Source organism: Lathamus discolor, chromosome 6 (assembly GCF_037157495.1).
Source record: "Lathamus discolor isolate bLatDis1 chromosome 6, bLatDis1.hap1, whole genome shotgun sequence".
NCBI classification, from domain to species: domain Eukaryota; kingdom Metazoa; phylum Chordata; class Aves; order Psittaciformes; family Psittacidae; genus Lathamus; species Lathamus discolor.
The window spans coordinates 28342011-28486189 of record NC_088889.1 but is presented as its reverse complement, the minus strand read 5'-3'; the positions used below and the strand labels follow the sequence as shown (position 1 = coordinate 28486189).

The following is a 144179-nucleotide window of genomic DNA, read 5'->3' as shown; positions in this document are numbered from 1 at the left end:
TTACTTTTTATCCTCCAGTTTTTGCTAATACCGGGGGGGGGGGGGGGGGGGGGGAACACAACAAAAAACTTTATTCCTGCACAGCTAGTGCTGAGCCTTTTAACTGCTCAGAAATGGCATAATGTCAAGTTGCTTAATAAAGCTCTGTGAGACTCTGGTCACCTACTAAACTGTAAATAATGTCAGTACCAACATCGATTTTAAAAGTTTGTGTCTTTTGTCAAATTAAATGACCCCAAATACTCATTGTCAAATAACTCATGAAGCACAATTTAAATCAGCTTGTGAGAGCAGCAACTTTGCAACAATACGAACTTTAAAGCAGATTATTAAAAATAAAGTCTGTGTAGAATTTTAACTATGAAATAATTTGGTTTTACTTTACTTAGGATTTCTCATTCTTACAAAGAATGGTTGACCACAATAATATTTAACTGCTGTTTTCTTGAAGAATAGTTATTTTTAGCATTGTAATTAGTGTAACAGAAAACAAGTGTTTTAACATGAGTTTAAACAAATTTAAGACACTTTTCTGTAGGATCATCATCATATGATGCTCTTTTCAATAATTTTTATAAGCTTCCAAATCACTTAAAGGATAATGCACATTACATTTTATTCACACTATAAAAAAAGCACAATATACAGGCCATATCATTTAAAGTGCAACACAACAGAACGTTTTTGCAACATTCAGGTTCTTCAACGACCCACAAAAGTAGGCATTTCATATTTAGGAACAAATCCTGTTCATAGGTGTATCAACACTGCTCTAAGTGCCACGCTAAAAGCAATGCTTATGACCACTAAACAATATTATCTGCTTCCATATTACATAGCCTTCATGTTTCATGTCAAAAATGAAAGCTTTTATCCTTTAGTCAGTAAAGAGCATCGAAGACAGTTCTTTGACTATGCTCTGAAATCATCTTTAAAGTATATTTAGTTTCACCACATAGGCTGCTGCTTCAGATGTTAAATCTACCAAGAAAAATATGGTAAACGGAATAGAGCAAGTATGTGTCTGAGTTGGCAGCGCATGCTTCACTATGTTGGCACTATCTATCAAATGTATTGGTAACACACAGTATAAGCAAGTATCAATTCGCTTTCCACTTCATAAATATTTTTGGTTGGATTTTTTGCTAACAGTAGTTGAAAACCTCATTTGTTCCTGAGATGAGCATGACAAAACGAAGTGAGCTCCATCTAATACTGCCAATGGGACAGTGTTCTGCATTTCCAGCTTTGCTACCTGCTGAGCCACATTTATAATCTCAATCCTCCCCAAGGCGCCACTTCTGAGACTCTTCTTGACGCACATCTGGCCTGATCTGGTTTCTCATTCCACCTAGAACATTTGAGGTTGCCTCTGTTGCGACAATGAAAGGTTTCACCACGGTTGGTGGAATTTGGCGGAGGACTCCTCCTACTGCTCCAGTTACTCCTCTGTTTTCATGCTCACGAGCAGCAGTTTCATAGATGGTTTGGGCTGTGTCTGTAATCCCCTTTAAGAAATTAACGGAAGTTATTTACACTGAAAAAGAAAACACTCCTAATTTTAAGGGAAACTTAAAACTGCTCAGCATTTATCTTCTTTGTTATTTGTATTATAACTGTAGTGCAATTATACTAACACAAATATGATTTAGCTCTTCTAATGCAGCCTAAAATAACACTACTATAAATTATTGTGAAAACATTTCATGTAACTTCTGGTGGCGTTTCTTGTGCATTAAGTGAAGAAACTGTTGGGTACTGTGATCTGTTAAAAAAAAAATAACAGAATTCACTGAAACCCCCCCAGCTGAGACCCAACTTCCTAGACATGCTATTAGGTGCAACTAACTGAAATACAACACCAAAAGTACAATAAAACCAGGTCGGCATTCTAATTGTTATACGCTGTAATAGTAAAAAGAGCCTTCACTCATTTGAAATCCAGCATTACGCTTGAACTTCTTAACTCCAGAGTTAACAGGGAAAGGGGAAGGGGAGAGAGGTAAGGGGGAAGGAAGGGGAGACAGATGACACGGGATGGGAAATCAGGTTTACATCTCTCAGAATAACTAAATCCTCACAACTGTAGAACAATTGAGTCCTATTCACACTCATCAATTTATTTCTTCTTCCCCAAATTTTCCAGGCAAGGTTTCTGTCGGTTTAAGAAAACTGATGAACAGTCTTATTCAAAACTTAAATCCCCTTCTTCATTAGCTGAACTTAAACCAGTACCGATATTTTATTTGCTGTCTTAGAAAGTAACTGTTCAGTTTGGTTAAAGAAAACTACTTTTGCACTCACCTCTTTCACTACACTATATGCTTTGGCTACACCTTCTCGTAGGTCTACTGGTTGATGAGCTAAACGATGGGGATGGAATCGTTTGATCTTTTTTGCTTCAATAAAAGTAGGCCCTGGTGATACCATGTCATATGCAGTTTCTGCAGCTGCCTGAAGATCAGGAGCAAATGCAAAATATATAAATCTTATTGAATCAAGTCACAAATTTAAACTACTAATAGGGTGACATAATTGAAATAAAAAGACTTATAATTCCACAAATAACATTAATTTACATCAGATTAAGGTTTCTAAAAAATTTCTGCAATGGCTACAGCTGTAACTATACAATATACAAGTTCCATAATGAAAGAATGAATATTGTAGGCTTTGATCAGTTTTTTCCACCCTAATTGCTATTCCCTCAAAGGCATCTTCTACTCACAAAATGCGCAAGACAGAAACTGAAATACTTGATCAACGGTACGTTTTCAAATAAACATACAAGCATACACTTAACTCCACTCATGTGGATAACACCACTGGATTTTTTTACTATAGATGTTCAGGCTTAGCCGCATATAACATTTTTGCAAAACTAGGTGATAAAAGCGTAATTTCATTATGTATTTTACATTAAGAAACATAAATTTCTTGACACTTTAATGCATGATTACTTTAGGATTAAATCCAGAAAGCCTTATAGACTTGTGTGTACATTAACACAACCAATATTGGTTTTGAGACACTTTTTTTTTTGGTTAGTTGGTGTGGCGTTTTTTTAAATAAGTACAGACAAGCTGATATTTTAAAAAAAGTTTAGAATCTATTACTGGAAAATGCATGTGTGCGAAGGGCTCATCTTTCTCTGTATCAGTGATTTTTTTAGTGCAGCTGAGTATTTCAGTATTAAACTGTACATTGCAATACAGACACTAAGAAACATGTAACAACCTGGGTGTTCAGCAATATTTTAACAGTATTTCTAACCACTGATGCCATAGCTCTCACCTCACAGGCTGCTGCAAGCTTTTCTATTTTCTTTTGCTTAAAAGATATGTTCCCAGCTTTAAATATACAGCGTTAAGGTACTAGCTTAGTATAGAGCACTTACTAGCAACATTTCTCAGCCTATGTCTTAACTCCAGAAGTAACACACTATACCTGTATAGTCTGAACCATTCTGTTTGTTAGCTCCAGTGCTGCCATTGCAGTGGAAGTGCCAAAAGAAGCTGCTCCTCTTTGAAAGCCTCTTACAATACGGCCATCCTTTCGGTACTGCTCTATTGGTAACCACACCAAGTCTTTCAGACCTTGGACTGAATATGAAGACATAACACCATAGTTAGAAAGCTCTCTTAGACAATCAGATTGCTTTGAGAGGAAGTGAGAAAAGTGAAAACAAGTATCAACACTCTATATATCACAGGTTTGTCAGATTTTGTTTGGTTTTTAAAGAAAATGCCATATATGTCTGAACAGAAGTAAGAATTAACTTACCTAACTGCACTAAGGAATGCATGGGCCCTACTCCTCCCAAAATTCCTGGTAGCTGGTTTTTCTTTATATCATTAAGCCATTCACTGATGGCATAGGAGAACAATTTATCCACACCTAATAAACTGAAGTAAATAAAATTATTATATTTTTTAAACATATGATTCCTAGTAAGACAAACACATTATTCATTGAAGTAAACAACAACATTTTAACAAAAGAAAAGCTGTTTTCAAGTGTCACCTTCTGTTGCTCTTGGCTAATCCAAGCATTTTGCATGTTATGTTCTTCACAGAAGCTCAAGACTGCATAATCACATCCAGTTCAATAAAAAAAATTGGGTAAAATTCTTTAGCACCAAGATTAGCACATATATTACTATCCTGAAAATTAATGACGTTCTTGAATGCTATATATTTTATGAAAACTAGAATCAAGAAATATCTGTAAAGTCAGAAAGTGTCTCAGATTTTACAAGTCCATCTTATCACAGTTTGCCTTTTTCTTGCTGCATTCAGTTCAATTTGCAGTCCCAATGTTAATCTACAATTCGATAAACTTACCCATGCCTGTAACAAAGTCTCTTCAGCTTTAATTCTGAGCAGTTTAACTGAGCAAGCCCAATAAGAATCCCAGCTAGTGTCCCCTGTAAGTGAAATACTTTGTTAGTATATTAGTTCACTCATTCTGTACAATCTGCAAGTGAGAAATAATTTCAACATCTCAACTCTTATTTCAGGCATTTCTGTCTAAACTGATTCTACCCTAGTGTCCCAAGTACTACTCACTACAGTGCTATGAAATTGTTACATGAACACTTGCAGAAGATGAAATCTAGCTTATCTGACTACTCTAACAAAAACACCTCGTACAAGAAGGCTTCTTAAGAAATATTAAGATACAATAAACGATGTAAATGTAGCTCTGGCATTAGTGTGTTCCAGGCATTCTACAGCTGCTACTTCACGTTTTCATTTTATTCAGCAGAAGTGCAAATGCAAGAAGTTGCTGCTTTTACTGGTCCATATATTCTTACTACTTGCCATGACCAAGTACAAATCTGGTTGCGCACACAGGATTTTTTGAGGTCTGCTCTGTAAACTTAGTATGATAACCAATACATATTTTAAAGAGAACCATAAGCATTTTTTAATCAGTATTAAATTCTGCCATTGACACTGAAGCCCACACGCTACTTGACTGCATGGGATGGAAACAGGGAAAAGAAAAAGACTTTGGCATTACATGATGGAGAAAAAAAAAATGCACAATTCTGGCATCAGACAGTGGTATTACCCTTTGAGGGCACCACAGCTTTGTAGATATCCAGCCAGCCAATGAGTTGATAAATGTGACTGAAAGTCTCATTCTGAGTTAATCATACCTGGAGGATCCACTCCCTAGTTTTCAAATTAAGAGTGAAACAAGGTTAAGCTTTATTGAAGTGGGGAGGGTGCAGTGGAGAAGTTCTAGATTTCTCAAGATCACATCCATAGTAAGTAGAGACATAAAAATATACCTCAGCTCACATGTGGGGGGGGGGGGGGCGGGGGGAAGGGACACACCAAAGCAAACAACATCTATTTTTTTTTCCTACAGCACCAGCACTGTACACAAACCTGATCCATTGATACATGTTTGCCATGGTAATCAAGCCGTATTGGAACTTCCGATGTAAAACGAAATTCTCTGGGATACACAAAGGAAATTTTTCAGTGAGAAACGTGAAAGGAAATAAAATTATCTTTACAAAAAGAAACCAATGGCTTTCCCTTTTCTAGAAGCCAGAAATCCTCTAGTTACTGTGATAGTACTTCAGAGCAAGTGTACAAAATACAGTGGCAAATTCAGCTTACCTTGGCTTATTAACATCTAGTCAAGGTTAGCATTTATAATAAATTCAACAATCCTGCAAAACTGCTACTAAGCCTGCAGGTGAACACCTTCCCTCAATTTTCACAGCCATTCTCTCATAATTTGGCTCTGCCCAGCTTACCAAAGCACACATCTGTGGTTAGAGGCACTTATGATCTGAAAACATGAGAAAAATAATAAGCTGCAATTTTCATTATCACTTTCCAGTCAGGACTACACTAGAGTTTCTCTTGTGATATCTTAATCGTGTACCTCTCCCATGATATCCTTTTCCTTCATATACTTTCATCTCCAATGATATCAGAATTAACGTACATTGTTAGACATCAGAGTACAGACTCCTCTTTTTATTTCTTCATGAAACATCTCATTACTGGTTCTATGCATGGCAGAGCTTTAATTTTATTTTCTTGTGCACAGTAGTGTGTAGAAGTTAAAATCATTAGTTACCTTTCAGTGTCAAAGCAAATATATTTTATTTCCATAATCAGTCAATAAACAAACAAAAAAATGTACCTTGTCATAAGGTCGGAACAGTTTATCGCTATACATTCTTAAAACACTCAACAGAACAGCCGTGTGTCACTGGAAATTTTGTAATGAAAGATTACCTGAAAAATACTGGCTGATCACTGTATGACATCACTTCTTGTGGGAAATAATGATCTTCTCCATTAACAACATCCACAGAATCCATGCTAGCATTTTCATTTGCTTGTTTGTGTGATGAGAAAGAAATGACTGGACTTGGTTCCTTAAGGCTGCTGACATGCCTGGGCAAACTACATGTAACTTCAGCACCAGGAGACTTCTTAACTAAGAGAAGAAATCATACACAGTAAACTGACTCATATTTTTCACAGTGATTACAAAAAGATTGTGTTTATACAATTACTGTGTCCTCAGTAAGCTCTAATGCTTATTAAAAGGAATTACTAGAAGCATAATATTTAGATTCTTTTAGTAGGATAATATCTTAGTTCTCAACAGAAATTGTTATAAGAAGCTGAGATTTATGCATCAGCATAAATAATCCACCTAGCTTTAATTGCAGCATACTCTGCAGTATTGCAGAGTACTTTGTTACCTATGCATTTCAGTATGATGTCTCAATAAGTAAATAATAGCTGCTAACAGATTTACAAATATAGTTAAAAGAGGAAATATGCTTCTCAGTGTATACTGGCTTTTGCATCAGATGGTGTAGTTAATTAGAAGTACTGCTTTAACTGTATACATACACTGCACTGCTTCTTTATAAACTTGAAATCTGTTTCTTTAGCAGTTACACAACTTCAAGCTATTAGACAAACTCTTTTATGCACGAGGTATTAAATAACGTATTTAATAATAACTGCTAACATTGTACACATAAGCCCTCTATTTTTTCTGAAGTTCTGATTAAAGATACTCCAATTTTGGTGAAATCTTTTATACAATGGAGATTCCAGATACTGAAGACCTTTGTTGCTATTTATAAAATACAAAGCTAAAACACACAAGGTTTCTGTGTTCTAACAGTTAGTTACTAATGTTGGGGTTTGGTCCTTAACGTAAGTTCTTTTACACAGACAAGATTCACACGTGAATTTACAGACATGTGAAGAAGCACCTTCATGTTAGATTTTTGAAAAGCATACCTTCAGGATCTGGAGTAACTAAGAGTTCTACTTCTGCAGAGAGGCTAGTGAAAAAATCTTTCAGGAAAAACAAAGCATCCTAATGTCAAAAATAAAATACAATCAGGTTAAAAAATCATGTTAAAAAAAAAACAAATGAGTCCACAGTTCTCTAAAAAATATTATCTGCTATTATAGCTCTTATATATGAATCAAAACACATTTCTTCTTTTTGACTCTTAACTTGCGCAGAAGTCACAAAGAAATCTAGGACAGGAACCAGAAAGACCCTCTTAGTCACTGCCCCCCTGCTACACATAATATGATTTCATAATCTATCTAGCTGTGTCTTAAACTCCAGAATTGTTTTCATCATCTCTACTCTCATTTTGGAGACTGATCCAGAACCCAAGTGTTTTAATGGCTATAAACTTTTCTCCAATTTCCAATGAAAGAGTATTTAAGCATATTTTATATTCATCTCCAATACTGCCAATGTCAGACAAATTACCCCAGATCAGATCTTATCACTGCTTCATTGAAAGTCATTAATACTAGCTATTAATGTCTTATTAACATACTGAAGTTATTAGTTTTCTTTTCTTTTTGGCAGATGCATCACAATGGCGCCTTGTTCACCCTATCATTACTAATACCTGGACTTCTTTTCCTTTTTTGTTTCTAAGTGATACACAGACAACTTAAGTAGTAATAAGAATTTCTCACATGACTGCATGCAGCCTGTGCTTCCAAGAAAGCTGTGGTTATTTTGCAGAAGCTGTAAAGGTGAATTTTGTTTATATTACAGAAGATAAAAGACCTAGAAATGTAATCAAGAGGGAAATTATTTGCTCACTAGATGGCAGTATTTGTATGCTATTTTTCTCAATGAAATTTTTACAAACCAGAGTTCAATTTTTCTAACAGTAAAATGAAACCTGGTTCTCATGTGTGTTGAGGGAAATGTAAAATACACAAACAAATGAAAACCCAAAATAAACTCTCATTTCTCTGCAGATGGCAAATTAAGCAAGAAATGCCTCAACAAAGAGCAATAACCACACTTCGAATGTCCAAACTTATGTAGCTTTCTTAGCAGTGTAGAGGAAAAAAAACACCTGTTTCTTAAGTATATGAAAAATATTTTGCTAAAGAAAGTAAAACAATTTATCTCATTTCTGTTCTGCCACTGCAGTTGATAGTGAGACCAAAGCCTGCAGAGCATGGAAGCAGCCCTCAAGTATCAACAGTCCTTGCCTGGAATGTTGTGAATAGCTTCTAAATTAATTATTATCTTTTTTCAGTTTAAAACACCAAAGCCACTTCATGAACAAATAAAGCAAGATCATTCAAGAAAAGCCATGATTCCAAAGCATTTGCTATCATCGGAAGTCTCAGGAGGTAAACTGGTATTATTGAGTAAACAGCCAGGTCTATAAATATTATTAGTTTTTAAATTAAAAAAAAAAAAAAAAAAAAAAAAAGGCTAGTCTAACAGCTGGAGAAGAAAACAAGTTCTAACACAGATATAAACAAAGTGGTATAGGTCCAAAAGATAGGTGTGACTGACCATAAAAAAAGGCGTCAAACAAGAAAACAATCCCATATAATGGGTATGATGGTTACAAATATCTTTTAAAAAGCCCACTATTATTAAATAAATAAAAAATGGCTGCATTTTGGTTTTGTCTGATTGTTTGGGGGGTGGGGGTTTGTTTTGTTTTGGGGTGGGGTGGTCTTTTTTTTTTTTTTTTTGGGGGGGGGGTGGTGGTGGTTGGTGGGTTGTGTTTGTTTCTTTTGGGGTTTTTTCGCATAGGCACAACTGACCTGGTCAATATTGAGGCGAAGCGGCATTAGTGAAACACGTAAACAACATTCCTGTGGGGATCTGCCAGATTCTGGACGGACATGTAATGCTTTAACTGTTAACTGAAAAGAAGCAAAACAAGAAATAAAAGTAGTAGCATTCACAATTATTAAATATCAGAACACTAGCAGAGAAAAACTTCTACTGCAAAACCTCTGCACTAGTTCAATTCCACCTACCCATAATAAAACTATTGCATAAATACTATGTATGTTATAAAAATGGAAAATAGTAACCCCCCCAAAAAAAAAAATCATAAATCCTTTATAGAACCAGTAAGACTACAGTATACCATAAAACTACAACTCCGCATCTGTAGTGAAAGATCTAATCATGCTCATGCAAGATGTTTGTTCAAAAACAGAATATGAAAGCTACCAAAGTAGTCCTGCAAATCTACTTTTTTTAAACTGACAGAATCTCAAAAACATTAATACTTGACATACGAATATTCAAACTAAATTTTTGTTTGAATATCCACAAGGAGTCAAGCAAATAACCATCAACAAGTTGTATTACTTCAATGTTCCATGACCTCATGTTCCTTTTTCTTCAAGATCAAGAAATTTATACAATGCCCACAATGAGTCCAATGACAAATAACATATATAACATATAATGAATTAACATATTCCATAACTGTACCATGTTTGAATGTGCTTTTCTGGGCATCTCCTTACTGCAGTAGAGATAGAGAAATTTATTCATCTGTGATGTAGCTAAGCGATCTCTGATTTCGAGGTCTTGAACAATAAAAACCTGCCGTGACACTGGCTGCTCCAACAGACAGGATTCACCTTCTGCACCACCTGGAGGGTATACCTCATGCTGGAATTTCACCTTTCATAAAGGAAAGAAAAACAGCATAATCAGCTTCAGTGAAAAACAACCATTAACAATAGGTAATAATAATTAAAAACCAACCAAACAACAACCAAAAAAAAACCCCAAACAAACAAAACAACACACCACAAAAACCAAAAAACCAACATCACTCATAAGATCTTTAAAGCCTGTCTAACTTACAGGAATAATATTAGGACTTCTGAAAACTACTCAGATATTTGCATGGCTAGCAGTTGAAATTTTCCAGTTCCTAGCTTTGCACCTGTTCATATTTTAAGATGTAAATTCCAAGCCAGAACAAAGAGCATGAGACAAAGAACACATTTTGCGTTTTAATATTGACTCCTCTCAACCCTGACATGTTTCTTATAGCATTTTAAAGCCTGTACCAGGCTATCTTGCAGTTCTTGAGTCCCGTACATTCTAGACTTAGGAAGGTAAGGTTTCTTTCCTATGAACGGACTTTTCAATTAGATTCTTCCAGTCTCAGTTTCCTTTTTCTTTATTCACCTTAGTCTACGTAAATGTTAATCCATTACCTTTCATCAGTTCTAAAGAATTCTGAATTCTCTCCTTCTCCTCACCTCTTGATATAGTTCTCATTTTCAGAGACCTGTGGTTACCTACAAATCATTCTCTGCCTCGATAACCTCCACAGCATCCTGGGCTGCAATGTAATGAAGCAGAGCACACATACAAACAGAACAGTGGCCTCTACTGGCCAGATACTGATGTTAAAAACCACGCTATTTAAGTGCCTCGTACTCAAGATACCATGCAAACTGGAACATTTGAAGTGTTGAAGAGAAAAATAGATGTTTATCATAATCACTGTTCAGAACCTTTACGTTTTCCACACTCTTTGCCTTAATTCCTTGTTAGACATCATCATTATTATTAAGCCTTGTACTAAGGTGGGGAGGGGGGAGGGAGAGGGACAGACAGAACCAAAACAAAACACACACACAGAGGAAAAAAGAAATTAAAAAAAATAAATAAATCAAAAGTCCTTTATGCCTCAGTACTAACACCAACTCATTAGACACCTGCAAATTAAGACAGGTTGTTACATTTCCACACATTTTTCAAACAGAATATGAAATGCTTACTTTTTTCCTTTTTTTATTGCAATGTCATGTGTTTTCTAGAAAAAGTTAATATAAGCACTAAGCATTTAAGTTTGGAGTGCTAACGGGATGAATTTTAAGGTTTAGACATGCACACAGACTGTAAAAGGCATTCAGTTTTATGTAGTACCTTTCGTGTCTACAGAAAGGTTTGGAAAGCCTTATTTTGAAAGCGTTTTATTATTGATCCGTTTAACACGAAATTTGAATACTTCCTTGACTATGTTCTTCACAGTGTCAGAATTGAGAATCTAGTTTCTATGTTAAGAGCTAAGCACAAGCTTAAAAACAACAGTTACATACTTATGCCTTAAGGGTGCCAAATACATTAAAGGAAATACAGGGACGATACTGTCACAAAACTGGATGCTATTTAATATCCAGTTACCAAACTATGCACTGTCTCAAAAGACCGACATTCCAGTTATTTTGCTAGAACATTGAATTTGATAATAGGCATATGAATTCAGAATAGAACTGAAGACAGAACAGTCCTTGTAAAACATGTTTATAATAAAATCTTTAAGAATATTAAATATCCTTCATCTTTAGAAACACGTTTATTCAGTAAGTAAATAATACCATTCTAGAAGAACAAATACATTTTTGTTAAATTCTAAATTCATCACCTTCAAAATGCTTAGATGCAGATACTAATGGAAGAAATCCTACAGAATTCTAATGGAAAGCTGTTATCAAACATATAACATGTTAAGATATTCACACACAAGCATCTCTGAAGCTGTTTCTTCACCTTGCTTAACTGTATTTCCATCAGGAAGTCTGGGTTTCTTCCTCTTCCACCACATGCTGTGCTCCGTCCATGCCTCGTTGGTGTATGAGAAGGGGAACTATGGGGACTTCTGAGGAAATAAACAAGAAAAATACACTTTTGTAGATTAAATTTATGAGTTGTAACCTAACAGTAAAACCATATATATTTCACTGGATATAACTTAATAGTATTTAAACGGTTATGAGAGAAAAATACTAGAAATCACACACACCCCCAAAAAAAAACCAAAATGGGGAAAAACAGAACTTGTGTTTCTGTTAACCAAATACTTTCTTTTTACTGTTCAAGTAATGCATACTTAAGGAGAATGCAAGGTACATGCCTCCCACCAAATTAACATTCATGAAACATTTCCTTAATTTTGGCTCTGATAATATTAATTACTCATTAGCTTACATGACATCCTGAAGACTAGATGCCAGCTACCGCAGCAAGTCTTTCATGCTCCTTAAGCCCTAAGCTCTTCAGGAAAACTTAACCTGTAATACAACCCTTAAAAGGAAAACCCATCCCTCCATCCAAAAAAACGCCACCAACCCAATGCCAATTTGTCCAGGTTAAGACATGGGAAAAATATACTCTGGTGCATGGAGCTAAACTCTGTAAGAAGATTCTAGATGATCTTTGAGTCTCTTCCAACCCAAACCATTCTATGATTGATTCCTTGTGAGAAGGGAGCAAAAAAGAAAGCAAGGAAGATTTGAGATTGAATAGTGAGATTAACCTCAAAGGAAAGTTAAGTATTTTTAAGTGTTCTAGTCCTCAGAATTTTACCAAACACTTACATGAAACTTTTAGCTGGAGATGGTGGTGGTGCAGTGCCAAAATCCCTTCCACCATAGAGATGCCAAATAAGAGAAATTTCCTTTACAACATAGCGTACCAGAGGAACAGGAAAATGAAGGGGAGCTTTGCTTGTATCTGTTTTTTTAATAGGTTGGCTGAAATGATTTTCCTTTATGATAATTGCATCATCAACCAGTATTTTTATTACTGGCTCTTCCTCTTTTTCCTAATTGAGAGAAAAAAAAAAAAGTATATAGCATGAGGAAGGGAAATCTGCTTTCCTACCTATGAAAAGAAAAGAAACTATTCTGTACTGTCTTCCAAAGCTTATACAAAAGAGGCTTTGTTTAGGAACTATTTAAAGACCAAAAAATGCAAAAATAAACCAGAAGCTGATAAATGTTAACAAAACAATACAAAAACCCAAATTACTTTATCCAAACTGTACATAAAACAAAACAAGAGTTGAAAACAAAGAAAAAACATGAAGAGCCCAGATTACCATAATAGCACTTCTGGAAACAAACAAGCTCAAAGATAACTGGGCAAAACCAGCTTCTACAGATTCAGAACTACTTCTGTCTCTTATGAAGAATACAACCAGAAATACTAAAAAAAACATGAACACAAGCTGTTTTCAAAGAGTTTGAGTGTAGTTTCCTAAGTCTTTTAATGCAGTGGACAGAGAGCGCTGTAAAGTGACACACAAGCTTTTCTCTGAGGTTTGGCAAAGATCTTCAGCCAATAAAAGCATTGCAAGCTTTGACTATAAGATAAATTAATGAAAGGAGATGTGCAAAGCAGCTATTTTGATAAATACTGTATTTTGCTTAGAATACTTTCTTTTTCTAACTATGCCATCGCTCTAAGTCAAATTGGTAATGATAAAACCTGACTAAAACCATGGGAAAATTGCCAATATGGTGTAAAGTAATATTCAGACCTGACAATTATTTACTGCTGAGATAAAGAAAAATCATGTATATCTGAAAATACTTGCAATTCATTCCTCACAATAACAATGTGTGAAGTCCTTAAAGATTATTTTTCTGCTACTCTGCCACTGATCAGATTACCACAAAGGCAATCATAAAAAGCTATGAAGTCTAATTTGCCCAGGTCTTACATAGGCTTTTCTGTACTTTATCTTATACATATATAGTAATTCTCAAAGCTTCTTACAGCAACAGCAACTTTTGGTGCAAAAAGAATGCAGAAATCATCACTTTCTGCAGGAATGTCTCCTATGGCCTCATTTATCAGGTGATGAGTGAATGAATCGTAAGTGGGACTTGGCTCTTGTGAGATATTTCCACTTTCATCTGGAAACAAGAAGAGATCTGAGCAAGATGGTTCCTGAGTTTGAGATCTGTCATCCAAAATTCCTGGGAATTGAATGAAGGTGGAGAAAAAACAGACTTCAGTGGAAAAATCTTTACAAAGTGTGAAAATAGAAACCAAATTACCTAACAGTTAACTAAAATATGTTACTTCAATTACATCAAGTTACTTATTGTACCTTGAATCCATTTCTACTATAAACAAAAATTAAAAAATTAATCCACTTTAAATTTGAAGTGATTACATTATAATCATGACCAGTTAACAGTAGATATGGAGAAAATAGTGAAAAATTATTTAAAAAAGAACCCACAGATACAAACAAACAAAAAAAAACTCCAACAACAAAATTTTGTGTTCAAGTTTCTCATTCTAGTAGACCACAGCATCAATAACTTTCAGTACTACACTGACACCTCACCTTCTGCCACCAAAAAGAGGACCAGACATCATTGAAATAGTGACATTCTCTATTTCAGCCAATTTAAACCTGGATTTAACTCTAACCATGATAAAGTCTTTTTGCAGCAATATGGTCAATGAGAAAATGAACATGAGCCAGCAGTGTGCGCTCACAGCCCAGAAAACTACCATATCCTGGGCTGCATCAAAAGGAGTGTGGCCAGCAGGTCAAAGGAGGTGATCCTGCCCCTCTACTCTGCTCTCATAAGACCCCACTTGGAGTACTATGTACAGTTTTGGTGTCCTCAACATAAGACATGGAGCTGTTGAAGCAAGTCCAGAGGAGAGCAATGAGGATGATCAGGGGGCTGGAACACCTCCCATATGAAGACACACTGAGACTGTTGGGGCTGTTCAGCCTGAAGAGAAGGCTGTGTGGAGACATTATAGCAGCCTTCCAGTACTTGAAGGGGCCTACAGGGATGCCAGAGAGGGACTCTTCATTAGGGACTGTAGCAATAGGACAAGGGGTAATGAGTTCAAACTTAAACAGGGGAAGTTCAGGTTAGATATAAAAGGAAGTTCTTTACTGTAAGGGTGGTGAGGCACTGGGAACAGGCTGACCAAAGAAGTGGTAAATGCTCCATTCCAGGCATTATTCAAGGCCATGCTGACAGAGCCTTGGGTGACATGGTCTAGTGTGAAGCCTCCCTGCCCATGCCAGGGGGATTGGAACCAGATGCTCTCAGGGTCCTTTTCCAACCCAAACCATTCTATGATTCTATTCTATGAAAACTTTCAATACCTCTTTCCTTCCAAAAAAGCTGTACTTCGTGTGTACTTATGCCTCCAGAGGATTCTTACCATTAGACTCTGGTTTCATAGCAGAGGCAGTCTGTTGAGTCTCAATTTCCTCCATTGCATCACTCATCAAATCTCGCAAAATCTGTTGCTCTGATTCAGCAAGGCCTGGGCCATGGGAAGATGGTTGGCTAAAGGTCTCTACCTGTAAGAGAGGCACTATACATAGTTACATCTTAAAGAGAACTGCAACTGCATTCTGAATAAGATTTTGCTAGAATGGCTTGATACACATCTAAAAGTGTAAGTAACACCTTAACTTTAGAAATAATCTAGTGAGCTGAAACTCCAAGCTAGATGATTCATAAAGTAGATTACAACATTATGGTTCAGGGTATTTATACCATCAGAGCACTTGGACAGAATATATATGTCCTGGAATTTCCTCCTTTAGATAAGAATAAAGTGGAATAGGCAAACAGCACAAAATATTTTAAAATATTAAGTAGTGACCAAAGTAGAAAAAAAGTCACCATTTTACTCTCAAATATATTTGAAGCTAGTTAAATCTGTTAATTTCTTTCCGAGAAATTTTATATTCTTTGGAAATAGACTAGGGACATCAAAATTAAAACATAATTAATGTTTTAATTACCAAGGAAACATCAAGATAAGTTGTTATTATTTTGCCATTTTATACCTTCATTTTTGGCTTGCTAACGCCACGTTTAATCTCTGTTTTAGCAGGTGGATGCAAATCACCATAACTTGCAATATATTGTATTAGGTTCATTAGGGCAGCACACGAATCGGAGCAGGTACGAATATGGATTACGTCACTGGAACAGTGCAGCTCAAAATGTGGTTTAGTCTACATAACAAAAAAAAAAAAAGCTCAGAATACAGTTCAGATCAACATAAGGTTCCATGAAAATAGCATTAATGCACAGCTGGTTTTAAATTAATTTACTTGATTAGGTCAAAAAAAACTTAGAAGAAATAGTACAAGTAAACTGAAAACCTTCCTTGATTCTAAGTATAATAAAGCAATTTTCAAATCACAATCTGTCATGGAAACTTTACATTTAATTTTATTTGTGATTTAATACTTACTCTTTCCTCGTCAGAATCAGATTTTACTGCTGTAATGGTTAGTTCCAGAAGTCCCATATCCATAACACGAACATAATCTGAAAGACAATGAGTTATTAAAAAAAAAAAAAAAAAAAGACTTAACAAACATGATCCATATTATGTATTTTTGGTTATTAAACCATTAGAAATAGCATGAACTTGAAAAGAGATCTTTTTTACCAAAACCTTTTCCATCTCTGATTTTATTCTTTTATGAGGATTAATCTCAGAGTTCAAATTCCAATTACTCAAACCTTTTTAATCCAATATATCACTCCCACTGCCACCATCTGTCTGCAGTGTAATCTTGTAATGTATTTATCCTTATCCCATGTGTGTGAGTTAGAGAAAGACGCACACAGAAGTTGAGTGACTAAGCATCCCAGCAGTTTTTTAGTTTAGGTGAGAGAGGACATTTTCATATTTTACTAATCTTTCAGTACCATTAATATGTTATTCCCCTTTTCCTTTTTATAAGAAAACAAGCATATCTTTACTTTGTCCTTCACTACAGATCTCTTAGTTAATAAATACAGTTTTGTGGGCACAGGATTTCATTATTTCTCCAATTAATTTGTTAAATATTGATTCAAGTTCCTCAGTCCTTGAAGACTGTAACTATACGAGAGCAAATCAGTTATCATTCTTGGCAGAACCTAGAACTCTGTGCCATATAACACCTTTCAATTTCAACATTTTAGAACAGACAGCTCATAAAATGACGTCTCTTTTCTATGAGGACTTTTTATGGTGCCAACCGCAGATTTTTAAAAAAATGCTTTTTTCCAAATGCCTATTATGGAACTGCAATAAGAAAATGAAAGACTTGCAAGTTGCTGTTCCCTGACATACTTCTGCATGCACAAGTTCAAACTAGAGTACCCAGATTTTTAATCAACACTGCATTATTCATTCATATTCAACTTGCTTCTCCTTGTCTCAGACCTCTTCTTCAAACGACCTTTATAAATGTTGAATATGTCTATAACTTTGCTACTTTGTTTCTTTAGGCTCTCAAATCATTAGTCACATCTAAAATAGACTTACCTCTGTGAAGGTTCACTGTAACAGTGTTGCACTTGTCAGACAGATGCAAAGTAGCTTCATCTAAAATTATCCTAAAAAATAAAAATGCTGGAGAAATTACATGCAATTCACCAGACAAAATAAATTAGTATAGAAAAAAATCTTAACACATCTAGCATATCTTAAATCTAACTCTTCAATTAAGCTTTCCATAATTTCCAAATCCCTTGGTAGCTAACCACTTCAAGGTATTTTTGCCATCAGTAGTTATATTTGCATTTCAATTCATGTATTTGATCCTTCCTAGAATAAAAAGTAATGCTTTCAGCATATATAACTAACACTTATTTCCTTTTTTGCCTTTATTTCTTTTTAAAAACATACACATTTGTTTCCAAAGGTGATTTATAAAGCTTTATCAATAGTAACAAGCAACTTAGTACATGTTTCACATCAGAACAGATTTAACAGACTGAATATTTAACTAAAGTTGTAAGGAAAGTTATTAAAACGTTACAGATACGTTCAGTAATCACTTTTTCCGTAATTAATATACTGTCTCCAAGTAACAAATCTTTAAGAAATCTTAAGGTGCTACTATTTGACAAAATAGGCACAATTTCATTTCAGAACATCTTTAAATCCTATGAAAAAATGCAGAATTGCTAGCTCTTAAAGAAAGCAATCCAACTTAGAAAAAAAAAATTAGCCTAATAAACCAGAAGTATTACCTACATAATATATTTCAAAAGATGCAAACTAGTGTGATCGTTTACACAACACAAATGTTTCCCAGGTTAAAAAAGCATTACAGGTATTACAAGTTTTACAAGAGCTTCCACGTTTCACAATCACTTAAATTATACCTGAGAGTAGAAGAGGATTTATCCACTGCAACACTGCTGGAAATGCTGAAAGTTTCAACAGTAAGAAGAGATCTGACTGGTAAAAACAAGGGCCTAACAACAAAGAGCAAAAGAGAAAAATTAATACTTTGTACTTAGAAGTTCAATCAAAGCCTTATAGGCTACCTAACTAGATCTTCCCAGGCCTATGCAAATGCATATCCTATTTTAAATTGCTTATAGTTTAAGTACTTCTAAGTTCTCTGAAGGACTTTTTCCAAACAAGCCTAAATACATATTACTCACAATACGCAAACCTGAATGTTGCATATATATTTATTCCTATAGAATAAATATATAGCTGCAGTGACACTGAGTGACATACACTTGCATTTTATTTACCTGTAATCAAGTGCACAACTCCAAAGATGTACATGAAAAGTTGTAATTGTAGCTGGAGGATTATATCCCAGAACAGGCTCATCAGAAATATTCAAAAAATACAAAATCTAAAAAATTACAAAACATAATATTATAATACTTCAGTATCTGTTAAATTACTAAATGATTATACACTAGGAAAAAAAAAATCTGCAACAGGTATGACAACAAAATGTTTGATTAGTAGAAGCAAAAAGGAGTGAGTAATCTCAGATATTTAAAGGTGCTTGTCCAGTATCTGAATACAGAATAACATGGAATGTAAACATGTCAAAATATACAAAATCCAAACTACAGCCTCAAAGGTATGGAAAAGACCACAGATGCATAAGTGGCTCCTTGTATAATGATTCACAATCAATTTTTAAAGCATTGCCCAAATACAGTCTTAATCAGCTTTCTCTGAAGTTATTACAGCATTAGTATTTAGTTTGTTCTGTTTATCTGAAAAGCCAGTTTGTCTTGTAATACTGTACATCGTTAAAGTAAACTTCAAGTTATCTTTTTCTTTAGGGGGATGGGAAATACGCTCAGAATCAGAAATATGTACACATGCATCGTACATGTTTATTTTTCATGTATTACTACATTAACTCCTATCCTCCTCTTTAAGATCTGTCACAGTTCTCTCTCAAATCTGTTACACTAAATTATTTCAAGCCTAGGGCATATCAACACTGCTAGCCTTTTAATCATTTCCTCTATCTCTCTCTTTAGCCAGTTTTCCCCCCCTCCCTCTCCAAAACAGATTCCCAAGTGCATTACAGCTAATGTTAATTGATCAATAATACGCAGAGAAAATAAGCAACACTGTATAAAGCAGGCTACATGAACACATCCAAATACCATGTTGAGAAGTGATGACACAGAACAGCCCAAAGCACTAAGTTAAGCTCCGTGTAGTTATACAATAAAAATACATGTAAAAATAAGCATACCATACATACAGGAGGATAAACAGGATAGGCTTGAATGACAGGGTTTACTATTTGTAATCCAGTATGATGTCAGCACATGAAACTATACTGCTGTTGTACTACTGGCTCCCTAGCTATGTCTGCTATGCTATACTTTCACACCCACATGTATCAGTACAACAATTCTAATTCAGAGGTCTGCATTACAATCATTTGTGTAAACTGCTGCTCACTACTTCCCCAAAGTCTTCTTCTCCATTACTACTATTCAAACAATGTAAAACAAGAGACAGACAAGGGAGAAACAGGACTTGAGGAATTAGGTGAGCAGAAGAGAAAAATATAGAAATGCCTTCACTGCTGCAAATAGCATGTTTATTTGTTTTGAGTGTTTTTTTACAGCAAGGGTTATCTAAGTACTTGGGTAACACTGGACTACTGAGATTTTCCATCTGAATTTCAGAAAGAAAAAAAAAAAAAAACAAATCAAAACAAACCCAAAGCATAGAAAACCACACACAAAAAAAAAAACCAAACAAAAAACAACAAACAACAACAAAAAAGACCTCAAAAAAATCCCAGAGCTTTCCTGACATGTTGAGTGCAGAGATTTCAGATGATGGGAGGAACTGTAGCAAATGAATATACAAGTACGAATTCAAGAGCAAGACTAGACTGCTAAATGGTCTCAAAGAGAGACAAGAAAGAAAAGAGTAACATTTTTAAGATCAGAGTAAGATAAAAGACATAGCCTAACACAAAGATTTTCCATCAAGGTTTAGTTTGATACTTAAAGCATCTGTTAAAGCTGTGAGACTGAAACTGAAGATGTAGTCAAGAACCGTAGCAACCTGACCTGTTCATGCCAGCTTAAACCTGAAGGCAGTACTCTGTGCTGAAGGGTGGCTCCTCTTAGTCCAACAGCAACTAGAAATTCCTGCACAAGAAAGTTGCAGGAGTTAGTTTACATTAAATAGATGTAACTGTTTGACATCTAGATTATGACACACAGTCATCCTATCGTCCCCACAATCTCCAGGTGTTTAGAAAAGAAGAAAGGACTGGGACAGGATTAAATACTTAAAAAAACCTGCTTCATTATACAGAAACTCTGACTAATACAGTGTATTACTTTTTGCAACAAGACCGTTTAGAAATGACAATTTTGTGGTGGTGATAAGAAGGAAGGATCCCTGTTCATTCATTCTGGGATTCACCAGAAATTACCAGGAGTACCACCTCAATGTAGTTCTTTCTTAGGCTGCTCAAATCCAAGTCAATTGAGTCCCCACGACGCTATGCTGGTCTGCAGAGTCCTTCTTCTCTAGATCGCTCTGCAAACCTGTTTGTCATCATTTAGCCATGCTAACGAATGCTACTGTCAAAGCCAAACATACCACTCATTTACGAGTGCCACTCCAAAATCAGTAACCAAAGGCTGCCTATTAGATGAGACTGCTAGTAAGCTGAGTAGAAAGCTTTTAACTCTTTATATATTTGTTCTTGCACCAGATTAAAACTCAGCCAAAAGAAAACCAAAAGAAAGCTCAACTGGCCAAGAAATGCATTTAGTTAAAAAAAAATAAAGTGTGAGCAGCAAAGTGAAGCATTGGAAAAACTAATAAATTATGCTGATACTTAAATTTTACAATCCACCCAAAAGATTCTAACAAAAAATTATAGTTTGAGGATGAATGGCTCAGAATCATATAGTTACTTCGTCTCTAACCCTTGTAAACCCACATCTAGGTATTTTCATATAAACTGAGATAACTCAATTTACAAAAGCACAAATTTAAAAACACAAACCTTTGTATTGCTCTCTATTTTATCTGATTGTATTTTGACTGCAACAGTCAGCATACTTGGACATTCCACTCCTACACCATCTGAAGTAGTCCTACTAAGTCCATCTTCTTCAGAAAAACAAATAGTAGGTTCTAACCAATGGGGACGTATTGTGCTGGGCAGTCGTACTTCAGAGGAGGGGACAACCCCATCTACCATACCTGCAAAGAAATTTTAGAGTAAGTTACCTTGTGCTTCAAAGCTGTTACTGATGAAAAGGTAAAGAAAATCCTTTTTATGCTTAATACCTTTAAAATTATTTTAGTTATCAAAGTTAATCATGCACACTGACAAACAAAAATTGTGAAGAGGTTACAAGTCATGTAATATTTAAAACCCTGGTTTTAGCTAAAATATTCAATGTGACTATAAGGCTTTTTTATTTGCCCAACAAAATGGCAAAGTTGAAATAAAGGACAGAAATCTCCTACAGATCACATGGAGAGACAGGAATATGTCTCTCCTCATTTTATGGTGCCAGGTTAACTTCTAGACACACAGTAATTAAGCCTTACACTGAAAAATACTTTAACTTGACTACCACTGATTCAGAGACATCTGAGGCGGAAATCTTGAGGTTTAACTACATGGGTGTTGCCAGCCATATAAACTACACAGTCAACTTTAAAACTCTTCACCTGCTAACTACAAGTAGGTACTCAAGAAACATACAGGAGCCACTGCTAACCTGTATCTTTTTAAAAATGAATAACTAGTAACATATAGAAAGTGTTTACTTTCATAATAAGTAACAGACCATGCAGCTAATCTGTCGGAGAATCACAGTACCTTTAAAGACCAATAGCTTCCAAGGAGAATTTGTGCTAAACTGTAACTAAGTAAATACAGTTATCATGAAGTTGTATTACTGCAGCATCTAGGAGCATTAGTCATGAACTAAATCTATTGTGCCAAATGATACACTAACAGAGAGAGGAAAAAAAGGAAGAAAGCAAAGACAGCATTTCTCCTAAAAAACTTGAAGCTCATCTTATTTCAAATCTAGTCCCAAAGCCACCGCAATCCCACCCTACCTTGATGATATAAATTGAGGCTGCTAGAATGGAGGCAAACATAGTGTCTGTCCTCAAAGCCTTCATATTTAGTCACACTGAAAAGTGAACCACTGTTGAACTCCAACCAGAATTCACCATATTTTCCTTCCAGGGTACTTCGATCATCCTGCTGAAGGAAGAATAGAAATGATAAAACAACTGCTTGCTGAGTTTGCTGCAGTTAGACAGTCTAAACTAAAAACACTTGCTACCAATACATATTTTCCCACTTGCATTTTAGTTTCTTCTGTAAAGCAAACACAACTGCTAAAATACTGCACTGCATTATTGTCTATAGTACAAAAAAAAATGACGAATACAGAATTACTGTTATAAGCACTTGTTCCTTCCAAAAATAGTACATATGACATGAAGGGGATCCCCTGAGCAGAACAGACCAGATTTTTCAGCCCCCGTATCTCACCTTTACATCTGTGAATATTGATACTAATCCATGTGTCACATTTAGCAGAACAGACAGAAAGCTTTGTGAGTTCTTATTCTGAGAGTCAAGCTTTTTCCTTCTGCGTGAACGATAGTTTGGATCAACAGTGGAATAATACTGTAGTGTTTCTTCCTCAGATCCACTCTCATCATCTAATGGATAAAATGAAAAACATCTAACTCTCTAGCTAGTACACATATTATGCCAATAACTCATTGTTTTTCCATCAGTAATAAGATTCATTTTCACACTTATTTTACTTGATTATACAGTAATCTTATAGTTTTTTTCTTCTTGGTTTAAGTAAATCCTTTCTTCTAAGTTTACAAATTCTTTCCACTGTCACCTTCATCACTTCAGACAATTATGCTTTTGAATCACTATAGTTCTACATGATTTATTAAGTGTATTACCATAATGAACTGCAGATTTAAATTGACTAAAGCTGTCTTTACTGAAAGTGTTGATGAGCTGGCTGGCCACAGATAGTCCAACACCATAAGAAAGGTTTTCAAATGTTTCTACAGGAGATGGAGCTGTGGGTTCCCACAACAATAAATCATTGCTGATCCTAGGAAGAAATACATTATCATTATACAAAACATATGACTACATTGCCACTTAGTATAAGGACAGTCAAGCAATATTTCCTTTGCAGACTTCAGATTTTATGAACAAGAAGGAAAAAATGCTCAAGAGCACGAGAAAAGAATAATGTATTAATGAGTGAAAGCTAAAAAGCGTTTGCTGTACATACATTACGCACGTATCAAAGTCTACCACTTGACAGTGATACAAAAGCCACTATAAGTAGGTGTGTATTAGCTCACTAGGTTGAAGGAAGGGTGACAAAACCCTATTTTATCACATCAATTTTCAACCAAGTTGCAGGAAACAGTTTTTTTACTTCCAAGTGACTTTGTGTCTCTCAGGGTTACAGACACACGTGACATTAAGCACATGAGCACACCAAGAGAATATTTAATGAAAGGTTTGGCTTTTGACACTCTGGAAGTGAAAAAATGCTTTGGAAGTAAAGTAATGCTTACCAGAAGCTAAAATTGATCAGCATCTCTCTGTGTACCTAATGACCAGCATAATACCTATTTTCAGTTGATTAATCTAGATGTATTTCTGTATTTTCAGACAGAAAACTAAAAGAAATAAATGATGAATGCCAATCTCTAAGTTGTGTCCACTTTCTCTGCATTTTCGTAAGCCTTTATAAGGCTTATAAACTGGGTAGTTCTGTGTTTTTCCCCTGCCTGCCTTGTGAGCTCTTAATTTTCAGACGGAAAATCACTGAATAAAAAGGAAAGAATAAAACGAATGCAACTTTAAAAAAACAAAAGAAAAAATTACAGTGATCTATTTATAAGTGAGACTTCAGAAAGATTAGAGCAAAATGAAACATTGAGAAGAGAGATCTGAACAAAGTAGTCTCTGAAAGCTAATGACTATTTAACTTTACCCTTTGCTCATACAATCTGCCAAACACTTTTTAGCAGATGGCTGCTATGGCACTGATCAGGTGTATGTCAGTGGTGTCTCTGATGTTAACTTGGAAGAATATTTATACAGCCTTTAATGTTCTTAGAAAACTATACAAGAGAATTCCTGCTACAGCTGCTCATTCAGTTGCTTTTATCAACAATTAATACAGATCTAAAAGTACAGGTCACGATAACCAAGCAAAACAATTATACTTGCCTATTGTACAGTTTTTCATAAAAGCTTTTGTTTGGTAATGTTAAATGAATGTTTGGTAATGTGAGTTCCAGTACATAATGAGAATTACTAATTGTTTTATCCTGAAACTCGGTCATTTCGAGTACATCTCCTGGCATCACCATCTGAAAGAAAAAAAAAAAAGAAAATGCTTAAGTAAAAAAAAAAAAAAAAAAAAAAACGACCAAGAACAAACCAACAAACCAAAACTGGAAGCCAGATGTGCATAAAATTGCAAGAATATTAATGTTGTCTACCATAAGCACAAAGCAATAAAAAAATTTTGTAGTACCTCTTCATTTTCAAACATGACCCTACGAGAAGAAAAAGGAGAAGGCTCTGGTCTTCTAATATCACAGACATCCTTCAAAGAATGAGACCCTCCTTCTTCTTCCTCTTGAAAGTTAGTATCACCTTCTTCCTCCTCAGCTGCTATCCTTTCCAGAATCGAGTGCACAGCCAGAGGGTTTATTTTCAATACAATCCTGACATTGAAGAAGTTATGCAGAATAAGTCATTAGAGGTGCTTGGAATTTTTATATTGATGCACTGTCACATGTACCCCAGCTCTACTAGCTAGCCATTAAATACACATAGACCAAATAGCTCAAAGACATGGGATTTTTTTGTTAGACAATACATAATTTATTAGACAAATTGATACCATTAAGAAAAACACCAAAATTACAGGCACAGAGAGATGCGGAAAAAGAGCCATCAGGTTGAGAAGGTTAGGGTCTGTTTTTTTCAACTCCATCAGGTGACCATTACATGACCTTTGAAAAGCCTAGCACTCTCCCATAATAATGCTTGTATCGTAAGACCATCAAGTTATTAAAAAATGCTCTGCTACATGACATAGTGTATTACATGTACATACTGCTGTAAAAAAAAAAAAATGTATTTGTACCATTATAAAAGAAAACCATGCTGAAAAAAATGCCTAAACACATTGTCATAAAGCAACTAAATTTTGTGGCAAAAAATAAATGTAGCAGATTTTGCTGCAAATCTAAAATTGCCTCTTTAAACATCTTATTACATGCTACAGCTGTCAGGTCCTTCTGTTCACTAACTCTTGAAGTATTATATTGCCTTACATGTGATCTAAGCTCCAATAATTCAGTCACAATATAATTATCCTTATTGTCATTATTAGCTGTATATCAGCTTACATTAATATTTTGAAATGAAATTCCACTGAGGTTTTGTCTGTTTAATATTCAGTCTTGAATGTAAAAGCAGCAGAAAAGGTAAAGTGTCAGGGAAAAAAAGGTAGGAGAAAGATTCAAGTTTCTTAACTTTCAATGAAATTTAACTTTCACAGAAATTTACTCAATTCTACGCAGAAATCACCACATATTAACCAATCTTGCATTATCATAAATGTAGCCTTTTAAAGATCTAAAAAGAAAAAAAATGGGTTGTTTTCAACAGCTACATGTTCTTTCTTTGCAAATTATTCTAAAGCATTTACTACACAGCCAGTCTATATCAAAATTAGAAAAGTAAGAGTCCTTCATAAAAATCCAAATAACCCACACCAGAAAATAACATTATTTTACCGAGGCCAGTCAAAATTGTCTGATGATGACGTTATATCTCCATCTATGCCACCAGACACTTGAAAAAATTTTATTGGTGCTTCTGCATTATCTTCTTCGAATGAACCTGAACAGAAAAGAATTTATTTTTTTTAATTAACATGGGAATGACAACTGCTAGCTTTAGGTTGCCCACTCCTCAGGTTAGAATCCAACCGGGTACTTAGTCAATGCTATTACAATGGCACTTATATAAATGCTATCTTTTCCTCCAAAAAAGAAATACCAGTTTTTAGAAACAAAAATTATTTCACATTATCTTCTAACCAGCAGCAGTTAGAAAAGCAGATGCTTCCAATGCACAGATATCTGCATTTACATTTATAGCATCACTATATTATGTCACAGCCTTGAAAAGTACACAGAATGACAAATCAGCTTAGAAGGTTGCAAATATAAACAAGTCTCACAGATTTATTAATTTGAAAGATATTAAAGGCATAGAAGTATTAAAATTTTCTAAATAACAGTTATTTAGGACATCTTTCACTTCTCTTCTAGACTAGACATGAGATTCGTAATTTGCGTAGCTGTAGTAACCCTCTACAAGTCTTCTAAAATCATGATAGATCCCAGACACACTAAATCGAAACAAAAGGGTACAACAATATAACAGAAAGTAGCAAAAATACTAGATAGATATTAAAAAACTAGAATGCAAGCACTACACCTTACATATGTTAGCCTTTCTAGTATTATTTTGCCTTGTGCTGGTATTTAGTACACAACACTAAACTGCGGCAAAGGTATCTGTTCCAAAATTCAGGTGGAAAGACACTCCTGTGTTAATTCATATGAGACGACTTTTGTCTCATCTATGTAGTATCTGGAAAAACAAAAAATATTTGATACAATGTTAACATTCTCACCAGTTAGCTCTTTAAAGGTAAGCTCTAATTTAACTTGTTCTGGAGTTGACCCTCCAATAAACTCAGTTTTAAATTCCACATCTGTATATTCAAGGTGAAGAATCTCCTTCTGAAGTGACTTCTTAAACCACGGTCCTCTTTCCTGATCTGACCGTAGGTCAGGTATTGGGAAGCGAACAGACAGATTTAATGCTGGGGCAGTCACCTGAACTGAAACTCTACAGTTCGCAGGAGTATGTGAATCATCCAGAAAAACTTCAGTAAATGCTTTATGCTAGAAAACAAAGTAAAGGGGAAAAAAGAATTAATTAGGAATATTGCACTAAAAGTGGCTACGGGAAAAGCTTGGATGATGCAGTACCTAAAAAAGAAAAATATTTTTTCCACACATCACACAAAGCACACATATCAGGACCAATTATTATTGCTCTTAGGTTATTCTATTATTGGTGCTGCTAAGATTCTACTTAGCTGGAAATCAAGCACTTGCAAAGATCAGCAATCTCAAAAAATGGCTTTCTCTCTTAAATTAGAGAGAAACAAACAATACTCAACTGCAGTTAGGAATACTATGTCTCATGGATTACTTTGTTTGCTTTTCCAGATGTTACTGTTGAGAACCCAGGAACTACTATCACGCATATTTGCCCCTTTCACTAAGTCATGGCTTTCAGCTCCCATCACTGACGTCATTCAAAACCTTTCCGAGTGTAGCTTATTGCTGACCATAACTGAAAAGAATCAAACTTTCACAACATGAACATATTGATAGAAATTATTGAAGTTTTACAAGTTTCTTAAATGAGGATTAAGATTTGAATACTAATTTTCTGTAATCAATCAAAGCAACAATAAAATTACATGAACATATTTGTGCTGTGTAGAAAATCAGTTAATTGCATTAACCCTACGTCATGTATTCAAAAAAAACCCTCCAGTTTAATGTTATTGTGCTAAATATACTAACACTTAAATCCCACTGACAACCTGAACCAAGATCAACAAGCTCCAACTTCTGCTGGTATTCAGCCACTAGAACACAATGCATATGTTCCCCATCCTTTCTACTACCTACTACAGAAGCGGGTAAGGCACAGCAGAGGCAACTGGGCTGCCTGCGACACCTAAAGATTTCAATATAGAAGTGGAATTGTCAACAACAGTTAATATAAACTGTTGTATGATGGGATGGAATAGGGATTAGCAATCAGTCAAGACTCTTCTTTCTTGCCCAGTTCTGCTTGCTGCAAGAAGCAGAGAACTTACGCAGCCTGCGAAGCTGCTAGCATTGCTTTTAGGTCAGTTATCAAGCATACAATCACTGAATCCAAAATTAGTATCCACATCAGATGGCTACTGTTCTGTATCAGAAGGGAACCCCTCCATGCCCAGCCCCCACAAAACCGAACAAAAAATACACCCCACCACCAAAAAAACTGAAAACCAAGAAAAACCACAAAAAAATCCCAACCAGACAACCAACACCACACACAAACCATAAAAAACTAAAACCAAACAAAAAAAAAACCACCACCCATCAATCAGAATTAGCAACCTCAGGCAGAGTGCCATCCTGCCTTCCTCCTGAAAACAATCAGCAAATTTATTAATCAATTTAACTTTCAACTTACCAGGCTTATGTGCTTGTTGTAAGAAGCATACATGTGAGATGCCATCATCTCCACTGTAGTTAGTTTCTGTGGTTGAAGCAAGGAATTTAATCTGTCTACAATACTAATATCCAGCTCACAAAACACTGGACTTAACTTTATTTGTAACTCTGCTTTCTGTGGAACAGAACTGAGTCTCCCTTGACTACCCTGGAAGAAAACAGAAAAAGCACTAAAAGCCTAAAAAACAATACAGTGAAAAAAATTATAATAACTGGGAGTTAAGGACTCTGTTTTACAAGAAAGATACCTTTCTGTTAAAATGAATTAGACAAAGATTGTTATACAGAAACTTGGGCTCATCTTACCTGAGGTCCTCTATTATCTGAATGCTTATAATGAAGCTGAAGGCATGGCATAGCATGAGAATCTTTTCCTTTTTCAGAATGAAATGTCAGCAGCTACAGAAAAAGAGAGTTAAAAACACTTCAGGAGAAAAGAGTTGCCACAGGAAAAGATACCTATGACCTTTTACCTAGAACAGACAGTAAACAACCCCACATTCAAGTCAGTGAACAGACCCCCAGCCTTGTTCAGCCACTGTATTGGATGTCTCTGACCATCAAAATAGCTGGAAGAATAATCCATCACCAAAAGAAACCTTCACATTGCTCAACTCCATCAACTGTTTTTTGGAAAAAATTTACTCTAAGTCCTAAATATGTTAAGCATATTTAAAAGAGAAGTAAACTAGTGGAATTTGGCTACTTCACACTATTCCTGCCAGATATGACAGAAGCCTGGTTCTCTATTTGTTACATTTGTTCTCTATTAAGTTACATTTTAAACCCATAACATACTTAAAAAGAAAATTGAAAATTGCAATAATTTTAAAATCTAGCATTATCAGTTACACAATTAACATTTCTTTTCTATGGAACTCCCTGTATTTTTTACATACCTCTGTATAGTGAGGCTGAATGGAATGAGAGTCAGTAGAAAAGAGGCATTCCAGGAATTCCATATTCCCAATGGATAAATCAGTACTAAAACTTCGAGAGACAGTCCTTTGTCTTTGTTCATGGGACACTTTAATGCCAGTACCTATAAATCTGAATTACTAAAATTATTATTTATGAAAAGTAGCATAAAACAATACAATAATGAAAAGTCAAGACTGAAATATGTAAACAATCGCTACAATCCTTTTCAGAATAAAACTGACATAATTTCTTTAAAAATAAGTAAAAATTCTAACATTTATAACAGCTAATTATAACATTTTATATAATTTTCTAGTTATAACAGCTTTAGCAACAATGACAATGGAACCCACTTATATTACACATTCAACACTGATCAGTGGAGAGATATTTGTAAAGAACAATTTAGACATCTAACTTAAGGCGCAACTCACATAAAGCTGGGAATCTAACATCCTTATATAGACATTGAAAAAGTCGAATGCCTCAGTCAAAATTACATGCATAAGGGAAGAAGCTGTATATACACCCTCAAAACTTTACTTCATATACTGTACTGTGATGGTAAAAACTGGAAAAAGAGACTGTTGGCTAACTTTGTGGTACTGCTTACATGCACCGTTTTATTGCTACTGATATACTATTTTGATTCAAGTAAAACCCTAAGCTCTTTCAAGAAGAAAACCCAGGATTTGAATAAATATGATCCTGTAAAATACAGCTAAGAAATAATTTACTTAATGATTCTTGACTCTGTATTTCTGTGGTAGGAACTGTACCTAGTTTAATTCATCTATTGTTGAAAAGGGGTAGGTTGATTTTAATGCACTTGGTTTTTCATTTTCAAAAGTCTTGGACAACAGATGTCAAAATTCAAGGCTATTTTGAAATTAACGTAGTATTCTAAAGCAATTCAAATATTAAGTGATACAATTTCTATGTAAATAAACTTACTTTATTAAAATTTACTTAAAATATATTTTTGTTAATTATATTTATTAATAAGCAAAGTTATACCTAAGGTGATCATGAGAACAAGCTTCTGCAAATACTTCTCGGAAGGACAGAAAATCTTCTGTTGAAAACTTAACTGGCTCAATCTTTTCTATTCGGGTAAAGAAATCCCGAGCCATTGGTGTCAATGGGTTAAGATTCAGTGAACTTTCAGGTGGGGGTAAAGGGTCAATATGAAGTACAGACACTGAGAAAGTTCCAACTGCCAGTCTAAAAAGAAGCTCAGGTCTGGATTCATCCACAGAAACAGATCTGGATGGAATAGCTGAAATACAAAATTAAGTTCACGTAATTTTTCAGCAATAACACATTTATAAAATCATCTTACTTTTGTTTTTCACTTCTTTTTGCCAAGTTGCTGCATAACTATTCATTTCCAAAATTATCTAAGGAGCAGAATGCAAACCAACATTTTTACTTACATGTCCTTCTTAAGGAAGCCTGATGAACCATATTGGCTGTCAGCGAAGAACCTCTTGGAGGTTGTAGTTCTTGTTTATTACGATCAAGAAAATCACCCCAAGTTGGTTGAAGCTAAAAGAAAAATATATATGATCTTAAATCCCACAAGTAGATGTTAAACTTTAGATCAAACATAAATAATAAGTTAAAGGAACACAAAAGAAAATACATGCATAAACATTTCATGACATACTAGGGCTCTGCTAAGTAACACAGACATTTACTTTGGGCTACGCTTTCTAACTCTATGATTGTCTAAACCCACATATTTTTAAAGCGGAAGTTGCTCTCTCAATGACTATACAGTCTCCTGTTTCTCTGTAAAAAGCAGACCTGTTCCCCAGGGCTTTCATTAACAAAAACATTAGAGATGTAACAGATCTGGGAAAGATGGCAATATTGACAGCATAATTTTTATGTTGTTTCAGAAATAACGTTATACAGCAATTTTGTACTTTTTATTGTCATTGCCTGTGTAAGTCCATATTAAAAGGAAGTCCAGATGGCAAACATGCCGTTATTAAAAAGAAAATAAACCATAAAGCAACCTATATAAGCTTGAAGGCATTTGAAAACAAATATGTTCTATTTCCTGGTAACCAAACAGGTAAGAAACTTCCCAATACAACATTCGTAACAGAAAAGAATTACTAAACATTTTCAATTGTCCTAGAATTTTGCAATAGTTCTTGATATTGTAAAGAATTTTTATGCAACAGTTTCAGATAAAAGTGTTAATTTCAAAAATATTGTAAAGGTAGTTACTACTATACCACTGTAGTGCTCAGTGGAGAACCTGCTGGCGTAGTTGTGTATGTACTGGTTAAAGACAGGTCTAGATCCATGGTTGGAGGGTCTCCAAGAGGTGGAAGGGAGGAAAGGCTGTGAGACATGTCCATTTCAGCCATTGAGAAGAAAACTTCTTCTTCTAGTAAGAACCACAGACAGTAAAGTGTTATTATCTAATACAAAAAAAAAAAAAACCTTTACTTTTAACAGAAACGTATCCAGCAGTTCGGAAATTTAATTGCCAGACAGACTAGGCAGCTAAATATATTATTTACAGAAGTTCCAGGTTCTCTTGACACTTCAACTAGTAGTATCTATGGACATAAATTATTAAAAAATAATTAAAAAAATTAAAAATACTAAACGAGTTAAATATACCATTTTAATATTCAAGTTGGTATTATTTCTATAAATTCATACACTTGCCTTTTGACAAATCAGCTTGTATTTTCACATTAAAAGTAATCACCAAAAAATTATTCAAATAAAAGTACAAATATGAGGGCAATGCAACTATTATTCTATATTTAATTTCCTCAACCTTGCATTTGAAATGATGTTACACACCATGTGTATTTACTGTGTTACACAATAACATACACATTACTGAACAGTTTTAATGAAATATTGAATCAAGTCTAGCCTGATACCTAAGCTAAGTGTTAATTTTTTATTCAATGGTACAATTGAAGCGTACAACTATTCTACATCAGAGATCTTTTGATACTTAAATTCTTAAGATTAAAAGATGAACAGTTGATTGATTTAATCTTAACAACAGGTTATTCACTATGCTGCATCATCTTTTATACTTGCCGCGACTGGAAGGCGTTCTGGCACTCTCTGTCTCATAGAAGCTTTGCTCAGATGATGCCCCAGCTGACAAAGACTCTTTTCTTAAATAACGTTTCAATTCCATCTGAATCCGATACTCATCTTCCTGTTGCATTGGCCGGTTCTTCCTATCTTTACTTGATAATTCTATCCTGCTTAGGCTCTCTGAATTAAAAAACAAACAAACAAAAAAAAAAGACAGAAGCCCACTGTAATTTCCTTAACAGCACCACAAAGAAAAATAAAATAAAAAAAAAAATTAAATTAACCAACTCTTGCTGCTGTGCAGATATGCGCATGTATACCTATATCATAGATATATTCTATATCATAGAATCATAGAATAGTAAGGGTCGGAAAGGACCTTAAGATCACCTAGTTCCAACTCCCCTGACATGGGCAGGGACACCCCACACACTAAACCATGGTACCCAAGGCTCTGTCCAACCTGGCCTTGAACACCGCCATATCTATACTTATCTCTTGTATGTCAAATGTGGATATACATGCATTCTGTTGTTTTGAAGATTTGACTTGTCCAAAAGATTACTCTCACCCTAGCATTCATTAATTTCAAATCTGAAGAAAATGTTTTAAGGTCATATATGCAAATGTATTCACATATAATATCAACAGTATTTCCCTTCTCAGTCAGCACAATCTCTGAAAGATATGGCTATTAAAGAATTAATAAAATTTCAGTTTGAAGATGACACATACATGACCCATTTCCAGTTATTCAAAAAGAATTAAGAAGTCTAGTACAAAAAATATATCAGTATCATTGTAAGAGTATTAAGCATTTACCCAGGACATGACATAACTTTTAAAAAAATATACTATCTACTTTCATCAACGTGTTGTTACATTGGGAAGAGTCGGGGGACAGGGATCTGACACAAACCAAAACACCCTCGTCCTGCTTCTGCAGTATTTGAAACACTACTATTATTTTGCAAATGTGGACAAATGAACACAATTACTATCTGTTCTATGTATTTTTTGCCTTTCACTAAAGCATAGGAGAGAGAAGGAACCAAACTTGTGAGGTAGAACTGTTTGAGGTCCTGATTTTCTCCACTTACCATTTCCCCATTTCTTGTTCTATTATATAGCCACTTGTCAAGCCTTATTTGTTACCTGGATTTTCGTTACCTGAATGCACAATTTGCAATTTAAGTCAGTAAATTGATCATAGTCTTACTCAAGAGGAGCTACAAAACTACTTTGCTAGTTTCAAATAGAAATTAGTACTCATCTACCAACACAAATATTTCTTGACCTGAGGAAACCTGTTTATCTTGCAAAGTTTAATTTTCGCCCACTCTAATACATATGTAACATCTACAGAATGTTCACTTACGTGGTCCAGCAATTGCTGCCACCATGTCCAACAAAAGATGTACCTGCCTTGGTGACAGAAACAGATGTACAGAGTCTATTTGTCCATCTACATCCAACTAAAAAAGAAAAAGAACCAGAACAAGCAAACACTTTCAAGAACACATCAAGAATTCTTATTTAAAACTTTTTAATCAACTATTTTGATAGTAGATTTAGATGCTGTCAAGGATACAGCCATTCCAGCAGAATTTTCTACCTTCTACACAACAACTGGAAACTTAATTGTGTATTGCTTCCAATCTGTAGCTTGGTAGGATAAACACAGGTGTGTCACTGACAGTTTATTAGGTTAAAATAAATACACAATCACCTAATACAAGAATACCATTAATCTGCTAGTTGTTTAACTTTAGTAATTCTGGAAGTAATCAACAATATACACTTAGTATTATGCATTAATTATAAAATACTGAAGTCAGCACCTCTGAAGTAGACCTTAAAAAACTGTAAACATTCTCTTCTGGACTCATTTAATATATGGATGAATAAATTAATATACTTTCTTCATAAAAAGTAGAATGTTTATAGAAGTTAATTGGTTTGAGATGGCAGCCACTTATCTTCTCAGAGCAGCTCAAGTTAAAATTATCTTAAGGACTCAAATCTAGAATCCTGTACTTCCAGACAGTGGTCCATTTGTGTTTATTATTCACTGTATTGGGTGCAGGTGTAAAGGTGCTGGCAGCAGGCTATGGTGCAAATGCAGCCTCTGCACTAAGGCACCAGGGTCTGCCCTGTACTAGGCAGCGCTGGCTCTGACCAGCCCTGTAATGGACCCACCACAGGACACAGCCGAGCCCATCAGCAAAGCTGGTGGTGCCTCTGTGAAAACATATTTAAGAAAGGGCAAAATTCTGCATGGACAGAGCTAAAACCAGCAAGAGAAATAATCCTGCAAACACTAAGGTCAGGAAAGAAGTAGGGGGAGAAGGGCTCCAGGTGCCAAAGCAGATGTGCCCTGAAGGAACTTCTAGCCTGTGGAGAGCCCACATAGGAGCAGGCACCTGGCAGGTGCTGCAGTCCATGGAGAGAAAGCCTCACAGAAGCAAGTTCTCCTGTCAAGAACTGTGATTCATGGACGCCCCATGCAACAGCAGGTTTATCCTGCTGGACTTTAACCAATGGAAAGGGCCCACAGTTTGTGAAGGACCACAATGCGAGGGACCCACATCAGAGTACAGGAAAAGCACAAAGAAGGAGCAGCAGAGAGGAACTGATATGAACTGGCTACAACCCTTCAATTCTCCCTCCTCTCTGCACTGCTCAAGCTGGTGAGGAAGTATAGAAGTTGGGAACACTGAAATGAAGCTGTGCCTGGGAAGAAAAATCAGTAAGGAGAAGGTGATTTAGTTTGTTTCTCATCACCCAATTTCATTCTAATTGGTAATAAATTCAATTTATTTTCCCTGAGTTGAGGCTGCTGTACCCGTGACAGTAACTGCTAAATTATTATCTTTATCTCAATCTCAGAGGTTTTCATCACATTCTCTCCCCCTATCCTGTTGAGAAGTGTGAGTGAGAGCAGCTGGATGGGTATAAGGCAACCAGGCAAGGTCAATCCACCACAGTCATGGAGGGGAGGAGCGAAGGCATTCAGTGGACTGAATTTATATGAAAATATACTTTTGCTCATAAAGACCGCAAGGGAATATTTACCTAAGTGGGGAAAATAAATGATCAAGTTCTGTATACTGTTTCCATCCTTTGCAAAGAGTTGGAAAAAAATTAAATTACTGAAGTACATCACACTTGCCATGAATTTACATTTTGTAGTTTACACGCTTGTAATGCCCATCCTAATAAATTTCTTCAACATAGTACCGTTTTCAGACTAAAAGTTAAACTACATTGCTTAGCCTGGGTTAATCTCTGCTCCCTCCAGTCTGCATGAATTCTACCCACTAAATCAAAAAAAGAGGTCCTTAGTTAATTCTGTCACGCAAGATTACATCCATTCACTAGTTCAGATGTTGCTGTTATTCAGTATAACAACAGTGTTTTGCCTGTACTCAAGCCCAACTTGCAGAGACCACTGCTCTGCATTCTGTTATACTGAACATCTCCTATAGAACAAAAATTAGTCTTGGTTTTGCCCTTGATAGTTTTTCTTTTGGCTACTTAAAAAATGCATATAATGATATTAAAGTTGGAAAAAAAAAATCTGATCTTTAGAAACATCTGGACATCAGTTAATTTAAAGGTGTTAACTGCATTAACCATTCATACTTTTGAAATAGACAGCATTTTTCTATTTCACACCACGTAAAATATGTTATTTCACTTTACAGAGGACTCAACTGAATAAACAAGTTCAAGATTGACTACAAATTGCTGGACTTTTCTACTGTAATGTACAGTAGCAGAGCTTCATGAATACAAAAAAACCTTCTAAATAGTTACTCCAATACATAAATTCAGTCTAACATAAAGGAATTCTACTTTACCAGATTTCAGTGTGCTCCTGACTTGTTTAGCCACTATAAAGATGTCTTATTAGACATATTTACTGGTTTCAAACGTAGAGAATCTACAACAAAAATAAGGGGATTCTTTCCCCTTGAGAATCTCACCATTGTTTGTATGCAGCAGGAAAAAAAAAAAAAAAGAATTCCTATGTTAACTATTAATTTAGTCAAAGACCAGGAAAGCATGACTAACCTTAGCTCCAGGAAGTACTTCATTTTGCTTTAATGTTAGACTCAACTCCATTCTACCAATCAGCTTACTGATCTGGACAGGATCAGAAGGAGTAACTTCTGGCAAGTTTCTTGTTAATTGTGGATGTGGCTCATAAATGATTTTTGGATTCCAGCTAGGTGAAAGCTTTGGTTCAGTTGCCTTAAAACATTGCAGAGAAAGGAATAAGAATGTATCCCATTTCTTACAAAAGAACAAACAAACAAAACCAACAAGCATTTTAAACAATCTTAACACAAATGATTATTTTACACAAATTTGATAATGACATTAAAAACATGTATACATCACTGTGAATGAAACAAGTAATGTAAAAGGTGAAACATGCCTTTGCAAAAAAGTGGAGCAAGTTCCCACAGAAAAGTGAACTGTAGGACTTTTACACATTCAAGTTGCAACCAGATTCCAGTACAACACATGGTAAAATTTACTCAGTTCTAAAGTCTCCATTTCCTTTTCCCTCAAAATGAAACAGGAAGAAGTTGAATTTCTATATCCTTCAGAATAAATATACATAAATAAATACCTTTTATATATATAAAAAATATATAAAGTCTATACTTTATTAAGTTACATTCTTATATAATGTACTTAATTTTACCAGCTGTGTGGCTGAACACACTGGGGAGGATTTTGCTGATGCAGGAAACTCATCCCAGAAGAAAGAGACCCCTGAGAGCTGCAGTAACTTATGAGCAAAAGCTGTGGGCTGATGCACATTAATTCCAGAGCACTCATCTGCAGTTTCATCACAGTACGTAGTTCTAGGGAATAAAAGAAAAGAAATAAAGATGGTAGGTGCATGCAAATTGTTACATTTATCACACCATTCAGCCTCCAATTATGTACACGCTCTCTCTCTCTTCGGACTATCTACAGTGCCAATAACTGTCCTGAAAGGAGAAACCACCACTCTGTTGGAATGGGTGGAATTCTTACCTTTTCTACAAGGCATTACAGAACAATTGTGACATGCTTCCGCTGTGAACATATCCTAGCACTTATGTCTAATCTGACCACAAAGTGAAGGAGCCTGCCCAACACATCTATACACACATTTCCATTCCAACACACACAATTCTCACTTCAAAAATGTGATTTTTTTTAAAAATCTGCCATCTAAAATTTTTCTGTGGTATAAAAGGACTTCAGAGTAACATTCTGTCAAAATAAAAAATGGAAATTGAGAGAGTAGGCACCAGTCCCGTAAAATTTCAGTGAAATTAAATTTCTTACACTGTAATACTGAAATACAGCATAAACAGTAAACTCCTAAAAAGATGCAAGTCTCCACATCATAAAATTTATGGTGGGAAAATACACTTACTTTTCTACACAAAATAGTATCAAACATCAAACAACATGCTATTTTGCAGTTTCCTTCAATCTAGTTTTTAAAGAACAGAAAAGGAACTTTGTTCTGACACTGGACTTCCATAAGTAAAATAACTACAATTTTACTAACATCTCTCCTGAACATAACAACCGTAAGTTTATAAATGTTTAAACACAAATATATTAAACCAGCATTTCCCAGTAAGAATCAATTTAATTTAGTAATGATTTCAACACTTTGCAAGAAAGTATGATTACACTATCCCATAGCTCAAAAAAACACCAACCTTAAGAATGTGTATAGTATTCAAGTTCAAAGTAAGTATAGAATATATGTGGGCTCTTCTGAAAGCTCACAGAGGACCTAAAATCTTCCAGGTTTTTTATTTTTTCAGGACTATCCTTGTCTCTGAAAATATTTAGTGTCTTGCTCAAAAGGGTCAGTTCCTTTTGTGTATCAAAGATTTTGCCTAATCTGCCAACAATATCCATTGGCGGTTGAACATCTGAGAAATTGTATTAATTTTGGAAGTAGTTATTAAGTTATCTTTGGAAAATCCAGAACTCTGGTAATTTGATGGTTAAATACCTTTAGCTTACACATGTTAAATAGAAGCTGAATAGAGAAAATGCTCACTGGCATTATAAAAAGAGGTAAGAGCTAGTGTCTAAGGATTAAGAATGTGTGTGCATGGGTAGCATGAAATATTTTGCAAGAAATAGAGAAAAGTGCCTTAGGGAAAAAAAAAAAAAGATATACATTAGAAAAAATGTTTACCTTTCAATTCTGATTTCAAGTGCAGCTCCACTTTTAGAGTTTTCCGGCACATGTTCTATTCGCAGAACAGTATCTAAAAACGTAACTTTCACTCTTCTGAGAACTTTAATGACAAAACAAAAAAAGATCATGCAAGCATTTAAGTTACTCAACAAATTTTATGACCAAATTTAAAATTGTCTTCCATTTTGTTTAATTTTCCAGTATTGATTTCAGTGTGAAGAGAATTTAATAACGGAACAAGACATCAAATGACAATGTAAATGCCTACTAAATGTCCAATACGTACACCTGTACCTTGTAACGGGCCTTTAATGCATGGATATTTGAGCAAGTCACAACACAAGCGAAGTGTTTTTATGGCTCAGTGTGGGCAATCCTCCGAAAAGTTCCTGCTTCATTGTGCATTACATCTGAACTCCTAAACATTGCTTATAGCACCCCGCTACTCTGGCTGAATACTTCTATTTCTAGATCTTGTTTTAAACACTCCCCTTAGCTCAGACATTTCACCACCAGGTTCTCTACTGCAAAATGCGGTCATAACACCAGGAGGTCTCCATGGACCGATAAGGAGCTGCCAAGAAAGCTCAGAATGAAAAAAGAAGCTTAGAGAAAGTGGAAGCAAGGACATGTGGCCTGGGTGGAATACAGGAAGTCCAGGCAGCTAGAGATCAGGTCAGGAAAGATAATAGCGCAGTCAGAAACAAGTCTGGACAGGGATGTCAAAGAACAGGAAGGGCTTCTATACGTATGTTACAAACAAAAGAAACTAGGGATAATGTGGGTCCTCTCCGTAAGGAAATGGGAGAACTGGCTACCCCAGATTTGAAGAAGGCTGAGGTTCTCAATTACTTCTTTGCCTCAATCTCCACCAGAAAGTGCTCTGATCACACCATTCAAGTCGTGGAAGACAAATGCAGGGACTGTCAGAATGAAGACCTCAGGCCCACTGTAGGAGAGGACTGGATTCTAGATCATCTTAGGAACCTGAATGTGCACAAGTCCATAGCACCTAATGAAATCCATCTGCGGGTCCTGAAGGAGCTGACGAATAAAGTTGCTAAACCACTGGCCATCGTATTTGAAAAATCATGGCAGTCAGGTGAACTTCCCAACAACTGCAAAAAGGGAAACATAACTCCCATTTTCAAGAAGGGGAAAATGGAAGACCCAGGGAACTACAGACCAGTCAGTCTCACCTCTGTGCCTGGCAGGATCATGGATCAGATTCTCCTGGAAACCATGCCAGGGAACATGAAAAACAATGAGGCGGCTGGTGACAGCCCACATGGCTTCGCTAAGGGCAAATCATGCCTAGTCAATTTGGTGGCCTTCTATGATGTGGCTACAGAACTGACAGATAAGGGCAAAGCAGTTGACATCATCTACCTGGACTTGTGCAAAGTGTTTTACACAGACCCACACAACATCCTTGTCTCTAAACCGTACTAACATAAATTTGATGGATGGATAAGGAATTGGCTGGATGGCTGCACACAAAGAGCTGGAATCAATGGCTCAGTGCCCAAGTGAAGACTGGTAATGAGTGGTGTCCCGCAGGGGCTGGTGCTGGGACCGATCCTGTTCAACATCTTTGTTAGCAACCTGGACACTGGGATTGACTGCACCCTCAGCAACTTTGCCGACGACACCAAGCTGCGTGGTTCGGTTGATACACTGGAGGGAAGGAATGCCATCCAGAGGGACCTCGACATGCTTGTGAAGTGGGCCAATGCCAACCTCATTAAGTTTAACCAAGCCAAGTGTGAGGTCCTACACCTGGGTCAGGACAATCCCAGTCACAGCTACAGGCTGGGGAAGAGAACCGGTTCAGAGCAGTCCTGCAGAGAAGGACTTCGGGGTGTTGGTTGATGAGAAAATGAACACGAGCCAGCAGTGTGCACTCAGAGACAACAAACCAACCGTATCCTGGGCTGTATCAAAAGAAAAGTGACCATCAGGTTGAAGGAGGCGATCCTGCCCCTCTACCCTGCTCTCGTGAGACCTCACATGAAGTACTATGAGCAGTTCTGGTGTCCTCAACATAAGAAGGACGTGGTACTGTTGGAGTAAGTGCAGAGGAGGGCCACAAGGATAATAAGGGGGCTCGAGCACCTCCCGAATAAAGACAGGCTGAGAAAATTGGGTCTATTTATTCTGGAGAAGAGAAGGCTGCATGGAGACCTCACTGCCTTATATGGGCCTATAAGGGTGCCAGAGGACATCAAGGACTGCAGCAATAGGATAACAGGTAATGGGTTTAAACTTAAACAGCAGAAGTTTAGATTAAATATAAGGAAGAAGCTCTTTACTGTGAGGGTGGTGAGGCACTAGAACAGGATGCCCAAAGAAGTGGTGAATGCTACATCACTGGTAGTGTTCAAGGCCAGGCTGGACAGAGTCTTGAGTGACATGGTCTAGGGTAAGGCATCCCTCTGCCCACGGCAGGTGGGTTGGAACTAGATGATCAGCATGGTGTGATTACTGAGATACATATGTCATTACAGGTCAGCTTTGTGTAAAAATAAGTGAAAACCCATTCTTTGTTTCCCCCTCAACAGCATCACTACTAACAATCAAAGTTTGTGTGATGAACTAATTAGCACCTCCAAAACTAATGGGACCTCACCACTCAAGCATAGATTTAGCTAGATTTATGCTAGCTTGTTCTAGGTATAAACAACTTCTGCATCTGAAGTAGGATTCATTCTGCCCACTGATGGAATTATACACATATTTCAGTAAGTAAATGGACTTTTTTCCCGCACTTCAAAAGCACAATCAATTGTCCTGCTTTCCTATTTATATTTATAAGTAATGCTAACCAGTGAAAATTCGTGAGACAAGTTATGGCAAATGAGATGCCAATTTGTAAAACAGAGACACAACAAATTCATTTAATCTCAAATGTTCATTCAGATCTCAATTATTTCATACCTGTTTCAATAGTTTCTGCAAATTTCTCAAGTCCTTCAAAAGGCTGGGACCCTTCTCCTTGTTCATCTGTCAATTTTTGACTAAGACATTCTTTTGCAAGCTGCATACTACTGGTCATAAAACTTGACCAATACATAGGCTCAGATCCAGATGCTGCAGAGTAAAAGAAATCTTAAATAATCTGACTGCAAACATTTTGAAACAGTAAGGAAGAAGAAAAAAAAAACCAACAAAAAAAAAAAAAACACAACAACAACCAAAAACATTTGGCATATCCAAAAAAGAAATTCAACAGCTTAGTAAGAAATCAAACTTTAAAATAAATTTAGTTACAATTTCTCTTTATACACTGTACCAGTATAAAATTAATATAGATTTTATTTCTTAGATTCTTGTATTTGAAAACTCAATATAAACAAGATAAACTAAGGACTTAGTGTAACCAATCTTTAGCACTTGTTTAAGTGAATAGCTTCTGAAGTACTTTTATTATATTGGCATGATTTTACAGGCATAATTAGCAAAAAGAAATCAAAGAATTTACAACACCCCCCCACACCCCCCAAGAATTCTTTTAAGGTTTCTTATTCCAGTTGAAACATACCCTAGACAGAAAAGACTAAACAAGGTTTAAGCTATTATCTTAGCATACTAAAACACTTCTTAAATGTCTAACACAGACCTGACATAAGTAGATCACGACAAAATGCGAGAGCGCGTCACATAATAAGCTGAACAAGTGTTTTAGCAGTCAGATTAACTAAATTGACAGTGCATTCCTATCAGCTAACGCCAAGCCCATTGTGAGCAAATACTGCATAATACTGGATTAGAAAAGTTAATTGAATTCAACTGTAATACTCTAGTATAGGCAAATAAACATAAAACTAGCACATATACTAACATGTTAAACAGGCAAAACATTCCAGTTTATCATCCAGGTCTGGAAACATGCACATGGCTATAGACGTGTGATAAACCCAGCATTGTAGGTTTTGCTTACTGTATCATAAAGCCTTGCACATCAAAGAGGACTAAATGGGTGTAAGTAAAGCTTCCTCCTAATACTAACATTCTTACAGAGCAATAATCTTACATCAAAGAGTAGGACAGCTCAAAATGTAATTCCAGTTAAACAAATAAGAATGAAATACAGAGTAAATATAAGCAAGTTATTTAAGGTAACTTGCAAAAGATGGAAAATAGAGTTTATGCATTTTTTCCTCTTCTTTATAATCCATTTAAGAAGAGTTTTTCTTCCATCTTCTCTATACTAAAGGAAAACAAAATACTTCAGACATTCAATAAAAATTTCCTACACGTTACAATTGTACTAAATGTCCCACAAGCATTGTAACAACACAACAGAATTTATGGAGGCTTGATAGTCGATGAAAATTTATCACCAGGACAATCTAAACTAGATCAGTTAGACTCATACTGATGCAGACAAGCTAGAAGAGCTCAGCCAATCCTCTAAGCATTATAATCAAAGACAGTATTTAGAGTACTTAAAAGTTATTATTTCAGACTGTGATAGACAAATAGTATTAGCTGTTCTCCAAATATAGAAGATGATGCATCTTTTACCCTAAACTTGCCAAAGAAAGACAGAATCTCACTGTTATCCCCCTCCATCCTCTTCCACTATAGTGTTATGTTACTGCCATCTAACAGCCAGCTATCAATGTTGACTAACAGCAATTGGCATACAATTCCCAAAAGTCTTAGCTAACAAAAACTGCCACACAGTACTATTTTAATTTCAGTATATCCGAACAGTTTGGGAGAAGAGATACAACAGTAAGAACATTATAAACATTTTATTTAACAGAACATCAACCATGTTGATCAACCATCACTTGACAAGCAACTGACTGAAAACATCTGAAAGTTTCTTTTTTTAATATGTTCTCTATCATTAATTTGTGTAAATTAAATGGCATTTTAAATAAGGCTAAGAACTGACTAAAGCAAGTGTAGCATTTTGACTCTGAAAAAAAATGTAAAGAATCTCCTTTTTGAAAATTAAAAAATAAGCCTACCAAGCCTTGGTCTTGGCCTGAAGACCATCTCTAATCCTTTTACTTCTAATGCACAGTTATCCTGTAGCAATGACCCCCATGGAACAGATAAAGAAATTGATTGGATAAATCCATCTGTGACTTCCAGAGGTGCATCTGCAGACTCCAGGATCTCATTAAGACACTAGAATAAAATAATAATAATAATAATAAAATAATAATAATAATAATAATAATAAACACATCCATAGCTTTGCATACAACAAGTAAAATATATGGAGGCTACAAAAACAAATGGTAGTCAGAAAGACAATAAATTAGCCATTTTCAAGTATTTTGATTCCATCGTCATTTATTTTGCATTAATGACTTAGGTTTCAGCACAATACAGATTTCTCTGTGGTAGCTCTCTGTATAAGATGTATTTTTGTACCATACAAAAAAAAAAAAAAAAACACACAACAAAAACAAAACACAAAATCACACAAAAAACCCACAACCCTGCTATCTTACTGTTACAAATACTATGGTACTGACATAGTTACTCTGTTGCTTCTCTAGCAGAACTTGTCGAAAGCTGGACAGCAAAAACATAAAAAGCAGCTGGTTTCTGTGGCAAGAGTATCTCGCTAGCATGTAATTTCAGTGTAATATTCATGGTACATTTCTCCCTGGCACTGGAACACAACCATTTAGTCACATCGTGCCGTATAACATACTTTCCATTTCTAAATGATAGTTTAATGAGTTCAATGTTGAGCACTAATTTAAAAATCAAAGCTCAGTGAACAGATCAATATTCTATGCAGACTGTTCGGTTCATCCAGTCCTTAATAGTGCCATTAGAAATAAAACTACAAGCAAGTCGACCTCAGTGTTGTACAAACTAAGAAATTTATTAGAGAAGTTTTCCACTATTCTCAGAAAAGACTCACATTACATAGATTTCATAACATCCATACATAGGAAACATATTCTTTGCACTTATGTTGGGGAAAAAAAAGCCAAACCCCTGAAACCTGTTTGTGCCCCAATTCAAAAGTGTAGTTAAAACTGAAATTATTCAACAAGAACTACCTAGGCTGCTTTAAGATAAGAAAAAACAAGCTAAATTACATACTGAATTTGTTGAGTGGAACTTTCTAATACAACCTTCCTGTGTTGAACAGGGCCATAGATTTTACCTAAGAAAATGCATAAATTTGACATTGTAAGTTGGGGGGGGGGGAAGTTGTCCATTTAAGTTATATTTAAAATGTTGTTCTAATTATACAGAATAGTTTACAAATAAAAATTGCCAAAATGTTTTCAGAAAACATTTTTTCATTCCTATGTCTCCGGGTGCTACTTTCTCATCATGTTAACTTGTTGCTCTGCTTATGCTCTTAATAACTTCGTTGTCAGAATTTCATTTGCTTCCATGTTCAGTTTTTCTAGTTTCTGTTCCAAAGTCCACTCAAGCAGCATAAGGCAAAAAAAAAAAAAAAAATTGGCACGAAACCTGCATCTGAAAATATCATTTAAATTATTTGAACCTTTACAAAATAATTTTTTAAAGATTCCTACAGTGAGAAGTAAACCAGTTACCGTATTTTGAATAAATTTGATTCATATGTCTTTTTGCTACTAACACACATGGCAATAAAAATGAGTATATTTTAATCCGCTCAGTTTTTAATGGAAATTTACTATCTAAAAGCAAAAATCAGGTATTCTTATAGCTAAATTACTTTATAAACAAGCTAGTTGTTCCTTGAAAGCATCAATTAGAGCATTCCAAATTAAATTTTAAAACTGAACACAATACTCATGTCAGGACTTGTTCCCACACTACTGACTGAAAGTCTCCAGGTGGAAATCAGGACAATACTAGTAACAAAAGCACTATTCAATGTGTATTAAAATTCAGCCACAAACATCACGGGTTACATTTGGATTTTTCTAGACAGCCCAGGTCCCAGGAAGCAAAGAGGCTACAGTAATAATCCCAGGTATTCCTACGTATCTCTAGAATCTATAAACACATACAACGTTGGCTAAAATACCTACAACATTAAGATGAACACTGGTATTGACAAAAATATACAAGAAAATGTGAAAAAATTGAGTCATCCTGGTGATTTATAGAGAACAAGCTTACAGTGACATGGGGGGAGGGGGGGGAAGGGAGGGAGGGTGAAAGAGCTGTAGTACTTCCATGACATCTGTTTTTGCAATCTGTCATACATGAGAAAGTCACGTGCAGAGAACCTCAAACATGTCATTGTTTACAAGCAAAAAAGAAAAATTATGATCTACAAATAAGGAAGACAACCTGAACATCATTGTATACACATTTAATCACTATCACTGTTTAATCACATAATTAACTGCTCATTTAGTACTGGTCCATAACTGGTACCGTTTCAAAGTATTCACATTTTAAATGATGTCACATTGACTATGAAGAGTGGGGCGATATCCACTAGAGGGCATAATAATTCAATTAAAGCAAGACAGCCTTACTGCCTGCCTCGGAAAAGAAGTTGCACACACTATCAGCAAAGAAAAAAGGAAAACAAACAAGCAAACAACGAAGAAAACACCACGCTAAACCACTAGTAATATTGAGCATTTCTGCAGACCTATGTCTCCTGCCACTTTCACATGTATTTTTTGCATCATCAACTGGAAAAGCATTATTTGAAAATATCACATTCTCCCACGTATGTTAAAAATGTATCAGCATGGCCTAATACCAGAACACAGCATAGTAAAAATGCGTTTTGAAAGTACTCTCTAAAGTAATAAGCCTGTGTACCCGGTCCATCATCTATGCTACCGTCGAAGTCAATGACTGACTCACAGCACCGCTTAGGGCTCCTCATGACAGTCACTTGACTGGAAGGTAGAATTCAGTAACATAGGTAATTAACCCAAGAAACTTCATGAACTATTACAAACACGGACACTGACCTTTTGATTACTACAGCAGGCTGAAAGTATGCAGAGGTGTGTGTGCGCAGACGCACACACATACATAGATATAAAAACATACACATCAGGACTGAAAAAAAAAGCTTCAGCTGGTTCAAAGCATGACAGCCTCTGCTAAGCAAACTCCAGCTAAAAGCAGCTTTCCATTTGTCAACAAGTATTTTCACCCTTGCAAGACTAGGTACAATTTTTAAGATATCTACGTGGACTAAACTCAGTATAACACTGTCAATAAGAACCAAGATCGCTCCAAGATGAAGACAAAGCATAGACAGAACAAGATTATGTTATCATCATCGTATGTAGTCAGTAAACATACTCCTCAATAACTATAGCAGCAATTTCTGGTAGTTTGTGCTACAGTAGCTCTTTCTCTTCAAAGTATCAGTAGCTACTGCCTTTTTTTTAGTTTTTGTTTCCTTGCTTATACTTAACAGAAAGTGTCACTTGAAAAACATGTCCGCAGTAAATGCCTACATTTTTTTTTCCCCTTTTCTTAAAAGCTAGGATAACAGAAAAGAATTATGGATGAAATGCTAATTATGGCTCCAACTTTTTACATAAAGGAGGCTGGGTACTGAAAATAAAGTGGGTGGTAGCGGGGGGCAGGGAATCAGCTGGTCCCTCAGACGCAGCAGGAACCGAGGGGGTAAGGCGACAGCATCTCTTACCCACTTATCCAGAGGGACCTGCGTCAAGGAGCCGGTGCCCTGGTAGAGATCCAGACTGAGCTGCTCTAGGCTGAGCTTCTCCTGCAAGAAGTGGCCCAGGTACCTCTGCAGCAGGTACCTGCAGGCCCTCTTCTTGATGGATTCCGAGAAAGGCCACGGCATGGCGGCTGAGGGCCGGGGGCCGTGGGGCCAGGCAGCGGGCCGGGGCTGGGACGGGGGCCGGGAGTCGGGCTGGGGCTGGCCCCTCCGGCGGGCGGACAGAGAGGGGTGAGCGGGAGCCGCCAGGCCAACCTCGCCCCCCAGCGCGAGTCACCCCAGGAGCTTCCTGCTGCCAGGAGACGCCCCCGCCGCCCCTCACACCACCGGCGGGGCGGCAGTGCCTCCCCTCAGGGCGAAGAGACGCTGACAGGTAGCTCCATCCTCACTCGGACACCGTCGCCGCCATCTTCTCGGCAGCCCGCGAATGCGGAGGGGGCCGCCGCGGCCACGCTCTGCGCAGCGAAATGCTGCGCTAAGCGGGAAAGGGGCTAGTGAACGGGCAGACCCACCCCCTGACCGCGTCAGCTCTGCACCGCCGGCGAGGACGGCCGGGCCGAGCTGAGCCGCGCTAGGCTGTTTGTCTCCTTCCTCCCAGCATACCCCCCCTCCCACCGAAGTCCGTCACCGGCACCGTGACGTCCCCACGGAAATGGCGTCGCTGAGAGGAGGAGGCGGGGGCGGAAGCGATTGCAGGCGGTGGGGTGGGGGTGGTGGTGCAGCCGGGTGGTCTCTGTTGCCCGGTGGCAGCTGGGGCCGCCTCTCTGGTGAGCGGCCCTGAGGAAGGTGGCGGGGCGGGCTGTTCTCCGCCGGCAGCGCAGGGCGGAGCGGAGCCGTTTGGCGTCGGGCGGCACTGCCGTGACTGCCTGCCGCCGGGGCTGGTAGGTGGGCTCCCGGGACGCGGCGCTTCTGCCCGCGCTCCTCAGGGCAGCGGTGCAGGCGTGTTCTGTGTCTGTTCAGCTGTCAGTGAATCGGTGTGATTCGCTGTTTAGGAGAGACTGCGGAGATCGGTAGCCAGCTCCCCTGTTGCCTTCAGTCTTCGGAATATCCGTATAGATCCAAGGTGGTATTTGTTAGGGAATGATAAATCTCGTGCAGCGAACGTCTTGCGTGTTGCAGATCGGTTATAGCCAGCTCCCTTTCTATCCTGGCAGCAGCTACCAGAGCACTCGGGGCCGCGTTTCAAGGGGCTTTCCCGGTTGCTGGGGCAGGCTTCCCTGCGGGGTAGGTCGGCTGAGGCCTTCTGGCCACACTGGTACCTGAGAAGCCTAATGCTGGATTCGCTGTGGTCAGCCCCAGAGAGTCTCTCTCTTCTTAGTCACAACAGTCCCTTACAAAGGCGAAATGTCTTGACAGTTGTACATGAAAGCTGAATAGGAGAACTGTGACGGTAAACAGAAAGCTGGTGTTTACATGTCTATACTCTGAGAACCCATTTAGTTCACAGACTTAGTTCTAAGTTTTTCTAAAATTCACCAATAGGTTTTTATTTTCTACAGCTATTGATTTGAGTTTTTCCAGGCTAATGTCATCCTACTGCATTCTGGATCAGCAAAATGCAGAATTAATTACTGCTGAATCATAACAGTCTTATACAACAGAATGTTAGTTGCGTAAGAAGCAACTTCAGCAATACTGATACTGCTTCTACATGCTAATGTAAGTTTCTTTAGCACTTGTTCTCAGCTTGTTCATCTTGGGTTTGAGTTCTCTGGACTGTCATGAGTTCTAGAAGTCACTGAGTCTCATATTTTCTTTTTTTGGACGGTGTTAAATATGTCTGTTTAAGATACGTCTCTTTGTTTTACAGTGTTAATATATATTGAGTATAGTAGTATAATAAATATAAAATAAATGTTTCCATATGCAGAATGGAGACCAATTGCAGTCCTATGGAGTTGCCCAATAATACAGAGTTTGAAGAAGATTCTGATTATAGAGACTTTGAAGGAACAGATGTGAAAGATATGAGACTAGAAGCTGAAGCTGTTGTGAATGATGTTCTGTTTGCTGTCAGCAACATGTTTGTCTCAAAAACCCTTCCTTGTGCTGAGGATGTGGCATATATCAATGTGGAAACCAGGGAAAGGAACAGATACTGCCTGGAGCTCACGGAAGCAGGACTCAGGGTAAACGAATTTGTTTAAAATATCTTAAGCCTCTCTGTTTTGAACAATGATTGTGTTCAAAAGATGCCTAAAAAAAGACAACAGCATACATGTTTCTCTTGTAGTTTTGTTACAGCCTATTCTACATGTTTTCTCCTAGCAAGTAGAACTTTAATTAGTTACTTACAACAAAGCAAGAGGGAAACTCATGAAAACCCAGGCATTTATTTGAGACACAAAAGTTGAGGCAGCAATTTGTTACAGGCGCATGTCAGTCTTTGGGTTTCTCAGGTACCCACTTAAGTCGGTAATACGGCATGTATACAATTCTTTGTGCATCATTTGTATTTTTTGTGCCATCATGTAGATGAACAACTTCTCTTCAAAGGTCATAATGATAAATTTTACTAATATTCTGAGTTTTGGACAAAAGATATCTGAAACTGTCCAAATACCGTATTGCCACTAAGCCGCATTGTAGAAAGCTCAGATTGAGATTTAAATCCAGTATCTTCTGTTCTTACGTTACTGTACCACCCTGACTAGCCAAATTAAATGTTGTGATACCTATTTCCCATGGCAAGGGAATCCTGACCACAGAAATTTAACTAATTATTTCTTTGTTGCAGGTAGTAGCTTATGATTTTGATCAGGCTGATGACAGATTGCAAACTCCGTACCATGAAACTGTCTACTCCTTATTGGACTCTCTCAGCCCTGCATATCGAGAGGTGTTTGGGAATGCATTATTACAAAGACTAGAAGCTTTGAAGAAAGACAGTCAGTTGTGATTTACCCACATGCAAGGAAGTTTTCATCTAGAAGGAATTGTTAATATGAGGCTCCGAGATCTTTCTTAAAAACATAATCACAAGCATCTCAAGCTTCATTTTTTGCATTAATATCCAATTCATGCTAGTACTACTCTATAACAATTTGCAACAATGTATTTACATATATCACAATGTTATTAAAAGCCACTTTAATAAATAACAAGCATTTCTTAATTTTACTTTTTTGTTGTATGTGAGCAAGTTGCTTCTTGCAACCTTCAAAAAGTTTGGTCTCTTTTCAGAGTTATTATCCAAATGTAAAAAAAAGAGAGAGGCTGAATGTTAAATATACAAGTATTAATTGTTGTGTTTGTGCTTACTGATAGTTTTTCATATCTGCCGTTTAAAATAGAAGCTAACTATTTGCTCTACTCAAATAATGAAAAATACTTGAGAAAACTACTGTTCTGCAAAGAAAAGAATTTCAGCTTAATTTGGTGCACATTTGTTAACAAGACAGATGGTTCTTCAACAAACATTGCTTATATAGTGACAGTATCTGAGTTAAAAGCAAGCTTCAGTTTCATTTGATCAGTCCTCATCTATAGCAGCCAGCAATCTCCAAACAATAAATGAGATGTACTGCTAACATATGAATGTATTGTCTGAATCGCAAGAGTTAAGCACAGAGTTTGGATGTAATGGGCTACATTTCCTAAATATGATGTTATATATGCTATATATATGTACGTTATATTGTAACTGTATGGGAGGCTTGAAAGACATTTTTGCCTGTTTAGTACTCTGAATGTGTGTTTACATGATGTACAGGATATACCCAAGAGTATTTTTGCTTTAGGCTTTACTTTCTATAATACCGTACTTTGGTACTCCTGTTTTTCACATTTTATCCTTCAATTGTACAGAGTCTCTCCTAATGAGTACTAAGTAAGCATTGTAATTTTAATTGCATTGTATTGGTTTGAAACCAAAGGCTGTATGAAATTTGCTAAGACTAATACAAACTGGAAGAGATAACTTGTATTTTCTATTGAGAACTGGTAAAAATCTCTTTATGAATCTATTGTTCTGCTGTAACTTTTCAAGTATGTACTGAATGGTAGACTTTTTAAAATTACAGTTGGTCAGAAATGCCAGTACTGTTGAACTAACATTCTGTGATTATCATACTTTTTGTATACTTGTATTATTCAGTATTTGTGCATATTTATTTAAATAATCCTGCCATGCTTTTGTGCAAGTACATGCAGTAGTTTTTTTGGGGCCACACTTAGGGATACATCGGTTTTCATGAAGTCACAGATTCCAGTGACTTCAGTAGAGCTATACTGTCTTCTACCTGCTAAGGGTTATTCGTGCTAATTGGAGAAGCCTTGTAGCGTTTTTGTAGTAGCTCTGGGGTAGTGATGTACAGCTGTGACTGACAAGACAACTGTAGTTAGTGCTTCTGTTTTCCAAAGCTTGTTATGGTTTTAGGTTGAAACTTCTGATATTAATCCTCTGTCCTAGGGTATGCTTCCATGCTCTAAAAATTGTTCATAGGCTCTCTTCTGCACACAGGTCTGTGGTATGTGGTTAGTCCTCTGTGAGGAGAATGTACTTTACCAAATTTATATTTGAATATTTTTCCGTGCAACTAATTACTTGATCAATTTCAGTAACTAAAGCATTAAATAAGTAAACTGGTGTGTTGTAGTTTTCTTGGGGGGAGCCACTGAAAAGGGGGATAGAGAACAAAGTCATCATGCCCATTAAAAAAAAAATTTAACAAGTATTTGAAAACCTTTGACTGTAAACTTGTGTCTGCTGAAACTGAGTAATGGAAAAACAAGGCAGGTGATTGTGAAGAGGGACTTGGAAAGGAAGTGTTAGAAATACAAGTGGAAAAATGCCAAATTAAATGTTACATTGCTAGGATACTTTGCTGCCGCGACATCTTTAAAATACTTTGTTATTTTGTGTGTTTATTATAGACATAAGCTAAGAAATACTTTAGAAACAGGTGTTTTGTAGGTGTTACCAGAAAGAAACTTGTTTGGTATAATGTCCTGCAGTGTTAACAATGGCAAAGTTATGTCACTCTGCTGGGTCTGGGGTACTGAGCCTGAAGAAAATGCTCCGCAGTGCCGGCTGTTGCCTGTGTGGAGGGAGCTTCTCTGCAGGCCAGTTGTTTTCATTATCTGAACCCCGGGAATGAGTCCTGATTTGCCTAATGTAGCTGTTAATCTACTGTGAAATAGGAACTCACTCCTCTAAACAAGATAACAAGGTGTTATTGAGGGACAAAGTCAATAAAGCAAAAGCAACAGCACTGGGCATGTGACCGTAGCCAGAGGTGCAAGTGATTAGTATTTGTTACGGGTTTATATAGTTTAACTATTACATTAGTTACATACATATTCATAATTCCCGCATATAGGTGGAGAATATTATAACTAGCTCCAAGAACTTACTATCATAGGTCTCCTCCTCTTGGAGTCTGTGCACTGCTCTGGGGTGATTGTGGGCAGGGGTCTTGAGGATGAAGTAAGCAGTCTTCCTCACAGTGTACTTTTCACCTTTGGCACAGTTGGACGCCCCAGTAATCACACAACTAGCTGAAACCAGCTATATCTATAATTCTTTTGATACCCAGCAAAGATTTAAAACAGTGTGACCTTCCTGCAAAATTTATTGCAGGATGGGCAGACAAGGAGTATCCCAAGCTAGCAGATGTTTGGGAGGCTCTGTCTTTAAACTAACTGATAAGTAGAAGGATGGTGTGAAATAACTCATTCATGTTGAGTGGGGCCACTAAATCCTGTTATCTCACTATAGAGTTACAACACAAACATTGTTCTTTAAAGATACTTTAGAAGACTAGTGTGAAGCAATTAACTCATGTTTAGTTGGGCCACTACATTCCACAGAGTTACAGCATAAACATTGTTCTCTTTCTACAACCTAAGTTAAGCTAAAAAGTACTTCATGTTTTCCAGGCACTAACTTTTCTTATATGAAGTCATCCGTCCCGTCCCGTCCCCCCCCCCTTTTACGTTTACAAATTGTTTTGCTATGTGACTCCGTTTTGCTCAAGAGTTCTGATCCTTTTTAACTTGTTGTCTAATCTTGTCTTTAATGAGCTTTGTTTCTGTTATTGTGAACTCGTACAGTTATATCCACATAACCACACCTATGATTTGTGAAAACCAATACATTTATGTGTTTATCACATCTACGAATTACCAACAAAGCCTCAAAGCCTGCCTCCTACCTGAAAGGTACATTTTGTCCTGCTCGGCGTTGGGAAATTGGGAAAAAAAGTCTCTAATTTATTGACTACCGCTATTGCTGTTTGTCAGACGAAATTAGGAACAAAAAGGGAGCGCACGCACACCTCAAGGGCCCGACCCGCGCTACCGGCGGCCCTGGCCCGCAGGGCAGGCCGCAGTGCCCGGCACCGCCACCGCCACTGCTACTGCTCGTACTGCGCAGCCGCTGCTGGTCGCGCAGCAACGGTCCGCGTCCCCGGCACAGGTTGTGGCGATGTCGGAGTCAGCGGAGGAGCCGCTGCAGGGCCGGCGGGTCTTCCTCAACCATCTTGACTCTTACTGCGGCCGCAGCATCGGCGAGGTGACTGTGGGGGGCGGTTTCTCACTCAGCGGTCGCTGCCTGAGTCGCCACCGCCCTCCTGCCTGCCCCAGCCCTTGGCGAGGAGCGCTCACCTGTCCCTCGGCTGATAGTGCAGCAGGAAGCTGTGGGTGGCCTCCAGGGTGGCTGGGATCACCTAAAATAGCTGCTAAGGAGATGGACTGGGGGCAAGAAGGGATTAAAAGGAGGAGAAAAATGAGAGTTAGGGGCAGGAGATGTGGATAAACCAAGTCGGGAGGCCTCAGGCAACAGCTGATAGCTGTGGAGAGAGAACAGACCTCTGAGATAACACCAGCCTGAGAGGAGTCAGGCTGTGAAGAAGAGACATCCAGGGACTCCTTTGACTTTGAGGTGTAGGACATAAGTCATTACATATGGGGCTGAGGAGTCCCTAACGTTTTCCTGTTCAGTGGAAAGTTGTGTTACCTACAACAGGATCAGGGCTAGCTGGTACCTTCCCAAGATCATGAGAAGCTGTGTAGGGTTCAATATATATTTACATACAAGTGTATGTCTTGTATAATTGCAGTATTTATCCACATGTGTTGTTGGGGCATCACTTGAAAGCATAGAAGATGAGGAGGAGGAAGAGGAAGATAATTCGGCTGCTGAAGTTTCTAGTAGGCCAAAGGAGGGAGTCTACCGAATAGTGGGTACCCTTTCTAAACCAGAGAATACTAAACCAAGTTTTGCAGAGGAAATTTATTCAGTAAGTGTTTTACTTCAGATTGCTATTAGACAATATTAGAAATCCTGACATGAAATAAGTAATGTAAAATGGCCTGCATTAATTAACCAGTATTTTGTTGCTTCTGGCAGCTGTACACATGTATTTTGTTTCTTCTGCTTCCTCCATGCTGTTGTCTTCTCTCTGATAGGTCTGATACAGCAAATTGTAAAAGGAGGGAACTCAGACTCAAAGTAGACTTTTTAGAAAAGATAGTTACAGACAGGACATCATCCATACTTGTGATCCGCGGATCTGCTCTTTTTTCCCTCAGAACACACAGCTCAAGTATCTCTTGTCTCTTCCGTGTCTTTTATCACTGTTTTAAAGGTAGTGGTGCTGGAACCAAAGTTAGTGTCCCCCTTCTTATTTCTTCACTGAAATCAGCTTTCACTAGCAGCTAATTATTCTGAATACTTAGATCTTTTTATAAAGATATGTCCAGAGTTCAGTTAACTGAAAGAGACTTGCTTTTAAGAATGTAATTGCTTATTACTTGATTTAGTTTTCTGAAACTAAACTTGCCTCTGTCTCAAATTGAACATCCAGAATCTCTTCAAAGATTTGAAAAATATTGGTTTAAACCTCTATACAGTTGAGCTGTTCAATCATTAATTTATGGCTGGTGGAATTTAATCTTAATCATTGCTCTTGCCCAAAGTGTTTGTTGAACTTGCTCAAGTGATGCAAGGAATACAACAAAAATGACAGGATGCAATTTTGCAAGTAAATAGACTTTTTTTTTTTTATGTCTTCTCCATTCTGCCACCTTGTTTAGAATGACTATAAAAGTTATTTTTTTGATACTCACAATTGCACTGAAAATATGAATCCTGAAATAGCAGTAAAAATTGTATATCTTCTTGAACTATATTAATGTGTACTGTAAATTAGAAGTTTCAGCATTTAATTTACATTTCATCACTTTATTTGTAAAATTTGATACGTGTCTTATGAATTATTCTGACATCCTAGTGTTAGAAAAATACATTCTACCAGTAAATTAAACTTGAACAGAAAGAAATTTTGGATTTTTCCCCCCCTTTTTTTTACTTAATGACAGATAATAACAATCTTTTTCCCCAGGTGTCTTCTCGAGAAGAGCTCTTAAGCCACTTGCTTGAGTGTGAGATTGTTTTGTATAATATCACTGAGGATGCAAACCAAATAGAGGAAGCAATATGGGCTGCTTCTGGTTAGTATAGCTATCAACTATAACAGAAAGCTTGTTGCTGTTGTCCGGGGTTTAGCAGTAGCAGTCATTTCTTTCTCCTTCTTAGTAGCTGGTACAGCACTGTGTTTTTGACTTTCGGCCTGGGAACAGAGCTGGTAACACCGATGGTTTTAGTTACTGCTCAAATGTTTAGACTGGCCATAGGACTTTGTGAGTCTCATGCTCTGCCAGGGAGGAGGGGAAGTCAGGAGGAAGCAGAGACAGGACACCTGACCCAAACTAGCCAAAGAGATATTCCATACCACAGCACATCATGGCCTGGAGGTAACTGGGAGTTACCCAGAAGGGCACTCTCTTCTCGGTCAGGCTCATTTCAGCAGGTGGTATCGTATTCTCTTCCCTTGTTATTTCTCTTATCATTATTATCATTGGTCATAGCAGCAGTGATTTGTGTTATACCTTAGTTACTGGGCTGTTCTTATCTCAGCCCTTGGGAGTTACAGTCTTTCGATTCTCCCCATCCCTCCGGGAGGGGAAGAAAAGAAGGGGGGGGGGGGGTGGAATTGAAACTGTGTGGCTGTTTAAACCACGACAGCTATACAGCCATCAAAATTTACCATAAATGTGTAATGAAATTCTTTGGGATTTAGGGTTTACTGTAGTATGAAACTGGGTTCCTTGAGGAAGAAATGCCACAGGAATTGTTCAGTTAGTTAGCAAGGAACCATGGAATTCACACTAGCATTCATAAGGTAGAAAAGCTGTCATGGAATGCTCCAACAAATAATATATCTGTATAGGCAATTATTTCCCTAAATAACTATAAACTATCATCTATTTACATTGGGAGGTGGATAGAATATTTGCTCCTGTGATATTCAAATAATGTTTTGATATTTTATGTAATTATTTTAAAAATATTTTTACTTAGAAGTCCAATAAAAAGTACTGCTAATGGTCTTTCAGGGTCTTTCTCCTGATTGTTATATCCAATTTCTAATGATTATCTGGAATCTTTTTATGGTGACAGCGCAATATTATTCTTTATATGCTAGTTAAGCTAAATGATGCTTTCCTGTTTGTAGCATAAATACTTGAATAACATCATAAGTTACACAAACCACATTTAATTATTTTGCTTTAAATTTAAGTTTAATTCTGCAGTTTTTATATTTCAGTCATGAAAAAACCCCACACTTTTCTTTTAGTACCTTAGTAGTCAATAAACATTAATAGTTCGTTTCTTCCCCTAACACCACACCCAATATGTAGCTTTTTGTAAGTTATGTTTATTTACAGTAATTTGATTCTTTATTACCATTATTTTTCAATTTTTTTCTCTCCTGATTATTTTATACCAGCCCAAATAAAGAGTATTTGCTTAAAAATACATATCCCAATGAACATTATGGTGTAAATGTCTATCCAGGACCTTTATGTAAAAGCAAAAATACAGTTTGAGAAATACAGTTCAAAATAAATGAAAAACTTTTCTTTCATTTAACAGCCCTACATATGGAAATAGAACATTTTACAACACAAAAGTTATTCATCCTCGTTTCAACAATAATGAGCTGGGCAAAAAGCAAACCCCCTGACCCGGTAAGTAATATGAAAACTTGAATTATTTTTTTTAACTGAATATTTCCATTAAATAGAAAATATGCATTAAATTACATTAAACAAAATATTTAATATGTACTTCAACAATAGCAAATGAATCTAGTGTCAGCAGGTGTGTTTTTTCTCATGATCCTTTTGCTCTGAACTTACTGCCAAAATTGTTAAATTTACTCTGTTGGACAATTTAAATTTTTTAATTTATTTTGTCACTGGTAAGGTACTGGAATGGGTTGCTCAGGGAAGCTGTGAATGCTCTGTCCCTGGCGGTGCTCAAGGCCAGGTTGGACAGAGCCTTGGGTGACACAGTTTAGTGTGAGGTGTCCCTGCCCATGGCAGGCAGGTTGGAACTAGATGATCTTAAGGTCCTTTCCAACTCTTAACTATTCTATGATTCTATGATTCTAAGAAGTTTAGGCACTAGGCTACGATGATATAGGCAGGCATTAGGAACTGCTTGGAGAAGACATTAAAGCTATGTTAACCACAATATGCCTTCAGTCATGAAAAAAGCCCCTATTTACTACATATTTGATGAAATACATATTTAAATTAGTGTATGGAGAGATAAATAGATACATCTTTATATTATAAGTATCATCAGGAGCCATGGGGGATGCTTTGTAGTATGCTGTTGCAGTTCTCAAATTTACTGTTACAGAAATAGTTTTTCAAGCTTGTGTAATGCTATATATAGAATTAAAATTCATGTTTCTTAAAGTATAAATAGTAGTTTAAAATCTTACTGTGAAAACTGAACTATTGAAGCTTTCAAAATGTTGAACCTCAAGTATCAGAATCAGAAATTTTAAGAATTTAAATTAAACCAAAGTTAAAACAGATTTTAAAACTATTTTGAAGAACTTATTTTGACCATTTAGTCTTTTAAAAATTTACCTACAACATGTATAGCAGCTACATTTTTTCCTTTGCAGGAAGATCCTGAGATTGCTTTTACTGATGAAGATTATCGCAGGAGAAGAGCTCATCCAAACTTTACAGATCACATAAATGCTGAAAAACTCATTCTCAAACTTGGGAAGACTGTATGTAAAAATTGTTTATATAAAAATAGGTTGGTCTTCTTACAGACAGCATTAGCTTAGTAAAGGAAATTATCAACAATTTGAATATTTAAGAGTATTTTATTCTGTTATACGGATATGGATATCATCAATATCGGTAACATCAATTATTAATAAAATATCAAGTACAGAGAATATTATAATGTCATTTGAAACATAAGTGTCTGTATAATACAAATCCCAAATTCTGTCTTTATTCTTTAGGTAATAAGTAAATCATGCTAATTTCATTTAAAAAATATATTGTTTCATTGGTTGTATCAGAGAGAAAGCTGAGGCCTCTCTGGGGAAAGACTTGAGGATGAAAGAATGTAGACGGAAGGGATATTAGTGTAGTTTTAAAGGAAAGCAGCATCATTAAATATGAGCAAGTTATGTTAATATTATGTTTCATCTGAATACTTGGAAGATGTTCTGGCCACACCTAGCATGTTCCTGGATAGTTTGTGCTCTTGGATCAGAAGGCTTGTTGACTTTTATTCCACCCTATAATTGACTTTAAATTCATGGCTATAGAGCTGACTTGGAGTATCTAGAATATGTGTTATTACTTCTTATGTGTTTTAAAATCACTTCATTTAGCTTCATTTGTTTCAATCAGATTAGACTCTTAATCTTGCCAGAGAACAGACCATGCCTCTCTTTGTATTTAAGAGCCATTATTGAATACATACCTCAGACTGTGGTTCACAACTCAGGAAAAGTGATGCTGTTGCTATTAACAATGGAGTGTTGTAGAGGTCAGGAAAGAAAACTGGAAGACGATGAAATGCACTGTATGATGAAGGTGTCATTTGGTCATTCTCTTTGTGGGGTAGCAGTCTCCCAAAATAAATACAATTTAGTGTCCATTGTAGAAATTTAGCGGCTAATTATAGAAGGGCGAAAACCCCTTTAGTCAGATTTGATTACACACTTGTCATCTTATGCCCTGCTGAGAAAATTGCACTAGAAATTGCATTTTATTCTAACATGGATTTAATAGTGCAGAATGCCATACAGAATGTCAGTAAAATTTGGTAAATAGTTTTACTTTTACTGTGCTAACTTGAAGTTTTAAGCCTACAGAATAACTTTCATGCTTGTAGTATTAAAAACATGAAGATTATAAAGAGCCTCTGCCAAACCTCTCAATAACTTCTGCCACCTGTAACACCCAGATGAACCACTGACTCAGTTTTTATGACAAGTCCAAAGCAGTGAGTCACTAGTAACAAAGTTATTAAAGTAATTAGCTTCTAAATGTTTGTCAGGGTGGAATGTCTGTTGAGAAGACCCTGGAACGATATACAACAATTTGAATATTTTCACTACATACTTCTTGTCAGCCTTTCAAAGGAGCCCTTTTCCTCCAGAACTCCAGGGACAGCATCAACTGGTATCATTGTCTCTATTTATTTTCCGTCAGCATTTTGGAACAGGAGGGCTCCAAAGCATGTGTTCATCCTGGCAGATCAACATTAGCTTCCTGTGATGGCTGGTGACTTTTGGATGATGATTTTTACACATTTTGAAGTTCAGTGGCATATGGGGAATATGCCATGTGTTAAACAGATGACAGTGTCCCTGCAAAGAGCTCAACAGGGTTCAGCAGCCTTCTTAGCCATATAGAGATCTTGCTCTTCTTGCTAGAAGTTTCTTAGCCCTGGTATCTGTTCATACTGCAGTTCAAAGGCTGTTGCTGCTTAAAGCAAGATTTCACCCCTCTTGAGTTAGTGTATCTCCCACAGATTTTGCTCAAAATTCAGCAAGAGTTATGAGCTAGAAGTCTTTGCTCTTTACCACTAGCAATTCTTTACCTTTGTGGCAGAGCATTCAGGCTATGTAGCTTTTCTCTGAACTCACTGACTCTGGGGTCATGCAAAATTCAGAATCCTTGGAGAAACATTTGCCTACCACAGCCAGAAGAGCTTTTCATCTCCCAGCTCTGTTCTCAGTGCAACCACAGTTCCTGTATCCATTAATTTACACCTGTTTCCCTCTTCAAACATTTTATTTGAATAAAACAAGCAAACGTGAAGCAACCAAAGCAACCAAAGCCTAGAACTGATTATGATAGCTAGAATGTGACATCTGGTGGCTTTAATGAATATTACACAGGAACTTGAACTCATGACTAAACATACTGCATGTAACTGGAGCTTGCCTAGTAATTGGCTTATTTTTTAAATTCCGTATATCCAAGTCATCTCAAGTAGTATCTTCTCATATGTGACTTGAGACCCTAAATAAATACTTTTAGAGGAACTGAACCTGTTTCAGAGCTTTGTATTTCAGTGAAGTATAGCACTCAGTGCCAAACTGGTTTGTCTCCACAACTGGCTACTGCAGAAGCTCCTGCAAGGTAAATAGAATACAATCCTTTGTGTTACATTCTTCTTAAGCGAGATGAGGAATAGTACTTCCTGTGCTTTCGCAAGAGGCAGACTTTCCTGCTGGGAGATGGAAATTCTCCGGGGGCATGTTTGCAGTCTGCCCAGAGCAATCGTGGGAGATACTGCTCTTCGGGCACAAACTGTGTCATAGTATTGCCCAAGCAAACTAAGTGTGGGAGCTCTTATGCAATCTGTAATGTTTTCTAATTTTAATGTTTCCTGTGATTGGTAACAACCTGTTAAGAGGTTAACAACTGAGTTAAGATAGTTTTTATTACAGTTTTATTTTTGAGTAGGGAGATAAAAACACATAAGCAGATACAATATACTGATGTTTTAACTTGTCTTCCCTCTCTATGATGCTTTGCTTGCATAAAGATTGACTGACATCGTTCTTAGTTTCATGTTTCTGAACCAGTATAAAATAACAAAAGATGCTTTTTTTTTTTTTTTTTTTTAAAAAAAAAGGAAGTCTCAAATCTGGGCATTTATTCCCTCTGCTGGTAAATACAGATTCTTTTACATAGTTATGTAGATAGACAATGTCTAGGGCCTTCACAACATGAGAATTATTTAATAATTTTGTTTCACCTTTAAAATTCCAAAGTGACTGGTCCTAATTAAAAATATTTTCTTGAACATTCTTCTCCTTAAGATGATTTAAAAAACCTTTTCTCTTTTTCTCTTCCCCCCCCCCCCCCCCCCCCCCCCCCCCCGCCTTGTGTAACCATCCTTAACACTGATCGAAGCAGTAACATTATATGTAAACAGACAGGACAGGCAAATTTGTTACATTATGCAACAATGGTCAGCAAAAAGTGTGTGGTTTGATCATGGTGTGTGGCTAGGAAAACACTTAGTTCATGGATTTGTTTTTTTTTAATTTTATATCAAAATGAAAGTAAAACAATTGTAAAATCATCATTCCAGCATTTCCCACATCTTTAGGCAGTCAAAGGCAAATATAATGCAATTAGAAAAAGCTTCAATGAATTTCAGAATTATTTTTCTTGGAAACAGGAAGCAGAAGCATGAGTTATCCTGTTCACTTTACTGATTTACATAACTTTCAATATTTTTAGCACAATATGTTTTTTAGAAATTCAGTTCAAACATAGATCAATTCTGATGGGGCAATGCTTGTGTTTTGAAGGAAACCTTAGCAATATGACTTACAAAACTACAGGATATGCAACAGTTGAGTGAGCTACAAATTTTAAGTGATACAATTTACACACTCTGTATTCTCATTACACAAGTACTCTTGTTTCAGGGTAAGCAAGCGTCCCGTTTGCAGCACCATATTTTTATTAAAACTTTCTTGTTGATTTTACTTCACAGAACAAACATAAATTTTCAACTTACATTATTGCCTCAGGACATCAATATGGAGCTGGGGAAGGAGTCTTGCACTACTTTTTTAAGGTAGACATCCAGCTATTTTTGAAGGTTCATTTAATTTCTAGGGGGAAACCACACTGGATTAATGCATTTTTAGTAGCTTTGGTATCATAAGCTTAATACTTTTGTAAACAAAACTGATGATTTGATCCACTTGAAGCATTTTATCTACAGTGGAAGTGTTTCCCACTTTTTTGGGTCTATATAAATTTTTTTAGTTTTTTCTATAGTTTTTTAATAGTATCTGCATATGTACTTTACAGTGAGAAGGTATCTGTCATATTAATGGAAACAGGAAAAATTTCTTTCTTCTCAACATTTTATTATCTTTTTTCCCCAAGTATTTCCTTTATTTGGGATACAAAATAAAATGTGTCAAGATCAAAAAATATTTGAATAAAAGCAAACATTTTATATTCTATTAAAAAAAAAAAAGTTCATTGTTTTTAGTAGGCTGCCAGTGTGTATTTCTCAAGAATTCTTTCCTTACTGCAGTTCCATTAATAATTCAAGAAACTGAACTTTAAATCCTGAATATGCAGATTTGCCTAGTAAACAAATGCTCCTTTTTCTACCTGTAGTTAAAAATAACCTTTTTCTCCACACGTTGCTCTCTATTTGTATTTTCAGAGAGGTTGGCTTAGTGAGACACCTGCAGTACCCATTTTTGGGGATGGAAGCAATTTTATTCCAACCATTCATGTTCTTGATTTAGCAGCGTAAGTAAAAAAAAAAAAAAAAAAAAAAAATCCCTGGACAATAACTACTACACAGCTAGATGACAAATCCAAATCTACTAAAGAGTACTGTTGCTTTTATGCAGTAGGTTTAAGAGCATTCTTTGGCCTTTCTGACTGAGTCAGAGACTTAAGTTTCTTTAGTACTAGACCTGCTACTAGACATAGACTTATGGAAACCTTATCTGACTGTTGCACTAGTACTAAGGTTTTAAGAAATGACTAGCAGTAATCCATTCAGAGCATGATCCTAGTTCACTAGCACAGAACTAGAAATGGATCATGGGCTCTACAACAGGCTAAATTAGTATCTTCAACAGATGTTGCTTTTTATCCTTTAAACTTCTTTCCAAATTCCAAATAAAATATCTAGCTGTGCTTCTTTGTTAAGGAAAATATGTGCTCTGAAAAGTTCTGCAAGATTTTAGAAACTCTTTGTACTGTTTTTGAAAAACATTGAACAACGAAAGCCCAGTATGCTTCTCCAACTACCAGCCCTGACTGTGCTTGCTAATGTTTCAGAGTGTTACAGAATGTAGCAGACCACAGGCCCAAGTCTCGTTACATCCTTGCAGTAGATGGATCTGTGCACACTCTGGAAGAATTAGTAAAGGTAAGAGATTTGATTCTTCCTTTCCTTTTTTTTTTTTTTTTTTTTTTTTCTGGATATCTTCAAGGTTTTAGAAAATATACATTTTACTAAAGTAGTGGTTCCTAGGTCTTCCTGAATTATCTTGTGTAATGACATAAACAATATTTTTAAATCCATTGAGTCTTTTGTCTTTCGAACAAAATAAATTATTTGGACCTGAATTTGCAGAATTAACTCTTGCAGTATTATTGTTAACCTAAGGAGAAATTTTATATAAGAAAGTTATGGGATTCACAGTACTGTAATTAGATACTGAAAGTCTTTAAGCTTTTTTTTTTATTATAATAAATGAAAGAACACACAGATACATATGATCTATTTGGGAGCAGTCTGTGTGAATTTTGTAAAATAATTTCCAAGAAATACTTTCCAAAAAGTACTTTGAAATACATTGGAAACCTCCTGAAGTTCTTTAATGTGGATAGCAAATATGGATTAGGGGGAACAAGCTGATGTAGTCTTCCCAAAGACTTTCAAAGTAGTCTTTCACCAAAAGCTGTTGAGAAGCAGCTAGGCACCCTAAGAAAAGCGGTTGGGTGCTTTCATGGATATGTGATTGTTTACAAATGGGAAATAGAGGGCAGGAGTCAATGGACAGTTCCTGTTGAGACAGGAAGTGCCCAGTAGAGAGAGTGCTGCAGAGAGCTACCTTGGCAGGAAGCTGTACCATCCAAGCTACATGGGAGAGAAATGCCTTGAGAAGTTACTTAAATGCACAGTAGCTATTTGTAGTTTAGGAATTCTCTGAGCTGAAAATAGTTGAAGATTAGAAGAGTATTTGGAAGGAGCATCCTACCTGCTTTTCCCCAAAAAAGTGGTAAATGCTCTATCCCTGGCAGTGTTCAAAGGCCGAGTTGGACAGAGGCTTGCATGACATGGTCTAGGGTGAGGCATCCCTGCCCATGGCAGGGGGGTTGAAACTAGATGATCTTAAGGTCCATTACAACCCTAACCATCCTATGAATCTATGATTCTTACTTTTGTTCACTAATGTCTGCTAATTGACATCATTTGAGACAGAATGCTGGAATATATGTAGATTTGATCTGTTACTCTATATCAATTTTTTCAATTTTCTGGAATCTTTTGGGCTGCAGTTTTGTGTTGTGGGATTTTGTTGCTTGTTTAGTTTTGTTTTGTTTAATTGCAAGTACTAAAAAGGAAGTGGTATATAGCAAAACAAAGCTGTTTAAACCTACATTGAAGTTAATATACTGTTCTTTGATCTATTTCAAGTCAGTATACTGATTTTTCAGGTATTAGTGTAACATGAAATTTAAAGCATGTTTTATATGCAGAAATACTGTTCAATTTTTTTCTAAGAATTTGATTTGATAACTGTATTTTTCTTTTCCTGATAGTGTATCAGTAAAAATGTTGGAACAGGAAGAACTGAGAAGATTCCAACAGAAGATGCATTCCTGAGCAAAGGCTTAACAGTCAGTACTTCCCTTCTTTTTATTACTTAAGGAAAGCATAAGTATAATAACATGAAATATAGATTATTTTTTTTTATTTTACCAGAAAAATTAAGCTCTAAAACATGCGTAAAAATACATAAAGTGGGTTTAACTCATATCTTAACCATCATAGAAGAGATTATTTTCAGGATTTACAGCCTGATTTAAAAAAGCACTGAGCATACTAGAGCATTCTAACAAAACCTACACAAAATGATAAAAAGTAAGAAAACAAAACAAAAAAAAAGAGTTAATATTGAGGTGCCACTGAGGTTGATGAACACAGCATACATAAATTATCTTGTATTCATCTAGTTATCTGGAATAAACTGTTCATAGGAGAAATAAACAAATTACAACCTGGATAGTTTGAAGATGGTACTTAGCAAATTTATGAAAGAGGTTATTCCCTGCAATTATATGAAATCTTTGCATTGTACAGAATGATTGTTTAATGTTTCATGTTCTAATAGTTCATGAGAAAATATTCATATTTTTAAAAAGCTTAAAATGTCTATTTGGCTTTGTGCACAAAACTTTTTTCCTTATGCTTTAATTCTTTCCATTCTCACCCCTCCATTCTGGTCTTTAGTTTAAGCTAACTGTGTTCTTTTTAACAGGCATAGCTTAAGCCTGTAAATAAACGTAGCTTTGCTCCCTTAGCAAATGCATCTGGATATGTTGCTTGTCAACCTGCGTATGGAATCTGGGCTTGTGAAAGAGTCTTTCAACATTAAGTGGGTTGCTCAGGAGGGACTGGTGGAGAACATTGAGCAAATTGTCAAGGAATACAAGCAAAGGCGAGGATTACTGGTAATGGTTTGGTGTATGCTATTTCAATGCATCTTTCTTTTCTTTTCAACAGAAATGTCTATATAAAATGGTTATATAAACACAAGCTTTAACTTCTTTAAGTAAAAATACATGAAGGACTGATACAGCTTAGTGAAAATTTAATGAACTAGTTAAAAAAAAAAAGAGGTAATAGTCATTAAAACAATAATTCGTAAGTTTTCTTTCTTTTATGCCTGAAACTGAAACCCTGTAAATGCAAATAAGCTTCCTGATGGAGGAGATGCTGTTGTGAAACCAGTTTCTGCATGCAATATATGGCATATTTTTGTCCAAGAACACAATAAGTGTATCTTTTATTTAGACTTTTTTATAATAGTCAGTAGTTAGGTGAGTATTTTGTGTCCTTCATTATATTTAGTGAGCCAGGATATTCAACTGCAATGAATTTTGCCCTGCTGTGTTGCTTAATGTTCTGAGCAATTTTGCTGTTCCCTGTATTAGCATAACATTTAGAATTTCCGTATTAAAATGTACAGGGAAGGTTATTAAAAGGTCCAGAAAAAGGCTGGCATGCCTGCACATATGTCTTGATATGATCAAGCTGTTCAGCATGTATAAATCACATTCAAACTTTGAACAGAAGTTTAGGAAAATACTACTACAATTGCTTAATGTTATTCATTAAAAGTGCTTGTTTACCTCTGGAAGGAATATCAGGTCAGTGGCTGGGTTAAACTGCTCCATCTGACTACATATGCATCTAATTAAAAAAAGAATCAGTGCAAAATATAGATATACAAGTGGATCTGAAATTTCTGAGGTCAAAATAACCATTGTAATGACAGAAACTCCATTTCAGCTGGGAAACACAGCTATGGCACATGTATAGTAGAGTGTCCATGACCTTATTCCAGAATTTACTGTGTCCTATTTATAGGGTTGTGTTTCATCTCTTTTGATCATACAAACACTAATAATGCCCCCACAAAACAGTCTGTGAGTCTACTAAATAGAAGCATACTTTTTCTCCAATGATAACATCATACATTTAAATTAATTGTGTTCCTCAAAGCCTGTGGATGATGCAAGAGATATTCAGTGAGAAATATGCAAATTAATAAAACTAAAATATATTTTCTGTTTTAATTATATTTCCCATTAGTTATAGTAAAAAAGATTGTTCTTTTACATAAAAACATCCCTATTGTTTCAATGATGTTATATCTTTACCCTTTTTTTTCCAGTCTCTCAAAATTTTCATTCATGGTCCTCCTGGGGTTGGCAAATCTACCATTGCTGAAGAACTCTGCAAACACTACAAGCTACATCACATTAAATCAAAAGATGTGATTTCTGAAGCAATAGCAAATCTGGTGTGTTGCTGTTTTCTAGTATTACTAGTATTTCAATTTCTGTGACTTAAAATGGTATAGCATAATTCAGAAATTAGTTTTAATTCTATTATTTTAAAATGGAAATCTATTTTGACATTCTGATCACCTCTGGAGAGGGCATTACATTCTTTCAAGAGACTGAAGGTTGTTCAGTGTCTCACTGTCCAGGAGCTTACATAAAATGAATTGTTTAATATTTTTTTTCTTTTACTACATCTTTGTATAAAACAAATTTGGGTACAGAATTTCTGAGCCTATTCTTATTTCTGTTCTTGTTGTCAGGAAGAAATTGTGGCTCCTAAAGAACTAGACACTGACAATGTGGGAGAGGAGGGAGAGGGACATGATGGTGAGGAAGAGGAGCGGGGTGAAAATGTAGAAGAGGCACAGGAGTTATTAGATGCAATAGAAGAAAACATGGAGCAGAATGCAGGTAGGAAGCACGAAGTACTAAGATGGGATTTACGTAGCTAGTGCAACCCTATCCAATGGAAAATCAGGAAATAAATTTGTGCTTTAGAACTTTTACTTCCTATTATAAGCAAGAATCATGCCCTGTCCATTTGTATGTATCTGTACCCTATTTAAAAATCAAATACAGTATAATTACACTATGTAAATTGTATCTTAAAAGTGGTATATTTTTAAAACACTGTGGTGTTTTTTTAGTTGTAGAACTTCCATCTTTCTATTTTTTTATACATTTTATGTTATTATTTTTAGCCTATAACTTGATATGTAAGTAACAATGATATACTCAGAAGCATAAAATTCTTGGCTGGATTTTAATAACATGTTTTCTTCTTGGAACAAGGAACATAATTTATATAAAGGTTGGTGAATAATATCTTTATCAAATTTGTAAAGAAATATTCTAGTAAGAAAAATAATTAGGGCACTGTCATACGAGCTTGTGGTGGGTTTTGAGTACTTTATACCTCATTTTGGCCATCTCTACAGTGTAATTAGTTGAATCCTGTAAATTAATGTTATTAATCCTGTAATTAGTGAATCCTGTAAACAATTTTAATGCCTGTAGATTGAAAAAGGTCTAAAAAAATTGCCATTACAGGAAAGTACTAATTCTCATCTATATATTAATAAAATCATGTAGGTTTGGACTTAGGGCTTAACATTTTCCATGTGTTATAAAGTGATGCCCCTTAAAAGCGCATTCTACCATTGAAGGTTTACCTCATTTGGATCTTGTGTAACTCTAAAGCAATGAATTTGTAACACACCCAGAAGCTTTAGGAATGAGATCTATGGCAGCATCAGCTCTGCATGTCTTGATTTGTTGTTAAAAGTAGTAATGCCTTTCAAAGTAATAATATACTGTTATGATCACAAGGGTTTATAAATATTTAAGACTTTTAAAAGCCAAAGCAAAACAAAGTAGAAAACTGGAGACAATAGCAGCAAAAGGAGATAAAATCAGAGAGAAAAAACCCAAACTTTTTACTCCCACATATTTGTGCAACAATGTAAGCCAAGTTAATTGACCACTTCATATCTCAATCTATTCATCTGAAAATGAAACTTATAAAACCTATTTCATGCTTGTTTTGCAGGACTATCTTTAAGTCTTACTATTAATTGTAAACAGAAAATTATTTTTTTTGTCTCTTTTTTTTTTCTTTTTTTTTTTTTTGCTGCTCCTATTAAAATCTGATGGTATTATTTTAAAAACAAACAAAGAAGAAAAAACCCCACAACAAAACCAAAAATGCTATTGTCATGTTGAGTGTCTTCAAAGTTCTAATATTTATAACCTTGTAAATACAAATGTAATTTTATTTTGTAGCTATACTTTCATATTCCATAGATCGCTGACAACATGTAATATACAAACAGTAACTCAAATTACTTTTATTTGGGGGGGTGTCTAAATAGAAGTTTCTCCAATGAATGAATTAAAATGTTAGTAGAATAATTTCAGATATCTCTTTGCTATAAACTAAGTACCTATTAACCCACTTTGTGTCTTAGGTCAACTAGATGATGAGTATATTACTAAATTTATGAAGGACAAGCTCAAATCAATGCCTTGTAGGAATCAGGGATATGTTTTAGATGGGTTCCCAGAAACCTATGAACAGGCAAATGGCCTTTTTAATTGTAAGTACTGTTGCTTTTTTTTTTTTTCTATTGCTACTTTGTTTTTTATTGCTGCTAATACTGTCATCATTATTGTTCTCAGTGCCATATTAGTTGAAGTACATCAGCATTGCAGTGACTGCAACACAGAACACAAAACAAAACTGTTTTCATATGATGCTCAAAATGTAAGAAGGATTATAAAGCACCTTATTTAAATTAAGCGCAACATAGTTTTCATACTTTCCTGGTAAAGTGCTAAGTAAATGCACAGATGTGATGATACTTTCTTGTTCTGCAAAAACATTCATTCTACTCAAGCAAACTCTGAGGCAGAATTTCTTCATAATATTTAGAGGACTGCTTAATGAGGGGATCCAGCCAGAGCAGCAATATATGTTTTATGAGCCAGGTTAGAGTGGCTCTATTAGATCAGCTACGGTAGATACGACTTCAGAGGAGCTCTGTGACATACATTTCTAATTGTGAGCAACCACTGCCCATGCATTAGGACCAAGAATTATCTCCATGTGTAAATTACATTGTGAGATTTGAAGGAAAACAGAAAATAGTCTTATTCAGTTTAATCTGTTCGGCTGTAAATTACCATGCTCAGCTGATGGCAGAAACCATTGTAACCATAATACTGTAAAATATTTCTACTCACTGTTCTGTGCCTTGTCTGCATTCATGTCAGAACAATGTACTTTGCAAGGAGGAGAGGCCAGGGTCAGGACAGCAGTTTTAAAGTTGGACACATTTTAAAATTATATATGCATGTGCATATTCCGCAGTATAGGCAAACAACTGTGTCCCAGGGTAGAATTCTGTGGTGGCTGGCAGCATGAATTACATACTGAATCCTCTGTATGTTGATTGATTTCCAACAATTAGTATTGAATACGGACAAACCTGTGTTTGTACTGGGCACATTTTTAGGAAATATAATGATGCTATTGCTTCAGAATAAAATGTCAATTATTTCTTACTTTTGGTTTAGTGGAAAGTGAAGACGAACAAGGAGCAAAAAGCAAAATACCTAAATATGATACATTAATCACACCTGGTAAGTTTGATAGATTTCTTTTTAAATAAACTGAGGAGTTTTCAAATGCTGCTGCCACCAACGAGGAGTCTAAAATACACTCCATCTGTTCGTATTTAACACAGAATAAATATCTAATTCATGTAATGCTGCTGCCCTTTATTTGAAAGTGAACAATTAACCAGAAGGAACGTTTGGGTTCGGTTTGTGGGTATTTTATTCTCTTTGGTTGGTTTGTTGGTGTTTGGCTTTGAGGTTTTTTCTGTGAAAATGCCGTCAACTGTTGGCTGGTAACAATTATTATTTGTGAGTTTAAAAATCAAAAAAATATTAATTGTGAGATTAAAAATCAAAATACAGAGTGACAACTTTTGGTGACTTGACAGATAAGTGTGTTGTTAAATTTTCCAGTGTTACTTGCTGCATTCATAATATTATCTTTTTTTTCCCCCTCCTATTCTTATTGCATGTATTGGTTGTATGATAGCTTTCTCAGAAAATGTGGACAACACTGCATTGCTGTTCTTCAGGTTTTTGCGCTGCTTACTGGAGGATTAGTCTTGTTGATAGTGCTCAGAAACAATTTGGTGAAACTGGAGTATGTAGCTTCTTTATAGACATGTCTCTTAGTATTGTTAGATTGCTCTAACTGAAGAAGTGGAATATAAGCATTTGACAATTAAATTCTCTATAAAGATATACACAAGTCACATTAATTTATGTTGGATTATGTTTTAACATTTATTATTAAAATAAGTAAGAAAGATGAAAGACAATAAAAATCTATGGGCACTGATAATGTGCTCTTCTTCACAGAATTTGTTATTTCATTGACTGCATCTGATGAATTCCTTATAAACAGAATAATAAGTCTGCCAGAGAGCATTGTTGCTGGAACTCATTATACCCAGGACCGGTTCCTGCAAGCTTTGAATGTTTTCAGAGAGTTAAACACAGATGATAAGACTGTTCTCAACTATTTTGATGAAATTGAAATACATCCTCAGTTTATAGGTATGAAATAATAAAATTAGTAGATTATGCAACTGTACATATATAAACAATATTTTAATTATCATTTCAGTGTACATATGTATTTAATTATATACCTGCAAAAATATCTTTAATACTCATAAGGATTCTGAATTGTTTTCATACAATTAACTTGCTTGCTTTTTTTTTTTTTTTTTTTAAAGGGGTTTAATTGTTAATAATAATTTTCTGATTTAGGATCTGGCATCCTTTCAGACTGGAGTAATAGACTTATGGACTTTCAGTATTATTGTTGCTTATATTTTTTCTTTAGACTTATCTTCAGATGCCACGACAATATATGGTTAATCTGTAAATAATGAAGCACGAAAGAAAATGATTGGAAATTAAAGGTAGAAGGCTAGGACTGAATCTGTTTTGCATTATACCTGTGTGTGAAAAAATTTGTCTTCTCTACACACTATCTAGAAAATTGTGATCTCTGGGAAATCTTGAGGAGACTACTAACATCTGATTATTCAAAACCAGCAAGATCAGGATGACAGCAGTCTTCAGGAAAATTGTGGTGGTAGGGGTTTTTTTGAGTGGGAGAGGAAAAGGGAAGCAAGGAAAGAACAAAGGGAAGACCCCACATCTAAAATCAAACTGCTGATATTTGGAATGTCCATCTGAGATGACTTATGACAAGTTAATTGTTGAATAACCTCAGCCATAACTGATTTCCTAAGTTTTCCTATTTAATGTCAGTAATGGAAATTATCTTGAGAATAATACCATACATGTTAGGAAGTACAGAGGTGCAAAAAAGTAATGTGTTAGTATAATCATTCTAGAATTGAGGTAATTCTGCCGAAGAAAGTAAATGTAAGAAATGGTAAATATTAAGGCCTGATGCCATCAATTGGTCATATTCCTAGCTCACACACTTCTGGATATGCAAGTAGTAGCCCTGTCGAAGAGTGTCTTTTATTTTGGTGAGGACTATAAAGTGTATATTCTATGATAGAATGTTGCAGTATTTTCTGCTAAGAATTACACCAAAAGATTGCCCTTAAACTCTAGTCTATTCCAAATAAGGAAACACACTGGCCTACTAATTTTAATTACTGAGGTATCACAACTATGCTGTTCAGTGACTTTCAGATGATTTTCACATTCAGTTTATAGTGTTAATTCTCATCTTCAAAGAAGCATTGTCTTTAGGTCCTGTTTATCTCAGGAACTCCCTCTTTAACTATATTCATATCACCAATTTCTACCCTCTTAAGTATGCAAGCGTATAGCTTTCTGTTGTAAAATGGTAACAACAGATTATAAAGATAACTTCAGTGAGGAAACTTCAGCTCTGCCAATACCCCTCCATTCTAGCTGATGTTCCAGTTGGTTTATCAGATCCATAAAATTAAGTACAATCAGATTTAAGCAGAAAGCCACCTGCTTTCTCAGTCATATTTTGAAGGAACTTAGTGGGAAATGGTTAAAGAAATTTTGCCTGTTTTTTAAATATTGACTAAAAATAATCAAAATTTTCTTCTACCTTAATTTTAGAAAATCATAACATATGGCTTTATGGATTACTTTTATGACTATTTTTTCTGAGTTTGAAATATGATTAGTACAAAGGAGTGGGCTTCAAGATTCTGGAAATCCTACTTCGCTACAGTGACTCACTGCATAAAGTCTCCAAGTCAGTTATCTTGTGTCTTGTTTTTCTCATCTGGGGATGGTGATACAGACATATTAGATCATCTACAAAAAAACACGTTCAACTTTTAAAAGCAATTTCCTCTGAAGACCTTAATTTCTGAACTCCTTTTCTAGTGACCTTTCCTCTCAATTAGCATCAGTGCTAAACTAATTTTTTGTGTATGTATATGTATGTATATATATATATTTCTGAGGACACATGTAGTTAATTATGATTGCTGTAATATTTTCATTGTAACCTTGCTTGGCCATCTAAGAAAAAAAATGCAGTCCTTGAGACCTCAAATCCAATGCTGATAGCATTCTTAGCAATAATTTCAATGACTAGAAAAGTGGTTTGCTCTCTGATTTGTATATCCAGATGAAGCTAAAATTGCAGAAACAATGGACTGCTTGACATAGAAAATGTATTATTCATTGAATTTAGAATACTTCAGAAAGGATGTGATCCTGCCCTTCTGCTCTCTTGAGACAGTACTTGGAGTACTATGTGCAGTTCTGATGTCCTCAACATAAAAAGGACATGGAGCTGTTGGAGAAAGTCCAGAGGAGGGCCACGAGGATGATAAGGGTGCTACAGCACCTCATGTATGAAGACAGGCTGAGAAAGTTGAAAGTTCAGCCTGGAGAAGAGAAGGCTGAGTGGAGACCTCATTGCAGACCTTCCAGAATGTGAAGAGGGCCCACAAGGGTGCTAAGGGGGACTCTTTCTGCCGGGACTATAGTGAGAGGACAAGGGGCAATGAGTTCAAACTAAAACAGAGGAATTTCAGATTACCTATAAGGAGGAAGTTCTTTACTGTTAAGGTAGTGAGGCACTGGAGCAGGCTGCCCAAGTAAGTTGTGAATACTCCATCCCAGGCAGTGTTCAGGACCAGGCTGGACAGAGCCTTGGGCAACATGGTCTAGTGTGAGGTGTCCCTGCCTATGGCAGGGGGGGTGGAACTAGGTGATCTTAAAGTCATTTCCAACCCTAACCATTCAATGATTCCATAATTCAATTTTATTAGTGAATTTTTAAGAGGAAGCTGTAAAAGAAATTTTACCATGTAGAATTATGTTAGCTTTCTCCTCAATCTGTTAGCAGAGTTTGGACTTCAGGTCCAAATCACAAACACTTAAACTCTTGGAATAATGGTGTTAGCATTGGACAGCTGTCTTCTCTCTGAATTGATGGTTAGAAAGAAAGTGGAAGCATGCTTTGCCAACAGCGTTCAAAATAACTTCATAAAGCAAAGGACTGTGGAGTAGGGACTATTAGATTCTCATCTAAATGCTGGTTTCTAGCTGTTCTGGTTTTGCCCCTTTCTCTGCTTGCTCTCCATACCCATTTCTGTCCCTTTGGATCTCCAGTCCCTTAGCACTGAATCAGTCCTTTATTTCTGTTTTCTCTGGATACCTGAAATGCCCTCTTTTCCATGTACATTTCTATACCATTTCTGCCAGATGTTTCTTCACACTGAATGCATACAGAGCCCAGAAAGCCCTGGAACCACCCCCATTTTTCTGTTAGTTTGGGGTTTTTCCTTTTTTTCAAGTTTAATATGCAAGTAGCATCCAGCAATTAAAAGGCAGGAGGAATAAAACGAAAGAGCAGGTCTATGCTCCTACATGAAGTTACAGGTTCGTTTTGTAGCTATAACACAAAAGTAAAAGCTCAGCTAGAGATAGGCCTCTGTATTTGTAAATCCATATGAGTGAAAACTTTGGAGTTTGTTGCCAAGTCTTAACAACTTATTGTGTAACCTAAGGGGAAGATGAGGTCAAGAGCTCGTGGTTTTATGCACCTGGATAAGTTGATCTAAGACTGGTGACAGAAACATCTCTGATAATTGAATGACCTCATTTTCAAGATTCAAAATTTAGCCAAGCTGCAACTGATAAACACAACAGTTGTAAAAATTACTTTAAACTATTTCTACCTTACTCCATATTGAAAAGACAAACTATTTTAGTTGAAATTAGTAAAGAAAATCAGATGTAGAAAACTTAAATTAAAAATTATGTATAGCAAAAAGATGACATTTATAAGAAACTGAAAACATCTTATACCTGAAAATTTAAACAACGTGAACACTATATATTTTTAGGTCTTGCAGTTATTTACTAATGTCCATTGATAACTTACGAAATCCTTGACAAATTCTCTTGTATTATTTAAAAGATGTAGCCAAACTTGAAGACCCTGAGAACAGGTTTATTGTAAAAGAGATCATCAAAGAAATCGGGGAACCTCGCAATTATGGTTTGACAGATGAAGAAAAGGCGGAATTAGAACGCCAAGCAGCAGAGGAACGCCTTGTCAAAGAAGCTCAAGAAAAAGCTGAACAGGAGCGTAAAGAAGCTGAGGAAAGGGCTGAAAGGATGGCAAACTGGGAAGAGTGGGTAGGTTAATACATATTTTGGAGGAAACCATTATTATTTACGTGTATTAGATTGCTTCCAGTGATGTCAGAACTTAAAGGTTAACATTAAGTTAGCTAAACTGCTTGGTGGACTTGTTCAAATTCTAACAATTGGTAGCAATCTGTGTCTGCCTCAGATGGTGACCATAGAAGTGAACAATGGTTTGTTTGGGCAACAGTCTGTGAAGTACTGTTTAGAGTTGCCAAAACCAGATGAAACTGGGGGAAAGGTAATTCTGGCAGGGAGAGATCACAACCACCAACTCATAGACCACCTACCCCAAAAGATTATCCTGCTCAAAAGATTAAGGAAGTGGAAATCTTAAAAGTTGTATTGAGGTGAGTATTAACCTACTTGTTATGCAAGTTTTAGCTAATCATAGAATAATACTATATATATATTAGAAGATTGACTATGTCAATATTTGGTGTATACTTAATTGTGATTTGAGAGCATTGGTGTGCTAGCTTTGTGGAATTACCGCCTAGAACCCATCTCTGCAGACACAAAATAAATACCTTGACCCTGTGTCTTTACTGGCTTCTTGCACACCTGGTGAAAGAACCCAGATTTGGGACACACCAGCACTTTGTTATGTAAATACACTTGAAAAGCGTGACATAAATTCTATAGTTCCTGATTTCATACTTTAGATTTGGGTTAAAACTCTCTTCACAGTGCATTTTGAGGCCCAGCCTAAAGAATATAGTCTCTTTTTGATTACAAGCATAGCATTTTTTTGGCAAGTTTGTATCAGCATGTCTTTAAAATACTTTCATGAAAGTGTTGCAGATTATCTTAAGTTTTACTGAATCTTTCTGTATTTTGTGCTTGTTTGTGAAACAACTATAAGAACATCTTGATTTAAGAAGTTAGGCTTGATGTTAACATTATGTTAGCATTTATTAACCAATGATGTATGGGTTGCTGTGCTGCTTGAAATACGATGCTGCGTTGCTTGAAGTCCCTATTCTCTGGATCATGTTAGCCTTAGCCCTTATTCTGTAGACCATAACCAGAGCACCTAGAGTCTATTGTACATAGGATGAGTTATTTGACAACCTGGCGAGGCAGAAATCTAGCTGGCCAATTTGGCAACAAAACTTAATTTTAAGGTGTTCTGAAGTGAACTGCCTTCACTATAATACTAAAAAACACACCCACAGATTGAGAAGACCCTTGCCCAGGGGAAGACCCTTCCTCTGTGCAAGCATAGTAACAGAAGAGAATAGCACAGAAAATATTGTAAATATATGTGAATCACTAACCAATCATTGTGACTGGGAGTGTACTAACTTGTAATTTTTGTGTATAAATGTAACGACGAAATCAGCATGGGGTGTGCTTGATTTGTGGAAATTCCACCTAGCACCCAGCGTTGCAATAAAAAAGTGCCTGCTTATCTGCTTCATGTAGTTGAGTTCTTCATTCCCTGGCTAACAATACCTTGCTGCTGTGCTGTAGCTCTTTTATTTTACCCTTCAAAAATAGCTACTGTAATCAATAGTGATTTCCCATAGCCAGTCTTCTAGGACTGCATCTGCTCACCTTACATCTAAGCAGCTGCACAAGTCTTAATTATCATGCCTTCCAAACTAGATTTTTAACTCAACACTGATCAGTATGGCAGTCTGCAATGCAGAAAGGTTTCTCATCCTGGGACAGAAACACCTTTGAGAGCTGAGTCATCAGTTCAGGGAGGACTACCTGATAAAGTCTGAAGAATGCTTTTTGTTTGCTAATACTTTACTAAGTACTTGGTATTTAAGGTACTTGACCTCCCAGGATTTTCACATGATGCTGTGTCCTTATTTACTTTGCCACACCTAAGGACATTTTAGGTAAATAATGTAAAATGCATACTCTAAGAATGTTCTTGTTCACACCTGAAATCAGATTGTTTCACCAGAAAGGTAGTTCTTCTGTTGTCATCTTTTAGAGCTATTTAAAGACGAACTGATCATTCCATAGGGAAATCTTTTCTTTATATTTGAATGCCCATGCACACCTATAGGGAAATAATGGCCTGAAATTTCTCGCTTTTAAAGATTTGCTCTGATGTTGGCTTGTAAATAAGTTCTCTTTGTTACCTCTAGGCTTATTTACAGTTCATTCAATACTAAAAGCATTTTGTACTCCCCCTGAACTTGTTTAAAACAGTAGTAAGGGCAGTTAACACATTTTTAGATATGTTCAGTCCAAAGCCATCTAACTTTCAAAAGAAGTTAGATGTTTATTCAAAGCTAAAGTAGGTACTTAAATGTATGCTTAGGTTTATCCTTTTAAATAGGCAGATGCTCAGGAAATCTAAGCAACTTTTCATTTGCTCTATGATAGACTGTAGATTAGCTGCTGTCTCTAAGTAGTGGCCAAAGACCACTTGCAGGATTTATTCAGTAGTACTCCTGGATTGAGTGAATAAGTAAATATCTTTTCCAGACATTGGTATATCAGTTTTAACTGAACATAGCTTTTGTGTTATACCTTGAGTATATAAAAGCAAACTTCAAAGTATCATTCGCTTGCTGTATGTATAGATGACTCAAGCTACTGATGAATAAAATGAGTGAAGAGTGGACAATAAAAATGGTTTTGAGTAATCTTCTGGACACAACTACTGCAAGTATGCATGCTGTCAAGTGCTATTAAACGAAAGAAAGAAAAACTTGCAGCAGTTTCATTGCCCCACCCTTTCTCCTTTTTGAGTGTAGTCATTGTATTTGACTTAACCAGAATTTAGGAATAAATTTAGCTGATGTGAACAGATGTAATTCACTGTGATTTTGGTCTATTTAACTCTCTGTCCGTGCCCCCCCACCCCCTTAAAAACTGACATAAATTAAATAAAACCAAAACAAAGCAAAGAAACCAAACCCAAAACAAGCAAACAAAAAACCCAGCAAATTTTATAGTTATTTAGTCAGGGCTCTCTTCTGAGCAAAAAAAATCATCCTCCCCCTTTCATTCAAAGAACCCTAAATAAATGCTCTGCATTTGTAATAGTATAGTGTATTCCAACCATTTTGCCAAATACCTTACAGAAACAGGACTACAGGGAGACTTCAGAATAAAGATCCTTTTAAGTGTTATAGAGAGAAAAGTAAAATAATTTTACTAAGATTATTTCAGTTTTCATTTTGTTTAATTCTTTGTCCTCAGTGTGCCATGTGCTCTAATAAACAGTTCATAGTTTATCCTGCCAAGTAGCACATTTTAAAGTTCTATCACAGCCTCTATTTTTATCTCTAGCCCACCATTATTATTTAATCAAGTGCTGTTTTTAAAACGTTATAAACCTTATCCTTTATTATTTTATTCACTATTTGAAGAATAAACATCTGGAGGAAGTGAAAAGACAAGAGCAAGAGTTATTGGAGGCCCAGTCTGTTCCACTACGAAACTATTTAATGAGGAATGTCATGCCAATGCTTATGCAAGGGATAAATGAATGCTGTAGGATCAGGCCAGATGATCCAGTTGATTTTCTGGTAAGAAGATTACACCATATTTCTTAAATATATTTGAATATTCATAGAGACCCAAAGAATCTCTGTTAATATAAGGACTGAAAATCTTTTTCCCCACAGTCACGATAAACATTAATTAAGGGTTTGGATCTGTAGTTCTGGTGAGCAGTAATTATTGTGAAAATGGAAAAAAACAGCAACTACTCTTTATAGGATTAGTTGATACTGTGTATCAAGTAAGGACACAATCCAGCTTTGCTAAACAGTGATAGGACAAGAATCACTACCAGAATCTCTTTGGCATGTGTACTCTGCATCTCTTAGGGACTCTGCCAGTTCTGCTGTGACATAGAGACCAGAAAGCAGGATATCACTCTCTATCTACCCTCTAGAAAGGATAAACCCCTCTAGGCACAACAGAGCACATTATTGAAATAATAAATTGAAGCCCTTTGGTAGTTCCCTTTGCAATACACAGATAACTTAATGAGTAAATCCTAGAAGATATCTACTGAATAATTCCAGTTGCAAAGGACCTCAAGAAATTAAATACTTCAGGTCTCGCCAGAAAGCAGGGTGGGTCAGAATTGCATTCAGACAAGAATTCAGATGTTGCTAAGTTATTGCTGTACCGCTGTTCTTCCTGCACATTCTAAGGAAGTTCTTAACAAGCTCTCACTGTTTTGATGAAATGTTTTATTAACCAAGCAAAAGCTTAAAATGAAATGCTGTGTGCCACTGCAGGCAATAAGGAATGTTCAGTTGTTTTCATGTTTTTGCTTGCTGATGAGTGCCAACTACCTGTAGCTCTAGGAGCATGAAATCTTCCTTACCAAATGCGTAACTTTTCAAGATCAAGTATCATCTACTTTCCTGTGTCCAGAAATCAGTCCCTTGGCTGCTCTCTTGGATTCTCCATGACAAATACTGTCATAATGGGCTCACTTCCTTCTTTTGCTCACAATAGAGATGGGATGACTGCTACCAAGAGGGACAAGGAGGTGGATGTTATTTGTGGGGTGTGAGGTTTCTTTCACATGTCTGCCAGAAATTACATTTTAGAGCCATTTAATACTTTCTGCAGTGTTGTGTAAAGTGATGTTATCCACTATATTTTTGTTGTGTTGCATGAATTTTAGAATTGGAGACTTGAAAATAACTTGGAAACTCTTCTGTTTGTAGGCAGAATATCTCTTCAAGAACAGCCCTGATATTTAATGAGATGAACGTTCACTCCTGTCAGATGTAGAAATTGTGAAATAGAAAAGAGGACATTCGTAATGCATTTTACATAAAAATACTTAAGTTTCTGAAATTCCTTTTGTTTAGATTTATTATGTAATCTCCATTTTTATTTCTCATACTTTATTACTAAGTTGTATTGGGTTTTTAATATTCGTTCTATAAAAGTACCATTTACTGCACATATTAATAGGTATACACTTCTGCATTTCATGTCTATTTGAATGTAATAATCTGTTCTCTCCAAAATTTTCTTCCTTGATTTTTTCAGTTACACATTCTATTTAAGCAATATATTACCCTGATCCATTGTGAATGCAGGCAGCTAGACTGAGAAAACTTTTTCTTAGAAAAAACAGAAAAAAGGCATTTTCACTGAAAACAGTAATGAATAGAAACAACAAGCTTTCCTATTTCCCCTCCCAACTACCAAGAGGCAAAAAGTCATGGGCTGCAGTAAGCAGTTTCCAAGCATAGGTAGGTTATACACCCTGGGGTTTTCTTCAGTATAAAAAAATGGGTGTAGTTCTCATTTCAATCTTCTTGTCATTCAATATTTGATACATGTTTTTTATAGATTCCTGGAGAATCTAGACTTCACAGCATGTGGCTGGCATCCCATTTTTTGCTGACTTCACATACCTCTCACAGAAACTGTCAATATCTCTGCAGACACAACTGAAACTGGCAGCATAATTGGTGCAAAACAAATACAGGATTTTGTCAAAACAGAAAGGAAGGACTGTTGGGGGGGGGGGGCGCAAGAGGAAAAACTGAAAGAATGACAATACAGAAACATTTTCAACTCATGTATTACTTTAAGCATTAGCATTTTAAATACATTAATGACCAACATTCTTATTCAAAATATTAATATTTTTACAGAGAAAGGCTTTTTCATTTGTTTTCAGAGTCACACAGACAGGTCAGTGACAATAGCCAGGAACAGAGTTCAGAACCATCATCTCCAGCTCTAAAGAGATAGATTTCTTTGGGATATGAATTTCTTTTATGCTGCCAGTTCAATTACCATATATCACAAGGCAGTCAAACATTAACTAATCGGTAACTTTGGAGAAATTTAGTTTGTGTATCCTATTTTTCTGAGTAAAGATGAAAATAGAACACTAAAAAAACGCAAACAAAAACCCCACCAAAGATTTGGGTTTGCTTGTGTAGAGTCGCAGTAATACATTTACTTCTCTAAGAATAAAGTTTTGAGATAATCTGTAAAGAGTGGCGTTTGGGTTTTTTTAAAATCACAGAATCATAGAATAGTTAGGGTTGGAAAGGACCTCAAGATCATCTAGTTCCAACCCCCCCTGCCATGGGCAGGGACACCTCACACTAAACCATCTCACCCAAGGCTTTGTCCAGTCTGGCATTGAACACTGCCAGGGATGGAGCACTCACAACCTCCCTGGGCAACCGATTCCAGTGCCTCACCACCCTAACAGGAAAGAATTTCCTCCTTATATCCAATGTAAACGTCCCCTCTTTTAAGTTTTAACCCGTTACCCCTTGTCCTGTCACTACAGTCCCTAATGAAGAGACCCTCCCCAGCATCCCTATAGGCCCTCTTCAGATACTGGAAGGCTGCTATGAGGTCTCCACGCAGCCTTCTCTTCTCCAGGCTGAACAGCCCCAACTTAATACTTTCTGACATTTACGCAACCCTAGCAGAGCTTAAAAAAACAAACAAAAAAACAAACAAAAAACCCCAAACAAACAAACAAAAAACCCTAGAGAAGGATTTCGTTGTTTTGTGTGTGTTCCTTTCCCAAAGGAAGCCCGATGCAGGTAACGAGAGACGCGCACAGCTCCCGCTTTGAAGCGAAACTCCGCTTTTCAGGGACACGGAGAGCGGACTCCAGCGGGTCGCGCTCGGCCGAAAAGAGCCAGTTACGGGCTCCGCCGTGGCTTCCGTGGGGCTCTCCCCCAGCGGAGTACAGCGCCGGCCGCCCCGCTCCCCGGCGGCTCAGCGCATGCACCAAGCGATCCCAAGCCCAAGTTGTAGGGGCAACGCGCGGGCCGTCTAGCCGCCTCAGTTCCCGAGGGGACTACAGTCCGCTCCTCCCGTTGCCCGGCCCCCGGTGCCCAAGCACACCAACACTTACGGCGGCCCTGAGCCACAACCCGTACCCCCCCTCGCCCCCAGCCTCGCCCGGCGTGAACCTGGCAGCGAGGGACAGAAACACCACTTCACGGCGCACGCGCCGCCCCGCGGCCGTTGGAGCTTTGTTTTCAAACTGAAGCTCAACCCTCACCGGAACTACAACTCCCAGGATGCCCTTCAGCCTCGTGGCCGCCTGAGCATGCGCGGGCAAGTTAGTGTGCGCGATATGCGGGGGTGGCCGTGTCGTTACGTCAGGTTCCCCCTGGTCTAGGATGTTGCTGTGGTAGCGTCTGTGCGCCATGTTAGAAGGCCGGAGGGGAAGAGGAAAGTGAAGCGGCGGCGGTTGGGCCTACCGAACGGCTTTCTCCCCCCGAGGCCTGACCCCGGCGTGTATCATGGTCGCGATTCCCGTTTCCCAGCGGGACGAGTGACTGGTCCGGAGGCGGCACTGGTGGGGGAGAACGAGGAAGAGGAGGAGGGAGAAAGGGACGACGCGGTGGTGGTGGCGGCGGCGACGACGGAGGAGGAGGAGGAGGAGGGGCTGGAGAGACGATGCCGTTGTAAGTTAGAAAGCTCTCGGAGTGTGTTAAAGGCCTGTGGTTTGACGGCCTTCACTCAGTGCTTTCCTCGTAGCTTCTCGTGCTCCCTGCCCGCTCAAGCCCTTTTTGCTCCCTCTTGCCCTTCCCCCTCTCGCCTGTCCCTCTCCGGTCCTGGGCTCTTCCGGTGCCGCAGTATGCGGGGCTGTGGATCTCTCCAGCCAGCCCGCCAGGACCTGCGTGCTATTTTGCCGTGTCCCCCGCTACCGTTATGAGTCCCGAAGGAGATGCTGATGTGGCTTTTACGTTGTTATCGTCGTTCGCTCCTTCGCGATCTTATAGTGGCGGGCATGAGGGGCCGAGTAGCCACGGGGCGGGTGGCTGCTGTGGGGCCCTTCGGACCGCTGTTGAGTTAGGTCATATGAAGTGCCGCATTTTTCATCTTTTTCTCGCCTCGGTTGCGAAAGATGAGGCTTTATTCTCTCCGGAGTCCTGACAAAGCCTCTCCCCCGGTGGCCACGCGAGCAGTTTTGCTTCGTTCCGGGGGCAGGGGAGACACAGGCGTCCGTTCGAACAGGCGACCCGAGTTGAGCTCGCTGTCCTTGCAACCACCCCGGGTCCTCGGTGGCTCCGGTGCCAGGCCGCCGCGGGGACCTCGGTGCCGGTCGTGGGGGCAGCGCCCCCGGCCGGCGGTAGCCATAGTGGACGGCAGCACCTCGGCAGCACCTCGTCACCCCCCCGCCCCGCCATTCCGCAACCCGGCAGCCGGGGGGGCTTTCTCGCTGAAAAAGTAGGCCTTGAGCTTCGGACCGTAACCCTGCTGGTAGTCATGAGTAACGAAGTGGGACAGAATTTCATTTCATCCCAGTTTCTTCGCCGGTTTCCTTCACCCTTCCTTCTACCTCTTTCCACCCCCTCAGCACCCCCCGCCCGGTTTTCTTTTTTTCTTACGTTTTTTCTCACCGGCGTTTTCACGGTCCCTGGTTGACCGACAGAACTTCTGCCCCTCAGTTCCGTAGTCCATAATGTTTGTATTTTATCATACTGTATAATTCGAGGGGACCAGCGATGGGTAGGTAGTCAAGTGAGTTTTAAGAATAAGGCATGTTTGTATGCTAGGTTCGGGGTTTTTTTTTGTTGTGGGGTTTTGTTTGTGTGTTGCGTTATATTTTTAGTTTCCATTGAAGGAGAAATATAAAATATGTTGGATTATTTTTGTTTTGCTACAATTATTTGGGATTATTCATTAATATTTCATTGTTATTAATGGGGTTTATTTACTATTGTTTTAAATGTGACTTCTTTACGTGAAGAATAACCATGCTTGCCTGTCGTGCTTGTTTTATTCAGTCTAAAATACTGGTAAGTTAGTCGTGGGTTAGATAACATGAGGGGAACTTAAATGAGAGAGTTTATGGCAGGAAAAACACAGTGGGTGCATGCAGAAAAGAAAATTGTTGTGCCAAGTAGCTTTTGATGCTTGTATACTGAAGCTACAATGTCTTTATAGATAAGTTTTGCACATGTTCATTATGGCAGTGAAAAATTACCAGAAATCAGCTTTGAAGTTGGCTGGGCTTTTTGGCCCCAGGAAAGTGGGAGAGTATTTACTCTGCCTGCTTTCATTCTTAGTTTATTTTGTTGTGACTGCATAAATTCTGAATGCTTAATAGCATCATCTTAAAGTTTGTCTCATTCTATGAGTTGTAATAGTAGTGATTTTGAACTTTGACAAATTTGGAATGACTTGATAATTTTTCTTAATGTAGGTGTTTATGATACTTCAGCTAGAAACTTTTAAATAACATTGCATAGTTAAATTTACACTAATGTATTGCTGTTTTCAGTATAAGCATTACTTGGCAACCTCCCTAAAACAGGGTGTTTGAGTGAAGAAAAGCAAAGCTTTCTCAGACTCTGCATTAGTTCTGTCATTTGGAATGATTGACTTTGTATTATTCAGTCAAGGCTTCAAAATGAGCATTGTAATGCTGATAAGTTGCAATGCTGGTAATGTTAATTCTGGAGGTTAGGAAGTGATACCTCTGACTTAAGTTTAAAGGAAAAAAAAGGGGGGGGAGGGCAAGCTTAGAATGTCTCTTTTTTGCTGAATTCCTTCCAGCTGATATTTTCGTGCGTTTGGATGATAATCTGTTTGAGTGAGTAGAATATCTGTGTCACTCCAAAACTTTCAAGATGACAAACAGAACATATGTTTTTGTCCTGACCTTTCAGGAAATCCTTTAAACTTTGGGTTTTTTTAGGTAGGTGTTTGCAGTTGTCAGGCCTAGTCAGAGCTGATCTCCCATACAGAGATTGTCATCACTCTGTTTTAAAAATGTTAGTTCAGAGTTCTCAAAAGGTGTACAGTGTTGTTGATATTGCACTGTGTGTACATGTGCATATTTCTCTTAGCAGTATGGTGCAAAACTATAGAATCAAGCAAATTCTATGCACAAGGTACTTCAGTAACTGGGACGCAAACTTGGGTTCTGCTGTTGCCGATAGCCAGCGTTTATAAAAGCCTTTTAATGTTTAAGAAAACCCCAACTTAAATTTATACTAGGAACTTATGTGACTTTTTGTTATCATTCTCATTAATCTCTTGTGTGAAGGGATAGCAGCTTGCATAAGGGAAGACTCTCAAACTTTCAGTTGTTCCAAAAACTGGTTAGCAACAAAAGTGAATATTTCCGCTATTGTAAAGATAGGTACGTTTTAGTGAACTGTTTGGTACAGAATGTTCTTCTGCATTATCTGAAACATGAGATGGTAGGGAGAAATGAAGCTCACTAAGTTTCAGTTAGGTCTGGGCTTTACACAGAAAGGCTACTAACTCAGTGAAGCAGCAGCCATGTTTTTGTGGATTGATGCAACCTTAGCCTTTCTGACCCTCTTGATGGAGAAATGGCACCATGAATCTGTTCCTGGTTAAGCTACCAATACTATTGCACTTAGAGCTTCTTTGCTGAACTTCCATGTCTGCTGAAATTGATATTGATTTTTATTATTATTAACCAGAAATGGAAAATACATTGAGTCATATATCCAAACACTCAAAAGTGTCATAAACTTAGCTATTGTTGGTATTGGTAACTTTTGTATTAGAGTGCTGGAATGTAATTAGTTTTTTCAGTCTTTATTGTATACAGTCAAGCCTATTCTCACTTCTGAAGTAAGTCTCTATGTATTTTCTTTCATTGAACATTGCTTTAGACATATGTGATGTCATTATTTTCTTGACTTCTACTTAGCGACTGTTAACTTGTGCACCAAAAGTACAACGCTATATTTAAAATGGCTTGCACTGATTGGGAGTGTTTCTGAACAGAGAGTGCTCAGGTTTTTATGGGGGGGTTATGGGGGGAATTATTTCCAACTTTGCAAAGCACAGGGCCACCTTCAGAAGAAGAATTTCCTTGAAGAGATAGCTTTATTAATCAAGAAGAAATACAGAAATCAATATGAGAATACATCTGTCAGACATGGTACAGAGGAACTGGATAGCAAGTATATGTGGGTTTGCAATAGTTCCCAGTCTTCTAATGTCACTCCAAAAAGACTGCATTTATACCTTTTAGCATGGAGATAGCCCACAGAACTTGGAAACCTGGTTATTTTGGGCTGAGCAGATTTCACTGCTGAGACAAGTTAATCTCTTGCATTGAAATGCTTTATGGGATTCCTAGCTTTTCATTTGATACTTCTATCTTTTGATTCAGCCTTAATGAATTTCTTAAATTGCTACCTCTGGAGGTTTTTTTTTATTTATTTTCCAGAATAGTAATAAACCTCATTTTTGGCCCAAGTGCTGCCTGTAGAATTCAGTAGAAATTAATTTTCTTTAAACCTGAGAAACTTCTGAAACTGTTTAGTAAGAATCTTGTGGATGGGTATGTGTTTGGGCATGCTGCCTTCACTGTTCTTCTGTATAAATGGAAGAGCCAGCAAGCTCAGTCTGTGAGAATTCAGGCTTGAGTCAAAGGTTAGCAGAATGTGTATTAATATTTGTTCTTCTACTAGGTGAGTCTCTCCCTCCATAGGTACATTGCCTGTCCTTTCTCCAGTACCCATGTTCAAATCTCATACTGAGAGTTGAAAACTTAATTCATGGTGTAAATATAGTATCTAGCATTTTTTTTTGTTGGAGACTAAAACTTTCAGGAAGGACAGATGAATTATTTTAGCCATCTAAAATATGAGTTCCCCAGTAACACATTTGTACAGACTTCATTAAGATTTCTGTCCTAGATATCTGAAGTTTTGTGTGGAGTGATGTTGTCAATTTCACATTAAAGTTTCTGGCTTGAAGTAGTCCTGCTGGAGGAGTCTTTAGAACAACAAACAAAACCCCTCAAAACACTTCCTCTGAAACCTGACTCAGTGGAGCTTGAGCTTTGTGAATTTAGCTTCGACTGACCAGATGGTGTGATGACCAGTATTTAGGAATCTGACTTGGGTGTGTCTTACATCAGTAAATAAAAAAGACTGAATTTTGCTGAGGTAATGAGTAGAGGCAAATAGAGAGGAGAGGGTAGTCACTGGGATTCCTGAAGCTGTGTACTTCGTTTTGGTATCTGGAGGCAACACTGAATGAGCTGAAGGTCCTGGCTGAAGTTTAAAGTTAAGGTTATGTGGGATGTTGACACTGTTCTAAGACGTTTAACAGTTCATGGTTTTTACTTCACCAGTGCTAGCTTTACTGTGCATGTCTGCCTGGGCAAACTTAATCCTCAGCTGAGGATAGTGACATATGAAAGGGTTTGTGTGACTTGTAGCAAAGGCTTGATGGCTGAAAGCTGGAAGGGGTTTTTGCTTGCACTTGGCACACATTTAGATGAGTTATATGTTGGGTGGTTAAGATTTATTTCAGGGTGAGTTAGAGATGAGTTTAAAAGTTATGTGGTATTCAGACTGTTATGATTTGTTAAATATTATGGCATCTGTTTTTAAGATTTCTGTTTATCTTGGTTTTTATTTGTGAAGCATATTAAATTTCAGGAGTATGATGATTAGATGATGCAGTGCTGATTTCAACTGTATTTTGTTTGTGATAAGAAGCATAAACACTTAAATAACACAATATAAATATTACCAGTAGAACTGAGGTGGAATACTGGGAGGAAAGAGGAAAAAGTGCTTAGAAAGATGGGGTTTTAGTTGGGGTAAGGGAGAGGATAAAATACAAAGTATACATACCTGAAAAAGAAGTTTGTGATGGGATTCTTGTTTCTTCTGAGCCAGACAAAGGTTTCAGTGTTGTAAAAGAAAACAACAGTACAGTACTTAAATTTTATGTAACTCTTAGTTATGTACCTGTATTTGCTCTTTCTCTCTGTGGATGTGTGTTCAGTGTGTAACCCAATCTTAAAACATGGATTGGAAAGTGTTACCTTTAACTCACAGTCTCCCCCCCCTCTACTTTTGAGTAATGTGTAGTCATTTCCATTTGCAGGAGTTTAAAGCTGTACACTTTGGAAACTGTAAAGCCTCTTAGAAGCTTCAGGTGTTGTGCTCGTGTTTTGTTTGGGTTTATTTTTGTTTGTTTACCTTTCCTTCCACTTCCAGGCTCTGCCCTGAAATGGTTTTAGCAGTGGCAGTATTACCAGGGTCTGTTCTTTTTAATTCTTTTTAAGTTATTGATAACAATATAAGAATATGCTGCCTACCAAAATTTTAGGTTCTGGAGGAAAAAAAGGTCATTTGGCTGTACTGCTGTCAGCTTAGTGCAGGCTAGAACTTTGTGTGTTTGTTTTTATATGGGGGAAAAAATGCGTGTAGGTTAATCTGACATGAGGTTAATTCATACTTGAATATGAAGTAACAGTAGAATTATGTGACTGTAGCTGTTGCCTAATTTGCAGATGGTCTAAACTCAGCATATGCTCTTAAAAAAATTTAGGTCAAACCAGAGCTACAACAATAGCATGTTAAATTTAACTCTAAATCATTTTCTGCAACTTCTATTTGATGTTCGTGCTATTAGCTGGTAGCTCATATTCACAGCAGAGAGGGAGCAAGATTTTTATGTGTGTATGTGGTTGACTGGAAACAAACAAAAAAAAGACACAAACTGCATCTTAAATTTCTTTGTGATGTTAAAATGGTTTGTCTCTTTTAAAGCAATCCCTAAACATGCTTTGAGTTGTCTGACATTGACAAGGTTTGTCAAATCTGCCTCTGCTATTGTCAAGATTGAGTAGCTGGGTAGTATTTTCTGTTGTGTTTAGTACTCTGATTTCTGGCAATGCTTAACTTCCAGTGACTAGTAAATTTGACATACCAGCAAGGTCTTGACTTCTGGCTGCTTTTCCCTTCTACCCCCTAAGGCCTTAACTTCCCTAATCCTCTCAGGTAGGAGGTTAGTATTTATATTTAGCTGTCCTTTCTCTTTGAATGAATTTATTAGTTTAAGGGATTCCAAAAGTGATGTATCATGATGCATCACAGGTAGAAACTAGAATGTTCACGTGTCTTTCCAAGAGGAAAGATACTGAAGTAGAGTGTCATCTTTGTGACTTTAGGAAAAAGTAAAAGATAAGTCTGAGTGTTGATCGTTAGCATTTTCTGGCTAAAATTTAACATGTAAATACAACATTAAAGTTGGAAAAATAAGCAGTTAAAGTTTCTTTCTAAGTGATAATTCATTCTTCATTTAAAAAGCAGCTATCAAATGCTTTATTTAAAGTTTCTTGGTTTTGTGGAAGTTAGAGGGCGGGAGAGGATCTACCTTTACTTGTTTTGTTCATACTATTTTTCATGACTTGCTATTGTTTAAATGAATGAATGAGTTACCTAGCTCTGGTTAGTTTGTTGAACTAATTTAAGGATGCAAACTTTTTTGCCAAATACATGGTTTTTTTTTTCCTGTCATTTTATAAAAGCAGTGTTCTGATCTCTTTTTGATGTGCTACCTTAGAATAGCCTTAACTTCAGCAGGTGTAAACAACTGAGCTTCAATTTAATCCTAATAATACTCCAATATTAATGTGTGTTAAAATCATAGAAACAACTAGGTTGGAAAAGACCTTTAAGATCAAGTCCAGCTGTTACCGAAGGACTGCCAAGTCCATCAGTAGATCGTGTCATTAGGAGTCTCATCTACACAGTTTTTGAATACTTACAGGGACAGTGAGTATGGGGGAAATGATCACTATATTCATTGCTTCATTGTATCTTCATTGTAAACTTTGTTGTATGTTCTGGCATGGTAAATCTTTTAGGAGCAGCTATACTGAGAATTGTTAGGTACCATCTCAGTGAAAGTGTTAACTTCTCAACCTTCAAACATGTGTGAAACATTTGTGTGGGAAGGTCCTGTGCTGTTGGAAATCTTATTATTTTATTATTATAAAATACATAAATATAAGAGCAGTAAGTGTAAAAACTAACTATGTTTGTGAAACAATTCCCAAAACTTATTATTAGGTGATTGATTTAATTGGTTGTGTAAAGCTGACTTTTTAGTGAACAGTTTCAAAGCTTATTTTGTGCCCTGTGACCATGCTCTGATGGCCGTGTAGGGGTTGGAGATAAGACATGGTTTAAATCTTGTCAGTGTAGTGTTCCACGAAGACAGACCGGCTCATTGCACCACCAGGATTACGCTGTAAACCAGGTTAGGGAAGCGATCTAATGTTTGGTTGGGTTTTAAGTGTTATAATTTTGGGGCAAGGCTAAGGATTATTTTTCAGTTGGTAGTTCTCAGATTGGTAAAACATGGCTTTCACAAGGAGGTAGGGAGAGGGCTCTGTCAGTGTTACTGGCTTCAGGAGTCTGCTTTGCAGAATCTGGGTCTGAGTTACATTGAATTTTTTTTTTTTTTTTTTTTGATACTTAAGAGCAGTGTCTGCCAACCTGTGTTTTGCCACCCCTTCTGATGATGTCTAATAGCTGTTGAATTGGATAGAATTTCTAGTTACAGAGGGGTGAAAAGCACATCAGGCCATCAGGAGATTTTTACACAACTGAGCTATTCATTGCTTTGTGTTACTGCTTTGAAGACCTGTAAAAATAAATTGCGGAATCTTAAAGAGCAGATCTATTTTTTTCCAAGATAACAGCTGATAAAAAGGGGAGAAATTGTAGTTAAATTTTAATTACATAGTGGTGTAAGTAAAAATATTCATACTACCCAAAGGATGTTTATGTATGAAACTTTATTTTTTCCTGACTGCTTATTTAGTAGCAACTAAGTGGCTGTAGTTACTATTTGTGTTGACATTCTATTACTTTTTTTCTTTGAAAAACAGAAAATGTTTTAGTGGCTTTCTTTGGACTTAATTTGAATTACTGTTCTGTATAATTCACCTGGACAGTTTTTAAAAATGTTTTCATTCACACAAGTGCTAAGGTCTGTATGATTTGTTCAGCTGTTACCAAATTCTTTACTAGGTTATTAAAACCCTTTAGCAGAGGAAGCAATAACAAATAATGTTCCCAGACATGATTATGTGGGGGTTGAATTTTTTTTTTTTTTACATGCACAAGTTTTTAGTAATTTTCCCTTTTTTGCTAACAAGCAAAGGGGAAAATGTGCAGAACCTGCTTTGTGGGAAACTTCATTGGGACTAAATTCTTGATTTCAAACGAATTATAGTGCTTAGAATAATTTTTAAATGGGTTTAAGTTGTGGAGAATTAAGTTTTGTTGATTCCTGCCGATTTTAAGATGCTGTTCTTTTTCAGTACTTAGTCCTCATGGAAGTAAAGAGTGAAATCATGAGGAGATAATGACAACAGATTATCGAAGTAAAAGTGAAATTGTACTGTAGTTTTTCCACATGCAGTATCTGGTTAGCCTGAAAATTTTCTTGTTTCATAAGATAGAAATAGCATATAACATGTATAAATATGAAGGACTGATAATACAGCAGTGTACAGGGGAATGTTAAGCCTGCAAATAAGGGGACTTTCACATAAGCTGTTAGCTTGACTTTCTGATTTGGGGAATTCTCTTTTCTTTAGACTTTATGAAAGTTGAGGGAGATCATATTGGTGGTAAAACTTGCTCTAGTGGAATGAATAAATGATCAGAAAAAAATGTTAGTGCACACTGAATTAAAAATATTAGTTATACGTTTGGTATTAAACAAAGCACTGTCTTTGAGTGGGAGTAACCTTATATAGTGAGAAATAATGCATATATGACAGTTGTACATAAGCATTGCCTTAACTTTCAGGTAATACTTGCTTTTATTGTTGGTAAGACTTTTAAATAGCTGTCGATGTAATACCTGTGTTTCCTGAAATGTGTGTTTTGATGAGAGATCATAATGTTTTTGTTTCATTTCTGGAAGGTTGATTAATTTAAATAACAAGTTGGTTTCAGAAAAGCAGCTTTTTAGTATGCTTAACTACCATGATTTGTCATTTGCAAAATCTAAGGAGGAGTAATATTTATTATTTAGAGGAAAGGTTACATATATATCAATATAAAACGTTTAATACTGAAAGTAACCTTTAGAGCTTTTGAAATACAGGTTTAAGTAGTGTATTCTTATTTTTAAACCTGTGAAGTATATAATGAGCATGACTAGATGTTCTTAAAATGTGGCTATCTTAAATGTTAAAATATGCAATTTATTCTACAATACTGAATGTTTAAGAATTTTTTTTTTAATGGCTACCTGTTGTTGCTACTGTCAGTTAAAAAAGTTTTAACTATATTGGTATAGTATGCAGTAATCACCGAATCCAGACATTTGTAAGTTTACTCAGGCCCAAGTTTAGTTTTGAAACCCTTAAAATAATTACCCATAGCTCAAATTTTTCTCAAGAAAGGTTGTTTTAAAACATGAACATTGCTAATTTATGCCCATTATGAAAAACTGAATGACTATTTTTCGTCCAGACAGCTCACCTAATTCTCACAATATGATGGTAACTTTGCTTTTGTGTTTCTTCTGAAGTTCTTTTGCATGGTGGTTTCTCTTGTGATGTTGAAATGTGGAGGATTGACTTGAGCATCATCCTTTTGCTTGAGATTTGCTTCCATATCTGTCTGGGTTGCTTGAAAAATGCAAGGCAAGGATGCTATGAGGGCTTTTGATTTCACTGTTGTCGTGGTTTAAACTCAGTCCACCACGAAGCCGCTCTCTCACTCCCCTCTCTTCCTCCCCCTGGCTCCCGGAGGGATGGGGAGGAGAATTGAAAGAAGAAACTCTCATGGGTTGAGATAAGGACAGTTCAGTAACTAAGGTATAACACAAAACCACTAGTGCTACCAATAATAATAATAATAATAATAATAATAATAATAAAAATATGGGAAGAGAATACAACTGCTCACCACCTGCCGACCGATACCCAGCCGGACTGAGCAGTGATCTAACCCTTCTGGGTAACTGCCCCCAGTTATATAGTGGGCATGACATACTGTGGTATGGAATCCCTCTTTGGTTAGTTTGGGTCAGGTGTCCTGTCTCTGCTTCCTCCGGGCTTCCCCTCCATCCTGGCAGAGCATGAGAGTCAGAAAGTCCTTGGTCAGAGTAAACATTACTAAGTAACAACTAAAAACATCAGTGTTACCAGCACTGTTCCCAGGCTGAAAGTCAGAAACACAGCGCTGCATCAGGTACTAAGAAGGACAAAAAATGACTGCTACTGCAGAATCCAGGACAACTGTTTGCTAGTGAACTAGGTCCTTGCAGTTTTAACTCATTGTGGTGGGTTAGTTTTACTTGAGGCTTACATACTTATTTAGTGAAATACTTATATGAAGTTAAGTGTCATGTTAATGAGATACGAGTGACGTGGAGAAGGTACTGCTTACATCCTTGGTACTTGAGCTAGGCAAAGCCTAGCACAAACCTACCTCATGAAGCAAGGCCAGTGTTGTATATAATATTGCCAACATAAATTGAGCTGACACCATTCATTTACCTACACGGTTACACTAGCCAGCAGAGAAGTCAGCTTAAAGCTAACTGTATGTTGCTAATGAACTCAAAATACGTTAGAACCTCTTACACATGTGAGTGTTCTGAGTGCGTGAAGGCAGCTGATGTAAAAAAACATGCTTCATAGTAACTTGTACCCCTGCAATCAATGTTTGGAGTTAGAGAAAGGTAATTCTGTTGTTGTCCATAATACCACAGATTTAATACAAATTGATCTGTGATGTAAAAGCTAACAGTAGGCTTAACTTTCTATTTTCCTAGTATGTGTCTCTTGTCTGTTTCTCTGAGAGAAAGTAATTTTAAAATGTTTTTGTTCTGTTTGGTTTCTGTCAGTAACTTTATCTAATTGCCTTTATTAGTCCTGTTACAACCCAGGGATCACAAACACAGCAACTACAGAAGCATTATGGCATTACCTCACCTATCAGTTTAGCTGCCCCCAAGGAGTTTGACTGCATACTTACCCAGAAATTAATTGAAACCTTAAAACCTTATGGTGTATTTGAAGAGGAAGAAGAATTGCAGCGCAGGTGAGTAAATGCTTACTTTAGCAGTGGTTTTCTCCTGTCTTGAGGTTTACATTCTTTCAAATGCTTTCTTAAAAGCCTAGTAGAATATTAAGCTTATTTTTTTATTATCTTAAAAGGAATACCTCAGAACAGATAAATGAATGAAAATGACCTTTAAATTTTGGAGGCTGATTTGCCTTTTTTTTTTTTTCTTTCCTCCCTTCATAACAGTTTTGTTGTAGTGACTTTTCTCCTTTTATTCCTTATTAAGCTTTCTAGAGTTTTTTTCCTCTCAGTGCTGCATCTTACTGTTTTTTAGGTACATGTGTTTTCTGAATGAAGGTTTTATTTTGATAGTGAGCAAAACATAAGTAAAATGTGTGTAGGCCTTGCATGCTTGCATTTTTTTCTGAGTTTAAATCACTTGAAGATCTTTAACGGGGAAAAGACAGTGGGAATGTTGCAAGACTGACTTTGAGAGTGTATGTGTGTATATAAAGCAATATATGTAATCAGTTCTGTGGTGTTCCTGTAATTGTATGACTGTATGTAATGATGATCAGGGTCTCAAAGAATTTTTTTGAGGCTTAGTTTCGTCTACGTTCATGACCTGTGATTCTGTTGTTTTATCAACAGGATTCTAATTTTGGGAAAATTAAATAACCTGGTAAAGGAATGGATACGGGAAATCAGTGAAAGCAAGGTATGGGTGTATTTACATGGAACCTGCTCATACTACGACTGCTGTAGGAAGACAATTCCAAAATATGTTCCCACTCTAAATGAGATGAATTTTAGATCTGGACATCTAGTTTAATAAAAATGGAAAAGTAAATAAGACCTGTGTGTAGCTGCTTTAGTTTCCAGGCAGTGTTCACCTTCAAAGTAGAATGTTGTCAAAGAAAGAAACGGATAAACACTGGAAAAAAATTGTTGTAGTTGTAATAATTTTCAGTTGTTCCCTCATCGCCCTGCTTAGAAATGCAGCGTAACTTTTTGTCAAAACATGTATATATAAATTATGTTATGCTTAGATTGTTTGGCTTTGTGAAGCAGTGCTATATCATAAACTGGACTTCTTGCAGATTTATGATCTGCAGTCTTTAGTGTTAGTCCTGTAATGTTACTTTTGTTGACTCTAACAACGACAGTAGTGGTTTTGCCAGGCTGTAGTCCTCCATACCCCTACACATGCCTTTTTTTGAATGATTATAGACTTGCAAAAGTTGTAAAGATGGAGGTGATGCTTCTAGGGGTAAACCCCTAATTTTTTAAGCTATTATGCTTTAAATATATTTAGGATTGTATTTCTTCTGTACACTTATGAAATAGAAATTTGTATATGAACAAGGTTATGGGTGGGGGCAATCCTTGAAAGCAAAATAATGAGTATCTTAACTGGTGTAAGACAGGAAACTATTTAAGTTAAATATACATTGCAAAATAATTTTTATTATGTTTTGTTGTGTAACCATTAATGTAGGGCTTCAGATTGTAACATTGCATCCTGTTATGAAGGGGTAACTATCTTTGCCCTCAGTACTGTGGGTTCAAGAGTTTTTTTTGAAGATGCAGATTTAGGAACTTTAGTAGATGTACCTGAACAATTTTAACATAAGTACCTCTCCCAATCCCAAACTTTTATGTCGAGATTGTAGTATGGGTGTCCCTGCAAGTAATTTAATAAACACTGATATTGAAAATGGTAATATGTTTTTCCCCCTAAGTTGCAATTAACCACAAATTTCTAAATCAGTCTTAAAAAGTCTGTGTGTTAAGCAAAATGTGTTCTAAGTCCTTAATGTTTTAAAGCTGTTGCAGTTGAAGTGTAGGACTGCTGAACAGTTACCAAGTTTGAGGCAGTAATCTGTAATGTAGTTGAAATGTTACAGATAGTTCCCAAGTGGTAAACATAACTTTCATCTTTTCTGTAAATGCAAAGATTATTAGTTCAGTAATAAGTATACCTTAAACAAACATAATTTTGTGGAATATTTTTCCTTCTGTTTGAAAATCAATTGTTGTTTGTTCGTTAAAACTTCTGAGGTAAAATAACCAATTTTGTTTGCTCCATTTAGAATCTTCCGCAATCTGTAATAGAAAATGTTGGAGGAAAAATTTTTACATTTGGATCCTATAGATTAGGGGTTCACACAAAAGGTAACATTTACTTTTATTACAAAAACTCACGTGTTTGAGCTAATGACGTAGCTGTCAATGCCACCACCCTTAAGTAACAAAAACTTTCTGTATTTTGAGGTGGTGTTAGATTTTTAAATGTGTCAGCCATTTTTACTTTTTATTATAAATAAAAGAAATGTGTTTCTATATTATGCTTTTGTGATGGGTTGGGAAACAGATAAAAGTTGGAAAGTATTTAAAGATCAAGTAGTATATGTGGAGTCTCATGGTTTGCTCTTTAAAAATTACTACAAATGTTCCATAACTGCAAGAAGAATGTATGTATGTATTCAGTATGCTCCATGGCTGTGAACTTTTGTATGTGATTTGACATAGTATTCCTGAGGAAAAGCTGTTCTACAGGAAGAGAAATTACTTTTTCCTGGTTTTAAAAAGAAAAAAGTCTGGCTAATGCTGGAACTATGAATTGTGAATAACTTGTGCTAATAAACAATTTCAGGTGCTGATATTGATGCCCTCTGTGTTGCACCAAGACATGTTGAAAGAAGTGACTTTTTCACATCATTTTATGAAAAACTGAAGCAACAAGAAGAAGTAAAAGATCTGAGGGTATGTGAAGTGTCCGATACAGGTAGCTGAACTGATGATGCTGCTGAAAAGTTAGTGAAAGATGATGCATTAAATAACTAAATAGAACTTTACTCTTAAAGGCTTGCAGTGGATTTTTAGTTAACCTGCAGCAAAGCCTATCACCATAATTGAAATAGAGATTCTTCTGTTTTTTCTGTTTCCACTTAATAGAGATATAATTTCAAGAAATCTGCATGGCAGAATGATGTCCTAGGATGTGTGCTAGAATTGCAAGATTTCTGCTTGCTCTCTAGCTGCAGACAAATGCAGATGTGTTAGCTTAGAAAGGATCAAGACCAAAAGTGTCTTATTGGAGTTTTAAAGTATCCAGTTATGCTGATGTTTTTATTATTTCGTGCTTTATATGGACAATGACAGTGGTTCATATTAACTAAACATTCTATGTTGTCTGTCAGTTGTGCATTTGAAATTGGAAGTTAAATTTTTATTGTGTCTAATTATTAGATGCTTTGTAAGACTTTCAGGATGGTAAGATGATTTCCCTTGTAGGAATGTAAGACACACTGGTGTACAGTATTTTGTTTCTATTATACTCAGTCAGCCACGCAGTTTCTACTCTTCATCCACCCCCCGCCTTTCTTTCCTTCCTCCTTCCCCCCCAGCTCCCTGAGGGATGGGGAGGAGAATTGAAAGAATGTAACTTCCATGGGTTGAGATAAGAACAGTCCAGTAGCTAAGGTATAACACAAACCGCTGCTGCTACCACCAATGATAATAATGATAGAGAAAATAACAAGGGAAGAGAATACGATACCACTCGCCAAAATGAGCCTGACTGAGAAGAGTGAATGGCCTTCTGGGTAACTCCCAGTTACCTCCCCGGGCATGACGTGCTGTGATATGGAATACCTCTTTGGCTAGTTTGGGTCAGGTGTCCTGTTTCTGCTTCCTCACGGCCTCCCCTCGTACTTGGCAAAGCATGAGTCCTTGTATGGAAACCTTTCTGTCACAGCTGCCAAGAGCCGCCTCCAAAGAGTGAGGGACTTATTCTGTCTTGCAATTGTTTTGTCAATTCCCCCTTCTCTAACAAGTGATCGGAGCTGCTTGGCTTCTGTACCTTCTAGCTCGTGACCGTTGGCCCCGTTGTCCCAGCATTGGAGCAGCCAGGTGATGAGGCACTCCCCTGGTTGACGGGTAAAATCTTTTTGCATATTCCGTAGCTCAGTTGGGGTCCGAGGTTGAGAAGTCACCTCTTCTTCCTCTTCTTTGTCATGTGATGATGACTCCTGATCAAATGCTGGACGGGGTGGTGAATACATAGTTTCTTTATCTTGCTTTACCCTTCTTGCCTCTATTTTGCTTTTTCTCTTGCGTACAGGGGCAACCAATATTGGTATGAATTGGTTCTCTGGTTTAGCTGTAATGATTATCACTGTGGTTTGAGTAGCGACTGTACTTGTCGCTGGGGGTGGTGTAGCTGCTGTGGTTGGAGCTGGGGTAGCTGTGCTGACTTAGATCCAGGGAATTTTTTTTCCTTTTGAAGGTGCTGGATAGTATTGAACAAAGCCCTGTAAGCATAGGCCAAGCCCCAACACATTGCCGTGATTTGTCCATCTCTGGTATGGCCAGTATGACAACACACCTCATTTAAGTGTTTTAGTAATTTTTCCAGATTTTGCACTTGTTTGGTGGTGAAATTCCAAAGTACTGGGGTGGCCCACTGGCCTAGATACTTGCCCGTACTATCCCATACACCCTGCCACTCATGGCTGTCCAGCCTCGAGGAAAATCTCTTGGTCCTCCTATATCATCATTTAACCCCAGACAAGACCCAAACCTGACTCCGCTTAACTCTTGAAATCAGACTAAATGGTTGTGAGCAAAACACACTCTGTATGAATGCCAGCATGGTGATCCTCATCACAATCAGCAAACAGGTCTCAACAGTGTTAAAAGGCCATTCAAAAACTTCAAAACTCTCAAATGATGCTGTAAACAGTCTGGGGTGGGGGGACGGGACGGGACTGGGAGGGTAAAAGAATGTCTCCTTCACAGGTTGACCACCCAAGAAGGAGAGAAAAGATGTGTAATTGCTAAGCACTTTTATTATATGCCTCCCAAAGTATAAAGGTGGTGACCACATTGGGAACATAAGGCAGATCAGTTTGATCAATGATTCTATTGTATTACAAGTCATTACCATAAAGTACAATGAGACAAGAACCTTAGCCCAAGCCCCACACTTGAAAAACACTACCACAGCAAATACCGGCTCTAAAGTATGATATACTGAAACTGAGATCAAGAGAAACAACTTTGAAAGCCAATAAATCAGCATTGTGAAGAGTGACTATTAATCTAAAGCAGTGAATTCTTATCAGAAACATGATTGGACACACTCCTGTCAGATCTGTCGTTATCTCAACCCCTTGTGCCCCACGTTGGGGAGTAGAAACTGTGTGGCTGACTGAGTTTAAACCATGACATATACATAAATGACAAGCCTCCCTAGGTCAGCTGGTAGGAACTTTAATCTTAATGTTGGTTTGAGAAAATTTAATTTTCTCTGCTGCAGTTTGGTTTTGTTTTGATTTTTTTTGGTTTTTTTTGGGGTTTTTTTTTTTTGTTTGTTTTAATGAAGGGAGTTGCTGGCAAGTCTGAAACTTTGGTTTAGTCATGTTTCCATAGAATAAATGAAACTGTCTCTGCAGTATTCTTCCATCCTTTGCATACTGTAGTTGGTAACTACCAGTGCAATACAAACATCTGGTGGTAATACTGTTATTGAAACAATTGTTTTGAATGCTTTATTATCTGAGCACTTCTAATAATCTTAAGTCCACAATTAAGAGGATTCTGATTTGCAGATTTCCACTAAGTTTTGCTGTGAACTGTGACTTAAGCTGAAGTTGATTTAGCAGCAAGGTGGATCACTGTACACTTCTCAGTGTAGGCCTGCAGTGATACAAATAACCTTTTAGGTCAGGGTGTCATAACACTTTAAATCATTCAAGCTAGATTGAAGAAAGTTTGTACACCTTTACATAACTTAAGCTTTCTTAATGATTGCTCTAGTGAATGACTCAGAGAGACTTGTGAATATTATATTTTGGTTAGGATCCATCCTGACATCCAGTAACATTAAGGTAACCTTAACTAAGATTAGGTGCAGAGAGTAGTGTTGTCTGTTTCTCTTGTTAACTCTTAAAACCATGTTAAGTCCCTGCAGCTCCTAAATTAGTTATTAGGAGGTATGCAGTGTTCTTTGCTTTTATGAAAGTGTTTTTCTGCAGATCTGCATTTAGTTTGGACGCTCAGTTCAGGGAGGTTGTGGCAGAGTAGGCATCAAGTTCCATTGTTTCATCATGGGTACAGTTTGTCAAAGTACCTTATTAACGACCACATTTATCAAAGATGCTCAAGCTCTGGAGACTGGTGACTTGCAATTGGTTTAGGTAATGTTAGACTATAGTTACACAGTTGTCTCCTTGTCACTTCTCTAAGATATTGACTGGAAAAACCATAGAAGGGAGAGGCCTTTTGGAGTAAGAATTCTCCCTAGGTTGGCCTTAAAGATTATGTGAAGAGTAAAACATTTGATCATCTCTTACATTTAGTGAGAAGAGAGTTGGACCTTCAGGTAACATCATCAGAGCTGGTTGGTATGAGTTTGGATTATAGTTGACATCTAGACAGCTGTAGGATGTAGCAGATCAAGGCTTACTGTATAAGTCCTCAGTGGTGGAGGAGACATTACTAACAAAAATCAACCTGAAAACAAAAAAGCGTTTGTATAATTAGCATGTCAGTGTGGTTGTTTAGACCTGCTTGTAAGTGTTCTCTGTACTGAAAATAAAATGCAACTTTTTCCCCTCCAGGCTGTTGAAGAAGCTTTTGTCCCAGTTATTAAACTTTGTTTTGATGGAATAGAGGTAAAGATCTTTTGTTTTGTTTTGGTAGAGCATGGTTAAAATGAAGTTTTCAAGATATCTGTAATTCGTGTAGTATTCATTAATGAGTGCTGTTAAAATGACTCTCCTAAGTTCATGACAATAGTCCTCAGCTGTGTAACTTAAAGTGGGGCTTTAAGACTAAAACAAGTCTTTATTTATGTACTTAGATCTTTGTATAGGATATCTCCCTGTTTTAGGCACTGCTACTTGCTAGTACTGATTAGTTTACTGATCTGCAGAATACTAGTATTAGCATTATTAAGACTTAATAGCAATTATGTTAATAATGTGGCTTCAGTAATTTTTTGGCTGCTAATAATTAACTGTCAGAACCTTAAATTCAGATTTGTTTCAGTGTCTTAGTATAAGAAGTGTGGTCTTTTATCTGTTTCATAAATGTATTACTGAAGGCAGACAGGGTGTCCCCTTAGTCCTCATCTCTTCAGATGTCTGTAAACACATGACCAAAACAGTTGTTTCGGTGTCTGTAGCCTGATGGATCAGCTGTCTTGGAGTGATCAACTTGTTTAACTTGATTTTTACTATTTTGGGTGAAGTTGCTGAGAATACAAGAATATTGCTTTCAAAAGATACTCTGTTCATCTTTCTCAGCTTGCTTTATAGTTAACCTGTTATCTTGGTGACAAGACAAAAACATATAAACTGTCCATACACACAATTCATCAGACTTGTAGCTGGATTATGTCAAGCAGCAACTGGGGGTGGTATAAGAAGGGTACTTTACAGTGGGGAGAAAATCCAGTGTTAACTGATGCATGACGTGACTTGAAGAGCTGTAGTATTGTATAGAAGACTGGGCACTTCTCTGTTAATTTTAGTTAAATCTCTGCCAATTTTAGTTAAATCTCTGCCTTGCATTTATAATGGTCATTAGTTAGGGTACTGGCAATTTTTGAGTCTTGGGAAGATAAACCACATCCTCTGCCCTCATCTGTCCAGCTTTACTTATTTGCACTTTCACCGATGTGTCAGTTGATGCTTAGGCAAAGAGATACATTTTCTCCAAATGAGAGAGATGTGCAGAGAAATGTGATACTGTGCAATAAGGTAGCCAGTGACTCATCTGTGTCAGCAATTTTATTACTTTGCATATACAATTGAGTATTGGGAACATTTTTCTGGAGAATCTGTTTTCTGTTTGCATAGCTTAGGTATTAATTTTAAATACTGAAATTTTCCATAGGCATGCTCTGGCTAGCGTTTTTGGTTGGTTGGTTTGGGGGGGAGGGGTTTGTTTTTGGGGTTTTTTTTTTTTTTTTAATAACATTTAAGTCACTGTCTCTCCTTGTTTTAAAAATAAAATTCAAAATACAAGCATAAATAGGGTAATAAAAGGGGTTGTCTGCTATGAGAGTAGCATATCTTGCTTCAAAATAGTAATTTATGATGGATTCTGATTAGGGTTATGACTGAGGCGTATCCCAAGTTGCTGACAGCAAATGAGAGTTCTCTAGCCTTGAATGCTAACTCACAAGCACTCTTATTATATATACGCAAGTGTTGTTGGGTCACAGTTTCTGGTGGCTGTGCTTATGCCTAGAATGTCAATATCGGAACATTTTAATTTAATTTTCCATTTTCTAATCCAGACAAAAGGTGTCTGAAGTTCTTCTGTCTGTGAAGAAAACCTTAGAACTGAGGGAAAGAAGTTTAGTTCTGTGGTGATCCTGTCAGTTAAACTTCAGAAGTTTCTGCCAGTACTAGTTTTTGCGTACGCATTTTATGTTCTTGCTTAAAATAATCAAGAAACTTCTTGTTTTTTTTAATCTGTTATTGCTGTAGAAGAATTACTTACACACAAAGACATAGGTCAGGCTATTAATTTATTTGAAAAATGCTTTTACTTTCAAGGAACTTTGAATCTTCAGAGGTCCTAGACCTTCTAGAGATAATAGAGCTTTAATCTGAAGTTAATTTTGAACTTGTTTTACATTGGGAAGTAGTACTACTTGATAAAAATAGATTAAAGAATTAAATTACAGAAGAACAGTTTTCGAATGTCTTATCTCTTTTCTTTTTTTCTTTCCAAGATTGATATTTTGTTTGCAAGATTAGCACTGCAAACTATTCCTGAGGACTTAGACCTACGAGATGATAGCCTACTTAAAAATTTAGACATTAGATGCATACGAAGTCTTAATGGTATGTATACATACAGTTTTGGATATAAATTTCTCATCTTTTAATAAGTATCCTAGGTTGTGTGGTACAGTAATTCAGTTGTGGACTTGTCTGAAAATGTAGCAACTCCATATATGGAAATGAAGTCATAGCCAGTTTTATTTAACTTTGGAAAGAAGGGTTGTTTCTTATTGACCAAATCTTTATAAAATTTGGAGGGTAAGTGGTGCTGTGTAGACATTAATGGGATTTGCAAGACTCTGGTTTGGATCAGTATTTCTATGAATAAAGATATGTAAGGGTTGGATTTTTAATGTTTTTTTTTTTTTTTTAAGTTTTATTTTTTATTTTGTGTGTTGTTTTTTGTTTTGTTTTGCTTGGGCTTTATTGTTTTTAATGTGTTCTAATATGCATAAACATAATCAAATTGCTTCAGTGATAAATTTGGGATATCAAAATACTGTGAGTTTGAGGGCAGGTCTTTTGTAGCTTACCAGCTTGTGTAATGCTTAATCTTTCCATAATACTGCAGCTTAAAAAATGTTTTATGTCCAGGATGGAAGGAGCTTCAGCCTGAGTGCAATTTGGTGGGGAAAAAGGAGCATGTTAGCACTGATTTCTGTTATGAGCTGAAAATTATTTGAGATTACCACAGCAACTTGAACTTTCTGTGAGATTCACATTTGTGCTGTCTCTAGAATTCATGCTGCCTCCTTCCTTTGAAAGGAGTTCCCAGTATTAGATAATACTATTTTCTTGCATCCAGTTCTAACTATTTAGTAACAATGAGCAATGACTTATTCCTGTTTAAAAAAGAAATCATAAAAAATCAAGCTGTTAATATTGTCATATGTAATGTTACTCTTAAGCCTGAAAATATCCCATCAAAGTAATGATACTTGTATGTTTAAAAACTATTCTTTTTAGCCTGTTCTCATAAATTCAAACAAAGCTTTGACCTATGACTTCAGGTTTCCTGTAGATCCATGAAGGAGTCACGTTTTCTTAATTTTTCTGCGTGTCCTATGAAATGCTGCATGGAATCCTATATTTAAAACTTGTTAAACAGCTTGTGCAGTTCATTAGTAACATAAAATCAAGTTGCAGTTCAAAACCATAACTATGCCTGCATGAATTGTCTAGAGTGCTGCTAATGAACAGTGAGCTTTCTAATTCAAAACAAAAGTGATCATCAAAATACGAAATGTGTTTCTAGCATGCTGATTTAAGGTTCGATAGCTTTGAAAGGTGAGGGAAGGTAAGCAAGCAAAAAACTTTGGAGGCAGTTAAGTGTAATGGGTTCTTTCTTTTGGCAGGTTGCCGGGTAACCGATGAAATTCTGCATCTAGTACCAAACATTGACAACTTCAGGTTAACACTGAGAGCTATCAAACTGTGGGCAAAACGTAAGCAGTTTTATACAAAAAATTGTAAAGTTTCTTTTAACTCTTGCAGTTACTGATACCTTTCTTCTTTTGTCTCTTTCCTTTTCAATCCACAGGCCACAACATCTATTCCAATATACTAGGTTTCCTTGGTGGTGTTTCCTGGGCTATGCTAGTAGCAAGAACTTGCCAGCTTTATCCAAATGCAATAGCATCAACTCTTGTACATAAATTTTTCTTGGTATTTTCTAAATGGTATGTTTTTTGTTTTGTTTTTGTTTTGTTATGTTTTTGTTTTAAATTTAGATTACACTAAAATAAAATTGTTTGTAGACACTAAATTTTAGTCCTGTTTTTATGGTATCATTTTCAGGTGTTACCAGATTAAGATGTAGTTATAAGCATTGTTCTTACTGACAGAAAATTGTTAGCTTTTTCAATAAGTCATCCAACATACTGTGTTCTTAAAGTATCCACCCAGTTTTTGATAAAAATTTTCCTGGGTATTGTAACTCAACATTACTCTTTAGATGAAATACTTACATAGTGCAGAATAAGAGCAGACACCCCAAAATTTCAAGTCTTTTAATATTCAGGTACTGGGATAAGGGAAAAGAGGAGGTATGTCAGTATCTGGTTTAGGCATGTAGATTAAACACAGATTTGGAGAACCAGTGACAAAAGTGTGGGTTGTATTTTTTATCTTGCCAGTGCAGAGAGGTAGGTGTTTTGTAGTTGCATATGGCTTCATACTCCTGAGCGAGTTACCTCAGAAAGATGGTTAGAATAACTCTGATGGGAACAATGGTAACATTCCAAATAAATTTAGAATGAATAGGATGAGAGTGCACTTTTCAGATTACAAATGAATACTGGGTTTTTTTGAAAGGACATGTCTCTACCTACAGTCTTTATGAGACATTGACACGTTTTAAGGATCATTGTACGAAGTTGTTGCTTTACTTCAAGTATAGTGTGTTACCTTCTTAACATGAAGGTAATTTCCACAGTTACTTGAATCCATAGGCTTTATAGCCTTTTTGGGGTACCTAGTGTTTAATAGTATCTTGCCATACAAAGCTAGTAGAGGAAAACTGGTTGCAGACTTTGTTCACTGCATTCCTTATGCTGCTATTCTGTTTTATATCTGCATAGCATAGGAGCATTAATGTACGAATACCAAGAGATTAACTGACTTCTACTTATTTATAAGAAGATAACTTATGGGAGTAGAGATGACTTAAAGAACAGAAGTGTTGCATCTCTTTTTTTGTGTTTCATTCAGCATCGATTCTTTTTTACTTGATTGGATTTTTTAATTTTTTTTTTAAATACATACGCTTTGTAATGATGCGTGCAATGCTGTAACCATGCTGGCTGTTTCTTCTGTATTTTGACCATGAAACGGCTAGGTTGAAGATGGACCCAATGTCCATCTTCATAGTGGATTTTCTCTTTGCTAGGTGTATTTCAGGAAGAAATTAAAAGAGTTCTAGTTCCCTAAACCAGTAGTTGCAAAACTCCCAAGACTACAAAAAATTAATTGCTCTAATGGCCTGGAGAAGCTAATTACAGATGTGTTGTAGTTCAGTAATACAGCTTATGTAAAGAACTCCAGTTAGACCAACTTAGTTTTACAGAAATTATGCTGTACCTTGAGAGCAGAGTTAAGAAGGGTCGTGTTCAAAAGTATTGTTTGTTGAACATACATGGTTGTATCCAGTAGTCTTATTCAGTGCTACAATCTTTTTGAACAGGGAATGGCCAAATCCAGTGCTATTGAAACAGCCAGAAGAATGCAATCTTAATTTGCCTGTATGGGACCCAAGGGTTAGTGTATTATTTTTTCCCCTATAAGTCACACTGTGCAATAAATTCAGTTGCTTAAAGAGTCCTAGGTGAACTTCATTTTGGGTTTATTAAATGTAATATTTTGGTATTATGTCTTCTTTATAATTAACCTCTAGTTCTCCTGAGTATGGAACAAAGCTTATCTTTCTAAACAACCACTTGAAGCACACTTGCTGAACAATGTACTTTTTACTCCGAACTTTTGCAATAAGTGATCTTAATAAATACTTGGCCTAATTAGATGTACACCTTAAAGCAATTAATTTTTTAAAAACTGCTTATCTTGAAATGGTTTGCTTCTAACTGAAAACCTGTTACTTTTACAAGTCTATTGAATTCACTTCAGTTCAGTTGCAGCTAGATATGTTCAGTTCCATGCAGTTGTAGTGATATGTCTTTTCATCTTGAACCAAAGAAGATCATAACTTGAAGACTTCAAGTTGCTTTGTGTATTATTTATAATATTTGATCTCTGTAGCACTTACATTAAGGGCAGTGGACGTTAATGTCCCTCAGGTAGTCAGTGAAACAGCTTGCAGCACAGCTCATGTTCTGAGGTTTCAGTAGGGCTTAGTGTGAATGTGTTTGCTGTTTTGTGAATTTTAGAACGGTTGCTGTTCAAGTGATCTTTTTTTGGTGAATAAAGTAAGCACCAAAGTTTGAAGTTTATGCCCTGTTGTACTTCAGATCTGTTTTTCTGGTTGACACAAATCCACGTTTAAATAATGTGAGAGTTGAAGTGTTCTCAAGTCTTGCTGTTCTTGCAATGGGGTTTGAGGTCAGTGTGATGGGAACTGTTTCTGTTGTAGTAGCTAATAAGAAAAGTGGGGTAAGTTAATGTCAGCATTTTATCTTTAATTTACTATCTACAAGAATGCTACCCTAATGCTATTTAAAATGTATTTTGCATGTGTGTGTTTTGGCAATCTTTCCCCCACCCCACCCCGTGTGCTATTTAATAAAAGATACGCTAATGCAAGTGATGCTTCTGTCAGGTTGCGTAGAGCTTCTTGTCTTAAGTTAGCTCTTTGTTTTCAGTAGCATTACAGAAATAAAGTATAAGATATTTTTCACAAGGTCTGAAGATAGTTGTTCTTCTGAAGGTGCTCATGTGGTGATAAGGTATCCTTATTTTGATGTGCTCCCAAGCTAATTTCTGTTAAAGAGAGAAATTGTTCTGTTCAGTTAGCATTTCTGGACTTGGAAATGCCTGCAAATTGATCTTGATGTGCCAATGTGCCGACAGGTTACAGCCCTCCCCACATCACTGTGTTTGAGAATGATGTCCTTTGAAAGCATTATTTTTGTTTTCTAAACTTTCTCTGAACTGTTGGTAAATTTAACCTGATCTGCAAACTCAAGTCTCTTAGAATTTAAGACTCAGTTGTAGTAAAGGGAGAAATCCAAATTTGTTAACTCATGTGTATGCTTGAAGAAAACTGATTGGCTGTTGTTATGTATAGGTAAACCCCAGTGATAGGTACCATCTTATGCCTATAATTACACCAGCATACCCACAGCAGAACTCTACCTACAATGTGTCCGTTTCCACACGGATGGTCATGGTTGAGGAATTTAAACAAGGTAAGTATTATCTTATGTCTCTGTATAAATGTTTTAAAATGGCTTTAAAACAGTTCCATTGTGGGCATGGGTTGTGAGGGGGGAGGTGGGAGGATGTTCAATAGCATCTTGGTGTGACACTGTCTTTGAGGGAGGTAGAACTTGGCCTGTTACACTTCTATAGTTTAAAGTTCCAAATTCAGTAAAGACTTCTGCAAACCTGTCCTTCACTCTTAGAAACTGAGGGTAATTAATTAGAATGCCTTGTTTTTTTTAGTGGCTTTAGATTGTGTCATGTCCCAATGAAGATAAGTGTAGTAATCCAATCATGGCCATTTTGGGGTCTAATATAAGACATATACTTGCTTAGAGATGAATCCTGTAGATTTTTCCTAGTAATATGCTTGGATAATTACAGTAAATAAGGGGCGATGTTATCAAAGCAGGAAGTAGACTTGACGAAGAGAGCAACTACCAGTAGCTATCTCAGGAAGAGCAGTATCTTATTGTCTTACTGTTTCTTTGCCTTTTAGAAGAGATGATTCAAGTATTGTAAGGAAAAAGATCTCTTTTATCTTCTTTGAATTGAGTACTTACTGTGGCATACACGGAAGATTGAACTGAGCAGTGTTATACTGCAGAGCAAAAATACGTGAAGTTTTCAGTCTGATCAACTAACGTACATTTTTAATCACATTTTGAGGTTCTTAATAATATGATTAGTATAACTAATGACCACTTAAGGTATGACTGCAGTATAAAGCTTGATAAATTCCTTTGAATTTTAAGGGGCTGAAATAATTTTAGTAAGTTTTTGCTAAGTTAATAAGCTATTTTTACTCTGGATACAAAACTGTATTTTAGAAAAAAGTTTAATTTTTTTTTTTTATAATTTAGGTCTTGCTATCACAGATGAAATTTTGCTGAGTAAGGCAGAGTGGTCCAAACTTTTTGAAGCTCCAAACTTCTTTCAAAAGTACAAGTATGTATTTTATGGCATGGCAGAATATTTTAAGTTTTATCAGTTAAAATATCTTATGATGCTCTGTAGCACAGGATCTTAAATTATATATACATTAGCATTCCAAAAACTGTTAGGATTTTTCTATACAGAGGGGGAGTGAATGCACTTTTCTCTTAGAAAATTAATAATTTCTTCAGATCTTTTTTTCTTTTTGTCTTTAGCATGTATTTCAGAAACTGTTAGTCCCTGACCAGATACTTAAAATGTCACCAGTTAAGTATACAATCGGTATGCTACCAGTAAAATTGAAGACATATCGGCTGGTTTGACTAACAGAAATGTTCATTAGTGGTGTCAGTAAGCATTCTAAAATTCAGTCTTGCCTCTCAGGAAACAAGATATTTAAAGAACTAATTCTGAAAGTCAATATTTAAGATGAATACATGCTTGAAACTGTTTGTTTTCTTCTGTCAACATAGTCAACATTTTATTCTGATAATAAAAGATATTTTTGCAATTGTGTTGACTAACTGCCAGATGTACTAGGCTTCATGAACTTTTTTCATTAAAGCTTAAGGCTTTTGGCTCTTTATTAATACTCATTCACACCTAGTTTCTTTGATTTTTGTAATGTCTCTAAAGGAAATATTGAAGTTTACACTTCAATTTTTAGGGTTTCTAGTAATATGCTTGCGGGGCAGAAGGTTGTTTAATGTATATGGACTTGCTGAAAGTTGTATTTTTATAATAAATGCGGATTATTAAAATATGGACTACATCTTCTTTGCCCTCAGTTGAAATTGGAGACCCATTCTTGTTAAATCAAGATCAGATATCTTTTACACTTGTTTCTGTGTTGGGTGGTTGGTTGGTTATGTACTAATCTAAACAAGATTGAAATATACAGTTCCCCCATTAAAAGAGACTGATGACCTTCATAATGTGTCTGTGTTTTGTTTCTATACCTTTTGCATGATAAAAGCTTTAAAACATTTGGATGGCTTGTATGTTGTACCTTCGAGATGTAAGTTTCAAAACACTTACAAAAGCACTGTAAAGTTATTTTATTTTTTTTCAAGTTAAGATGGGCTGCAGACAAATCAGCTTCTGCTCAAGAGTTAGTAAGTTCCCTAGTAAGTTTTCTGTTTCTTTCAAAACTAGGAAAAATGGGAAACATTAAGTGTCATTTGAAATAATCAGAAATATATTTTTTGTGTACTGGCTTTAGCCATTTTATTATTTTTAGCAATAAAAATTTCTTTTGTTAACATTAAGTATTCAGGGTTTGTATGCTTTGCACAAAATGCTTATTTTTATTTTTTAAATTGTGGAATGATTATATGGAGCCGTTTAAATTACCCAAGATTTTCTGGTTAACTAAAAATTTTGGTTAGTAAGCTCTTACATAGTCTTTGTATACAGTCATCCGTATGCAATAAATGTGGCTCTGTTGCTCAAATCTCCATCTGAAAGCTAGATTTTTTTTTTTTTCCTCCCTCCCTCTTCATGCTTTCCTCCTGTCTGAGTTGTAGTTGCCTTGAGTTGTCCCTGCTGAAATTCAAAGTAGCATGTAGTGCTCTGTCAGGTAAGACAAGGTCTGGTCCTTGCTCTGAGACACAGTTTTAAAAACACTTTTCTGATTGCTTTAGTAATCTGTAGTGTTCTTGATGAGAATTGGTTGCTAAACATCTATGTTGATCATAAACATCTTTTACTTGTTAGCGGTGTTTAAAATAAACTTTATGACTGAGGAGGCTACTGCATACCTGCATGGCAGGAGCAGATTAGAAATTGGGAAAATGGGGACATCTGGTTTTATATGTGTATTTTTCTTGTTTTATACAAAATGTCAACAGTTATTTGGAATTTAGGTAGTTACATGTGTTATCTGCCCTTCATGTATTAAAAAATTTTCAGGGGGAAACAACAACAAAGGACATACACTTGGTTGGATGTGGTGTTTTGCAGTGAAATTACAAAAATAATTTCAAATGGGTATAACATCAATATGAAGTGTTAGTTAAGAATGAAATTTAGAGTGTAAAACCAAGAGGGAGGTACAGTAGTGAGAGGAATAACACTCATTTAATGAGCTCTAGCATTTTTTTTTTTCGGTTATAAGGATACCCGGCTAAATAAGTAGAATGTAAACATACCTTTTAAAAAGGTGCTTTGAACACTTCCCTTGATAGGGCTGTATCTAAAGGACTGGATAATTTTAAGTGTAAATCCTGGACAGCTTAATGAAAATTGAAATGAACATGTTCAGGGGTTCCCACTTTTTTTTTTTTTTTTTTTTCAGAAAGTAGCATGACTTAAAAATCCTTTAGTTTTTTGTAGGTATGGGTGTTAATGCTGTAAGACAGTTCCATAATATCTACATAAGGTTGATTTTCTGAAAACAATACTGATAGGGAGACAATAGGAGAGAAATAGCAGTTGTTTCAACAATCAATCAACCACTGCAAACCAAAACCACATAACAAAAAAACCAAACCAACATATTTCAAAACAGTATCCTCCATCTAAAAATCACCATTGAGAGGTAGAAGCTTAACTTCATTGGTTTTTGGTTTTGGTGGTTTTTTGTTTTTTTGTTTTGTTTTGTTTCCTTTATTATGAAGTAATGGATACTTTTGGATTTAGAAATCTTCTTTGTGATGAAATTATGAATGAAGAACTGATAATAAATCTTGTCTTTAAAATTTAGCAGTGAGATCTTGGACTGTAAAACTAAGTACATCTTAGTTTTTAACAGCTTGTGCTATTTAACTTTTGCTGAAACTGCCAGTATCAGATTTCCCTCTTAGCACTGTTTTAACAGTTGGGTATGGGGGAAGAAGTTGCATCTTCTCCTGTTCTTTCTTTTTCAGCTAGCATGACCTGAGCAGAAATAGCTAATCATTATATTTTAATAAAAAAGCCTAAAGGTTCTTTTTTCCTAGGTACTCAGCACTTAGCTGAGGTTTTAAGACATAGCCAAATTGGTTTTGTGGGTTTTTTTTTTTGTTGTTTCAATTCTTCAGAAACTTGTTTCAAAGAGCTGCTTTTAATAAGTAACTGGAAATTAGTTTTTTCAAATACTTGATCTTTTTCAGTTCATACGTGGTTTAAAAACAACAAAAAGCTTAAGTTGTCTTTCCTACTAAATGAAACTTTCTTCAAGCTTCTGTGGTATGTATGATGTAGGAATCTTATGAATGATAGTTGCATATCTAGTGATCATTAGGGAAAATTGATACCAGAAGTTAGGAGCTTCCCATATGGAATTTGAATAAAGGACCCTTACTATTTATTAATGCCAAAATGGAAAAAAATACTACATAAAATGAACTCAGAATGGGTTAAAATTCAAATTTTTGTCAGAAACAGTAAATAATCTATTCAGAAAGGGGAAAAAGTTTCTCCAAATCTCTTTTCAGTCCTCTAATGTCATTGACATCCACTGACTGATTTCAAAGGACTGTAGCATTTAGAAGGTTTTTTTTCTTCTTGCCACTTTATAAGTACATAATTATGTACTTATTAATTTGATCTGTTGATTTTTATTTACTATTACGATTTGAAGGCCTATAGCTTCATAGGACTTTTTGCACCATAGTTTTTCACCATCGTTGACCTTGTGTTCCTTTCCATGAGGTATATATACTAGGGTCAAATCCCTTATGTTACTTATGTTCTTTAAATCCTGCTCTGAAGATACCTTAAATATACCATATTATGAAGTAATGCCAAGTTAGATGACTTTGGACGTTAAGATAGTTTTTTCAGCTGAACTTCTGAAAAACCTGTCTGTAAACATATAAGGATCACTCACCCCCTCATTATGAACTCAAGTTAAAAGTAATAGTCTTCCATTCCACTCTCCTTGGGCTGCTTTGTTTACACCACCATTCTTGTTTTGTATTGTGTTTATTTGAAATTTACTTACAGTGTGTATACACTGATTGTCCTGGAATATATTGAGAGCTTAAGAATTATCGTCAGAGGAAACATTCCTCATGAAGTTTCAGATAAGTGTCTTCAGACAGTTCTAAACAGCAGATACTGGCTTTTTTAAACCACGCTTATTAGTGTCATTTTTTTACTTTGAAGAAATGCATTTTTTGTTAACTGTTCTTCTAAACAGAAAAGTGACTAAGCTAGCATATGTATATATGGCTGTGAACAGTTGTTTTCACTTGCAAGGAATCTCTACTAGTTATTTAAATCCCTGATGTCATGTCATATTGAAATATCTCCTGTTTTCCAACTAGTGCTACCTTCCTAGGCTTTTATTAAGATTACTGGTATTAATTAAAGTGTAAATGGAATTCCCTAAAATCTGAAATGTTTTTTGGGAAGTCCATTAGTCACATGCTTGGGGGACATAAAAATGCATAAGTATATTAATGGGTATATATACTTAAGCTAATAATCTGTAGTTTGCAATGTAGAATTTGCTGCTAAGTTTTAATGTTAAGGTTTAATGTTTTATTTTAGAAGTATAAATAGAATAGCATATTGTCTTTATCTCCAAAGGCATTATATTGTACTTCTAGCAAGTGCACCGACAGAAAAACAGCGACTAGAATGGTGAGTATAATACTTGCTATTGAAAAGGAAAAAAACCCACAACCCAACACCAAAAAAAACTCCAAACGAAACTAAAACCGTGGCAACCTTGGATGTAAGGGAGATCTAGTCATTCTAGTATCTTTTTAGTGGAACAAAGTGGCATTTCAGTGTTTCAAAATTAAATGGATGAGGACAGCATGTTTGTGAAAAACAGTAAAAGTGAAGAACCAAGGACTGAAGGCTGTTGCTTGCATTTTGCTTCTTTACAGCACAGTCAGGTGCACTGGAGAAATCTTGTTTTCTTAAGCCTTATGCACATTTCTAATAAGCAGTGTGAGGAGTATGTTTTCTATATCTTGAAATACTGTTTCTCAAAAAAAAAGCCTCTTTCCCTTGTTTCTGCCCTCTTTTGTTAGAGAATTTTTAAGATTGTCATGTATTGAGGATTTCATCAACCTAAAAATTCATCATCTAAAGCCAAAAGAATGTTGGAAAAATATGTTGGAGTTGCTTGCTGCCTGCCTTTTACTTGGTGTAGAATGTCTTGCTATTTAATTCAGTTTGTAAAATCTGGCCATAATGAGAGCTTCAGGCACTCTTAAGCTTCTCTTGTGTTAGTTTTCAGAACATGTTCACTTGGTTTGTTGATCTGAATTAGTCTGTCATCTGTAGTGCACTAGTTAATTTGCAAACTCAACTATTAGTATAGGGAGGATGTTGAGGATTTTGTCCTGATACATGATATTAGATACTTCTATTTCATATTAATGAGAACTTGTTAATAAATGACGTTTATGCAGGGTGGGCTTGGTGGAATCAAAAATTCGTATTCTAGTTGGAAATCTGGAGAAGAATGAATTCATTACGCTGGCTCATGTGAATCCACAGTCATTCCCAGCACCCAAGGAGAATCCTGACAAGTAAGCAGAACTTTTTTAATGTAATGGTGAGGAACTAACTTAATTAAAAGCCAGTTCATTAATAAATACACTAGCATTTTCATAGAATTTAAAATGATTAATTTTCAGTTACATCATCTAAAGGCATATAGTTTGAGCTCTTATGTACTGTTTGTAAAATGAGATACTCTATTCTGTATAAGAACATTTCTAAGCCTAAAATGTATTAATTGCATATTTTCTTGCCAATAATCTGCTGTTACTTAGCTGCTTAGCTGCTATTAGAGCAGCTAGCGTCAGATAATAAGACAGTTTTAGTTAGGAGGCAGCGCTGAGAATCAGGAAGAACATCAAACACGGAACCTAAATCTTAAGTAACTAAGTACATTTAATGTTGTTAGCAGTTGAGATGCATATCATTGAAACTTGGTAACGGCTGATGTTAGAAATCCTTGGGATGTCTGAACAGCGGAGGGGATACAAAGTACTTCAAATTGTTTGGCATATATTTTTCCACTACTTGGGTGCTTTGTCACCCCACCCAAAACAACTATAGTAGGTTAAAAACTCTTTTTAATACTTAGTTTTATTTCTAGATAGCATTATAATTGTAAGGAATCATTTTTGTGAGAATGTCGAGAAAATTTTTGTCTTCACTGGGAGTGTGTGAAAAGCCTTGTTTGCTTACCTTCCACATGGCCTTTCTCAGACATCAGCTGCTTCAAGTGACAGTATGGTGCTACTGGGTTGTTTCGGTTTTTTTGTTTTTTTTTTTTTTTAAGTTATATACATAAATTACATGTGTGTTCTAAGTAAAATTGGGCAAAAGCAGGCAATACTTTTTCAGCACCATGTTATTGGGTAAATACGGCTACAGCTGCCTGTTGATTGGAAGACTATGTTCTTCTAAAATAGTCCTATGGGAAAAGACATTTGAATTAAAACATCAAATGTCTTTAGCTGTCACAGAACTGTTATGCTATATTCTGTAATAAACTATAATCATCTTTTATGTATGTTATGTGAAGGTGTGCTGCCAAAGGGAGGCTTTTCTTGCCCAAAAGCTGCAGTTTGTCTAGTCACAGTTAAGAAATTCGAGAATTAAAGAAAATTTTAGGTGCCAAAATAGGAGTTGGTTAGTTAAGGAATAGATTCTAACTACTTTCAGGGTCAGGTGCTGAAAATCTATTTTCTCCTTTCAGATTTCTCCTTTACAGCTGCGATGGCTAGTTGAAACTCCTAATGAGAGTCTGTAGAGAAGCACAGTTTAATGAAGTAATTACTGATGATATTAGTTTATTAAGTTTGCTGGAGATAAATGTCATTTTTTCATGACTTTTCCCAAATGAAAGGGGAATATCATTGTCAGCTTAGGATTTTGCCTTTCTATGGATAGATTCCCATTGCTAGTGGAGCTAAAAAATGTACAACGGTTGTCTGTTGTAGTTCAGATTATTAAATTCTTCTGTCAGTATTATATGATTGTTTTGTGTAATATTTTCCAGAGAAGAATATCGTACAATGTGGGTGATTGGGTTGGTGTTTAAGAAAACAGAAAATTCTGAAAATTTAAGTGTTGACCTTACCTACGACATTCAGTCTTTTACAGACACAGGTAAGTTTTGCTTTCTAGATGTTCTGGTACTAATAAACTCATTGCAGCTATTGTCTTTGTTCATAATGTAGTCTGTTTCAGTAGCAGAGCTCTGTCTAGACATAGAGAAGAGAGATTCAGCTAAGGAGTTCAGGTTATTTAATGAAACACAGGTTTAATGAGTTTTAATGCTGCTAGACAGTAATAATTTTCATTTTTTTCATTAAAACTGATAAAAATGATGCACACATCTTTTGGATCTCACAAAAAATGTTGCATTATATTATGATCTTTATTAAAGAGGCATATTGGTTACATGCTAGCTACCTAGCATAACCTCATGTTTAAAATGTGTATAATTTAAATATTATTGCACGATGAGACTGAATTTATTGGTGGATTATAGCCGAAGTAACTAGTAGACTTCAGAACAAAATGCCTTTTATTCTATAGCATTTCATACTAGCTAGTTGGTTCAGTAACTTTTACTTTCATGTCCAACACCCAGTGCAAGAAATCTGAGTTTTTTCTGATGTTTACTTTTTGATTCATGAAAATAATTTAGAACATGCATAAGAAATTTGTAAGCAAAGAATGGGTAACGGCTGAGAAGTATGCATCTCCAGAGCCTAGGACTAAGATTTTTTTCCTTTAACAGATGATGGTTAAGGCTCAAGTATTACATTTTTACAGAGTTACAGGAATAGGTTCAGGTGTTACCTAATGCAGCCCTGGTCTCTGAATTTCTATGTCTCAGTCTGGAAGTGAGGAAGCTGCACACACACGTGCGCGCATACACACACACACGCACGCACACACGCACACACAGTGTGGGTGTATGAGTGAATATTAATAAATATGTATATTTATAAGTAAATTATGCCAAGGTACTGAAGTTATTTTTTGTCATATAAAGCTACAGTGAGGGCAAGGGGATTTTTATTGAGAGGTGGAATATTCCTTTTGATTTTGAGTAGCAAAGGTGAAACTATTGACACATCACTGTAATTTTTCAGAATTTAGAAAAGGCATAATAGGTTGGCTGCTGCTTTGAAAGAGTGAAGGGATCTATGAATTAGTCTTTTTGTGTTTTATAAACGATACTTCTGTAGTGTATTTGTCAGATTGTTGGTATGAAAATACTAAATCTTGCACTTAAGGAGTCTGATTTACTTGCATTACATGCAGATATGAAATTTGGCTACATGCAATTTTAAGTAGCATTTCATCAAAAACATTATAGATCGCAGTGTATAGTTTTCCATTCAATTAGTAAATATTGTAAAAAGTATCAAACTAACAAATAATTTCTGTTTGTGTGTTATGGGTTTTTGTCATCTCAAATTAATGTGGGTCTGTTTCCATTGTTCTTAATCCATCCTGAAAACATGCTTGCCCTGTCTTTTGGAATAGATACTAAGATTTTTATCAGAACTACCAGAGCATTTTCAAGAATGGAATTACGGAATAGCCTACTTTTTAGAGCAGGGTGAGGAAGAAAGCCATGAAGAGTGGGCTAGGTTTTCCTTGTATTGAAACTTTGGTAAGACCTAATGTTAGGAATATGGAATGCTTTAACCATGTCTGGCTTTCCTGTGTGTGCCCCTGCCTTTACTGTAACCTTTATAATCTTCACACAGAGACTTTATGAGCTTCAATGCAAAAAATTAGTGTAGTGGGCTCTTTAATATGCAGAATTCATTGAGCTATTTGTGTGTCTGACTCTTAATCAAATTTTAATTGCATACAGCCTAATCAATTCCTTAATGTGATTCCTTAATGTTGGTAGAATAGACAGTGAATAAGGGAGATAACACAAAAGGTGAAGATCTACAGAAATTTTTTTTTGTATTCGTACAGTTGCTATGGCTTTGTTTAATGTTATCTAGAAAATTGATGTGAAAGAACATTTTTCATTTTTACCACTTTCACCTGGCTTTACTGGAACACAAGATGTTGGTTTGCAGTGTTAGTTCTTTTACTAGCTCTATGTAGGCTCACTAGAAGTACATGTTCTGAGGCAAAGAACATTTTAGAACGTTATAGTAGACATGAAAAATAAATAGGGCAAGCAAAAAATACAGACAGCCCCCCGCCCACCCCAGGCTACAACAACAAAAATGTAGTGGTACCTGAGTTGCCAAAATGACTTGTGATATGCTATTTGGCGGGTCAGTATTCAACTCCTGAATTAGAAACAATTTGTTATGGGACCTACATAAATGAAAATTCAGTCAACTCTGAAGCAAAGTATTTTTATGTAAATACTGTAATTCTCATAAGGGATATCTTATTTCTATCTTTTGTCCCTTTGAGATGGAATGAAGAAGTAACTTCAGACCTGTTACTGTTAAAATTTGTTAACAGTTTAGAGAACTCTGTGCTTGCAAGATTTTTTTTCTAGAAAAGCAGGTCACCTGTTTCCAAAGTAACATTTTAGTGTTTGCACTGTCAGTGGTCGTGTAGTAGGCAGTTCACTTTCTGCCTCCAGAATAAGGAAACACTGTGCTTGTTCTTGAAGGTGGTGTTATAAAATGCAATTTTTTCCTGCCTGGGCAAGTAAGTGGACGTTGCAAAATGCTTCAATATGTCTTAATGTTATTCTAATTGTGTAGTTTATAGGCAAGCAATAAACAGCAAGATGTTTGAGATGGATATGAAGATTGCTGCAAGGCATGTGAAACGTAAGCAACTTCACCAACTGCTACCTAATCATGTGCTTCAGAAAAAGAAAAAGGTAAACTTGACTAATATTTGAGCAATAAATATTGGTTTTTTTTTAATGCTCCTATTATGACAGCAGGTTTTGACACTAGGTTTTTTCCGTAAAATGTACTTAAAATGTAACTGCATTTAAGGCATGCATACAAACTTAGTTTATGGTGGAAGCTCATCGCTGTTAAATCATCTTTTGTTTCTTTTTTCTTCCCAAATGTGTCAGCTAATATTTTGCATTATGGAAATATTGCATCATTTGAATCTTTGCTGATATTTAAGCCCTTAATAGGACTAATAATTTTCTGTTGCCTTGTGGATTGCAGCATTCAACAGAAGGGATCAGGTTGACAACTCTGAATGACAGCAGCCTAGACTTGTCTATGGACAGTGATAACAGCACGTCTGTGCCTTCGCCTACTAGTGCTATGAAGACGAGTCCATTGAACAGTTCTGGAAGTTCTCAGGGGTAATGAAGACTTTCAGTCTTCCTGCTGCTTTCTGTTTCTGAAGTACTTGTGTGAGAAACGTAGCAGATACTGCTTATGTGAGATATGATTCTTAAGGTGTGAATGGTCCAAATTGGAGCTTGTTGACACTCCTATGTCCAGTTTTAGCGCTAGAGCAGGACTGAATTTGGAGTTAGGCATTATGGCATTGGACTTCAGATGAGGAATAAAGTTGGGTAAAAATGCTTAGAACACGATAATATAAAAACTTGGGGCACTGCAGTAGGAGGCTGTAAGTGGTAGTTAGCAGGAAATGCCGTATTTTTTTTGCCCCCCCTTTTTTTTTTTTTTAATTCAGCTTCTTACTGGTCTAAAAAGGCGTCTCTGAAGTGATTCAGATTAAATAGTTGAAATAGCTTCCTTTACTCAAGCTTGATGATAGATTGCCAGTGCTCATTTCTGTCTTACTACTGTGACACTGTATTGCAAGTTCTGGTCTGTAACGTAGGTAAAATCCTGTCAGCTGTGGTTACTGGCCGTTCATATGATGTAATGTAAGGCAGATGATATAGCACCGTAACTTTATGTAATGCTTAGCATCTCGTCGTTTTTCTCCTTTTAGCAGAACCAGTCCTGCGCCAGCTGTAACAGCAGCATCTGTGACCAACATACAGGCTTCTGAAGTCACTGTGCCACAAATAAATTCCAGTGAAAGCTCAGGGGGTAAGTACAAATGGCTTAATATGCTGGTCTATTGATACTTTTTTTTTTTTTTGGTAACACTTAAACGCTTTTTTTCTTCCAGTTTGGGTTGTTTACTTAATGCATGCTGTAACATGTTCTCTTTGTATACAGATTTAACTAATTTCTTTAGGACTCCAGAAATCATAGCGGAATATTTTGTGATGATGTTTGTTTGTTCTTTTGTTCTTAAGGATTTTTATTTGCCATTCACAATAGGAATAGTTTCCTGATGTCCTGATGCAGGTCTGTAGTTCAGTTGGTCAAATGAGGAAAAATTATTTAAAGCTGGAAGAGCAATTTTTGATTTTATTTCCAATCCATTTTATAGTTAAACCCAAAATGGGGTTCTGTACTGTTTGTCATCTGTGCTCCCATGTTCCTGCTCCTTGTCCTTTATGGAAATTTAGTCTAGGAGTGAAAAAGACTCAGAAGTAAGCAGAACACGTGCTTCTTGTTGATGTCTTTTCAGTTATGTCTCACTCTGTGTGTGGGCTTTATCTGTATTTTCTACAAGAAGAGGTACACTTCACTCAGTAATATTTTTTTCTTTTTAAAGTATTTTTTAGTGAAAGAACAAAGGCATCTGATGAAATTGTTCAGTTAGTCAGCTGCTCCTCTTTTTTGATGAACATTAGCTATGTATAAGGCACAAGTCAAAAACAGATGGGAAAGGTGACCAACTGGTTTGCCTTTCAAGATGAAATTTTTTATTTCACTCTGACATGTGAGACAGTGGAGCCTTACTGTTCACTGATTTCTTATTTTTTTTTATTGTAAGTCACAGGTGCATCAAAGTGAGTAAGTTTGTCTGTGAGCACTAAATGGAGCTTAAATGGTGTGACGTTTTTGGATTTGGAAGCATATCAGAAGTTATTCTTATGTTTTAGTTAAAGCAGTCACCTGATAGTTACTAGTGAAAAATGTCCTAAGTGTAAAGTTTCTCTTACTCAAGCATCTCCTTATGTGTGCTCATTGGTTTGAGGTAGGCAATTGGTGAGCTAGAGCTTTGTCATATGCAGCCTTTTTCAAAAAGATGCATGGAATGTCAGATTTCTGTCTGCTGTCTGTGACTTAGTCTGTCATTGCGTACTCCAGGCATGAGAAATTATAAACTTCATGTTTAAGTGACAAAACGAGTAACAGATTGCTCTTGAATTTGATTTAAGGCACTCCTTGGCAATGTATATATATGGCCAAGCACAGAAACAGTAAAACTTCTTTTGGGTACCAAGAATAATATAGCTGTATTAGCACAGAGTTCTGTCTGGGCTAATATACCCTGCTGTTAAGCAGGGTTAATAAGACCAAGCAGAACGTCACTGATGTATCTACCCTGTATCTGGTACACACGTTATCTCAGAATTAACTTGAGACTAAACTCTGTGTATGCACATGTGCTATTTCAGATATGGTGCTTATACAGCTAACTGTACCACTTCTTTGGTGCCTACTTGATACCAGTGATTTTGAGTAGAGACCAAGAATACCAGTGATTAACCTAAAATGGTTGTATCAACTCATCTTGCTGAAGCTTTTAAAATTATTTATCCACAGGTACTTCAAATGAAAGCATTCCTCAAACTGCCACACAACCAGCCATTTCTCCACCACCAAAGCCTACCATCTCTAGAATTGTTTCTTCAGCGTGTTTATTAAATCCATCACCAAGAACTTCAGGAAATGTTGCAACAAAAATGCCTAGCCCTGTCACAGCAGTGAAAAGGACATCATCTCCCCATAAGGAAGAGTCTCCCAAGAAAATAAAAATTGAAGAGGTATCTGAGATTTTTGAGATCCTACCATAGCAATGTCCAAAACTTTACATTCATATATTCATATCAGCTGCACATTGATTATAATATTCCCAGTTATAATTATTTTGTTAAATGGGATGTATATTTCCTACACTGACTGCATTGCTGCTTTATGTATGCAGCTTGTTTAGGTCTTAGTGTTTTTTTCACCATGCACATGATGCACTGGATTAGCACAAATGCTTAGATTTTAAATTCTTGTCTTAAAAGCTACTTTTTGTTAGAATACGAGCATGTTAAGTCTTACAGCTAATTTTGTCTTGAAAAACACTTTGTGACCTTGTTGAGTATTTTAAAATGTTTTTATGATTTTAAGTATTTTCTGGGTTTGTTTGCATTTCAGCAGGATGAAATAAGCGAAGATACTAGCTGTATAGATTTCAATGAGCATGAAAAAATGGACATTAAGGTATCTATGCCTAGCCCATACAATTTTTGTATATTAACTGTGACTCTTCCTTCTGAAGCTTACTGTGCTTTTATGTAGGAATGATTGAGTGTTTGCAGATATATTATAGACTCTCCAGTGAAGATACCAAAATGATATGTTGTTTTTTTGATATATGTGTCAGCATTAATGAATTGCAATATGTTACTTGCTGCAGTTTAAGCTGAATCTGAGTTTACGTTAGCATAGGAGAGCAATTTCTTTGCTGGTCATTCACACAGTATCATGCATAGCAAAAAAAGTAATGATGATATCTGTGTTTAAAATTCTTAAATCAGATAAGGGTTGTGTCTGTATACCTTGCTTTGCCTGCATCCCAAACACAATATCTTACTTAGTTTAAGAGCAGTCGTCTATTGGGATTTTTTGCTTGTTGGGCTGAGAATCCCAATGCCAGGTGTAAACTTGTTCACTTTTTAGATTAAAAAAAAACCACAACAACAAACCAACAACAAATAATTGTATGTAGATTTTTTTCTGATAGTGAAATTATTGTACGAAGTTACAGCATAACTTCTCAGGACTTGCAGAGATTCATTCACTCCAGTATCTTGTAATTTAGCAGACGATTTCTGCTTATTGGTGAATAGGAAGGGTGAAAGTCTGTCTTTAGCTTTATGATAGCAGCTCTCCACTTGGCCATAAACAGTTTTTATAGGGCATATTTTGTTGTCTTTGGAATGCTCTGGAAATTATCTCAAGAAATTAAAGTATCTATTAAAATGTTTGAGTGTTTTGGTTTATAGTCTTCACACCCTCAGATGAGGCATTGTATCTTACTATGTAGTCACCTTGAAATCTTTTTCAAACTCATCTTGAGTTTGTAACATCGAGTGAAGGCTGAAATGCATATAAGCTTGTAATTCTAACATTGAAAATAGGTCCTCTGGATAACAGATCATTATAAGAGACATAGATAATCCTGTTAGCTTTTTACTATCAGACTCCACTAAATATTACGTGCTTAATATTCAGGGAAGAAATGGAGGAATCAACTTCTTTAATATAATATGTTGATACTTTTATTTTTTAGGAGCAACTTGAGACAGAAGTGAATGTTAATTCTCAAACAGAAACTCTTCAGACAACTTCTCTGCAAGCTCCTCAGGTACTGTTTTTTAAAAATAACACCTCTCTGTATGTGTGTGTGCTAATCTGTGGTGAAAATACTGAAATTAAAATTAGTCCAGATGTTAAATGTATAATTTTTTTACTCCATTGTGTGGAAATCTGGTTATTGTTACTGTCACAATTTTTGTGTTTTAGATAGTCATTGATATTAATGAATGTGCATTGTAGCTAAACTTGCATGGCTTGCCATACAAACTGACTGAAGCTGGATTCGCTCTTCTGAATTGTGCCTTCAAAGTAAGGGCCTCAGTTTATTCCTTTGTGCTTTGCACATCACAGAATAATCCTTTCTAACAAGGAAAAAAATGTTTTAAACAGCTGCTGCTCAAAGATATCCTTGTAGAGGTTGAGAATGTTTGAAATGTAACTTTAGGCTCTGAAATTCGGTATGAGAGAGAGAATTTATTGTAATTTTGTAATTCCTCAGCCAGCTGTGTTCCTTCACTGCAGGTATTGTAAGTGTAAGAAGCATTGGAAAAATAGACATCAAGTTATGAAGTCTGTGGCATTCACATAAATTTTTGTTCATAATATTGTAACAACTTTTAGAGAACACATCTTTGTCTTTACTAGCGTTTTTAAGCTTCTTAGTGCTCTACTGATTAAAGTTTCACTATTGCAAAGCATTTTATGACAGTTATTAAATGATGTCTAGTAAATGTTTTGATTGAAAATAGGGATACATTGCAATAGTATTTGTAGTATTTGTTAGTGGACTTTTTGAACTGTATGAACAATACTGAATGTAAGTGCCAAATTGTTTGGCAAAAAATTCTAGATGTTACATGGTCAAACTAAGCTGTTTCAGGGGAATTTTTAGATCGGTTAGTACACCAAGTTTGTCTTAGCTGTTGTTGAGGGATGATTATATGAAGCTTTGTAGCTTTTACTAATTGTGTAGTTATTTACTTTAGCAAACGTAATCTGCAAAAGAACTGCAAAAGAATGGTGGGCCTCTTCTCTTTTTTGAATAGTGTTGTTGGCTTTGGTTGAAATGCTGGTAATGTGGCAGAAAATAGAGACATGGTAAACCACAGATCAGCACCAACCAGAGTGGGCTATTGGGGGCAAGATGAAGGCAGGTGGCCAGAGTTGTTCTGCCCCCAGTCCTGGTTGCATTGTTACCATGTCAGTTAGTGTTAACTCGATAAAACAACAATTAAGAGCAATCATTTTAATGCATTTTTTCCCATTTATCAAACGTACCTCATTAATTTTCAATGCTTATAAGATAACCTTTTATGATAAATCATTATGGGAAGTAATGCATAATAACTGAGTTATTGGAATGGCAACTGATCTGCCACAGTGGAAGAGAAATACTTTGAAGTTTATCCCCATTTCTTCCCACCACAACTTCTTCACACCCCCCCCCCCCCCAAAGAAAAAAAACACAACAAAACAAACTCAAACCCACCAGCCAGCAATAAAGAAGCATGTGAGGAATTAATGAATCACACTGAGTATTGGGTGTGTTCCTTTGCTATGTGTTCCTTCATTTGGCTGTAGATGTAATTTTGCTGAATGGGATTTAAGTCTTTTAAGTGAGTGAAAGAAAGTGTTCAGAGTATTTTCAAGGTGAAACTCCCAACCCAGCTGAATAGCACTATTCATAGTACCTTTTCTATGTAAATATAAACGGATAAGAAAAGTTGGAAATTTGGCTGTAAGAGCTTCTGCACAGTCTGAAATGGAATGCATGAAGACACACAGTTTGCACTGGAGACAGTTTTTCGTCGTTCACCTGCAAAAAGCTGAAGCTTAACACTGAATTGTTCAAAGGAATTTTTTAAATGCTAAACTTGTAGATCAGATACTAGGCGCCACCTACCAAGCACCCTAATTCTGTGGATATTGTTTTATTATAATACAGGTTATTAGTAGGCTCAGACATATCTGCACTTCCTAATTTCTTGCTGTTTTCAAAAAAGGAAATGCATGTTATGGAGAAGACTCTGGTACAAATTTTCCTTAATGACTATGTAGGCAAAGGAAATACCTGCTTCTGTGTTTATAATTGGTAATGATTCTTATCCTGGTATATTTTAAAAAAACTCTTCTAAAGATTTTTTTTTTTCAAAGTTAATGCCAGTTATTACAATATTTTTTTTTTTATATTGACAAAGTTAAAATGCCTCATTTCTTTTCTTTTCAGAAAACACCCAGTACAGACCTTTCAGATATCCCTGCTCTCCCCGCAAATCCTATTCCTGTTATCAAGAATTCAATAAAATTGAGATTGAATCGGTAAAAACAACCTCAGGGGTCCATAAACAATATCTGCCAACTCAACCTGTTGTCTTCTAATGCTAGAAAAAAAGGAGAACGGAGGGTGCAAGACTAGAATATAATCGCAAATGGATTTAGGTATATTTTGTGCACTTCCCTTTCTGGGCTAAAATCACCACTTGATTGGAAGTCCAGGTTAGTATGTGAAGCCAGGAGTACAATTAATGTGTTAGCAACAGTTGCATTAAGTATTTTGAAGGATTACTGCCTTTAAAAACATGAACACTATTTGTAGCCATATTTGACATTCTGATTGAATTTGTTTGATGCATTGTTTCAAAATTGAGATAAAACTGGCATAAGAATCCCTTAAATGCACTTTTATGTACTTTTTTTATTGGAGTATGACTAATTTTAGATCTTAGCTCTGATACACTTTCATTTTATTGAAGAATATCTTCAGTAGTGCAAATTGGATGATGTTTTACAATATACTGTGCATTGAAAACAAGTGTATAGTATATCTAGTTCAACTGCCATCAAGCTGCAGTAAGCCTTTAGAATGAAATGTCAAATCTTGAGGTTATAAGACATAAGTTGAGGGAGTAATTGGGAAGTTTTGGTATTGGTGGGAGTGGGACATGATTAAGATGTGGTATACTTTTTATTTATAGGATTGTTTTAAGGTGCATACAGATCAGCAGTGAAACAGCAAATAAACTTTCCTTTGAGCTAATGAAACTCTTTACCTTTTTTGATCCCTTTGTTTCCTGGGAAAAGCTTTTGTGTTTAATGGTGGGTGGGTTTTTTGTTGGTGAATTTTTATTTTTTCCTTTTTTTTCCCTCTCCAGCTTGTATGCACCATGTATGACAATGGTTATTTATACAAAATAAAAACAAGCCATGTATTCATTTGGGTTCCCTCCTGCTCCTTACCTTGTCGTAATACCTTGTGGCCTGTAGGCACAAATTCAAAATTTGTCCCATGACTGAAGTGTTTAAGTAAATATTGCGTGCCTGTGAAATCTAACACCTGTCTTGATGGCCTTTGAATCACTAAATATAAGGTGATTTTTGTACACTCCATGAAAGTCCTGTATGCATTAAAAAGCTTCAAATTTTAAATAAAGGAAAAAAAGATTTTTCCCGAAGAATTTTAACCTTTTTATTTTTAGATGGCTCATCAAAAATAGTTTTACATGCTGAACAACGCTGAATTTTTAAAAACCATATTTCTAGTAAGCACTTGACATCTAGTAAGCTCTAGACTCCTGTTTTTTTTGTTTGGTTTTTTTTTTTTTATTGTGGTCCTATCAATAAAGTAACAACTTCTTTTGAAAGAACTAAATCTCTCATGCAAAGGAACATGAGGGATACCAACAGTAATACCAGATGTAGATAACAAACTTCATTTTACTATTACTTAAGTCTGGAATGTGGGATGTCAAATCATACTTCCATACTTTGATTAGCATGTTTTATGAACTTCCTTCTCCCTTTGTGCTCCATCCTATTACACGTGCATCTTTCATGTTAAAATTGAATTACTTACACTCTTCCCCTTATCCTTCTAAATTAATTCTCCAAAGTCAGAGTGTAGCTTATCTTTTACTTAGGCTGTGCAGTAACTGAAGGGGTTTTTTTGCCATTTGTCTAAGATGTCTAGTATACAATATTTCTCTTTTCCTTGCCCTGTGCAGCCTGCTGTTGTCCACCCCCAAAGAAGGTTATATTAACAGTTGAAGTGTACAAGGTGTCTGTGTATTTTGTGTAGCTATGGAGTTTAGATCGAAATTGCCAGGCACAAATTTAGTCTTGTCATTTTGTTTACACATCAGAAAATCTTTTTCATTTTATTAAACGTTTCATGTAACTGCACCCAAGTTTTGCCAAGCTGGAAACTTGGAACCTTTCTGTATAGTGACTTTTTAATTCTAGTTTTCATAACCTGGAGATCAGACTGTTGCTTTCGCATGATGTACGTAGTGTCTCATGACTGGAGTTTGCTTTGTTTTATAGTATCTGTACTCCTTGTATTTTTCAAGAGCTATTTTGTAAACAGATGATGTATTTCTCCATTGAAAACACAATAAAAAACAGCACAATCCCATAGTTGTGTGATTTCTTTTCTGAATGTACTCTCAATTATTTAGCTCTTAAATTTTCTGCTAAGACAAAAACAGTTGTGGCATAAAAGAGTACATAAATAAATCTTCTCTAAAGAAGTATAATGTTATAGGAAGCGGAAATAACGCTCAGCAGAATGTTGAGTTCCAGTCTGTAGAAAGGAAAAGTCGTGGATTGTGTAGTGACTTCACATGGGCAGAGGTTAATGCCAAGAAATATACCATTTTAAGAGCATATATTCCGTGTATACTGATTAGGAGTCCCTCTCAAAAATCTTATATGTTTAAAAGCTGAAAAAAATAGTTTGGTATTGAAAGTGTGAAGTACTATTTATTTAAAAAGTTTGAAGCTCATTTCTAAAAAACATGGCTATAACAGTTTTGGCATCTTACACTTGCTTTTCTTGTGACTATTTCTTATGTCAGCAGATGGCACTATTTCTCTTCTTGTCAAATAGTTTAAGCTTGCCTTGAAATAAAAGTAAAAATTAGAAGTAGCTGTGCATCACTTGATTGATCTTTGTATCAGCATGAGCCCAATCCTCCAAATGCTTAATGTGAGTAACTTTAAGTACCTTCCTTTTGACTAAAATTTCTTCAACTGCTAAAAACACTGATAGTTTTGGTGTTCATATTATAATTACCCTGCCTAAAACAATAAACCTTTGTGATGTATATGTTTTTCACAGCATGCAGTTTGCTTGTCTTGTTTAGAACAGATTCATCATCTTTATACCTTGCCCACCCCATCTTCCTTTCATCACAGCTGATGTTATTTATGGCTTTAATTCCTCTTTTATTTTCTCTAACCAATAAAAATCTGCTAGTAGGTATACAAATTTCTGTTCAGTGTTTCTTGATCTACTGGCGGTAGGTTTCAGTAGGCTTGTTTTTCTGAGTTACCTGTCATGAACCTCCAGAAGTAAGATCACGGACTCGTAAGGATCTGCAAACAAGAAGCTGAAAATTACTGTTGTAGCCAAAATAATTAACATTAATAAGCCATGGTTCTAACAGATGGCTTTAGACATACTGATTGGAATCAGACATTGAGTTGATGAGTTCTAGCTAAACTTGTCCTTCCTTCTTGCTGTAGGTAGTGTGTGTGTGTGCCATTTTTTTTTTTTTTACTGCAATATCTTTTAAATATATAGTAACCGAGTAGTAATGAATGCTGATTAATAGTGAATGCACCTTAATAAGAGAACTGATTTTAATTGACAATAAAAGTTAAAATTGAGTTCTTCAGCTTCTAGAATAACCAAAAATAATTCAGTATAGATATTACTGAGCCAGAATCTGTACTTAAATGCAAGATAAAATACATATTTTTCCATAATATGTAGTCTTTGGAAGTTGTGTGCATTTGTACAAAAAGTATTTCACATGTTGAAGTAATCCTGGTTGTCTTTTATGTGACTTCTTAAACACACCAGTCAGCTAGCTTTGCTGTGCTTTATTTCTCTTTGGCATCGTTGTGGCTGAAGGATACTTACCAGAAATTTTGCGACTTAAAATCATGCAGGCCTTAGGACAGTATATCCATGAATGTCTGTATAGACATATATTAGCTGAGTACTCGGTAGGTTCACTTTTTTAAAGATCTAATGTTTGTATTGGAAAAACATCAGTAATAAACCGTTTTTGGGTTACTTCAGTAATCTTAGTAGAAGGATGTGTTCAAAAATAGCAAACCATCTTGGGATTTGTTGATAGAGGCAGATGCAGTTTGATGTGTCTACAGAGTTCAAGCTAATAATTTGAAATATCTACAAACATCAAACATCTGCTGTTATCACCAAAAGAACGCAAACTTTGGTATGAAACTTCAGAGGCCATTTTTTGTTATGAAAAAGGTAATACAATGAACCACTGCTGGATGTTGCATCTGCCTTTTGGATATTTAAACTTTGGATATTTAATTTTACTTTTTTTTTTTTTAATTAAGCTAAAGCATACTTGTATTGTTCTGATTAAATTTTAGAATGCTATATTTAGGTAACTTTTTTTCCCCCCCTTCCTCTCACACTTAATGAATTAACCAGATCCCAGTTCATAATGCAGCATGTCATTTTTCTTCTTTTTTTTTTCCTCCAGTTACCTCAGTATTTTTATGACCTCTATTCCAGTGGAATGTTTAAAATAAACTAATGATGATGTCCTATACACTCTCTTAAATTTTTACCTCATCACCACCGAAGATACTGAATTTAGGAGAAAGTCAAATTTAACGGCATACTAATGGTTGAAAGAAAAGCATTTAATGGTGTATGCAGATATTATCAAGCTTGGTTTTTGCTGTAAATTACTGTCTTACAATAAGAGCCAGAATCCAGGTATGTAATAGGAAAGGATAAAGAGAAAAATTACTGTTGATGTAAAATGATAAAAACTCCAACTTGTGTAAGGACAGCTGCATTTATTTATTTAAGAAAATAGCCAATGCATTTAAACTGCCCCATAATAACTGTGGCTCACACAGGTACTGGACGGATTATAACTGCAAATGTCTTTTTGTCTCTCTTATTTATGAGCTAGCACATCTACTTTATGCATGCATTTTATGTTTGTATTTTTAGAAGTAAATATTCTCAATACTGCTACTTAAGGAGATGTTTTACGTGCTTAAAATCTACACATCAATTCAAACTGTTCATCTAAGATTATTTCTGTGCCGTTTCCTTCCGTTACAGTAATAGGCTAACCTAAAGCAGGTAAGTTATTAAAGCTGAAAAGAGCAGAGGCTTGATTCTAAGTAAACATAATAAACAGGATAGTTCCTAAGATGGCAGGTAAGAGTTTTGCACTACAGCTTCTGCTCCAGCTTTCCTGAAACCTTGCCCTGTCTGGTGTCTGATGCTGTGCGCCTTCCAGAAATCTGGCATGCGCACTGTCCTTGTTTGCGTTCTCAGTCTGCAGTGGAGCTGTTAATAAAGAGATTGATGATAAAGTTGTCGAAAAGAGACAGTTGGACAGGACTGCTCGCCATGAGTGACAGAGGGCATGCTCTGCCTTCACAGCCAAGAACGTTGCCCCCAGCAGAGAGCTGGCCATGCCTGGACACTGTGCCAAGCCTGCTCAGAGTGGGGGGGAGATGAGTCTGTGTTACACGAAGGATTTCGATCAGATTTTTTAGCTTGCTTTCTTAAAGTGAAATTTCCTTTATTTAGGATTAGCGTACAGCTTTTCAGTAACTTTACAGCCTCTTCAGAACAAATGCTGTTTCAGCAGCAATCTGAAGGCTAATGTAGATCTGATTTTTTTTTTTTTTTTTTGTGAATAATCTGCTAGGACTCCTAAAACTTCGTTGTGGTCTAGTTCAGTGAAGTGAAATAGAGATCCCTTGTTCTTAAAATTAACATTTTTTTGCTTTTATGGGGAATAAATGCATTATTCATGTACTCAATCTAGATATTAGCTTCTGTATGAATCTTCCCTGCCAAGATGTCATAAACTTGATTCAACTCCATCACATGGTTGGAATAAGAGAAGCCCAAAATGATGGATGGAAGCATTCATTGTCTCTGCCACAGTTTATAATGTATAATTTTTATCCATCACAATGTAAAAAACAGTAAGACTGATAAAACATTTGATAGTTCAGGCCATCTGCTCATGCAGTATATTAGAATTATTAGTGATTATTCCTACTGTTTCTTATCTTCATCCAGAACAGTGTGTGAATTTTCTATACACTAATGATCGCTCTGATGACTAAATGCTGTATCTCATCTAGGAGTACTTGTTATTTATTTCTCTCTTGTAGCATCTAGTTCTTGTAGGTTGTGAGATAAAAAGTTCCTCTCAACCCTAATAAAGAACAATGACTTAAAAAGCAGCTTCAATAGCCCATGCTTCAATGTGTTGCTTTTGAATGTGTTTATGGGAGGAGGAGCAATCCTTTTAGTCTGATTGCATTTTAAGTAGTGGTGGATCGTTTTGGTTTTTTTTGTGGACAAATTGTACAAATGCTAGCATAGACTTTTTCCAGGGTTATTTCCTGCAGGATATTGTGGTGGTGGGTTTTTGTTTGGTTTTTTTTTGGGGGGGTGGTGGGGGTGGGGTGTTTTTTTTGTTGTGGTAGATTTTTTTTTATGGATTGAAATATGTAGTAGTTTACCAGTGAATTAATAAATTTATTCTTTACATATGTATTCTTTCTAACTCATAAAGAACCACCACCACCCTAAGAAAAATGCTTCTGGGATGAAGTCTTGTTTTGTAGTAGCTGTTGTGAATAAAAAGATACTGAACTGATGTGGTAATGTTTTTCTCATAGCTGATACAGACGCAAGTAATTTTTTCTCAACTTTTAGATTTTGCATCTTGAGTGAGGCTACTTAAATAAAATTTGAAGTTTCTCTTATTAATTCCAGAGACTCTCAAGTCTGTGACTTGATTGGCTGTGATTATAGTAGCCTAAGCAGCTTGTTTTTTCTCTTTTGTTTTTTCTTTTTTTATTTTTTTTTTAATGTAGGATTATAAGCTAACTCATTCTTGCATTTATGTTTGTTTTGAAGGTGTAGGAATTGGTTCATAGTCTCAGTAGTGTTGTTCTGAACAGGACCTGTCTAGCCAGAAGCACACCAGATGTTCTGTCTCCACAGATAAAGTCAGAATGGCAGGTTTGATCTAGTACCATTAGGATTTTTTTTTTTTTGTTTGCTTTTAGCTTAAAGAATACATTTGCTTCACTGTAGGCTGTGTTTTAAAAAACGCATGGGAGTCACACTTTGAGTTGTCGCGATCATCGTGACTTGTTGATTTTTCATGTCTGGCCCATTAGTTTTTAAAGGATAATCTGAACATTTGCTCTGGAAGTACGCTTCTAGTTTTGTTTAGAATAGAGGATATCTTTACCTTCTATTATTACTTCATGTTCTAGGATGTTTAATTTTTAGATTACCTCAAACTACTCATTTTCAGCGCTCACTGTTATGCATCAAACTGGATGCAGCCTTACCTGACAACAGACAAAATTTTTCTAAGTATTGTGGGAATGAGTCGTCCATTCCTGTGCATTCCACCAGCATCATACGTCAGCAGTGCTACCTTCAGCTGTAACAGCTCATTTTGGTGCCATAGGATGTTTCCTGTTATAAAATAATTCTAGTGTTTTAGTTGCCTCCAAATGAGAGGGGTCATAGTCATGTTATTTCAAAGATGCTTTTATGCGGTTATATGAGGAGAAATAATATATAATGTATAAGCAAAAAAACAAACTCCAACTATAATATGAAGCAGTTTGTTAGGAAAACTGACTAAACAGCAAAGCCAAACCTGAATTCTAATCCTGACCTGTGTGTGCATGACCTTGACAGGGCTATTGGCTCTTTGCTTCAACCTTCTTTTACATGAAATGAGATTAGCAATTATCAGACATTTCATAAATAATGACTGTTGAGAATGTCTTAGAATTTTCGTATAGAAGATGCTTAAAAATTACTCCATTGGATAGTACTGCAAGCATGAATCACACACCACTTGAAACTCTTACGCTAGTTTTCCAATTTCTGTTTTGTATCAGATACATCATCTTTATATCCTGCTGTAAATTAGTTCTAAGGGCATTACATGAGAGAGGAAAGGTTCCTGTACATGCTTTTAGAACAGTCTTGCAGTAGAGGAAAACAGCAAAATTGGGCAACTTGATTTTGTTCGGAGTTGTACTGTGTTCTATTTTGCTTTTAGGAAAAAAAAATATATATATATAAGCACAGACCTGCATATCATGGTTTTTCCACAGGAAAAATACAGAGAGGTTTTAGGGATCTAAACCCATATAGCTGTTTGCTATTCTGATTATCAGTTATTTAATCCTGTCATCTTTCCGTTTGCCTGTGTATGGTCTGCAAGCTTTGTTAGCTCACTGTTATGTTGGTACAATGCATATTAAGCATAACGTATCTGAAATTAAATTCTGGCTATACAACTTTGCAGCTTCTGACAGTACAAGCTAGTGATGTATATCTGTGGTCTATCTCACCCTGTAAACAAAACCAGTGGAGGTGGCGAGGGCTTTACTGGAAGACTGGCATCTCTTTTTTGTTTACAACTTAAGAATTTCTCTAGTTGTCCAGGCTCCAGTTGCTTTCATATAGAGGCTTCTCTGAAAACTGGGGGAGGCATTATTGTATGAGTCTGTTCGTGGTTTGCATTTAGGTAGTTCACAATGGTGAACTGTGGAGGGGTTCTATTTTTTTTTTTTTTTAAGGAAAACTTAATTTTGAAGTGTATTTTCCATAGAAGTGGTAGAGTATTTTTTCATTTACTATTTTTCTGTTCCTTTCCATTGTAGTTATGTCTGACAGCTCTAGATGAAAGAAAGGCACGTTGGTTTTATGAAGCAGCAGAACACTGTGCATTGCTGCTCCAGCACACATAGTATTGCACAGAAACACTACCTTGGTTCATACAGAAGTTAGTCTAAGCAAATAATGAAAGTTGAAGTTTAGCACCTTTTTGAGGGTCAGCCTGTGCTACACTGGAATAAAAGCTGGAACTAACATGGACTCCCATAACTGTCATTTTGACAGCTACTTCTAGGCTGGCTGGCTTGATTAAAAAACAAGTGTCTGCAGTCCTATAATGGTGAATAGGATGTCCTCCATGGTGATCCCATTTTCCCTCAGATCTCAACATCTTCCATTTTATTGTTGTTTACTTCCAGCACTCTTCTAAGTACTCCTGGTATTTTGAAATAACACCTCCTACTTTATTCTGTGTGGAGGCAGCAAAAACTAAACCTGACTGGGTGTTACATTAATGTCTGCTGCACTGAACACTTGCTAATCATGCTATCCACATCTCTTACCTCTTGTTATCTGAGCCTGTCTCCATCAAAGGCCCCTCAAAGTATCTAAGGCTTGGCCTCATGTCTCCTGCTTTACATGTATTTTTGCTGGACAGCTCAATACAGCACTTTCCCTTCCTACACAAGGCCTCTTAAAACCTTTGTTTCTGGGACATAAGTTGCGATTAAAAACCATGAATGCAAAAGGCATGCTAGGCTTTGGGGTGGGTGAGAAAGTGATATGCCATGGTATCAAGCAGACCCACCTTCAGCTGGCCTGGTCCTGCCTGAAGCAGGATAGCGTTGTGGTATCTTAGATCACTTTTGTAAGCAAGCCTAGAAGGAAAATTATGAAACCAGTGTCTTCTGGTGGGGTTCCAGTCAGCCAAGGAATAGAGTTTACTTGGGATCTTGGAGTTTTTTCTAATTCTTTAAGGAAGAAGTTAATAGCAGTGACCTAAATGCTATAGCATTGGGATCCTTGACGAGAGGGGATTTTCTTATTAACACTGGTTATGTGCTTGCAGATATTAAGTTCAAGCTCTTCCTTGTAAAGCAGTCAAGAAAAGATGCTTCCCATGTCCACTGATCAAAAACCTACAGCGTATAAATATGTTAAATCAAGCTCCATGTAAGTGCCACTAACTGCCATTGGGAATTCTTCTATAGAGTGTAGAACCTCTCTGGAAAAAGGACTTCTTTTGCGTTGGAATCAAAGCATAATACGCATCTTCCCAAGAGTTCGTCTACAGCTTACTAACTGCTTTCAGATCTACAAGCTGTGGCGGCTGGTTCTGTACACAGTGGAACATGCATGAGGCTTTATTTAAACAGCCGCGTATATTTCTTCTGATAAAATAGAAACTGAAACATGGACGCTACTGATAGGGGAAGCCATTTGTCCAATTGACTCTCTTGGCACTTATCCATTTTTTTCTCATTGACTTTATAATATATTGGACTTGTATAAGCACCCTTCATCTGACAATCTCAAAGCTTTTTGCAAACATTAATTAAGCCTCTTGATGCCCCTGTGAGCTACAATAGGTGCAGTTTAGATAGGTAAATGAAGATACAGAGTAGTTGTCTTTCCCAAGGTCACCTACTAATTCAGCAGTGGAGCTAAGAGATAGAAAACTAGCTGCCTAACTCCCCTCTGATCACTAGGCTTAAGTCAGATTCTCCCAGATAAATGCAAGTGGCAACCAAACTTTCACACTGGGAAAGATGGATACAGCAAATTTTTGCAGTTTGTTTCTGACAATGACCAGAGCTTTTCTACAACTCTGAATTGTTACTAGTTTTTGTAAAAATGATGATCTGCTTCATGTAACCAGCCCCGTGAAAGAATTGATTAAAAAAAGAAGTTGCAAATCAAAACTGTAGTTCTGTTTGTTTAATATTTAATATTTCCTGATTTTACCTCATATCTCAAGACACGTAAACCACATCTCTTCATGATTTACTTATCGGCATCTAAGAAGAGGCTATCCAATACTTTACAGATATTCTACATCAGGAATGCCAGCAATATGAAATACGAATGAGGAGATAAAGAAAAATGGAGATAGATCTCAGAGGGTCTTAAGCTTAGTATTTTGATAGGATTTTATTTCTCATCAGAACTGTATTGGATTTACCTTGTCATGGGAATACAGAAGACTCCTTTGCTGCTAGGTTAAAAAATGGGGAAATCTGTCTTGCTGTTTGAGTATATAAAGTGTGTGTTCAAAATGCATCCTGTGAGAGCATTGCCTTCATGCAGGACATTGGTTGGACATTTTTTCTATTAATTCTTTTAGTGCATGAAATATTTTGGAGTCATGGAATCATCGAATAGTTTGGGTTGGACTCCTTTGAGGATGTGACAGCATCAAGCTCGTTGCTTCTGGTGTTGATTCTTCTTGCTATTATTAAAATAGTTAATGCTGCTAGTTAATTCAATGATAACTTCATTATAGACAAGGTTTTTGCATTCTGCATCAAATGCCTTTGTTAGGCTAACAACTAGTTAACGACCTCTCCTATCCTGCTGTGTTTCTGAGCAGACTGCTGCAGATGCTGTGTTGCTAAACTCACTTCTTGCAGTGCAAACTGCATTTTTCAGAGTGAGACCTTCAAGAAGTTCTAAGCTAACTTCTGTAGGAAGTATTTACATGCAGTGTACTGGTCCAGGAATAAGCACCTCTAATCATTCTGATACTTAATGAAAGTGGCAGTATTTTGTAGGCTGCTGCAGAGAGCTGGAGGACAAAAGTAAAAGTCTGAATGTAGCTCAGTTTAACTACTGTGTTTTCCACTTAATTCTCCTGTGTTTTGGCTGTTCCTATGCCTGATGCAGGAATAAGGACATAGCTTAAGTCTGAAGCTGGGAAATGGAATAAGGGTTATTATTTTTTGAAGAACTGAACACAAATACAGTTCTATCTTCATATATTTCTTGAAAGTTTCGTTAGGGGATTTGATGTAATATTATACACATTCTTGTTCTGTCTGTATCATGTTCATTACTTTTCAGTTTCTTTCCCCATTTGACAAAATATGTAGGTTGATACCCAGTGAAATACAGCCATTTCTCATCTGGCAATCAAATGGTACATGAAATGAAGCACAGTAATGATGGAAAGCTGTCAGCTCAATAACATCCTGATCAGACTCAGGCTGATTTGACCTTACAGTACCTTGCTTACCTCAGAAGTGCACAGCAAGATGATTGTGGTGCCCTTGTTTAGTCAGGAGAAAGAATTAATCCAAATCAGCACCAGAAAGCACATTGCATGAACAATCCTGCAGAGTGTAGAAAAGGTAAATAAATTTAATGTAGGAAGATTGCAATTTGTTATTTTATTTTATTTTTTTTAACATGGCCACATAATGAATACAACATCAGTCCAACTTCAAAAATTCACATTTGAAGTTCTAAGTATCTGCACTGTCTATGAAATTCATCTAATGATTCTTGCCCATATCTTATTTTTTTTCTTAAGTATGTTTAATCAACTCTGAATTAAAGTATTTTTCTATCAAGCTGTTTCATGTATGTTATCCTGATGTTTTTTTCTGATAATCCTGCGAGAGAGATGAGTTTTGAATCATGATCTGAAGTTCAACACACACAGATCCTGTCAGATTTGGATGGTAGACAAAGCAACTTTTTAAGATGAGGAGTCATTTCAACAGCCTACCTTTTAAACCACTGAGATACAAAGCTATCATCATTATTATTTTAATTAAATAATTTCTTTATTAAGAAGTCTCACCGCATACAACTGGCTAGGTTACCTTTAATTAGATTGCCTAGTGCCCTGGCAGCCACTGAGCCTGAGCTCTGAGAACCCCCAGGTACAGGGCGACATTTGGCTAGTGTGACTACAGCAATGCTACAAGGACTGGATGATGTATACAATTTATATAGTGGATAGGACCAGGATGCGTGCAATGCGCTGGGAGCGCATACACTGCTGTAACAGCTCTGTACAGTTAGTGTTGATGTGCACTCCTTCCTTCAGTATGTTGCATCTCATTAGCAGTCTCTTTCTGTGGAGTGTAAGAAACTCCTTTTGACCAGGGCATGTTGTTTACTTCCAAACCTGTGTTACAGCTGGCATAAATCCCTCCAGGCTGTGGTCAGAGCTGGAAGTTGGCCATTAATACAGGCTGCTTCTTTGTCATGGTATAGACTTAAAGAAAAGAAAGCAGGTGCCCTCCTGGCATTTTATAAAGAGTCATTCATGAATATAAGATACCGCATTTTGCATATTAGTGTGAGTGCCAATATAAACCCAGCTGTGTGCAAAATAAAGTGAAATATGTATTTCAAAAACTAGGCCACAGCTTTTCTATGCTGCAATCTGAAAGCATTTGAATCAAGTTTGCATATGCATAGCCTTTTCTTCTAAAATTATATTTTCCTTGGGTTTTTTTTATCTTCACTTTTTCTTTTTTTCTCTTCTCTTTTCTCCTTTTCCTTTTCCTTTTTCCTCTCCTCTCCCCTTTCCCTTTCCTTTTCTATTTTGTCACACTTCTCCCAAGCTAATAAGACAATAACAGGAGCACAATGTGAGGAGTGCATAATGAGATGCCACAAAATGCATCTTGAAAATGCACCTCTGTGGCACCTTTTCATCCTCTTCTCTGGTCTCATACTGGAGCCCTCCTCTTTGAACTGGGAGCAATTTCTTTCACACACAACTGTTTCTGAGAAGGTGGTCAATAATTTTGCTTGGGATTTTGTTATATTTTAAATTGACCTCTACAAACCTAAAAGTTCTTTAATGCTACTTTTTTTTTTTCAACCTAGTGGTTGAAAAAGTGGATTTTTAGGGTCCCTGGTATACAGTTGGTACTGGGTGATCTTCCTGCTGAAGGGAGGAGAAATAAGAGGAGAAAGGGAGTGCAGGGTGAGTAGAAGAGAACCTTCTGGACTATGCTGGAGTTACCCACCATAGCAGGTAACATTCACCAGGCAGGTAACATCAGGAGTCACCTTTTTTGTGGGCCTGAGTGTAAGTTGTCCCTTCTTGATCCCTGTATACTTTCTTACTTTTACTGTCTTTGCAGATAGCCAACTCTTTTAAGAAACACTTGTGTGGAAATAAGAGATGTGTCCAGGGTTTGGGTTTTCTGTGTCAGGTAATTATTAACTGTAAAATGCATTTGGTGGCTGCAGTGCAGGCGATGTTTGTTTCCCAGTAGTTATAGGTAGTGTGTGGTTGTGAGATGCTACAACCTATTCCTTGCACCAGGTTTCAGCACTTTTTTTCCAAAGAAAACTGAAACTGGCTTCTCCTTGCTGTGGTCCTGTGTTACCCTGCTCCAATACAAATAAAAAGAGGTGAAAGGAGGAATATAGGGAAGGAAATTTTGTTCCTTGGCCTGTTAGGTAGAAGGTGTTTGCCTATAAATTAAGTTGGAAGAGCTTATTTGTACAGTAAATTTGTGTCTCTACTGCCCAGCTCATGCTGTGGGAACCACAGTGTCAGGACTGCTTTAACTTACAGGTGGCTCTGAGGATTCACCTGAAAGGCTGCCCCAGTCCTGGGAGGTGAATGGGAAGGCAGTGACCTGCTGCTGAGACTCTTGCAGGGACCTGTGCCAGGGACAGCTGAGGGGTATGCTCCCGTTTGCCCAAAACATCCCCTGTCTTCTCCTCTGCATTGTCCAGGGATGGGAGGGATCATTGCCCAGGAGCTGATAGGCCAGGCCTGAGAGTCTGGCTCTGAATAAAGGTGAAAACGTTCTCATTCCATATACAAAGATACTCGGGTGCTGTATCCAGCTACATCCCAGGGTCACAGAGAGAGCTGGTGATGCAGCAGGAGCCTCCTCTGTGCCATGAGCTAAGTTTCCAGGTTCTGTAATCCAGCCAGCAGATGACACCACCTTCTTTTTTTTGTTTTTTCTTGTGCGCTTCTCTTAAATCCCATAATGGATCCAGCTGCATTCATATGCAATCAAAAAGTCTGATCTGATGACAACTCATTTCTCTGCCGTGAATTGTGACTGACAGAGCGTGGCGCTAGCAAAACCAGAGGAGTTTAGGACTGCTTGTGTGCGCTTGTGAAATGACAAAGTGGGGGTTCAAGATGCACTGATAATAGAAACGAATCTGTATAAAACTCTATCTGATTTATTTTGATCTATGGTTAGCCATGTTTTATTTTAGTAGGATTCTTTGGGTTTTGCTAACAGGTGCTTGGCTTTCACATCCTTTCACTGTTTGGTTCTGGTAGATTTAATAGCATAGTTGCCAAATTGAGTTTAGATGACTTATCCTGTATATATTTAGAGATAAGAAGTTCATTTAGGGCTTAGAGAATGCTTCTTGTATATGCACCATTAAGCAGAGCGTATCCGCTACTGAACTAGCAATCAGCAGAATATTGACAAAAGTTTTAAAGAAATCTTTTTGTTCTGTGAACACGTTTATATGTGAGGTTCTACATGTCCCCATGACAAAAGGAGCAGTTCCAAGAGCTGAATGAAATCTGGATTCAGTGTACTTAGGTGAAACACAAGTACCGATCTTGGTTAGAAACTGTTGAAGTGAATTAAGAGAATTGGTGATAAAAAAATCATCTTACAGCAAAGTAAGATTTACGGTTTAGTTGCAGTTTCTGCTTCTAAAAGAGAACAAGGAGCTTGTTTCCTAGTATATGGGAGGAAGCTGAATAAACAGTAAGTTAGGATAATAGTGAAAAAGAAAAATGGTATGTAGACTTTCACATCTTATTTGACTGAACTGGAGAGTCAGGCCTCTGAAAGTTACTTTCAGAGCAGTAATCAAAGCACACATTGGTTTTGTTAAAAAAAAAGGCCCAAACCAGAACTCAAAGTGCTTTATATAACGGGGAAACAGAGAAAACTCCTGGACGGTCTGAGGGAGACGAAGAACAGAGTGACCACATTACTGACACTCACCAGCTGGTAACCAAGAACAAGGAGAGAGCAGTGAAAACTGAGAGGATTCATCAAATCCTCGAGTTATCTTGTCTTTATTCACAGCAAATGTAATGCTTTATATTGCAATTAACAGAAAAGTGATTAAATCTTTGAAACGTGGAGATGAGCCTTTCAGACATGCAGGTGGTTCTTCTGAAATGCCTGCTTGTGGAGGAGAGATCTCTGTGTATGTATATGCATGGGCAGCTCTATTCCCACCAAGCAGCTCAAGGAAGCTTTTCTGGGCTATTTATATACTTTATGGCAGGCTGTTTGCTTTGTAAGAGGAAAAGCTGATTCATGCTGGTGTAGAAGCTGATTGCGCTGCCAATGGGAGAGGCAAATTTGAGGTACCCGAGGATAATTAAGCAGGAGATACGCATGATTCGAAAATACGGACACATTTTTCTAAGGGAGCTGTTTGCGTGTTAGTGCGCGGTGCTCACTGCAGGTGTCACTGTTAGATCTAAAATAACGGCGTGCTCTTCGACTGCTGCTGTCACAATAGACGTTTTTTACCTACCAAAGTCACACTTGTGATAGTAACGTAAAATCTAGAAAACGTGTAGCAAACGGTAATCAATTCGAGCTCCGTGTGAGTGTGCCTGTGTGCACACGTGTGCTTGTACAGGTCATGATGGTGTATTTATACTCAGGTGTGTATCTGTGCATGTTTACACCCCACCAAGAGCTATTGCCGCATCTTTACAATAAACTCAAACATCTCTATGAATAAGACTTACAAGTTTTAGTCTGAAGACTCAGCAATCCTCCCATGCTTCAGAATGGGTGTTTAAGTTCCACAGAGCCTCAGCAAAGTGATGATGAAATCTTTAATATAGCTGCAGACTGTATAAGCAGTAATATGGGGATTTGACAGTGGGCATCTGAAATTGTTTACAGCAACTTCCAGGAGCTCAGTAATTCCATTCTCTCCAAATGGCTTTGCTTGGGTTTATTTGTAGTTTTGGTTGGTTGGTTGGTTGGGTTTTTTTGTTTTGTTTTGTTTTTTGTTGTTTCAAATAGTCTCTGGTTTTTGGTTTTTTTTTTTTAACCCAGTAAACAGGACTGATTCTTCCAGGATTGTTATTCAGATAACAAATAAAGTGCTGCAAGTTTACTTACTCTCTTTTTCACCTTTTTCTCTCCCCCCCACCCCTTGCTCTTTTTCAAAGAAAAAAGGGGGAATGAGGAAGAACTGAAAAAAGGAGATTTAAAAATCTTAACACAATCTTCCCCTGTGCCTGGTTTGCAACTACAACATTCTGTTTAAACAGTGAACAAAAACCATGATTCTGAGGGTATTTTGGAGTGGCTTCCCTACAGCTTTTTAAACAAGAAATTTAAAGAGAAATGCAATGTTCTCATTACGTAGCAATCTCTACAGCCTGTTCCTCCCCACCTGGGCACCCTTGCCTGGAAAGCTGGTAGTCTGGTATGTGACACTGATTAGCTCCCTGTATTAACGTTTATGATGCTTTGTTGTTTTGTTCTTGGTGGTAGCAATTCCTAAGTGTTTATTCGATCTTGTAAGGATACCCCTAATCTAGATCACTTTATTTCTATTGCTTCATTCCTGATTTTCACTTTTTAAAATGCTGGTTTACGCCCCTCTGTAGGATTTTCTTGTTTCTTCTCAAATCCTGCCGAATGCTTTTGGTAAAGCAAATGTGTTTGTGAGACTGAAAAATACTCTTTCCTCGGATCAGACAATGGAATTTTTCACTTGCACAAATAAATGTATATATCCCTGAATAATCTCACTCTAATTGAATCCTGAAGGTTCTGGAGGGATTTAGCCCTCCCTTTTTAATTTTTCTCAAAACAAAACCTAGAAATGAGAAAATATTTTGAGGTGGGAAGGAAAGGGAGGGGGAATAGAAAAATAAAGCAAATAAATTTTTGAATAAGAATGACCCATGTACTGTGACCAGAGGGCAAATGCAAATGCCTGTTTTCAAACACAGGCTCGTGAATTCTTATTAGGGGTTCGTGACTGTGCCTCCAAGCACATCATTACATATTCATAAGTGTGAAGAAAATAGACTCCTTCCACATTCAGGTGTGTTCAACTAAATGCTGCCCCTTTAATCTTAAAGAGCAGCTCATTTGGTCTATTTTCTTCAGTTCACAAAGTGTTAAGGGAATATGAGATAAAAGATGCACACACACAAAAAGAAAAAGAAGCAGCAATATTCCACAAAGATCTTTTTAGTGTCAACTTAAATGCACACAAATAGCAGATGATGATCTCTTTTATTGGACTAACATTTATCCACTAATATCCACACACTTTTAAAACCATTGAGACCTCCTCTTCAGGTGTTCATTTGAATAGAAATAGCTGAATGAGTGTTTTTATAATTGATCCCCTGAGTACTGAATGTCTAGTGCTGCATAACCAACATTTTCCCATTGCTGATTTTTTTTCCAAATTGCTACTCTGCAAAATTAGGATTTTGTATAGTTTTGATAAGAAAATTAACCTTCCAAATGCCAGATCCCCTTAATGTTACTTACGAAACGGTGTGAAGCTACAACTGGAACTCCTGTTCTCAAATCCAGTATTTCTGGTATGTGAGGGGAAAAAATCATCTTTTCTTCCATAAAATTACACAGAAACTAGAGCTCTCTTCCTAACCCCCTAAAAAAAAGATTGAAAGGTGTTTGTTTTGGTTGTGTTTCTTATCACTGTCCCTTAGATAAGAAGCTGTCACCTGAATGAAATCGTTTTGCTTTCAACAGCACCACAGAAACTTCCCGGTACTTGTTTGCTATTTTACACTGGATGAAAAATTTGATAGATTTACAACTTTCCTTTTTATCTTTAAAGTGACCTTTAGAAGGTTTTCCTTGCAATGTATATTGTGTGTCATAAGAACTAAATTTTCCAGACACACAACCAGGTAGAGTGTATATTTATTTTCTTTTCTTTTCTTTTTTTTTTATTTCTCTTTTTCCCCCTCTCTTTTT

General features: G+C 36.5%; 4 protein-coding genes across 19 annotated transcripts in view; 3 read left to right on the top strand and 1 right to left on the bottom strand.

Moving 5' to 3' along the window:
• ATG2B (autophagy related 2B) overlaps positions 1-48792 on the bottom strand; it is a 49911-nt gene extending 1119 nt beyond the window's left edge. Inside the window, exons 1-42 of one of the 2 annotated variants that reach the window (XM_065685451.1) lie at positions 47670-48792; positions 44044-44206; positions 41999-42151; positions 39059-39161; positions 37547-37709; positions 36907-37086; positions 34208-34304; positions 32827-33009; positions 31995-32149; positions 31182-31293; positions 30763-31024; positions 29724-29874; positions 29131-29223; positions 28784-28972; positions 27153-27426; positions 26245-26350; positions 24972-25164; positions 24662-24804; positions 23365-23522; positions 22931-23103; positions 22486-22636; positions 21413-21612; positions 20460-20540; positions 18648-18754; positions 18267-18359; positions 17422-17492; positions 16354-16430; positions 15941-16111; positions 15304-15445; positions 13879-14081; positions 12696-12922; positions 11869-11977; positions 9787-9981; positions 9102-9203; positions 7296-7374; positions 6267-6471; positions 5400-5469; positions 4344-4426; positions 3784-3905; positions 3448-3602; positions 2305-2454; positions 1-1508 (exon numbers count right to left, since the gene is read on the bottom strand). The exon at positions 1-1508 is cut by the window's left edge and continues 1119 nt beyond it. In XM_065685451.1, coding sequence (XP_065541523.1) covers positions 1278-1508; positions 2305-2454; positions 3448-3602; positions 3784-3905; positions 4344-4426; positions 5400-5469; positions 6267-6471; positions 7296-7374; positions 9102-9203; positions 9787-9981; positions 11869-11977; positions 12696-12922; positions 13879-14081; positions 15304-15445; positions 15941-16111; positions 16354-16430; positions 17422-17492; positions 18267-18359; positions 18648-18754; positions 20460-20540; positions 21413-21612; positions 22486-22636; positions 22931-23103; positions 23365-23522; positions 24662-24804; positions 24972-25164; positions 26245-26350; positions 27153-27426; positions 28784-28972; positions 29131-29223; positions 29724-29874; positions 30763-31024; positions 31182-31293; positions 31995-32149; positions 32827-33009; positions 34208-34304; positions 36907-37086; positions 37547-37709; positions 39059-39161; positions 41999-42151; positions 44044-44206; positions 47670-47831 — 6237 coding nt within the window. In that variant the 5' untranslated portion in view covers positions 47832-48792 and the 3' untranslated portion in view covers positions 1-1277. The remainder of the gene's footprint in view (positions 1509-2304; positions 2455-3447; positions 3603-3783; positions 3906-4343; positions 4427-5399; positions 5470-6266; positions 6472-7295; positions 7375-9101; positions 9204-9786; positions 9982-11868; positions 11978-12695; positions 12923-13878; positions 14082-15303; positions 15446-15940; positions 16112-16353; positions 16431-17421; positions 17493-18266; positions 18360-18647; positions 18755-20459; positions 20541-21412; positions 21613-22485; positions 22637-22930; positions 23104-23364; positions 23523-24661; positions 24805-24971; positions 25165-26244; positions 26351-27152; positions 27427-28783; positions 28973-29130; positions 29224-29723; positions 29875-30762; positions 31025-31181; positions 31294-31994; positions 32150-32826; positions 33010-34207; positions 34305-36906; positions 37087-37546; positions 37710-39058; positions 39162-41998; positions 42152-44043; positions 44207-47669) is intronic. The other variant, XM_065685452.1, reaches the window with a different exon arrangement.
• GSKIP (GSK3B interacting protein) lies at positions 48393-52289 on the top strand. 9 transcript variants are annotated; one of them, XM_065685456.1, is made up of 5 exons: positions 48413-48586; positions 48698-48768; positions 49205-49364; positions 49576-49834; positions 50443-52289. In XM_065685456.1, the coding sequence occupies exons 3-5, from the start codon at positions 49357-49359 to the stop codon at positions 50602-50604; spliced, it is 429 nt and encodes a 142-aa protein (XP_065541528.1). In that variant the 5' UTR covers positions 48413-48586; positions 48698-48768; positions 49205-49356; the 3' UTR covers positions 50605-52289. The 9 variants fall into 9 exon arrangements, with proteins under 9 accessions (XP_065541534.1, XP_065541528.1, XP_065541531.1 ...); XM_065685459.1 differs by lacking the exon at positions 48698-48768 and having other exon boundaries at positions 49227-49364; XM_065685457.1 differs by lacking the exon at positions 48698-48768.
• A 1843-nt stretch (positions 52290-54132) lies between these two features.
• Positions 54133-80639, top strand: AK7 (adenylate kinase 7). Of its 4 annotated transcripts, XM_065683916.1 has the most exons (18): positions 54133-54219; positions 54767-54946; positions 56051-56159; positions 57646-57740; positions 58694-58804; positions 62560-62643; positions 63250-63338; positions 63879-63969; positions 65370-65447; positions 66132-66281; positions 67508-67636; positions 67940-68090; positions 69647-69775; positions 70755-70820; positions 71616-71813; positions 75664-75884; positions 79235-79393; positions 80555-80639. In XM_065683916.1, the coding sequence occupies exons 1-18, from the start codon at positions 54133-54135 to the stop codon at positions 80588-80590; spliced, it is 2163 nt and encodes a 720-aa protein (XP_065539988.1). In that variant the 3' UTR covers positions 80591-80639. The 4 variants fall into 4 exon arrangements, with proteins under 4 accessions (XP_065539988.1, XP_065539985.1, XP_065539987.1 ...); XM_065683913.1 differs by lacking the exon at positions 71616-71813; XM_065683915.1 differs by lacking the exons at positions 54767-54946; positions 56051-56159; positions 71616-71813 and having other exon boundaries at positions 54135-54219.
• Positions 80640-82981: 2342 nt separating this feature from the next.
• Positions 82982-127956, top strand: PAPOLA (poly(A) polymerase alpha). 4 transcript variants are annotated; one of them, XM_065685448.1, is made up of 22 exons: positions 82982-83290; positions 94526-94696; positions 95312-95378; positions 96754-96835; positions 97317-97426; positions 101287-101340; positions 103413-103524; positions 104820-104909; positions 105005-105143; positions 106646-106718; positions 108203-108323; positions 109200-109284; positions 113788-113841; positions 114624-114743; positions 116228-116337; positions 118932-119053; positions 119358-119500; positions 120106-120203; positions 121779-121999; positions 122385-122447; positions 123520-123594; positions 125773-127956. In XM_065685448.1, the coding sequence occupies exons 1-22, from the start codon at positions 83283-83285 to the stop codon at positions 125866-125868; spliced, it is 2214 nt and encodes a 737-aa protein (XP_065541520.1). In that variant the 5' UTR covers positions 82982-83282; the 3' UTR covers positions 125869-127956. The 4 variants fall into 4 exon arrangements, with proteins under 4 accessions (XP_065541520.1, XP_065541517.1, XP_065541519.1 ...); XM_065685445.1 differs by having other exon boundaries at positions 82983-83290; positions 122382-122447; XM_065685447.1 differs by having other exon boundaries at positions 82983-83290; positions 120103-120203.
• Positions 127957-144179: the final 16223 nt, after the last annotated feature.

What these genes read in the sequence shown, in the direction of transcription:
- PAPOLA (XM_065685444.1), top strand. An exon ending in TATCAAACTGTGGGCAAAAC is followed by an intron (nt 104,910 to 105,004) that starts GTAAGCAGTTTT and finishes TTCAATCCACAG; the next exon opens with GCCACAACATCTATTCCAAT. An exon ending in GGTTGAGGAATTTAAACAAG is followed by an intron (nt 108,324 to 109,199) that starts GTAAGTATTATC and finishes TTTATAATTTAG; the next exon opens with GTCTTGCTATCACAGATGAA.
- GSKIP (XM_065685459.1), top strand. An exon ending in TCACGGAAGCAGGACTCAGG is followed by an intron (nt 49,835 to 50,442) that starts GTAAACGAATTT and finishes TCTTTGTTGCAG; the next exon opens with GTAGTAGCTTATGATTTTGA.
- AK7 (XM_065683916.1), top strand. Translation starts at nt 54,133, where the DNA reads ATGTCGGAGTCAGCGGAGGAGCCGCTGCAGGGCCGGCGGGTCTTCCTC. An exon ending in TCTTGCACTACTTTTTTAAG is followed by an intron (nt 62,644 to 63,249) that starts GTAGACATCCAG and finishes TTGTATTTTCAG; the next exon opens with AGAGGTTGGCTTAGTGAGAC. An exon ending in TCCTGAGCAAAGGCTTAACA is followed by an intron (nt 65,448 to 66,131) that starts GTCAGTACTTCC and finishes TTGCTCCCTTAG; the next exon opens with CAAATGCATCTGGATATGTT.